At 39.0% G+C, this 144,179-nt stretch overlaps 2 protein-coding genes across 2 annotated transcripts; one reads left to right on the top strand and one right to left on the bottom strand.

Annotated features, from left to right (window-relative positions):
- The first annotated feature begins 14,962 nt into the window (after positions 1 to 14,962).
- Positions 14,963 to 33,507, top strand: CDCA7L (cell division cycle associated 7 like). Its single transcript, XM_082295991.1, has 10 exons — positions 14,963 to 15,032; positions 21,810 to 21,956; positions 25,134 to 25,265; positions 25,716 to 26,072; positions 27,752 to 27,826; positions 28,713 to 28,895; positions 30,302 to 30,436; positions 31,240 to 31,389; positions 32,047 to 32,183; positions 32,549 to 33,507. The coding sequence occupies exons 1-10, from the start codon at positions 14,970 to 14,972 to the stop codon at positions 32,577 to 32,579; spliced, it is 1,410 nt and encodes a 469-aa protein (XP_082152117.1). The 5' UTR covers positions 14,963 to 14,969; the 3' UTR covers positions 32,580 to 33,507.
- Positions 33,508 to 37,932: 4,425 nt separating this feature from the next.
- Positions 37,933 to 110,527, bottom strand: LOC309577828 (dynein axonemal heavy chain 11-like; the record flags this gene model as incomplete). Its single annotated transcript, XM_082290074.1, is given in 14 exon segments — positions 37,933 to 38,052; positions 41,902 to 42,137; positions 47,362 to 47,551; positions 49,859 to 50,021; positions 50,023 to 50,069; positions 50,071 to 50,082; positions 52,668 to 52,795; positions 67,771 to 67,894; positions 82,209 to 82,310; positions 83,080 to 83,262; positions 88,089 to 88,235; positions 105,212 to 105,264; positions 106,065 to 106,188; positions 110,510 to 110,527. Coding segments are annotated over 14 exon segments (1,647 nt in total).
- Between the last annotated feature and the right edge of the window lie 33,652 nt (positions 110,528 to 144,179).

Genomic DNA, 144,179 nt, shown 5'->3' with positions numbered 1-144,179 from the left:
GTGCCACGTGGCCTTGACTTGGAACAGCAGATTTGCATCTGGCATAGGTCACTCGAAAAGTTTATCTCCAGCCTCATGATATCTTCCAGATAACCTCCAGCTCTATCTGCCGGTGTAAACTTTCCATAGTGTCCTCAATCCCACGGTGGTGTCCGAGGCAGCAGCAGCTGCTAAACTGTCCCTGCCCGCTTGTTGCTGCCTTATTGCTGGAGGTTGTCATCCCTCAGCCACTGCCACAGAGCCTGTGTGTGATTCTGCCCGGGGCCAGGGCAGAGCCATCCCATCGGCTGTGGTGGCTCGCAGGAGCTGTCAGGAACTGTAGCTACTGCAGCGTCTCATCTGTGGGGAAACAACTTCTGGGCCAAAGCTGGGAAATGGAGAGCCAACAACAAAGCCTCTCAAAGCTCGTATCTTCATGCCAGTGCTGCACTGCACCCTGTGACTTCTGCTCATAGCACTAGCTCTGCACAAGCATATGGTCAGATTTAGGAAAACATCTGCCAGATTCCTTCAGCTTCTACCATACTGAAATTGCAGGAGACTTAGAGCTTTACCTGCTCTCACAGCTCTAGTTTACAGTGAGGGACTAAATTAACAAAAGGTGCTAGTGAGGAAAAGTCACCTAGATACACTGGGTCAATCTGTGGCATACAGAACTGGAAAACTGTGCTCTAGAAATGGGCATTTACTAACAATGAAGTCAAAACAGGTCCATGTCCTACCACAGAGCTTTTGCTGTGGCCCTAGAGAATGCACTGCACAGCCATCAACATCCATAGCCCCGTTAAAGAGGAACAGATATTGCTGTGGTAGTGATGCTATGCTTCAAGACTGTTCTTTCTGCACAACCAGTGAACCACAAACTTGGCATGCCAAAAAGAGCCCAGATCCAGGCCAGCCTGAGATGCTCACCAAAATCTCCTCCAGGTGAAGTGTCTTTTTGCGCCCCCATTCAAATGCGTGGGAGGAGAGGGCATGAGCAACTCCACCCTCAGGCAAAAGCTTATGCACAAGGAAAAATCTCCTGGAGACTTCCTCCCACTCTGCTCCCTCCTATGGTTCCTCCTGGAGGAGGGGGCAATGAGGCCCATTATTTAACACCAGATTGCTCAAAAAGAGATTTGAGCTGACTGTATAAAGAAAAGTAGGTTTCATTACCTATAGCGCTTCACATTTCAGAGGAGCTTGTATTGTTACACAGTTTGAATTGTTTGACAATATAATTATTATTATTAGTCCATAATGTACACTAACAGGTCTGGCAGTGAAAGGCTGTATATTAATGCACAGTAACTATGTTTCTCTGGAGGGGGTTAAACAAAACTGTAACTAGGGTCAAAGCTATGCCTTTGCCTCCATCTGCTAGAAACCAGGCATAGTTGCTTAAATTTTAATTACAAATTAATCAAACAAAAATATGGTACATTTTGCACTGGAGGGCTGAATGCTAATTTTGCAGCTAACCATGAAATATCTAATATTGGAAGGCTCTAATGTTAAAGGTTACTGTAGTTTGAAAATATACCTGATAAGATCCTAGAATTGGAACTGAACTGATAGTCAAAAAAGAATGGCATAGCCCAGTGAACTAATTTTTACACCTTCTCTCTTTCCAAATGTTCAGATAATTTCCTGGCACGGGTTGTTAAACCAATATTTTTTTCTTAGTCAACTGACAAGTTTCTGGAGCTCTTTTATAGCCACACTAGTTTCTGGGAAAAAGAGATAAGCTGTTTCCTATTTGCCAAACAATGATGGCAAACAAAGCAGCATTCTACAGGAAGCAAAAGGCTTTTTTAAAAATGTGGTTTATTGGCTTGGCTCAAGGTAGTTGGCTGCTAGACTGAACAAGCAAATACATTTTATTCATATTTCTCTATAACCCATGTTTCAGTACAAAGTGCAGACATCAAGGTGCAGGTACAGAACTGGTTTCAGGGCAACTGGTCTGTTTTTTTCCCAGTAAAACATTTGTGTGGTAATAGTGCTGGAGATACAGCATGCTAATAAGCACCCTGAAGGTATTCTTCCTACCTAGCCTTCAGTCAGGGAAGCAGCTTACAAAATGTTTAACTCTTGGGATACAAAACAACTGCTGGCTGTGACTGCAATGCACCATGCCTTCTTCTGAGTATCAGAAGCATATAAAACATGATGATTCCTGGAAAGAAGTTGTACCCTTCAACAAACTAGTGAAACTCAGTGAGAAATGTGCAGAAGAAGGAAGATGATGGCTAGAATATAGGAGCTCAAGAGATGGTGAGTCAGACAGACTCTTGAAGGATCTCTGCCAAAATACTAGTGAAACTTTACTTTTGTCAACGCACTTGTGTTTAGGTCAATTCAGATCTTAATTCCTCCTGGTCTGTTCAACATCCTGCTACAAATAATCTTGTTTTCCTACATTTGTCAGGTGCACACACACAGCCCAGTTCTGCTCTGGCAGAGCTGGAACTCATGCTGCTTTGGACTGTGCTGAACATCTTAGGCAGCCATGACATTCTTTGCCATTGGAGACCACCTTGTGCCCTCACTGCTGAACAAGTTTCGCTGTAAAAAATTTACCTTAGTTCTGCAAAGGCCAGAGGGAAAATGTATGCAGTAGTGATGTTGCTCCATCACCCAGTTATCTTGAAGAAATCTTCCTTTCTGACAGGCTTTCCTGTGAGCACCGACAACCGTAGCAGACAAATTTGAGTTTCCTCAAATCACAGTTTTGCTGATGCCAAGCCATTTTGAGGAGATATAGGACTTCTGCTGGGGCTGTCACCACCTTGTGTTTGCTGGGATGTGAGAACACTTCGCACAAAGTCCTACCTTCCCAGTCCAGCTGTTACATTTCTGATGATGGAAGGAGAATCGCTGCCAAGAACCCATGAGAGAAGAAGGGAAAGGGGCACTGGGCCGATAAGTTACTGCAGGAAAGGAGGTGATCAGTGAAGAGAGGAAGGTAAAAACAGCCAGCCACCACTTCCTTCACATTCTACCAAGGGAGAGATTTAGTGTCCTGCCAGCTGTGCAAAGAAAGCAAGCCAATCTGGAATCAGACCAAAATTGCTTAAGAGGGGTAAGGCAGAGAGCTACTGCTCGTGCAAACCTGTCCCTATGCTTGCATTCTCTATGTGGCTACAGGGAAATTTTCTTTGTGTTCCTACCTGTTTCCAAGGGAGGTAGTATTTGAGAATAAGTATTTAATGTCAGCCAAGAGTTTGAGTTCCACAAAGGCAGTATAAGTGTTTGTTCCTCAGCCTGGGTCCTTGCTTTCTTGGAGCAGAGTAGGTACAGAGCTGTCCTGGAGATCAGCCAAGCCAGCCATTACCACCCTTTCTGTGGCATGCTTCCCCATGGAAAAATTTCAGGCTCTTGCTGCTGTTTGCTGTGGCATGTGAACAAAGGGCTCGTCCACTGTCCTGAGGGATTTAGTGGATTTGGTGACTGATTTGCCACTTTGTAACAGGAGCTTCCCAAGAGAAATCCAATCACAGTGATCTGTCTGTCCATGTTCTGTCATTTAACCTGGATATATGGTTTTTAACAGTGTTGCCAGTTGCCTTGAGGCCTTATTTTGTGAAGCTCTGTTTAAACATGTAGGAGGTTTTGTCACCATCAGGCAAAGCTCTGTAACTAGCCTGAAATATGTAATGACAGAACATACCATCCAACAAGGGTATGCAAGTATTCTCTTTGGACTTTTGCCTGTGTTTTAACCTCTCTCAAACTGTCTGAACTTCCAGTCCATTCTCCTCTATACCAGATTCCACAAGTACCTGCTGCCTTATGAATTGCTCAGAAACACAGTCAGTGTAAAGTGTGTGCATATAGGAGAGCGGTTGCTGGGGACACCTGAGCATTATTAATGTTGCAAAAAGATAGGCAGGATCAAAAGGCTTCTCCTGTTCTGACCAACCAACTTTTGTTCCTATAGGGGCCAACTTTAGGAGCATAACAGAGGTCATGAACCTGTCATGAACCTGCAAATCTTGCAGACTGCAGCCCTTACCACATCTCTTCTGGAGAAGGGGATGTGTTCTTTTTGAAAACTCAGTGATAGCTACTTAGCAGGAGACACAAGGACAGGAGGATGCTAAAACATGCAAAGAGAGTCCTAGGACTGAGATTTTGTCCCTCAGGGGTATGCAGAAACTTCTGTGTGTTTATGGGAAATGTGGCCTTTCCCTGACCAATTCTTTTGAACTCTACTTTTGGTAAGGGCAGGTAGAGGTGTGTGCAATTCACTTAATTACTACCTTACCCTCCCTGGAAGCATCAAGCAAGCTTTATTTGTAATGAGTTCACTCCTGCAACAACAACAGCAATAGAAAAAAAAAAAAAAAGAGATCGATCTTAACAAATGACAGAAAGACCTTAAATATAGAGTACTTCCTAATTGTATGGTAGCATAAACCTAACTCTCTAATAGATGTGCCTGGAAGTCTTTGGAGTAATAATTACCTTTATTAAAGGTAGGGTCGGATCTGGAGACTCTGCACTGATACAATGGAGAGGATAATTCTAGTTATCAATACTAAAAAAATAAAAGGAAAGAAGAGCTATTCCTACACTAGGCTCTATTTTTACATTCTTGACTTCCTTGAGCCACAGTGCAACACAACTGACTATGAAAATATTTTTAAAACAGAACTAATTACAGTGAGTTCAGTTTTGTGCTTTGTAAGATCAGGTGGAGAATTCTACTGTGCTCCATTGTTTTGGTAAAAGAATGCACCCACAAATTTTTCAATAGGATTCTGCCTGCCAGTAAAGCCAGCAGCATGAACAGCAGCTGTGCCTCAGGTTAGGTACCTAGGGCTCAAGAATAAAAGAAAGTCAGATGCAACATGATAGACTCTTCAAATGATTCCCTTTGTGCCACATATCCTCTCCTTGCCCCAAAAAGGAAATCATGGTGATTTGGGAGCACAGATGCAATTAGGACATCTCTTGAAACTGTGACTCTTCCTAGGTTTCCCACTTAGTGAGTATTGCATCTACATATTCCCCTAGAATCCAGCACCAGGTACTGATTAGGTACCATGTGGGCTTTTGCAGAGGTTTGAGCTTATTGCACTCAGTGCTGTTAGTACCTTTTAAAGCTTACTCCTAAAACATTGTTAGAATCACAAAGAACTTTGATGTATTTTTAAAAGAGCTTTTTGATTTCACTTTAAAGTGATTTGAAGGGATTGCTGGAAGCATTAACAGTCCTATAGACTGGATTTAAGCTGCATTTAAACTAATTTGCATAGTAGACAATATTTCCCAAGTTTCCTGTAGTAGAATATAAATTCTCTTGACCTGTGCAATTTTTAAGTGCAAAGGATAAAATTCTCTAGCATGCTTCTGGGAGGCAGGCAGTCCTTCTCATGAAAGCTATTTTTGAGGTTTTGAAACTATTCTAGGAAGACAATGTTGAAAATCCTTTTGTGGTGGAGTTCATTCAGCATATTACAAGAAGGAGTATGACACAGTTGACTATAAAACAGGGAACAGAACACTTACTTCCCAAACACTGCATTTCTAATGAAATACACTATTTCTTGATAATTTTTCCCATCTCTTGGGAGAACAGTTACCTGCTCCTTTAGAAGATGAAGGACAGATAAAGCCCAGGAAAAAAAAGTTTATTCAAATAAGCTAACTCCACTGGGGCAATGTCCAGCTCTGTGTTTGCAATTTGTGCACCAGCAGACACCAGACACTGAGCGCTGGCACTCATTCTCTCCAGTGATAAGGCACAAGAGATGGTGGCAAATACTTTTTCAGGGCCATGGCTCCAGAGAGCTTATCCTGAGGTTCCTTGCTGAGCTGGAGAAGTTGGCAACACTCCTTGTTGATGGAAAGCCAATCACACCACAGTCACACACTCCACCCTCAACCAGACATGGGATGCCTGGCAATGACCTTAGACATTTTGCATAAGTATGTGGGACTTCTGGAGCTGTGTGAGGAGGTTGTTTTGGCACACAGAGTTCTAACAGACTCAGGTGGACAGGGACAGAAGTAAAAGGTGCCTGGACAGATTGCTACTGGTCCTTGGCTATTTAGTTTGGAAGTATTGAGTCACCCACTAAACTTGCAGTTATGGATGCTGGCGGGAGGGAATTATTGCTCCAGGTCACTTGCAGGTGACAAAAGAGGGACAGAGTTCCTGAAATAACTGCAGGCCTTCAGTGAGTTGCAGTGGGGCCACTGAGGGCACACAGGAACCCATTATCTGCTTCCCTCTGGACTAAGCCAGCAGGAAAGGACTTCACTCATATGCTGTACAGGTGCTGGCAGAGGGTTGAGAGAAGTCTTCAGATGCTCACCCATCATCAGCTTTCAAGTAATAATATTTGGTTTCACCAAATAATACCAGAGATGCACCTACTTTGCATACTGGTAGTCTCATACCATCTGACTCTTTGGGACATGATGATCAGCTTGAATTGCAGACATCTGTCTGAAGGTTTTATGATGCCCTCAGCAGGTGTGCGGTGATAGCAGAATATCATTTGACAGTTCTGCCCAATCTATGAGACAAATAGGGGAAAGTGTTAGTGATACTGCTTTCTTCTAGACCTGTGACAGCAGGCTGTGAGTGCGCCTCAAGATTTTAGACTGTCTAGAAGGGCTGGAGGAACAAGACTGTTCCCACAAGACTGGGCTACAAGGAGAAGGTGCCTCAGCATAAGTATTGTGCTCTGTGTAAATTAATTTAGGAGCTTTTTGGAAAGTTGGGTGAGGGACAGAGGTTCTTAATTCTAAGAATAGCCACCCTAGTTCCAGATGCTAGAATTGAATGTGAGCCAGAAATAAAACAATTTCTCTAAGAGACTCTCTCAAAAGCACAGGCGTTTGTTGAGGCATAGCCCAGCTGACAGAAAATAAAGCACAGGCAAATGGGCAAGAGCAAATGCATTACCTAAATCATCTGAGACCTGAGACAGTAGAGTGCCATGGCTGTCAGTAGGGTCACCCTTTTCTCCCGCTGGCAGGGGAGCTCTCATCTCACATCATCCTCTCTGGGATAGGGCAGAGCAGCTTCTACCGTGAGCTTCTACCGTGGCTGTCACAGCAAGGCAGGAGGCTGGTGACATGGTCAGGACTAGGGTTGAATCTTATTTAGCTATCCCAAGAGATGTTTTGTTTTGGCTACCAGAGAGGAAAAGAGGTAAAAGCAGAAGGGGCTTATTCTTTGCTTCTATGCTTTTGTCTCCCAGTTCTCCCCATCTTCAGATCCACGCTGCTTTGGCTTAATTTTCCAGCTTCTGTTTGCATTTTGTCCAATCCACTCTGACATGTTGTCTTGGCTCCTTCTCCTTCTGTTGCAAAGATTTAGTACTATTAGCAGCTCCTGGTAATAAGTTAATTCCAGTTTCAGTTCAGTGGCTGTGGAAAGAAGTAAGACCCATATAATTTGGCTGGGAGAACCTGGGTAGCACAAAACTCTGGGTCACGGAAAGGCAAATCCCAACACCTTTACCTCATAGTACATTATGCTTTGTCTTCACATCCTCTACCCTTGTGGCTCCAGACATGAATGATATACCTGTTCATTATGTTATTTGGTGTGCAGTGCCATTAATAATAGTACATTACCGCTTGCAAACTTTACATATTTTTCCTATGTGAACTCCCAAAAGAATGTTAGGCAAAAGAAAGAGGTAGATTACAGAATGGAGACACAGCTTCCTTCACCTGAAATTGAAACTATGTAGACAGCAAAAAAATTCTTCCTTTCTCCTATCGCTATATTTTCAGTACTAGAGTAGAGATGGGATATTCATAGTCAAACCCATATGGCAAGTGACACCATATGTGATGCTGAAACATACTGTTAGCTGCTAATAAGTGTGTCTAATACAGGTTGAAGCTGCTGGGTGCACTAGCCAGATTCGGGGCATGCTATGCAAAAGAAGTGATTAAGCCTTTTATGGATTAAACGAGCTAACACAATAGAGGCCACCTGCCAAAGTGTTTGCCATATGAAACACCAGTGCAAAAATTATCTTAGAGGAAAGAAGGGAAGGCTTTCCCAGGAATTTGAATACAAACAGAGGACTCAACAGTGGTTTCAGAGGCAGAAAGCAGTGAGGACACATAGCCTGAATGCAAGCTAAAGGAAAGTGAACTCTCTTTGGATAAACAACTAGATGGGATCTATGAAGTGGAACCATGCAGAATAAAATAGTCTGGTTTTTCTTTTTCCTGTTTCCTTGCAGAAAAGGGTCTTCAAGTGCATTGTAAGTAAGCTGAAATGAACCGAAGAAATACCTAGTCCATTATTTTCATTTTCTACTTCTAAATGAGACTAGCTGTATTTTCCTGTGCTTTCAACTCATGGCTTAAATAATGCAGATGATTTCTAAGGGAGATCCAGAAGACCAGGAGAAAAACCTATTCAGCCAGGATGTGAGTTGAAGAAATTGTTATGTAAGCTGATAGCAACACCTGCAAAACTCAAATACTGACTGATACATTGAAACTGAACTTTGCAAAGGCAATGAAAATAGCAGCCTGGAGCACCCTGAGAAATCCTGAAGAATGACCTTTCATACAAAAGAATAGCTTTGATGCAAAGACTTTATTGGTTATGAGAAGTCAGAGCAGATTGCTCTCCCAGCCTCAGATGTCACAGTGGATTGGCAGTTGGACAATTTTTTGAGGAATTTTATGCTAGGCAAACTGTGGTGAGTCTGGAGTTTCTTAATCATGGTGATCTTCAGCAGGATTTATGGAACTGACAAATAAGCATCAGAAAGAAATTAAAAGGATGACATGGGAGAAAGAATTGGGAGGTGAATGACTCGAGAACATGGATTAAATGGGGCTTTTTCATATGTTCCTAGCCTTTTTTTAAACCACAGAAAGCAAGAGGAGAAAGGTCACATAATCCTAGCTCACAGGATACAAAAAATCCCACTTCCTCTGAAGGAAAAATCCAAAGCTCATTTCTCTGAAACAATAAGACTCATTTGTCCCACATGAATGGCTGTGAAGGTGGGGGAGAGAAGGGCATTTCCCATGTCCAACTGAAGTGTTCCAGCCCTGCTGACGCTGCAGAATTTATCCAAGGAGGAATTAGCTACAACTAACACAGCCCCCTCACTGGCAGTTTGAAAGCAGCCATCCATCAGAGTGGGCTGAAATACAACTAAGAATTAATAAAAACACATGACAGACACCTCCAAATATCAACAATGGATTTTAGGATGAATTAGCAAAGGACATGTCTGTTCACCTTGACCTGAGATTTGTAGGATTAGATGAAGAAAGGTACGTCAAAGATCCTCCCATAAATTTGGAGTCTGGATTTTTTACTGCAGCAGTATAGTACTGGAAAGGAAAACTCATGTGAGGAAGGCTGAAGCTGGTGTCCATCCACCTTGTGAGTACAGCTGGCTGTCTAATAAGTGAATGGAAAGGGGGAGTGGACACTAATCCTGATTCATCTACTTTGTGAATGACTGGAAGCAAGATAATGTTTTGCAATATGAAACAACAAAATTAAATTTTCAGCAATGCAAGCTTTATTGGCAAACTGTCCCACCTTTTGCAGGTCTTTTAAGGGAATGGTGGGAGAGCATGGGGAAGGCTCTCTTAGACAGTGTTCAGGTGACTACTGCAAAAGAATAACCTGTGGCTTCATTTTCAATTGAAAATGAATCACCCAAGCCCTCAGCCTCACCCACAAAGCCAATTTGTTGCAACAACCACCATGTGTTGAGGAAAGGTCTTGAGATGAATGGGTGAAAATCAAGGTAGCAGAAACATTTGGGCTTTTGTTGTTCTGTCAGATACCACCCACAACCCACTGTTGGAGCACAAACCTTCACCACCATCACTGCCACACTCTTACATGCCAGCTTTCGAAAATATTCTGCAAATTGACCTTAGGCAGTTTGAAAAAACAGTAGTTTTTGTATATAAGTTAAAATGTGTGTTTCTGGGTTTTGTCAACAGAATACATGTTAAAAACTGGGTTCAAGTTAAGGCAATTCTGTGTCTCTTTTTGTAGACATCTTTGAGAGAAGTGTTTTGTCCTGAACACCATTCATGGTAGCAATTGTGTATGTATTCATACAGCTGCTAGAAACTAACCCAGAAAATATCAAAGCACCAGAAATAGTGATGGCAGATGCCAATGAGTTAATAGTCAGGGACACAGCTCCTGGACAAGCGTGACCACAAGTAAATCTTAGATTTGTTGTTTTATTCTATACCTTCTGAGATGGTGATTTGCCCTGCACAGCAGCACAGATCTTGGCCTTTATTTTTCACTTACTAGAGGATTTGCAGAGCAGGAAAAGAAGATTACAATTCCTCTCAGCAGAAAGTAATCCTTTTAAGTTAGGTATGTCAGCATTCATTGAGAAGTGTGGGAAAGTGCATGCTACTTAAAATGCTTGACAGGTCTCAGAGAAGCGTGGTGGCAGGAAGATGGGAGCAAAGCCCCCAGTCGTGATTACAATGGCCCCCAAATTAGAGACTGTTAGAGGGAGCAATGAAATCAGAGTTCAGGATCAAGAATTGATTTTAATGTTTGTCCAGCTTGGTAAATTCACAGCAGTAAAGCCCAAAATTATAACCTAGAGTGGTATTTGTTCATCTGAAACTCATGGCAAACAAATTTTCTCTTTACATGGCCACTTTAGAGAGGTGGTGGTGCTGTCCTGCAATTTTACTGTGGATCGGGTTGTTAATGAAGATTTGTCATATGTTCCTAACCTTTTTTTAAACCACAGAAAGCAAGAGGAGAATGAGATGATCTAAGATGGATCTGCTATACCTGATACATATTTTGAGCAGCTCATAATTCCTTCAGTACACATTTGTTCTGTTTGGAAAGTTATAGTCTGATATAATAGTCATACTGAGCCCAAGACAGAGCTCATTGTTATGAGTTTCACTGTATAGTTTTGAGTCCGAAGAGTTGGACTGAGACATTATCAGCAATGCTCTCATGAGGTGATGAGCAAGGTCAGAAACTATTCTGAATCCAGTCATTGCAAAATAATTCAGGCTTAATATATAAGGCTGAAGTTGAAGAGTACCTGGAATTCAGCTGAACCTCATCTGAGCAGATGATGACATCCTACTGACAAGGCAATAACACAAAAACTGTTGTGGGCTAGAAAAAAGAACTTTGAAATAATATGACAAGAGGTAAAGAAAATGGGCAGGAATTCAGTGATGGAAAAATCCATCACTGCGAAGTATTTGAGGTACAGCCGCAGAAAAATTGAACTAACAAAATTTAAAAAAACCCCACACTTCTAATACAGCAACATAAAGAGCAATAACTGACAAGAAGGGCTTGAAATTATAAGAAGGAGAATGATTACAGAAATATAAAATGAAGTGGAAAGTTAAGGGAAAAAAAAAGAGAAACAAAGCCAAAACAACAAATTGCATAAAATAGCTGATGGTATCAGGCAGTTCATAATGTATTTGTAACAGCATAATAGCTGCACATCTCTATTGTAAGAGAATTCAATTTTATTCACTCTAATTTAGCACAGGACAGTCAACACAGTCATTTCGAATCTGTTGTTCGAAATCCAAGATAGCATCTTGACAGCTTTTAACAAACGAAGTGCTTCATAACATAGATGGCTGGGGACAAGTGAAAGAACCAAGCCCAGGGTCAGCAGTGGAATACATAACATACAAGTCTTTCAGGAATGTATTGCACAAGAGATCTTTATTCTTTTGTATTTTAAGAAGTCTGCATTTCAATTTTGCTGATATTATACATAATTCCCACATTTTGTCTTCTACTGAATTCCCTCCTCCCCACCTCATGCCCAAAGCTTCTTATTTCTGCACCCTGAGTGACAACTGCAGGTGCTTCAATAGTGGATATTGCAATGCAAACCAGTGTTTAAATGGCCTGCTTTGGCTAAACGCTTCTTTGTTTGCATGTAACTACCTCCTTCACATTCTCTCCTAACAAATACCTTCCATATAGTTGGAATATAAAGGCTTGGAAGTACTTAAATGGGTAGTCCACCATGTGTTACACTGAGGATCAGATGCCATGGTACGTGGAGGGACTCTTCCACATTTTAGGGTGGCTGTGTAGAGAGAGGGGGAAAACTCATCTCATCTGTCCTTCACTTTCCACAAAAAAATGTTATTTTTCTCTGACTTTTATTTTAAGTAAATGTTTACAGTGGAGTATTTAAAATACCTAGTCAGACCTGGGAACTCATAATAGTAGGCAGACTGTACAGCACATTTTGAAGCTCTCCCCTAAATGAAAAAATACATGAAGCTTTTAAGTCTATGTCATCCAGAAGATACTGAAGTAGTCAAAACAGTCTGAATTTATTTTTAGCGTGGCAAATCACAATTGTGTTTGAAGGTAAGCCACAGAGTAACCCACTTGGTTCCTCTGATTTGCTTTTATCAATTCAAAAACTATAAAGGTAGTTATTATGGGCTTATTTCAGCCAGATTACATGGGCAAGTGAATTTCTTGCTGTTCTACTCCCAACTATCCAGACTAGGGGCTTGTGAAAGACTCCCCACGTCCTGCCAGACAGAAAACTGGGTGTGAAACACACCCTCAGACCTTATCCTGAGATCCCCCAGTTCAGACATAGTCATCAATTGTTCTCCTTTTTTCTCAAATCCCATATGGAGAATGGCAAAAACACACTTTTATTTTACCGTACTGCGAACACTGAGGTACTTCACCGCTAATCCCAAGAGGGCTCTTTCCCTCTAAGCCACCTACAGGAGCCATCCTTTTGAAATGGATGATGAGCAGCTGGCAATAGTCCCATTAGAGGATGTGTGAGGGTGTCCTGCTGGCAAGATAGAGAATGCTTTTCAGGGAGCCCTTCAAGGGAGAAATATTCAGATGCAAGAATGGGAAAAAGGAAGAGGACTCTATAAAATGTGCCCTAATCAAGGGAGTTAACATAATTGCAACCATATTGGAAAGTACCCTTCTATTACCAAAGTTGCATCAGGAAAACACCATCTCAACAGTTTTCTGCTGCACCTGCTTCACATTACATTGCGCAAGGGAATATTCACAATGCCAGTGCTACAGGGGGAAGCTGAGTGCGGACCTCCACCCCACCCAATCAGACATCTTTGGAAGCACCTCTCTGCTCAAAGGGTAGCTTTTCTCACTGAGTTATGGGGTAATCATAACACAAAGTACCTAATCTAGTAACAATCCTCTTGAATAAAAAGGGACACATAAAATGTTGTTAATTTTTTAATAAAAATTAAACCTCCGAATTGAGGAATACAGGTTATTCAGAGGAAAGTAGAAAAAATAGTTTGCCTTGTTTTGTGTTCATCTTTCTTTCTACTAGCTGCACAGTGGAAAATATGATGAAATAGGAACTTGCTTGGAGGAAAAGTGCTTTAAATTTTGATATATTCCCATTTTTTTTCCAATTAATTTTCTCTGATTAGATTTACTTTCCACCATTTGTGATATTTTGAAATTTGAACTGTTGACTTGCTGTTTCAAGGAACCAGCTCTGCTTCCTATCCCTTTCACCTTTAGGTTTCACTTTCACAGTGAAGTTAAAGGCTGTTGACTTGGGAAGCTGGGGAATGCATTTAAGGTCCACCTGTACTTGGCACTGGTGATGTCATACTTCAAGTCCTGTTTTCAGTTTTGGGCTCCTCACTACAAGAAAGACATTGAGGTGCTGGTGATGCCTTTTCCTGGTCTTAAAATCAAGAGTCACACACGGTTAGAAGGGGAAAAGGGATTTTACCTTGGTATTTATTTTAAGGATCCTTAGGTGCACACGTCTAGGTCATATGCACCCCAATGCACCCCACAAAAATGCACACCCCAATAGATCTGGTATAACATTATAGGTCTTACTAATTAGCATATCTATCAAAGATTCCCCAATGAGAGGCTCAAGTGAGCCCCCCTCCCCAAGGAACCTTCCCCTGGATGGTTCTATCTTAGTTTACAGAATGTGTTCTGGAGAGGAACTTGGGGTCCGGGGCACACTGATCCCTAGCAACAAAGCTTCTAAAATGTTTAGTCACTCAGCTTGACAAACAAGTCCAAGAATGTAGGCAAAAAGCACTAAGAATACAGAAGTTGCAAAAAAGGTATAGCAGGGGTATAAAAGAAAAGGCAAAAAATCTTCATGGCATCACTGGAGAGCATCCAGAGAAGGGCAACTGAGCTGGTGAAGGATCTGGTGAAGGACCTGGAACACAAATCTGATGAGGAGAATCTGAGGGAGCTGATGTTGGTTAGCCTGGAGAAAAGATGATTCAGGGGACACCTTATTTATTACTCTATACAACTGCCTGAAAGGAAGGTGCAATGAGATAGAGGTCAGTCTCTTCTCCCAAGGAACAAGTGATGGGACAAGAGGAAATGGCCTGAGATTCTGCCAGGGAGGGTTTCTTCACTTGAAGGGTGGTCAGGCATTGGAATAGGCTACCCAGGGAATTGGTGGACTCACTATCCCTCAAAATGTTCAGAAATCAGATGGACGTGGCACTTTGGGGGCATGGCTTAGTGGCGAACATGCAGTGCTGAATTAATGGCTGGACTTAACCATTTTATAATTCGAAAGTAACATCATCTGCATTCCACCCCCACTCCTCCTTTTCCTCCTTTTTTTTTTTTTTTTTTTTTCCCCCCAGAGGTTTTCAAGAGGCTTACACTTCTCGCTCGTATTGCGTAAATAAACATTTTAAGTTATTCGGAGGATGACAGCCTATTCCCCCAAGGCAAAGCCTGCCTCTTTCGGACAAACAGCTGCCGCCCTGCGAGGAGTGTGCCGGAAAGAACAGACGATGCTGGGTACCCAGGGGCTCCGCAGCAGCATCCGGACAGCAGTGGCCCATCCCCAGGCAGGCCACACGGGGTGCCCCGTCCCCCCACCAGTTTTCCCGCCGCTGCCGGGCGGCTCCACCCCGCCACCGCCCCGCGCCCCTCCTCCCTGTTCCTTCCTCCTCCTCCTTCCGCGGCAGCGCGGGCGGCCATGGCGCGGCGCGGCCGGCGGCGGCGGCGGGGGGCAGCGGCGGCGGCGGGGACTCGCGGCAAGGTGAGGCGGCCCGCGGGCTGGCGGAGCGGGGGCGCGGGGCCGGGTGGCGGGGGTAGGGAGCCGGCCCGCAGCTTTCCGCCTGCCCGGGGCAGCGGCGGCCTTTGTCCGCTGCCCGCGGCGTGAGGGGTCGGGAGAGCTGCCCGCCAGCGCCGGCGGGTGACCGCCAGCGGCGGGGCGGCTTCCCCGGCGCGTCCGCACTGCCCCCGCCCGCAGCGCGCCGTGCGGGGCAGCGGGCGGCCCGCCGTCCCGCCGGGCGCCATCCACGTGGCGCGGCGGCTCCGCGGTTGTAAAAGGCCGGGAACGGGGTGGAAGCCGCCTTCGGGGCGGCCCTGAGACGCTCAACAGCGGCGTGGGGCAACTGCAGCGGTGCTGGGACTTGTAGCGGCTCTAATAGAGGCTCATGGGAAGGAGCGTTGTTAATTAGTTGTGAGCCTAGGGGTGCCACTTTAGAAATAACTAATTCATTTATTTATTTTTAATTCTGGCCGCCTTTTGGGTTTTGGTTTTTTTTTTTTTGTTTTATTGTTGGAACGTCATGATGCCAACTCAGACACATACTTGAGTCGTCAGAGAGGCATGCTTCCATCGGCTGTGGTCTGGTCCAAGCCTGGTGGCGCATGCTTGGATGCATCAGGCTGATTGTGTGCTTCAAATCTTAGGAGGTGGTATGGCTATAGAATCATAAAATACTTTGGATTGGAAGGGACCTCGTCTAGTCAGCCTCCCTGAATGAGCAATGCCATCTTAAACTAAATCAGGTTGTTCAAGCTCCATCCAACCTGACCTTGAATGTTTGCAGGAATGGAGCATCCACCAGCTCTCTAGACAACCTGTTGTAGTGTTTTAGCATCCTCCTTATATGTCATCTAAATTGTCTCTCTTTAAGTCATGGTGAGTTTTCCAGGTGGTGGGAAGGAGTGAGGAGAAATTCAGCATCTCATTCAGCTCTTGCCAATGGAAAGTTAGAGCTTTACATGGGTTTCTGTGGAACTGCAGTGTAATAGAGACTGGAATATTTATTAGAACCTCTGTCCTCTCAGAGACTTTGTAAACCTTCCACCTCTGTATGACCTCAGGCCCTCGACTGGCAGTGTGAAGATAAGGGCACTATAAAACAGTTTGGGAGAACCCTGTTTGACAATAGACACAAATGGTACTTGCTTCTCACTTCTGGTGCTGTAACACAAGACTTACCATCTGCTAGTTCCCTTTCTGGTGCACAGCTGAAAGGCTGCACATCATGTTTCTTTTAAGGCTCAGCAAAGGGAAGAAGGACATGGTCTGTTCTTGGTGCTTTTCTGTTTCTCATGGGAGTTGGTTTTTATCTGAGCACAGCCTTCTGCTGGCTCTGCCTTGTCTGTGATACACTGGTGAGCAGTGAGTTCAGTCCTGGCCGGGCCTGAAGGATGTGGTGGCGAAGGCTTCTTTGCCTCTGAAGTCACAGATTGTCTGCTGACGGTCAGATTGTCTTGTATGTGCCCCCATTTGAAAACAATTGCCAAAGAAGTCAGCAGTACAAAATTGTTTTGAATTGAAAGACCTGCAGTTCCATTTCCTGTCCCAGGGTCTGATTTACAAGGTCCTGGCACAGCAGTTTCAGTACACAGAGCTTGTTAAAGGGGTGTGGGCTGTGACAAACTGCTTGCACCCAGAAGGCCTGAACTCTAGTCCTAGAGTCGAGCAGTCCAGGCATAAAGCAAGGATGCATCGCATGCCTTGGTATTGTATAAAAGTATTTTCCTTGGAACGCTGGGACTTGGACAGTAGTTAGGCATCACCATAGATGAAAAGGATGCTCTTGAATTATGCAGAATTAATTCAGAAATAGCTGTTACAACTGTTTGGATTGGTAAGAGATTAGATGGTACAAAGGAAGAAATAGTAGCAGTTGACAGTGTTTGGATTGTGTTCATATGCTGGCATGATACTGTGATATTCACAGTATTACCAGCATTTTTGAAGAGCAGGAAGGTGTTGCCTATGGAAGGTGACATTTTAAAAGATTTGCCATGTGATTATTATACTTGGGCATTCCTTATTTTAGGATAAAGTAGCTTTATGGGCATTAGCTTATTATCAGTCTAAATAAGGCAATATAAAAACCATGTCCTGCCGTTGTGAAAATAGCAAAATTTACCAAAATTTCATGGAGTTACTTGGGTTTAGCAGTAGGTTTACTGGTGTGAAAATTGCCAGAACTTTTTGAGAGGGCACCCTGAAAGTCCCAGGAGTTGTTGCTGTGATAGATTAAAGGCTCAGGCATAATCCATCTTCACCTTCAGTAGAATCAAATTATTCTTGCCAAGATCGTAAAACTGGTTGTTGACTGCTCATTCTATCAGTTGCTCCTTCTTTTTTCAGAACATTCACTTGCCTTTCAACCTCCTGCTACTTATGCCAGGAATACATTTCACTGTCCAGGGCATTTCACGTTCTTGTGCTTTAATGCTGTTGAGAAATTCTGTAGGTTATCTGGGATCTTCCTTGCCTTCCTAGATTTTGTTGATGCCCATGAGTCTCAGGCTCATTGTGTGGTTGACAATCTTGTTGACCATGCACTGCAAAATGGGACTTTGCATCTCTATGCCTTCCATTTTTTCACATATTTGTGTGATGCTTAAAATTCAGTTTTTAGAGTTCTGTTTTTTAGAGTTCTGTTCTGTGGAAAAACCAGGATCTTGACTTCTGAATAGTTTCAGTTTATTGGTTTGGCACCTATTGACATTCTGGCTGGGCCCCTCTATTCTAGTGCTGCCCGCAATTGTCAACCTTGGAGTGTTTCCCTGTTCAGTTGTTCTCTTGAGGTACGAGCCAAATGCAGTGCCTGTAACCCTTGGGTGGTGTGCCTTAGGCTTGCTTTTGGACTGAACCTGGGACAAGTCAAGAGGCTTTCCAGCATGTGGTGAAGGTGTGACTTTGCTCAGGTTTGGTTTGCATGAGTATCTGCTTGACGTTAAGCTTCAGTTATTGAGTTTGAATGTGACTGAAATTGTCTGTCCTCTGCTTTGAGTAGGAATGCCCATATATTGTGCTAAATTGAATTAAGGGAACACAGCCTAACTGATTTTTTTTTTTTTTTTCCCATGGTAGGAGAAAAAATAGAGAATTTTATCTAGCCCTGCTTTCTCATGCTGTAGGTTCTCCTGATACATCACTGTTGGAGAAGAATGCGCTAGTGTGACAACTGGCAGGAAAAGTGATGTGTGCAAATAACTCTTAAAAAATGAAACATGATAGTCAGTGGTGCAGAAATAACATGCTTCCCACCAAATCCATGGGTGTGCATGCAGGCACACCCTGCATGAGAGAGGAGCAAGTGTTCTCTCCTCACAGCCTACAGGGCAACTTGCATCTTTTATGGCTTTGGTGTCAGAAAAGTTGCTTTTTCAATTGAAACGTGAAAACTCTTCCTGTTGATATGGATAGCAAAACAGCTTCCCTAAGGCTTTTTCTTTTTTTCCTTGCCTAACAAGGTGGAATTCATGGGGATACTGCTTGAAAAATGTTCTTGTGACTGCTGGGGACCTTGGGTCCCTTACTTTTCCAATAGCTCATGTGAGTGAAATAGTTTTGACAACCCTACCAGCCTCTGTCACCCTCAACCCTTGGTGACAGACCTGCCAGCCTCCACAGGCACGTGTGAGCTGCCTGCCCCTGGTTCTGTGGGAATGGGATCTCCATGCAGCCCAACATATCCGAGTATGCCCCTGGGTGTATTGGTGGTATTTTGTCTAATTTAGGGAAGGAAATCCTGAGAGATGTGGATGTCTTGAGCTTTGGACTACATCTGCAGAAACATAGGGTTTGTTACTCTGGCAGTTGTTGGATTGTGTGCCGTCTGTAGCGGGGAAGGTTTGCTGATGCTTTTGAAAAGTACCTTGTAGGGGTTTAAACAACTAAGTGTGTTTTATGTACAAAAATAAATGAGTTCAATAGACATAAGATTTCTTACCAGAAATAAGACTTACTTTTTCAGCAGCTGTGAATTATTTTCAGCTTTTACTAGTCTTCTGGTATTTAGCCTTTTTAACAGGTATTTTTAAAAGACGGTGTTTCTCACATCTGCAGCATTTCAGCTGCAGAATATGTTGAAATATTTTCCCTGAGCAAGCTTGGAATGTTCATCACATCTCTGCCTTTGTGACTTTTTTAGGGGTTTAGAGGCAAAAAGATCCTCTCCTGGAGTGCCTGTGTCTTACAGGTATTTTGAGTAGATTAACATTTTGACATTTCTGTTTAGACAAATGTTTTTTTTTTCTTGGTGTATATTAATTTGTTGACAAGAGTTGAAATCCTAGGCTCTGATGCTGATTGTAGATCAGTTTCACAATGTATTTTAATTGAAAGATGAAGATGGAAATGTCTGTGGCTTCCAGGACTACACAGTAAATGACAGTGAATGAACCCATCATGATAGAGATGCTTGCTGCAAGCTTGCCTTTGATGTCAGTGGACTTTTTCTGGAAATAAACTTGGCTTACGATTTCAGGTGTAGAAATACAGGATTTCAGATGTAGAAATAGTCTTGTTAAGGAAGATTCCTCATGAGATTTCCCTTTCTGAACTTCTGGAGTATGTCCACCTTGTGTGTGTCAGGTGTTGTCTGTTATTAATGTAAGCCGTTCTGGTAAAATGAGGACTCATCAGTGACCAAATTGAGATTCTTTGTAGTCAGGCTATGGGGAGCAAGTCACAAACTAAAAATCCTTGAAGCTCTGCAGTAAGTTACGTAAATCAGTACCAGTACCTTAGAAGTTGGGAATGCAAAAAAATAAAGTTTTCTACTGGGAAAGAATTTTTTTGTTATTGTTCATAATCAGTAATTACAGCCCCTCAATGACTCCTCTGGTGCAGATGCAGAAACAACAGATGAAGAAGAAGAAATCAGGCATACAATAATCACAGCAGTGGCTAACAGCTGTACATTAGCACAAGAACTAATGCAGTGGCTCCTGGAAGCAATTTATTCATAGCAGTGATGCCCTCAGCTCCTTGTATGTTTTTCCATTAAAATACATAATGCTTCATTTTTAACACTGTTCTGTTCTGAGTGAATTCTGTCACAGCAACGGAAGTGGATTCTGGATGTTCACTGTAGGAGGTAGGGGTGAGGGAATATCCAAAGGGGTTTGGATGTGGACAGCGTGGCTTTAGCAGCCATGCATGGGGTCATGCCATTATAGACCTGAGAAGGGTCAGTTTTTCAGAGATGAATTCTACTCTTGCTCGAGCAACAGTAAGTTGGTTTTGTATCAGCCTACATCAATTTTATAAAAGCAGAACAAAAATAAAATTAGGCTCATGTTCACCCTTTACTGTAGCTTATTTCAGAGAGTGATGCTTCAGTGGAGGTACTGCTTGCTCTTTTAATGGAAGTCGAACTTTTTCAGCAACATTACTTTTGGAGAATGAGCCTCCTTTGGGTCATTTCCCTTGGCACAATTAAACTTAAAAAAATGAAAAAAATCATTATATGGGGCCATGTGTGAGCAACCTTGGTTTTCCGTGACAGTGGAAAACAGCAGTCTGCTCTTGCTTCTGAACTTCATCTCTGAGGTGTACTGTTAAATATTCAGGGCTGGATAACAGCACTTTCAGATGAGGAGTTGGTCTCTGACCAGGCAGTCATTGATCTCATGTTCCTGAGAGTTAATGAGAGGAGTGGGAAGTCTCTGTGTGGCTTTAGCAGACAGCAGAGGCTTGTTTCAAGTTAGAGTGGTGTGTATGAGATGTATATGTGGTCCAGGGGATGTAAGAGATGAATATCCGGATAGTGGTGAGGAATGCAGAAGCTTTTCTCCCTGAGCATTTGTGTGACTAGCAGAATGGTTTTGCAGGTGATACTGGGATGTGTAAGAATGTGTTCTGAAGCCTGGCAAAATGCCTTCTTCCTTGGTTTTTACGGCTTGATCTGTTCATCCATACATACACCAGATCCTAAAGCAGCCCATGTGGGAACTGTCTGAAGGCTTCCTTACTATCCTGGTACATGCAGAGGCTTATCTGAAGTATTTGGTGTGAAGTATATGGCCTAGTGGAATGTTTGGATGTGTGTTAAGAGTCTCCTAGGCTGGGACTGAATTTCTTGAACTCTGAAGCTGTGACCTTGGTCACCTCGGGAAGGCTGCTGCCAGCCCTTGGCTGTGCTTCCTCCTCTCCTGGTGGGCCACATCAAAGGCTTCTAGCAAAAGGGAAGTGTTCTTGGTTAACACATTTTCACTTTCTTACCAAGTGTCACAGGAGAAGGTCTGTGACAGTACTGGCCAAGGAGAATGAGTTGCATTGGTTTTATTTTTGGAGTTAGCTAAGTGTCTGCTAAAATCCATGAAGGTAGTGTGGGATCTAACAGTAAGGTTTCTTTGTACTTTAGCACTGTGTTGTGTTTGAAGTTGTGTTCCTTAGCTCTGAGCCATCATTGCTCTGCAGGAGGGGTGGTGGGTTTCCCCATGGGTAAAGGTGCCCATAGCTCCTGCGTGCAAGCACAAGGCACACATGTATTTTTATGTCACTGAAGTACTTTCCTTGTGGAGTTGAACACCCTGTGTGTCGCATCCCCTCCCTAATCCCAGATCCCGAGTCTGTATTCAGGGATTAAAACAGTCTATACAGAATTTTCCTGGAGTTTAGCTGAATAAGGTACAATTTACACATAACATATTTTGTGGTACAGATTTGTACTTGCTTAGGAATATAAAAATAAATTGTACTTTTGCCAATTTGAGTTTTCCTGTTAAGTTGGTGTGTGTGACTCATATTTTCTGTCTTGTTTTGAATCAGAAGCAGATACCCAAGGATGTTGCCAACATTTTCAATGCCCCCAGTGACACTGAAGATTTTCCAGGGTTCCGAGATGATGCTTCCAAACAGAGCTTCTTGTCAGAGAACCGCTATGCTAGTTTTGATTCCCCGGAGTCTGGAAAAGAGGTAGGAACAGATTGCCGTAGTCCAGTTGTGCTCTTGGGATGCAGTTGTACTCTGAGTCTGTGTCAAAACTGTGTGAATTATAACTCGCACCATAACCCACAGTTTGCAGCCCCCATATTAAAAATAAATGTAAACAATCTTGGTATCATTTTTAGGGTTTAATGGTTGCTTTTGAAAACTGCTTCATAATATAAAAAAAAAGAAGGGTTTCATTGGAAGGTGAGTTTAAGTGAAATAGGTTAGTAGCAAACAGGAAAAGAGAATTACCATCCTGGATACATAAGACAGTGCAAATACATGATATTAGACAGGGATTTCAGAGTATGCAGACTTTAAGGTATTTGTTCCAGAAGTTTCTCCATGCTGTCTCTGCACTAAAATCATGTTTTAACAGTGGTGACGCAGAGAAACCATCAGCTCCTGCTGCGATAGTGCGATTTGCTGGTTCTTTGCTCTCTTGATGGTGAAGCACAATGATTTGATATTTTTTCTTCTCTGATTTGGTAACTGGAGATACCAGCTGAATTAATAAGAAAATAATAGAGCTGGTGTGATGTCTTGGGTGACAAAAAATTTAGTTTTTAGTGTGTTAGAAACTTATAATTACATGCTTGATAGACATGAGCTAATGTGTTATAAGATACCTTCGTCCTTTGTGCTCTTGCAAAGGTCCCTCTATTTCATTAGTTAGAAAATTGATTTTTTTTTTCTTCTGTTTTCCTAGTCCATCAGGTCAGCACCTGGTTATGAGGTGCTGATGACAAGAAAGATGATTAGTGTTAGCCAAGAGACAGAATAAGGCTTGTACAATTATGTACTGCTTCTGAGCCTTTATAGGCAAGTGACCACAGGAGAGCACAGAAACCTTTTGGGGGTAGAGCCACAGTCTGTGCTATGGAGAAAGATTGTGTCTAAAATGTAATGAAATGTACTGGATTCTAAATTGGTTTGTAATCTTGTTGCTAGACAGCAGTACTGGTAACTTCAGAAAACCAGGAGGTAGCTTGCTCTTGTATTTGTGTCTTTGTGGGGATAATCACAAGGGTCAGTGGGGAGAGAGGTGGTGGTGGAGGGGAAGCCTTGTGTGGGAGCTTCTGCCTGCTTGGGGATTGCAGACACCTGACTGTACTTTTCTCTCCCTTGTTTTCCCAACTTGTGAAATAGAGTTTATGATAATGATCTCTTCTGCAAAGCATTTTAAAATCCTCTGATTAAAAATGCTGTGGAAGAGCTAGGTACTGTTGGTTTAACATGCATTGCTGAGAATCCCAGTGAGACTTGTTCCAGATTTACAGCTGCCACTGCAACCTTCCTTACCATTCCTTTGTTTCCCTTGGGATGAGTATTATTTTAAATCTCAATTGGTATTGAATTTAATTCCCTTAGCACTAAATGGTACAATAAAAATACCCTGAGTTCTACCCAACTGCAGCATAATCTGCCGTTCTTGCACACCAGGGCCCTGCATCAGGATGACCATCATCTGGCACTCATGATGCCAAACACCACTATTGCTGCAAAAACCCATTGGTCCTTGTTGTGCAGGAAACGAAAAGGTTTTGGTGTGAAGGGCAAAATGATGGGAAGATCAGAAAAATTCAGCAGTTCTTGAGAAAGGAGGCAAGGTAGCTGCCCCACTGGGGTGGCAAATGGGCTGTTAGTGCATCAGGTGTTCCCTTGGATGCTGAGGTGCAAATGAGTTAACAGGTAGTGACCTCTGTGTGCCTGCTTTTCCTCAGGGCTTTCTGCAGTCCTGCTCCCATAACTTCTGTGCTTATGCCAAGTTCCCACAATTTCTCCAGTAGGTATCCCTGATGTGTGTTTTACCTGGTGTTGATTGTTCTTCGTAGATGAACAGCATAGTTCTGGGTGTCTTATTTTTAGTTACTTTAGCTAGCAAATAGCATAGTTCCCCCCCTCAACCTTAATTGTGGAATTTCATGAAAACACAGAATACATAAAAACTTCAGTTTCCTCCAAGAAGTGCAATTTAACTTTAAAGTAACTTCCCTATTGTGTTTGTTCCTTTCTCAAGCAGCTGCACTGCAGCTATCAACAAAAGAATAAAGTAATTTTCCTCAGAGAAAACTCATTACAATTACCCATAATAATTTGTAGATATTTAAGTGTAAAGAAACAGCATATGCGGTGGCTCCCCCCTCCCATTCCCCTCTAAGTTTTTCCACTCATCTATTGTATCTTTTTTTCACCAGATATTATCTTAAAATAAAGAAGTGTGTAATTAAAGTCATGGAAGGGAAGGAATAGAAAGGAAGAATAAAGATATTTTGCAAATGCGTTGTATTAAAGGTCATTTTTGTTTCTTGTGTGGGAGGAAGAAATAACAGAGGAAAGTTGGGGAAACAAACTCACATGTTGCTGACTTTGAAGCAGCAGGTGTGATGTGAGCATGGGTTATATTCCTACCAGGAGCAGTCTTTCAAGAGATTAACAGGAGCAAGTTCACTAGATGGTTTTCTACTAGTTCTTATTGGAAGTATGGAAATATATTTCTATTTGGTAAAAGCCTTGTGTTTAATTGGGATGTAGTGTACATATCATGAAGAGTGTTTTAATGACATCTTTTCCTGGTCTATAGGCTGAAATTGAGGAGAACACATGTGAATGATAAACTGCACCAAAAAAGCAGAGTTGAGAAGTTGAAAGGTGGAGCGATGTTACTTAGGCTAGTCAAAGCTCTGTGGATTTGTGTTGATATTGGTCAGTTCAGTGATGGTGTAACAGTATGAGGAGCAGACCCCATCTCTCATTTGTATTTTCTTCTGTTCAAGGCCTGTTTTTTTACATCCAGAAGAAAATATATAAAGCAACATGTAATTTACATGCAAGAAAACTGACAGTTTATTTTTATTGGGTAGTAATGAAGAAGGGGAGGAAGATGTGAAGAAGAAAGTTTACCCCACAACAAGTAGCTCAGTTAAAGCCCTGTCCTCAAAATGAAGAAAAAGAGTCTTGCTAAGTTAAAATAACTCAGTGTTGAAACTCTGAATGTTGTCTTCTTGTTGTTTGTTTCTTTTGACAGGCTTTGCCTGCAAAATGCTTTCACAGTATGCTAGCTAGTTGGCACTGTCTTGACCCTCAAAACCTGTTTATTGTGGCTGTGTGAATACTGTCTATCTGACTGTCTCTCACAGCTATGGAGTGGTATTTTTGCAGGGGCTCCGGTTTCAGTCCAGATACCTCACTGAAGAGCTGCGGAGGATTTTCACTGAGGACACCGACTCTGAAACGGAAGTGTTTGAGGGCTTCGCTTCAAACGAGGTGCATGTGAACAAGAAAGAAGTTCTGGTAAAGGCAGTCACACCTACATGTGAATGTATATGTTGATTGCTTTTTTTTCTGTCTCTTCTGTGTAAACCTCATGTTCTAGTAGGAGTCTTTCTGATACACTGTGATGTTCTTTCTTCATGCTGAATTAAAACATGTTGTCTTAAAAGAGAAAAAATGCTTTATTTAATATAGCATCACATATTAGAAATGCTTCCACTGCTTGTAGATTGTACTGGGCAAGATTGTTCCTCTGGAGACAGCCACGTCTCTATCTCAGGCAATACTAGTATGTAGATGTTTTCTTGATCTCTGCACAGGCAGAAGTTGCATACTGTGAACTTCTGAAAATTTGTTAATTTAGGTGAATGTATGATGGGTGGAAAGACTGCTGTCTAGAACTAGTGATTTAAAAATGACCTCCCTTGTGTCAGAGCCAATAATGTAACACGGGATTTTTCCTGCCTCTAGATGGTGGAGTCAGACTTGAGTGATGAAGAACGCGATAATTTATTGGGTAATGAGAAGGAAGAGGAGGAAGAGGAGAAGAAGTTTTCCCCCAAGAGAAGAAGCTTTGGCCTTCGTGTTGCTTTACAGTTTCCCACCAGAAAGTCATCTGAGAAAAAAGTGCCTGAACAGGCTTTGTCTGACTTACCTCTAAAGGACAGTGAATCTCTCACACCTCTTTCAAAAGAAATAAGCCTCAAGCGGTCAGACAAAGTAGAGGGCTCTGCTTCAGAGTCTGAAGAAGACATTAAGGAAACACAGGAGGAAAGTTCCAGTGCACTGCTTAAGAGAGCCATAAATATAAAAGAAAATAAAGCCATGGTAAGACTTAAGAGCAGTGTTTTGTTCTCTGACATTTACATACAAGTACTTACCTTTAGCATACTTACCTTTAGCTTGTGCTGGAACTTTGGGAAAATCTTATGGTGAATTTTTCTACCTGGGAAAACCCTAGAGGACCCTCAGAACTCAGACATTTACCCCTAAAATAACCTCAAGTCAAATTTAAAACCAGAATAGAACTAAGCATTTTTAATGTGGATGTGAATGAAGTTACAAATGACCAAGTTTTGCAGCCTTATATTCAGAACATGTCAGAAAACCCGCTGGTCCTTTCAGGTGGTTTATATGGTGTCATTTGAACAATAGTGTTTCTACTTTTTGTTTGTGTATGACAAATCTGCTGCAGTTACTGATTGGAAAGCCAGCTAAAAACTGCTGAGGATGATAAATGTAATTTTTCAGTTGTGTGGGATGTGATTTTTACAGTAATGTTTTACTATATAACTGCTGAACCTGTGTGTAGGTGCTGAAAAGAGCGACTGATATTTCCTAATGTTTTTTCCTCTATTATCCAACATGCCATCAGCTCTCTTTAATTATCATGCTGCTATATAATCCGAACTGATGTTCAGTCTTTAGTAGCTCCTTCAGTTTTACTGTGTTTCAGGAAGAGTTGCAGCTGCCAAGCACTCCTGGGGCTCAAACAATACCTCTTGGTGTGGGCCTACAGCTCGCTCCTGTGTAAAAACTTGCTTCAGCATTGTACCTGCGTTTCTAATCTGTCATGTGTCCCCACTGCTGTTGTGTTGGTCTTGCTGCTCCTTGGTCCTTCTCACCTTCCACTCTTCCTTGCGGTTCAACCACTGTGAAATTCACTGGCATCCTAGGAGCAATACTGTAATGGCATTAAATAGCACTTAATAAATGCTACACTGAAGTATTTACTGAGAAATACTGTATTCAGCTTTTAATCTCTTGATGGCTGTGGCAATCTCAGAGCTAGCAGCTTGGCTCATCCCCACTTCCACTGGCTTTTCAGAAGTTAGCCTCATTCTGGAATTCCAGAACAGGTCAGTGTTTTTTTTGTACCTATCAGCCACTGCTTCTGTGGAAATGTTCCTCCAAGACAACTCATACACAGTGCAAGAAATCATCATCCTGCTGAAGTGCTTCTGATGCTGTACATGCATCAGAACATGCATGGGCGGAACTGCCAGTGGGCTTAGTTGCTCTGTGACTTTGTAATGAGCGTGTACCCAGTGTCTACACTGCTTAAGGGGACACTGAGGTCTCTGGCAAAGAGCACAGATGTATCTACTGTCAATAAAAGCTCACTGAGAACACCTTACTGTCTTCTGGCACCCTGTCTTTCTTTTCTCCCTCCTATCATATGAACTGAATTTCTCGTTATCAACCATTACTATGTTGTAATGCACTCCTTTGGTGCTGTTTTGACAAGATACTATGTAAATGTGGCTAGTTCTAATTCCCAGTAAAAATTAGTGGGAGCTATGAAGTTAGTATTGTTGGCAGAATTCTTGCTCATTCAGGAGTAAATGAACCCCTTTTATGAGCCCCACTTTATTTAGGTGCTTCCAGAAAGGTTTAGTGTACATGCTTAGCTATAATTTGAAGTGCATGTGGAGAGTGGATAGTAGGTGGTGTGGCTTTTTTTGCAAGTTGCAGTGAGTTTTCAATGTGACATCACTTGATTCCAGCTTGCCCAGCTGCTGGCAGAACTGAATTCCATACCGGACCTGTTCCCAGTGAAAACACCTGCCTCGACTCCTTCAGTAAGTTCCCGGTACTGGTTGGTGGTGGCAGTAATTTTTGTTAGACTTAGGATTAACGGGTTTCATCAGAAACTTTCAGCAGTTTGTTCTGGTTTTCTTTGGGTTTAGTCACTTCACTTTTATAGATTTGCTATTGGTTGGGAAGTACCATGAAGTTGAACCATTTAACACAAACTGGAATGATGCAGTAGTTATTTCAACTGACTTTTCTCAGCTTTAAGCAGAGGAGTGTCAACCCTTCTTTCTCTGTAGAGTAGCATTTTCCCATGTATCTTATAAACGGAAAAGATTTGAGGAAACATTGAAGGGCCGTGTCTTTGGTAGATGTCCATGCAGGACTTCCGTTGCATGAATTCAATCACACAGTAACTGGCAGGTGTGAGAGTAGGAAGAGGGTATCTTGCACCTCCCAAGAATCTCCAAATTAGGAATCTTGAACTAAATGAAGCAGCTTCTTAATGCCCTTTCAGTTTAAAAAGTTTGAAAGAAAATTAACTAGAATTCAGATTGATCCTCAAGTTGCATATTCCTCAATGTTCCTCAATTGTGTAGTCAGATTGTGGGAAAATCTGAACATTTAGCTACCAAAGAACAGTGAGAACTAGCTTCCACCTTAAGGTGGCAGCCTGTTCAATTTTGTTGTAGTTCTGTGATGTTGATTGGAATGGAATTTGGCGTGATGGTGTGGTGTTTTAAAAGTAGCAAAAAGGTACAGTTTGTAGGGAGTGTAATTGGTGGGGTTTGGCTTAACAAATAACGAGTGGGAGAATGGCAGATCAATTCATGATAGTACAAGTGTGGTACAGAGATTTTCAGATTGTTCCTAGTGTTTGACACTACAGGCATAACTGAAAAGACAGATACTGTAATTTCCTTCTTTTTCTAGAAACAGAAGAAAACCCCAAGGAGGACTTTTTCTGAAGGCCAGATAACACGTCGAATGAACCCAACCAGAAATGCTCGTCCACCAGAAAAATTTGCCTTGGAAAAATTCACTGTGTCGGCTGTCAAATTTGCAGAACACATCCGTAGCTATAGGCAACAAAACCTCTTGAAGAGACTCAGTGTGGTATTTGCCAGATTTTGATATCCCCAGTAGTCAGGAACTAGGAAACATTTAAATTGTTGGCCAGCACTTAGACCAGATGTCACATCCTACACAAAGTTATTGAAAATCTTTGGTTGGGATTAGCTACAGAGAAGTTATCTCCAGGCCTTTCTGTCTCATCTTTCACCTGTTAAGTGGGTTTTTTTTTGTGACCAGTGTTATTCAAGCATATAAAGGCATTTTACTTGTGGTCCATTATTTATTCTTCATCTGGAAATTATTAGAGCCTGTAATGTAGAAGGCCTTGGAGTGGCAAGGCAGTAGGGTGATGGAGGTGGCAAAGCAGATCTTCTCTGTTACCAGGCTCAGAAAAAAAGGCAGAAATCCTCTGGAAGTAACAGAGGGAAGATGTGAGTTACATGGCTGAACTGAGTATGAATTAAAGGAATCTGCACCAGCAAACTGGTAATGTACAGGCTAGCCATTGAAAAGTTGCAGGTTTTACTCTTCCTATTTTTAAAAATCTTTTTTTTCCCTCCTCTAGCTTATGGTGGTAATTTGTCTTGCTTATATTTTCTGTATAGCCCTTATGAGGAAAACTCTTTTAAGTTTGAATTCTTACAGGCTGGATCCCAGTACTGCTTGTAGGAACAAGTGCTGGGCGTAGTTGAAACATTATAGAGGGAACTTGGCTATTAGAAGAGGAGTAGCACTAAATGAGAACTTAGGCTGGTAAATTACTGTGTTGGATGGAACAGAACTGATCTAGAGTGAAGGACAAATGAGGTTTTCAGAGACAGGTATGGGGAAGGCTAAGAATCAGATGAGATTTATTCATGAATAGGAGTCAAAGAGAATGGTATTTAGAAGGAAAAAAAGATCACTTAATCGTGAGTGGAGTACTCTCTTCCAAATAACAGGATAATAAGAAAGGGCTGAGTATGGCAGGACTAACCTAAAACTTCAGTAGAGGTTTTTTTTGCAGCACATTAGAGATTGTTATTGGAGAAAGAAACTAGAGAACATACAAGGAGATTGAAGGAGGAAAGCATGGGAAGGCAGATGATCACAGTTCCTTATCTTGAGAGGGAAGAAATGGAGTATTAAGAGTTACAGTGGAGGAGTGCAGGGAATGCAAAGAACAGTTAGCAGTAAAACATGTCAGGGATTTGCGCAAATAGAAGTAGTAATGATGGAAAGGAATTAAATAAAATGAATAAAAAGTGTAGTAGAGAAAAGATTATGGAGGAGAGGGAGAGAAACAGGCAGTGATTTGGAAACCCTGTTCTTCCAGTGGTTGCCTGAGCCTGTAGTCTGCCAGCTCTGGACTGCATACACATTGTAAATGAAGGAATTTGTCACCAGGTGTGGTGACAGAGACTTCATGACATCAGACAAACAATACATACTGAGATGAGTTTGTTTAGCAGGGGGATTGTGGAGTACGCAAAAGACGGAGATCATCAAAGTATTCATCTCATCGTCCAGTAGAAGATATAACTGAGGAGGACTTGGACAACATTGCAATCACTGTTAGAGACAAAATCTATGATAAAGTTCTAGTAAGTGGTTGCCATATTCTTCAGTGTGTCTGTGTGCTTGAAATGAAAAGTCTCTCACTGTTTCACTGGTGTTTGCTAAAAGGTGTCCTTTCCTGAGGCTCTGGGGAGTACAGCTCATCGTTATTATGGCACACGGTACAGCTTTGAAAGCTTTGCCAGACTTCTGTGGGCTTGGCTGTGGTGGTTCATATTCCCCACTGGCTTTTTGCCTCTGAGAAGAAGTGGTTTTGTGCCACAGAGCTATTACGTTAAGCTTGCTATAGCTATTACTTGCCCCTGGTTAAGAGTTGGCATCCTTTTTATCTCTTTCACTAATAAAAATGTTGTGTTGTACCATTAAATAATAGTGATCCCTGCTGTTCTTTGTACCCCCAGAAATGACATTTTTATACATGTTGTGCAGTTGCCAGAGTTCTTAATGGAACTCCTTCCTTGCTTTCACTGGATATGGCTATTACTGATTATCATAAAGATCAGCTTACCATGTATTTCATGCTTCATGGTATTGGCAAAGATGAGTTACAAGATCATTTTCTCAATAGTTTAAGGTTTTTCCTAGAGAGAAGAAAGGACCAGAGCTGTGACATGAGGCTAATGTAATTTGAGACTTCCAATGCAACTGAAATTGGGCACTGTCTGTAAAACTCCTAGCATTGCTATATGATTTATCATAATGACAGAACTTGCTGTTCACTGTTAATTTGACTTTGGTTTGAAGTTTGTGCTTATTATTAGGGAAGTTCATCAATGAGCATTTAAGGTGTCCTTCATACATGTGTTTTTCTCTTCCTTTCCACCTTTAGGGTAGTACTTGCCACCAGTGTCGACAAAAGACAACTGACACAAAGACAATTTGTCGCAACCAGGGCTGTGGAGGAGTAAGGGGGCAGTTCTGTGGACCATGTCTTCGAAATCGATATGGTGAAGATGTGAAGTCTGCTCTGCTTGATCCAGTAAGTATCATTCTTGAGCCTGGAATGAAAGTGTAATGAATACAGTTTTGTTAGTGATCTGTGATGGTAAGAATATGCTCATGGTAAAATGGTGTTCAAACTTTTTTGCCAAGAACAGATGTGTAGTACTAACTAATGACACTGATGTGGTGGCCCAGTGTGGCAGTGGCTGCTCTGTTAGCACCTGTGCTTTTATGTGCAGTTGCTGAGCAGCTTGGAGATGCCTGACTTCATGTACCAGCTGGTTAATTCAGTCCCAGGAATTGTGCTGTACCAGCAGGCAGGTAGAGCCAAAGGAACTTGTCACAGTGGGTACCCCTCTCTTTCTAGGGAGTTGACTACAGTCAGCCTGGCATAGAGTGAATTATCCTTAGGCATTATAGAAGACTTCAGTCTATTTGAAAATCAGTACTGAGCACATCAGAGAACCTGAGGCTTCAAGAGTAAGAAGTATTCAAGCACTTAATAATTCCTCTAATCCTGCAGAATTTGGGAAGTGTTAATAAGGTTGGCTGGCTGGCTGACAGAGGCTTTTAAAACCTCTGAACAATCGCATGGTAGGGAAGCTGTACTCATATTTCTCGGAGCAACAGGAAGGCAAATATTGCATTTTTCATAACTTGCTTTTACCCCCCTCCCACACTCACGCCCCTGCAGGCCTGGATCTGTCCTCCTTGTCGCGGGGTGTGCAACTGCAGCTATTGCCGCCGGCGGGATGGGCGCTGTGCCACCGGCATGCTCATCCACCTGGCCAAGTTCTACGGCTACAACAATGTCAAGGAGTACCTGGAAAGGTGAGAGTTCTGCCCTGTGCTCATTCCTTTTTAAACTGTTACAACCCTTTAAATAACATTTGACTTCTTGTGCCCTGGGACAAATCCTGCATCTATACAAAAGAAGTTTCTTGGATTTCAGATTTTCTCCTAGGCTGAAATCAGCTTCTTTAAAGTGAGGTATATGTAAAGTGAGGTGTATTGTACACAGACAACAGTTGTTTACACTTCAAAAATGGAAAGACTTTTGCCTATTTTGAAATCCCTCTTGGTTGGTTGAAGTGTACAGAAGTGCTGTTTTGGAAGTTATCATCTTCAGCAATGGAAATTTATGGGGGAGCTGAGTTTCCTAAAAAGCACTAATACTGTTTTCTCACATCTTCTAGTTTACAAAAACAACTGGCGGAGGACAATTGACAACACTGAACTCAAGCTGTGCCTGCAACTGGTTAATATGTTAACAATTTTGACTTCAAAAGTTTATTACTATGTTTTATATAAAATAGAATTGTAGTGTATAGCATATTAATTTCTGTATTGGGAACTTTTTGATTGATATGGTCTTATGCAAAGGATCTCTCAGGAAAATGTTTTGGTAGAGAAATCTACGTGCACAGACCTATATGTTAAATGAAACTGCACTCTTGAACCTTGAGTGGTTAATTTTTAACAGAGCTACACAACCACATGATGGAGAGCTTGGTCAATTTGAGCAATATTTTTATTTATATAATTGTGCAAGTTTGCAGAACGGGTGTTTAACAACTACCTTCAAGGCATCCCCGTCTTCAAAGAAACAAAACACCTTTGTCTACCAACTCGACCATAAAGATCCATTTTTCCAGCTTTGCTTTCTGGACCTGTTCAACCACCTGTAGTTTATAGAACTTGTTCTTGCAAGGAAGGAAAGGGTACTTTCATCGAATGCCATTATATTCCAGCCAAAGCTGATGCAATCGATCAGTGGGAGAATGATTTTTAAAAATTTTATTCCAAAGTGCAATTATTCACTGAAACATGAAAGTAGAAGAGTGTTAAAAAAAAAAAAATTAAAAAATCATCCCAGTAAGAAAAGCCAACAAAGCCTCTCACCAGCAGTTTTTGTGTAGTGCACCTGCTGCCTGAAGCATCTACCCAGCAGTTGTAACTGGTCTAAATCAGAGTTCAGGATTACTTTTTTTTAGTTACAGTTCATACTTAGATATTTTTTCATTTGTACAACCAGACGTTCAAACAACTTTGTTTAAATGCAACATATTTGTATTGCATGTTAAAGTATGTTAAAATTCTTGTAAGATAAACATTTCATTTTATGTAGAGAGAATAAAGACTGATCTAAAGAGGAGTATTTTGTGATTCAAACTACACCTTGATGCTGATGTTTCCCTGTAGGGTATGCCCAGCCACTGCCCTGGAGGGACGTCTGCTGAGACCATTTACTTTCCCATAGCAGGTATAGTGGTGCTTGGAGGATCAATAATCATTATGTGGAGAAACACATGAACACAACGTTGACAGATGAGGAAATAACAACATAGAGCACACAAGTGTTACATTAAGGATTGTGTTTTTGTGAGGCAAATCTCCTGCTCCAGCTGACTGTGAAAAACATTTATCTCCTTTTGCTTCTACTGTGAGGCAGACTGAGAAAGCAGCACATTTTATTGAAAGCTTAGTATGAAACTGCCAGGAGTAAAGCTATTCCTGCTAGAACCCATTTACTTGACTTCTTGATTTTCAGAAAGTCCAAACATAAGTTTTTGTCATCCTGCTTTTGCTTTTATAAGCTGGACATTCATAATAATATTTAGTTTCCCTTTGATCCAGTGGGATAGCCTTTAAAAAAATGTCTGGCATTGCTGAAGTCAATTCCTGAACTGTGCTTCTGCTTTGGGCCCCACTGGGTCTCCCATGTGGTTCCCGCAGTAATTGTAGCACATGCTTTACATGGTGTTCTGTAGAGCAAGACCAGAATCATTTGGGTTTAAACTGTTGCTAAATAGTTAAGGCTACATTTGAACATACAGATGTAGTGTAGATTTTAGATTTGGTTGATGTAGAGTTAGTTGGACTGCTGTGCATCATCTCTTTGTATGAATACAGAGATGAGTACGTAGCAGCTGCCCAGACTGTACTTGTGGTTTCATCAACAGGCCCTTTTACTAAAAGCAGAGACTGCAGTGACAGGAAATTTTATATATGCAAACACCAACACCAGCCTGAACTGCACTCACAAGGTTCCTTGATTACTTTCCTCATCTCCAGATGAGGAGTGAACCGTATTACCCTTGGACTGACAGATGTCTGAAAAAAAACCTCTGAAAAGTTGATGCTCACATTTCAAAAAGCACCATTCAAATGACATCCTTGCCATTGCTCCACTCCCCCACCCTAACTTTCCCCTTGGGGGTTTACCTGTTGTAGTAGCAACTCCTGTCCAAAAGAGTGGCTTTCTTTTTATTCGGGTCTGGTGAAGAGGATGAGTAAGGACAGTGATTCTCTGATTGCCTTTGGGAGTCACTCACCTTTCTCTAATGAGCTGTAACTTTGTTGACAGCTTTTCTAAGTTAAAACTAAAATCTCATGGTGACAGCAGGCTAGAATTGTTGTTCCTGAACTAGATGCTTCAGTCTCAGGAAGATGCAGAATCAGAAGAACAATGTTTATCATGTGAAAGTTGTTACAAGAGGGGTTGCAGCACAAAAAGATGAGCATGGTTTCCATTCAGGGACGGACAGCCTACAATCATATTACAACTATGGCAATAACAGACTGCTTGAAAATCCAGATGAAAGAATCTCTTAATTCTTATACCTTGCCTACCAAATTGTGTCATTATACCTCATGCTAATCACAGAATCACAGAGTATTCTGAGTTGGAAGGGACCCACAATACAGGTGTTCTCAAGTACTTCCTTTATTCGTGGTATGTCTCCCCAAAAGCTTTGTCTAAGTATTATGACCCAGCAAATAAAACATTCAGAATTCTTCATATCTGTTTATTTAGAATTGGCAACTTTCGGTCAAGGTGGAAGAAAAAAACAGGATAGATGATTTTTGTGGTGTTGTTTGTGGCTTTGTGGTTTTGGCTGGTTGGTTGGTGTTTTTTGGGGGGTTAGGTTGTGGGGGTTTTTTTTAAATTGCAGTAGTAGTGTAGATTACTTGATCCAGGTTGCCAACATGTGGTAACTACTAACCCTACTCTGCACCTCTAAGAGCTGCAAAAAATATCTAGAAGTTCATTATTGCGAAATTTATAGTTTCTGGAATAGTCCTTAAGCTTCTGAACCTCAGTTATGTTAGAGCTGCTGCTTTACTACAATGCAGCCCTTATTCAAACACACAACAGTTACTTAAATGCAGGAAGTATATTTAATGATTAGGACACCAAGCTGGTATGAAATGTAAAGTCACAGTGACAAATGCCAACAATCCACCACCATTCCTAAGCTTCTTGGTGCTGTTCATTAGGTCACAATGCTTTAGTGCAACTCTTGATGCAACTTAACTACTAATAGAGTTCCTGAACTGGGATATCAACCAATTTAAGTTTATTTCTTACCTTCCATAGAAAGCACACAGATACAGGCTCTTTCCCTTGCTGGGTGGTCATACTCTTTGGTCTTTTTGGTAAGATCTGCAGTCAAGCACACCTTATCCAAAGGCCAGCTGTTCTTCTCTGCATTACAGCTTTAAAAAACAGAAGAGTGCTTTCAATAATTCAATATCCAGACAGCAATTTTAATGTCAGAACTGTCAGCCTACCCCTCTTGGGCCGTCATGCTCAAGCCTGAGACTGTGTGGGGTCTGCCCTTCTGTAGAGAATGATGGCAGCCCAGCTAGTGTCCTGTGAGGAGCTCCTGGCCACCTTTCTGCTAGGCAAGTGAAGGATTTATCTCTGTCCCCTTGGTGACCATGCAGAATTTGAGTACACTGTTACCAAGCACTCCTGTGGCTTCACTGTGGTGTTCAGAATTAATACAAGCTTACATTCATAGCTGCACAGAATATTCTGAGTGGGAAGGGACCAACAAGGATCATCAAGTCCAAGTCCTAAATGAATGATCCATATGGGGATTGAACCCACAAACCTTGGTGCTATTAGCACCATACTCTAACCAACTCAGCTAATATGCTGTGATTGTGACAAGAAATGAGATATACTGCTTATTCATTCCACTGCTAAACGTTTTCCGTCCCTACTGTGGCAATGACTACACAAAGAGGATTGGGAGACTGATTTATTTTTCTTCTTAGCCTCCTAACTGTTATGGAAGAAAACAGAATGGTATCATAACATATGCACTGAATTGGTTAAAGGTTGAAAAACTCGCACTCTTAAACCTTTTTTAAACTATGAAATTCAAGCTTTTATTTCCTTAGCTGCTTTGTCTTCACACTGCCGAGTAGCCTGAGGACAAGTTTGGGTTGTTCTCCCTGCTTTCAGGAGATGATTATTCTGATATTAAGGTGATTTTTGTCTTTTTATTTAAACTGTGATTAACTCTCCAAACAGCATCACAAACATAGCTAACACCAATGGTTAAAGAAAAATGTCTGGCATTGAAAACCATATGCTTGGTGCCCTACAAACATTGTTGCTGACCTGTCAGAAAGGACTGAGGATGGAACAATCCAGAGAGCCCCACCACTGCTGGCAGCACAAGGTTCTGTGTCCAGATGTTGAGTTCTCGGCACCACATGAGAAAATCAGTAACCCTAAAAGAGAAGCATCAATAGCCCCTGCCCTAACTTTAGACAAACTACAGATTTCAAGTGTAAAGAGTACTTCTGTCTACAGAGAAAGTACATTGCTGAAGACACCAGAAAGTATAAGATTATGTAAGTATAAGGTAATTGTTTCAGTGGAATTTGTTGTTTCCCTGATGCAAGTATATGTCTGAAACCAGTTGTAGAAGGTCATCAGCATGGGATGGGTTGCTGGCAGCAGGGAATGTGAGTATGCTCAATCCTGTAAAATGCTGTCTTGGGGAGAAACCTGAACGTCACCGTGAGCCATGTTAACAGACCTTCAGAAACTGCCAGAATTTGCTAACAGCTGATGGCTTCTTAAATGCAAGTTGTCTGATGGCATCTTCATTCGTGCATTTACCAATAAGCCAGAGCAAAGTCCAAATCAGGAGCATAAGGAAGTCTGACAGAGGCTCTGAATAATGGCATAATGGAGCGTACATTGCCATGAGGTATCAGAAGAATTTCCCAAAACAATGCCTATTTCATCCATGTCTAACCACTGGTGGTGGCAGGCTAAGGGAAAAGGAATTCCACAAGATGCTGAACACGCCTAGTACTTGGGACAAAGGGAGGTGACGGAGCCTTCGCTTTAGCAAAGTGCTTGGCATTTCTACAAAACCCACTTCAAAGGAAAACTGACTTTTCATTAGGACAAAATTTGGAAGAAAAATGAATGGAACAGAGCTGCTGGGCTTGAGTCACTGGAATAGCTCTGTGCATAGTAGCTAAACCCTGTCACTGTGGGGTACTTACCAGTGGACAAAGCTGTGTGTGAATGGATGTGCTGGTTTAGTCCATGTGTCTGGCATAACATCACAGAAGAGTGTGTATTGCAGCTCTTCCCTGTGAGCAGAAAACATCAGCTCCCCCTTTGGAGAAAAATAAAAAGCATACATAAAGAATAACTGTCCTTTCATTTCCAAAAAAGCCACAAAACCCCCTGAAAAAGTAATTTGCCTTCAGACCGAGGTCCAGCTGTTTAAAAGACCTATGGATCTCTGAAAAGTTCATCATCCTACAGTCTTCGACGCAAACAAGAGCATGGGGTCTCCAGGCAGTAGTCATCCTGCATGATTTCTGCTATGTTAAGCTTCTCAGGAAGCATCTCCAGAATATCATCCAGAACATTCTTAACCTGTCCAGGACAATACAACAGAGCCAGTAGAAATCCCAGCAATCAACTCTTTATGACTCTTCTACTTTCAAGCCTGATTTCTACAGAAGAGTACAAACATCTCATTTTCTTAGATAAAAACCAGAGATGCTCCCTCCCTCACCTTTGCTGTCTTTTTGGCAATGGTATTGAGAGGAATTGTTGCAAACCAATTAACACTTAGCAGCTTCTATTTAGCTTTACATTTTCAGGTAGCATTGACCCCTGAAGCTTACTAACACATTGGGATGGACTTGGGATGACTGCTGTTACTAGGATACACCCTGGAATTGTCTTGATTTTCAGTCAAGTGTGATCAGTAGTTTGTATTTCTCTAGTACCTAATAGCTTCCATGACCCCCTCCACCACCCACAGTCCTTGCTGTCTCAGGCATTAGGCAAAACACAGCAGAGGCACAGGCGCACACAAATCACCCCCAAGAAGAGCCTTTCTCCCTGCAGGCCTGCTCTGGAACTGAGGCAGAACATAACTGAAGAACAATTCATAACAGTACTAATGAGCAGGAATTGAAATCACAGCATTCATTAATGCAGCTCAGCCTCTGTTTCATCCCTAGCTTTGGCAGACTTAATGATGAATGCCATATATTATAGTCCAGACTCCCTAAAGTGGATGGGAACTGAGCATGAAAAGCACAAGTTTCCCCCAGGAGATGAAGCAATGTTTGGCTACTTGCATGCAGAGCTGTCACATTTCCTCCTGCAAAATCTCCATGATCTGATAGTGATAAGAGGAAAAAAAAGAGCGCTCAGAGGAAAAGGAGAGAGTAAAGAAAGGAATGGAGAAATGCAGAACCAGAGTGGCAGTCACAGGGGACTTTAATTAACTCTGGTAAGGATAAGGAGCTGAAGGCTCAGTCTCATCATATGCCAGGCTTTGGGGCATCTGGACATAGTTTCTCAGATCTACACTCAGAGAGGAAGATGCAGAAGATGGCAAGATCAGAAAACAGAATTAGCTGAGATTTGTGATTACATTTTCCTTCCCTGCTCCTTTATTCATTTAATCTCTTAAGCACAGCACCAGTGATGTTCTGTGCTTAAAACCCATTCTTTTACATTTTTCTGGAATGAATTTGGTTAAACTAATGTATCTGTGTGTCTGACATATCTTGACTATGAACAGAACTACAATGTCCCAGTTAACTCCTTATTAAGTGACAAAGCTTATTATCCTTGTACTAGGGTTGGTCCATTTAACCCAGAACCTGATAGTTTATCAGGTTGTTATTATAAAACAATGACAGTGTTATTGTTCTGCTAAACTCCAGGTTCTGTGGTGAGGTGCTAAGGCTAAGAGGTGGTGAGACAGCCTCCTTGGCCAGGTTTTACCTATTCAGACTGCCAGAAAACTAAAACTCCCTGAAAACCTTCTCTTCTGCTACTCCTTGCAGGGGACGTCCCTTGGAACAGCCACGGGCTCCTGTTTAGCTCAAGTGCCCAAGAAGGGAAGCAGTGGGAGAGCCTCTGCTTGGGCTCTTTCCTGGCATGGAAAGCCTGCACACCACTTCTAGGCTGTGCTGTGAATGCAGCAGAAAAAGGAGTGCAGTCTAGGAGGGACTTCCTATGCTTGGCACACATGGGAAGGCATAGGAAAGCTACCCTAAGAGGTTTTATCATGCAGGAGATGGGAACAAAGGACAGAGGTCAAGACCAGACCCACTAATTCAACCAACCACGCCTTTTTGTTAGTAAGTTTTTGTTGCTGTACTTATAAAAAAGCATACAAAAAAAAGGAGATAGGTCCATACCTTGTTTCCCACCCCACGTTAAATTCAACATGAAAAAGAAATTATCTACATAACAGGTTAGGTGTTCCTCTGGTCCAAATCCCTTTGGTCCAAATGTGTTCCTAGTGCAGTACACCTTAGCCAGGCTGGTGCATTATCACAGCCATTAACACTCATCTGATTTTTTCTAATTTGATGCCTTCCCCCACCTCCCCACCCCCAGAAATTATGTCTGTTGCTGAAGTAACGCAGTAAGATGTGTATTCCACCTGTCATTAACAGCACTGACAATACACTGGATGAAGAACTTCACCTCTTTCTCTGCAGACTGGCCTGATCCCTCTCCCATGTAGATATGGGTTGCATTTCCAAAGGAGTTTTGAAGAGATTATCTGATATTGTTGTCAAGAATCCCATCTCAGCATTGGGGTGCAGTCCATATAGTACAGTGCTTTCAGATGGAAGCATTTCATCTGTTCCATCTATTTATGGTATCCATCATAATCCAGATTTTCTGGGGCCAAGAAACATGGTGCCAGTTCCCCTTCAAACTGTGGTAAAAGAATCAGTAATGTTACTGATAATGCTGACACCAGTATTTGAAACATTCTTGTGTATCTATGAAGTTTCAGAAATTTGTTTCAAGGCTGTGGACACAACACCTGCATGTTCAGATACAATGGAACAAGGTTACTAAAGTATACCCAGCATAGTTACTATTTGCATAATTTCTTGACAGTTCCATTTTCTGGAAGTGCGGTCACTTCTTCCTTCATGAGGCTGCTTTGCGTTTATTTTAAGGACTGTCACTACTGAGGCAAATTCATTTTAAGTACTGAAAGTCTGCATCCCCTCAGCAGCCAAGCAAGGATTCTTATGCCATTTTGCAGATGAGTCTGAGACAGGAGAGAGTCATACCTGTGGGAGAGGAAGGACTGGACCCTCAACTCACCTCAACCCTGTCATGTATTAACACGAACCATAGCATTAGCTCTATTCAGTGTGTCATTAATTTGGGGCTTTGCACAAACACACTGCATTCAAAATAACCTTAAAGAGGTCACAGCGAGACACAGGTACAAGGGACAGGTAAATGGAGTGTGAAACTGTGATATCGCACGTCAGAATATGAGCAACTTGTCAGAAACAGTGATCCCCTTTCACTTCCCACAGGAATGGTTGCAAGTCAGGACATTTCTTTATGTGTTGATGTCCCTTCCATTCTCTTCTGCCTGGCTATTGGCAGCTAGGAGCTGGAACAAGAAAAGAAAATCAAGCTACTCCACTGCATCTCTCCAAGTGTAGGAGTCTTGCATGGGGTTTTGTGCTTTGGGTTCAGTGAGATAGACAGTGGTGATAATTTTAACAGGAGAAAAAATTAAGGTCTCAGCCCACTCAATATTGAGCCAATATTGAGTACTATTAACTGCACTGTTCCTATAGAGCAGGAAGACCCTAACTCTGTCAGGATATTTAAGATAAGTCTTGGGACTTTGGAGCAGATCAAGATTTATGTAGGTAGACAGGATTTTAGTGAGATGTACTTTCAGTGGGCTGACCTCCTAAATAAAATAAAAAGTAATAAATAAAATAAGAATAAAAATCACATTTAAAAAATAAAAACCACTGTAAATCACAATAAAAATCACTGTAGCAATCACATTTATTTTACAGACTTCTCCATCTCTTGTGCTGTAAGAACTTCACTGGATTCAAAGAATTTCTCTGAACTTATTGTCATAGAGCTGTCTGCAATTTAAACAAGGCTTGAAGTTGTTTTTGCTGAAAAATATTTCTAGCTGTAAGTGGTACTTTTCACAAAAGCTATTTCTTCCTAATGCAGGGTCCACTCCACAAAATCACAATAACATTTAACAGCTTTTGGCATTTAGAACAGTCTACAACAAGCTACTGCTCAAAATAACACCAGTAAGCACTTATTTCTGAAGTCATTTTAGTTCTGCAACCAGCCATTTACCTGTGCCTGAACTTGCACCACTAACCTTACCCACAATAAGCTATATCTTAAGACGCCACTTTGAAGTAGTGCTGAGGTTTTGAAAAAAGCCCTGCTATTTACCTCGAGTGGAAGATCAATTCTGTCAGACAATCTGTACTTACCAGTCTCTCTGCTGGCACTTAAATCAGGCTTTACTGCATCCGTGGGAGTCGTGTGCACAGAGGGAGGCTGTGGGTTACTGGGGTGTGTAGCAGGAACTTGCTGCCCTTCTGTCTTTACGACTGTTCCCGGGCGAGGTCTATCAAAGCTGGTGCACAGTGGGTCATTCTCACGGACCTTGTGGAATGAATTTATAGCTAAAAGAACTCATCACAAGGCAAGACGTTAAAAAGAGAAGGTAATCTCCCCAGTGAACACAAAGCCCCACTGCTGATGAAGGGCCATCCTGTTTACATTCATTTGGCTGCCAGACACTGAATGATTTTCTGGTTTTGCTAGTAATTCTGGGCTTTAACTTTTTCCACTTACAGCAAGAAGCTCAGAAAGATACCTCACTGTTTAAAATACCAGTGGATCCACACTCAGGGTTGGGTCCCTAAACTTTCCAAAGGCCATACAAATAGCAGTGATTCTGTTCAGGTTTCACCATCTATACTTATTTTGCAATTATTTGAATGAAAGTTCAGGCTTGTGAAGGTTAATGGACTACCTAAAGTAGTAAAGCAGTAATTCTTTACTTATCCATAGGCTAGAGGCAGAACTGGAGCCGGCAGAATGAGCTTCCCACCATGCCCCCACGACCTCAGCTGTCATGTGGAGAAATCAGCCTCTTTCGAGGTCAGGAGTACAGTGGTGTTTAGCCTTTCCATCTCCATGGCAACTTACTCTTGGGCATCTTCTTCTGAGCAGTTACTTCCAATTGCCTTCATCTGAGTGTGGCTCTTTGACATATGAAAACCCGCTTGTTCGGGACCAAGGAGACACCAGCCTGCTCCTCTCGCTCACAGCCAAAAGGCAGGCTGCAGCCCACTGCCAGGGGTGAAAGGGGCACTTTTCCCAGCTTAGCCTGGCTCCACAAATGGCCTGCTCACACATAACATGATAATTTTTCTTTTTTTTTTCCTCATAAATGAGCTTTTTACCTTTGGATAACGAAAAATAACAATTCTGGAAAGGGCACTTGAAAAATTTCTTGGCAGTTTTTAGCAAATTTTATACAATCAGTTCTCTAAAGTGACTTCCTCAGCAGCTATGGAGAAGAAAACAGGGTTTTAAAATATTTTTTTATATATATATAAAAATACATATATACAATACATATATTATATATGTATATTAGATATATGTGTGCACATATATACACACACCCCGATATAAATATCCACATTTGATAAAACTGTGTGTATATGAAAATAGATTAAAGTAGTTTCTGTGCAAAACTTCTTAGAACTAAAGTTATAGTAACAGTTTCTTTTTGTAGCCTCAAAACTTCTAGCATTTGCTGCTGATTAGAAGCAGCTTTGGCAATCTGGCACTTTGGAGCCATGGATGCTCCACATACACTTCTTTCCAGACAAAAACTTAATAGTGAAATTTGAATAATTCAGTAATATCAGCTGGTGATAACCTGACAAAGCTACAGAAACAGGTGTGTGAGAGAATAGTGGAAAATTAAAAACAGTCTTACAAGCTATTTTCCCTAATTTAGAAAGAGGGAGATGCAAGGAAATGTATAACATTTCCATTCTATTATTTTTTTGAGGAAGAAAATGTGCAAAGAGTAAGTGTAAGTTCTGAGGACAGTGCCATTCTGGTGAGGCTATCAGTCACATTGGCTAAAGCCCAGTTCTGTAAGAGATACTTTCCCATGCCAACCCAAACATTTCTAAATGGAAGCACCTTTAAATAGTTTTCCTAGGAAAATGGAAACCTAAGTGTATCCAATGTCATTGAACTCACTATACAAGTAGTGTTATGAAGTACTGAATTCAAGTTACCAATTAATGGGACTTGCAAAAGTAAACGAGCAGTACACCAACTCACAAACCCTTTCAGCCAAAGTCTGCTCACGATAAATCATTGCCAAATTTATTCCCCCACAGCCAGACAAGACCTTGCTACAGGTGGGGCCACCTGAATGAGAAAGCATGTGGTCTTCTCTTTCCCTTAGGCTGAACATACTCTGTACATGTTCAAGAGCTTTAGGCATGTATGAAAGTTCTCACCAGGAGTGGGCTGAGGAATTCCTGCAGACAGACCCAGCAGAGCCTGCGGTGCCAGGCACCTGTGATGTGGCCACCTTACATGATCTCACCGAGGAGGTAATGCAAGTCTGCCCATGGAACCCACCTGGGGAATAGAATGCATCGCTGAATAAAACAAGTCAGCTGCTTAAAGGACAAACCAAACCTCTTCAGTTAAATGCTGCTAAGAGACACAAAAGAAATCCTACTACTTCCTTTCAGAAAGCTGCATGGTCTTACATTTGCATTGCTGGGTTTGTTTTGTTCACCAAATAACATTAAAACCAGATTTCTTTTATTTCAATCCAGTGAGAGGTATATGAGCAAAAATAGCAAATTTGCGATTAAAATTCAGTAACGGTGTAAAATCTATTATCTGAGCTTTATATTTTCTATCTTAGCCCTTATAAAAAAAAAAAAACTTTAGAGAAAACCACATTTTTAGAACACCACATTATATGACAGAACATAACTTCATGAACAAGTGTGTGTATTTTCCCATACAGATCTTTAAAAACATAATTCTCATGAGTGACGGGAAGATAACCTACTGTGACTTTCTTGGAGGAGAAGTAAAAAACTTGTATCTGATTGCAGTATTTTATATCTCCTCACTAGGGAACATTTAGTTACTGAAATTCTACATTTTTGGAATTTGGGGAGTATTCAAGAACTTCGATAAAAATTGAATTAATATTAATCCCATTACTGCCACGTCATATAAGCATTAAGTTTATTGTAGAATTCTAGTCATAATGCCAGTGATAAAGCATGTGGTTAAGGGTGGTAAAACACTTTATTAAAGGAACCACTGTCTTTCTCTTTTATTTGGCTTCAGAGCATTGAAACTTCTTTTTGCTCCCCTCCGGTTTGCAAAATATGCCAGTTTGTGATGAAACCTTTGAAGACAGGAACCTTTACACCCTTGGGAGCAGTATTTGCCTCCCAACAGTTCAAGTAAAAACTTAATTATAGGCTTTAAATGTTGCATGATGTGACAGAACAGAACAAGTAAAATAGCTGAAGCTATTCCAGCCTGCTTGCTACATAAACTTGTATGCAGCAATTTGATTATGTGAAATGCTAATCCATTTTTATTTTAGACTGGTTCAAAGAAAATGAAAAAAAAAAAAATTTAAAAAGCCACTGGAATATAATATGCCATGCTGCATGCCTGTGATGAGAAGGCTGAACAGAGAATCCCTGTGAAAAATGCCAACAACTTGGATTTAGAACGAAACGTTCTCGCAGTGAGAATAAACCTGCTTTTCTCTTTGTCGGCAGCAAAACCTCATTTAATGTTTTTCTAATTTCATATATATTTATCTCAAGAAATTTCTTTGTCTTTTGTGTTTTGGATGAGTATATCAATATTCTAATGCAGTACAAGCTCATTCAGCTGCACACTTCTGGGACATTGATTATACTGGAATAATCAAAGCTGGTGATATAAAAGGGACATTTTTGTGAGTGTGAGAAAACTGTGGAGTTTGCATTAGAAATATTTTGGGCTGTCAGGTTCACATAATTGCCATTGTACTCTATAGAAAACTGGTCTGTTGTACCCAAAAAACCCACAGAGCCATTGCTGGGTGGGTGGATAATGGAGAGGACAGAATCTACATCCCCCCTTTACAACCTCCAACGACAACTCCATGAGCACGTGTGTGGGGACCAGAAGGTGGAGGGCAAGAGTGGGACAGTGAGGTAGGATCAGGCATCCCGTACTTCCCATGAAGAGACCTTAACTCTCGCAGGTTGGTGAGCTAGTTTGTCTGAACAGCAGGAAAAACTGAGATACAAGATTAAATATTCATGGAAAAACACTATAAACCAGTGGAAGTTATAGCAGAGTTATACAATTTCCACTAGCTGATGGGCTCACTCAAGTTGCCCAGTTTATGCTTTTTGCTTTCTGGTCAATGCCTAATTGTCTTCAGGAACCTGTTCCCAAAGGACAATAAATTGGAAGACTACACACATATATATACATATATGTATACGCACAAGGTCATAGACATGCATATATACATACAAAGTCACATTTAAAAAAAAACTATTGTCTTATTTCTCTCTCCAATATCTACATTAAAAAAATCCCTATGAAGCCACAGGATAATGAATCACTAAGCAGTACAATGAGAAAGGCCAATAAGCAATATTACCAAGAGGAGAGAAGTAATAATTCTTGCTCTTACAGACCTTTCTAGTATTCCCTGCCATCAGAATCCTCCCTCTCATTAATTAGCAAAATGAATTATCCAGCTTATGAATTGTAGTTTGAAAAGAACAGCTTAAAGCAGCAAGATTTATTAGCAAAGAAAACTAAGGGTTGGAATAAGCTGATTTTATAGACTTGTTTTCTAAATGGGAAAAATTATTAAATCATCATAATAAAATTAAGCAATTATTTCACTATGACACCAAGTACCACAAAAAGGAAAAACAGCTTGATGTCCTACTAACTAAATAAAGGTTAGTAGGGGTATGAAGACAAAAAGAAGATTATTTTCTAAGAGTAAATACAAGCTGGGAGATATGGAAGAAACTATATCATCAAGGGGTGACTCTTCTGTCTCTTTTTTTTCTTTATAAATATCTCTGAAATTTATTTAAACTACTAAAATGGGAGGATCTATTCAATAATATCCTATATCATTCAGTAACAAATAATTACTGCCTTTTATTTAGGCATTTCACATTTTCACATACAGAACTTACACAAATGACTTCAACTCAGTATTTAAACTATACAAGTATGAAATATGCTGTAGCTCAGAAAAAAAATCACTCATGTATCCTTAACTTTGACTCAAGGGGAACATTACTGAGAAAGTCACAACAAGGTGGCATCCTTAATACATAATAATGACACATTCAGGAAATGCACCATTATTTATACATGTGACGTGCTGTAAATTGCTTCCATCATCAGAACTAATTGTAGTGATTATTAATGCAGTGTTATGAACTGTCAGAATTGCTGTTTGTAATTACATTTGTGCAAATGCTTCATTACCTGCCTAATGAATTTGGCATATATGCACATGTAAACCCCTGTTTTTGTTAACATAATGAAGGGCATTTTTTTCCCCCTTAGCTACTGATGTGGAACTGGTTTGACCTATATTACGAAGTTCAAGCATCCACTGCCAGAAAAAAGCCCATAACCCCCACCCCTTTTGATCTGGTTTATTTTCATACTCAGCAACAGCATCATATAACGCCAGCTACTTAAATAACAGCTTCAGGGAAAGAACTGGGTCCCCCCCATTCAGTATAAACATGTGATTGCGTGGAAATGACCTCGGTGTGTGGTTACCTGACCACTTCTTACCTTCTTGCGGGTCTCCAAAGAGTTGCCGAGAACAGTGACACAGACAGAGGTCTCTGGTGCTGATCGGGTACCTTCCCTTCCAGCCCCGAGGGCCAAACTTCAGTCTCCCAGCAACGCAAGTGTGAAAATTGCACAGAGGAAAAAGGATGCTTTTAAGTTCCCCTTCTCTGGTACACAGTTCAAGGGTATCCTGTCAAAGAAAAAAGGAGTAACTTATGCACTAGCAACCAGCAGTGCTACCGAGAGGTGTGCCAGCCTCGGCTGCCAAAAGGGAGCACTCACAAGCCTGGAGACGGAAGGAGAGTGAGAAAGAGGTTTCTAAAGGATCAGAGGCTATTGGGCAGTATTTTTTGCAGTAATTCCCAGATGCTAAATTGTTGATAGTGACATTTTATTCCCAAATGTCCCTTAGGAAAGGAGAACTGTTGTGCTACTGAAACAAACAAAAACTGAGACTATACCTAGAACTCCATAAATATTACTTAGATAACCACTACAGTTTCTTAGCTAAATCATCCACAGATTTTATCTCAAGTAAAATTTACTAGTTTAGCTTTATTTAAAAGCTTTCAAACTCATTGGAATTTTTCACCATTTCCCAAAGAGTCATGGTTGAAATTGAAGTTTAATATTTTTCTTTTTGCCTTCATTATTTATAGTGTTAGTAGAGAATCTCAGCAAAATGAGATTCAGCACAGGGCTTCAGCTGGTTTTTAAGTTATTTGGCATTTGACTGTAAAACCTGCAGAAATTAATCCTTATTTCTCTGATATTTTTCTATATTTTATCCTTTAGTTTAAGAAGTAATGAACATAACAAAATTATTTTGATACCCTTGAAAATAATGATGTGTGGGAGGAACATCAGAGGGATAAAGTCTTGTTTTCAAAAGGAAATAGATCATCCTGAACTGAACAACATGCAGCAGAATCTGGGCAAAGGTGAAGGATTTCATGTCTGACCAAAAAACTTCCTTAAATCAGAATGTTGAGTTTAACCATGAAAAATACAACACAAGTTTCTACCCTGAATAAAACCACAAACCCATGAAATATATTCCATCTGGATTAGGCATAGTTTGATTTTTTTGTTGTCATTGAACAAAAAGAAATTAAATATCTCAACCAGAAATGTATTAAAGATGGTGGCTGCACAGGAATTTGTGGTAAGCCACAAATACCCACGGCTCGGAATAGTGGGTGAGAAAATAGAGCTCTCTAAGTACAAAGCTTAGAAGTTGGTTAATTCAAATTTATACAGATATATATTCTTTCACTAAACACAGACTGAAGCAGGACAACAATGTACATGAACGACCTTTATTAAAAACTTTTTCTAACTTTTACAGCTTTCCATTGAAAGTATTATTATAATAAGTTATAAAAAATAGATAAAAGAACAAAATGCTGTATTAATAGTCAGCTGCTCAGCTACAAAACCACAGCTATTCTTCCTTTCTCACAAGTATCTTTCCAAATCAACCCATGCCATCAAAATCAATCCAGTTGTAGCTTGGACACAGCTTTTTTTATTTCCTATTTTTTTCCCCTGGCATTGGTTAGTATTCCTTTTTAAAGGAACTCTTACCCTTTTCACATCCCAGCTCTGCCATCATGTGTGCTGTGCTCAAGTAACAGAGCTGATTCACTGATGTGAATCCCTTGCTGGAAGGTGAAAGTGTGCAGTTCGGCTGCCTTCACCACGGTCTGCTTTGCTCATATGAACGAGCGACTGCTCCAGCACTTCCACTGCTGCAGGGAAGCTGACTCACACCGGGCTTGAAGATCTTTCTACAGGTTCCTGAGGTAGCAGACAGGGATGATCAGGGATCTGGAGGGAAGGAAGCTATGCACAACCTGTGATGTGCCTATTCTCCACATTCTCATGTCTTCTTTCTCCTCCTTCTTCTTTCCACCCACCCAGCAGAACCTCACACAGGGAAAGAGCACAAGACAAAACAACAAACGGCACATAACCCTTACTCTTTAATTCCTTTCTTTATGCCTGACTGCAGGAATCCATATACAGGGTACTGAGCCATTGCCTGAACGCTCAGATATGTAAATCCACTCTGTGGGAGAATGGTCATGACCATGCATTTGGTCAACCCAAATTTAGAGCAGAGCAAAATATGCAAGTGCCATTAAATGAAAGAGCTCTGACTTTAGAGCATGTACATCTTTTTTTCATAAGTGCTAAAGCTGGTGTAATAAATGCTCTTTCTGTCTTTGTAAGCATACCTGTGCTTGTCTATACTGAATAGTATAAATGTTTGTGTTATTGTCACGCCTTTCCTCATGCCCAGCACTGATGGGAAACACAGAGGTAGTGCAGGGCACAGAGGGCTGGCACCCTGCAGCTCTCAGGATAGTTTGGAATTGCAATGGTCCCAAAGCCCTGGTCTCCCAGAGAATGGTCATTAATGCTACCACTTCTCTCCACAGGGGAAGGAGTAATTAAACCAAACAAAAGGGAAAAAATAATAACTTGCTTTTGCCTGGTCAAAACCATAGAGAGCAGTGTGGAAATTAGCCAGCATCCCTGTAGGAGGTTCATCAGTAATTTTAATTGAATTTTCTGGTATTCCTTGGAGAATGATGTGCTCTTCTGGGGTTGGAGCTGGCTCAGCACTGATAAAGACACAGAAATCAGAATGACATACTGTATTGCCCAAGGAGTTTGTCCAAGGTTCTGAACCACTTGGCTACTTAGATGAATATTCTGTTGAAAACCAGCCAATATGGTTATTGTACAAAACCAAATAAATTTGTTATCCTTAAGACATTGTCATTGTGACTTTTTAATGGGAAACAGTTAAGTCATTGTCATTTCTTGGTATGTACTGAGGTTTCACTGTTAGCTTCTAAAATTTAAGGCCTTGATTCTGAAGCTAATGAAAATATTATAAAATCAGGGTTAAGTGATCTGTGGTTGTGGGTGTTATCACATACAAAGACAAGCATTGCTCAGAAGACACCTGGACTCTACTTAAGTGCCCTGTAGAACTGGGAACCTAGGACAAAACATGTCCAAGACATACCAGGAGCAAGACAGAAGTGCTAGACAGAAAAATGGTCCCAGCTATCCTGCTGCTTAGGAATTATATCAGACTACTTCAGAGTGCAACTGTCTTTAAAGTTCTAGATATACGAACACAGTGGAAAGACACTGATAGATCAGAGAAGAGTGTTATAATGGAAAATGTCTGCCTCCAATGCACCTACTGGTGAAAAACAGTAATATAGAGAAAAGTTTAAAATGTAGCTGAGCTAAAGATGTTTTAACCACACCATTATCCAACACTCCACCTTTCTTTGTTACTGTCCTAACATTTCAACTCAAATTGAAACTCATCTGTGAGCTTTTATTTGGCCCTTCACTGACGTGCCAGAACCTGCTGATTGCACTGGCAATCTCCATGCAGCACAGGAGGAATTACAGCCAAAGAATACAACATGCCATGCCCTGGCTGCTGCATCACTTTATTATGAGGTCTGCTGGGGGGATATTCCCAAATTGTCCCTTGCCAGGTGGAAAAAGGAATAGGGGAATGGAAAAAGAGGGAGACTTTCATATCACGTTACGTGATTGCAGCCTGGACGCACCTGAATTTTCATATAGGCAGCATCCACCCAATGCAAAGTGGAAGTGATTCAAGCCTAAATATAATAACAGCAAAAACATTCAATATATCAGATGTCTGAATTTGAGGTATTAATTACAAGTGACAGAAGAGTTAAAACTGATATCAAAAAAATGAAGCCAGTCTTTCTTCTGCCAGTTTGCCAACCACTGTACCAACTGCTTTTGCTAGATCTGAAGCCAAAATAATTTTTAAAGTATTTCCCAGGTCAGTCAGAATGGCAGGTGTAGGTTGGTTTGTTTTTTTCTTTTTAATATCTAATTATATACTCTCTAGCCTCCAATAAAATCAATAGTAAAATACCTCATCTTTTTGCTCCAAAATTTTTTGAAACATAAGCTTACAGGGTTTTTGCGCCCAAACCCAGAAGACTAAAGTGTGAGAAGCACTGAGTGCATCCAAATCCCAATAGTTCTAGCTAGCTTAGCGCCATTTGGGATTTGGTCCAACATCTTCATGAAGTTTCCTTTCAGACTTCCCACAATTCTTCACTATCAAAAAGTTTCGCAGCAAAACTGTTGCCTCTCTCCTCTCTCAGAAGCCAGGCATAATGAGCTGGAAAATGGAGCAGGTCTGTAACACCAAAAGCTTCTCAGATGCTCCCCTTCCATCCCTGTGGCTTCAGACACACAACACTGCCTCTATCATCTCCCATTTTTTCATTCTGCCCCAGAGCAGCTGAGAACCCTGAAATTCCCCTGAAAACCAGCTTGACTCTTCCCTTCACAACATTTCTATTCAGGGTTGTTTTCAGACTGGCATGATTATCTCACTCACATGAAATATGGTTTAAGATTCTTCAAGTTTCATTGCTGACAAAGGGGGCAGTTTGTGCATGCTCCCAATGTGCTTAGCACACCGGGACCCCTCACAAATCCCATGGTGGTTTTGTTTCATCCATCAGAAAACACTGACTCTAACCCATCTCTTCATTTATTGCAGGCAACCTGGTTGGCAGACCAAGCAGGCTGCTGAGGTTAAAACCAGGAGAGGAGGGAATCACTCCATTCCCATAACTACCTTAATATCAAGGCCTGGAACATGCATTTGTTGTTTGGCTTCAGGGCTGACAGGTTGTCACATATACCCATTGGCTATTTAGCATAAAACACTGGGGAGGGAGCATCTGTTTTCAGTAGCATTTATGGTTGCAGTGCTCCTGTTTGCTCCATTACTGTGCTGGGAAACCACGGCTTGCCAGGGCATCCCACAGATCTCTTTGTCCACTGCAGAGTGGGTTCTTGGTCCGTACAAAGCTGGCCAGAGCTGTGGCTGCTATCTCAGAAAAGCAGCACTCCAGGACTAATTATACAGCTTCCCCAGGGACAGTCAGACCCATTTCATTAAAGTCTCCATTATGGCCTGCTGAATGGAATAGGAGCTCTTAATTAGGCGGGGGAAGTGTGTGCCTGAGGGCAGTCCTACCCACCCACCAGGGGCTTTCTGTTTTATCTCTCCTGTTCCTCCTGGGAGAGCGCACTGTTCAGCAAAACATGACATACACCCTATTAATATGATGTTCATGGTGTTACACCAAAAGCAAACGGAAGAAGATTATTAGTTGTTCAGAACTCTTGCTGTAATCCACTGCATATTTTGTGTTCTGGGAACATCCCTCCAGCTGAGGAGGTATTCCCCATCATAGGGACAGTTTGACACTCACTTGGAAAAGAACCCAATGGCCATGAGGGACAGCCTTCTTCAGTGCCTCCTTTGCAACCATCTCCCACCTTTGTCCTAGAGAGATGTTATGAAATCTTCCAGAGTCTATAGTGAACCCAAGCTTTTTGCCTACAATAGAAATAATTGGGGAAGGGTGAGTGACAGAGGGGGAGGAGATAGGAAAATAAGCAAAGCAGAAAGGAAAAAGAATGATAATGCCCCCATTAATTTCACTATCACTTGTGCAATGCATATTACTTCCTCTGAAGCACTTCACTAAACCCTTACAATTTCAACTAGCAAAATTGCAAGCTCTCGACAGTGGCCTTATTGCTGGTATTAGAAAAAGCCTGCAGAAATCTGTTCCCTTGGTTTTAAGATAATGAACCTTTTGACATTTTGATAGATGCTCGGCATTGTTACTGAGCTTTTGAAACTCTTATGGGGGGTACAGAGCAATTCCCTCATGAAAAAGGGAGCAACATGTGGTAGATATCACATCAGTTTTGTAACTGATTGGTTCAGTGGGTAAATGCACAAGCCTCTCACCTTGTGAGGCCTGAGCTTAAATTGAGCACAGTGAGGTCACAGCTGTATTAACCTGGTATTCTCACTATTGTCTGTGGGGAATAGTAATCCTAAGTATAAAGCCACAGAGCCCTATACAATTGAATATAGTTTGTATAATGACCATTATTTAGTCACAGGGGGCACAAGATTACATGAGCATGGAGAAAATTGCCCTCTGGCCCTCATCTAGTCAAAAGGTAGAAAACAGTACAAAGGAAACCTGCATTATGCCAAGCAGAGGAATGCTCTAAAAATTTCTTCATACTGTAGTGCTTATGGCCTTACACTTTTCATCCACCCCATTGCCACGAATATGGTGGGGGTGGAAGAAACTTCAGAACTTGAATCTTCTGCGGAAAATAAACTGTGCCCAATTTTCCCACAGTAATGCATATTCCATCCCAGTGACAGATAAATCCAGAAGTCTTTGTTCTGTTCAGTAAAAAAAATACATCTACACATATATGTGTAGAAGCACATACACACAAGCACATAACCATACATCAATTTATCTCCATTTCTAGTCCTGCATGCCCCATTTCACTTTCTAGCTCAATTTTTCTTTCTTTAATGGGAGGAAAGTTAAGTGATCCTTGAACCAGAAGCAAATAAGAGGCTTACCTATTGTCTCATGATCTTCAAGTGGGTCTAGTCATGAAGACAGGATGAAAAAACACAGGAGTGGCTGGGCTGCCCTCTTAGCATTTTGCTAAATCCATCCTTGTGCTTTTCCCATACCTTGAGCCAAGATTTTCCTCCACAAAGTTCCTGTATATGAAAAAACAGCTGCTAAACACAAAAGATGTGCCTTGATAAGTACTTCAGGACTGCACCATTCTCAGACTTGAGCATCTTCCACTGATGGTCATTTCATCAGAGAAATCATCGGGAGAGTGAACTGAAGGCAAGAAGGGAAGAAAGCAGTGAAGAAAGAGAGAAGATGATTGTCCTCATTTCCTTGTAGGATGGTGGCCATGTGACAGAAAACAGCAACTTCTCAATGAAAAGGAATAAAGCAGGCAATACTGTCACATAAAGCTGGGGCAGCTGGGCAAAATAAATACCCAGGACAAAACTTTCATTCTCAGAAGTCATGTAAAAATGGGTAAAATGGTGGTGGTGGGGTGTGGAGCAAGAGGTCTGTAAGACCATCACTTGGGATCAAAAGACATAAAGAGTACAACCGGAAAAGAACTGTGTCAGTATTCACAGCTGAATACACACAGAGTCTTTCCTGGTATCATAGAATTTTCAAAAGGGGGACCTGAAAAATTGTCATCCTGCGGGGTTAACTACCAGCTTTAATACCATAATGAGAACTAACACTGAAAAGTAAATTTTTAGCTATTAACAGGATAGCTTACTGTATGCCTATTTATCAATGACTGTTCTCCTCAGGTGCCTACATTCAGTCTAAAAGAAATCAAAATCACAGCTCTCCAAATACACTGTGACTCTTGTCTTACCACACCACCTCTTCATAAACTTTTCACCAGGACAAAAGGCTGTGAAGGACCACAGTAACTGATCCCAAGTTCTGGTTCACCCCCCAGTTTTAGAAGTTACTTGCTTGCTTCTTAAGATCTGAATTTGTCAGACACATGCAAGGCACCACCCTCACACACCCTTGCCCTGAAAAATGAACCCTCAGATTTCGTACCTTAGAGCATTCGACATTCTGTCCTGATGGACAGTATTACTAGTTTCTGAAAAGAGCTTTTTTTTTTGTCTACTCCCAGGGAAATTCTCCTTTTCTGGATAATTTGAGTCCACTCACTTCTTCCATTTCTTGATGGATCTTTAAATATCTTTATCTACCCCTCTGAACACATCCATCACTGCCATAGCCTGGAAGCAAGCCAAATACAGATGCAGTACCTTTTGCATGATGACTGAAACAGGATGACGCTGATAATTTCTGAGGTATGTAGAAAACCCTAGCGCAACCAAGGGACTCAGGACTTGCTTTAAAAGACTAAATTACATATCTATACACACAAGCACAACACATAAAAATAGTATTATTAGTAAGAGTTTACTTTGGTTGATATTGCCATTGTCTGCTTGCTGTTAAACATCTAGATATGACAAACTGGATACCCTGTATGGGACATTTATTACTACAGTAGGGAGTGGCATGGAGTTAAAATTCTATTTTTAGGGAAGTAGACAAATTATGGTAAAACAGAATTTCCTCACAAGATACAGTATGTGACGTCTAAGGAAAAAGGCACTCAAATAATAAAGAAAACCTGCTTTGAAAACATCACTAGCTCTACTAAAAAATTATGGTAGAATGCATGACTTTATCTGAAATTGTCTAGTTGAGGCATGTGTGCAGAAATAATAACAAAAAAGATTTAGAACTGAAAAGCAATTTTCCCAAACTACTCTAATGGTAGGTACTCCATGGCTGAGTAGTTAAAAAGTCAACAGGACTCTTTTGTGTTCAACTCTGAACTGAAAAAGGAAATCCAATTCAAGGAGTTCTATCTCTTTACTACTTAGAAGAACCTTGACAGCATACAAAATTGAGAACAGTCATCAGACTTGCTTCAGAGACACCTCTGCCTCCCAGTACACCTGAGCCCTGACTTTTTCCAGGGCATACAGTTACTAAAATTAAAAGGAAAAGCAACAGCCTGAATGTTGTTTGGATATGTATTATTTACTTCTTACTTTATATAACAGATCAATTTCAACCCTAATTATCCAACTGCAAGCATCTAAGTCACGCTGTTTTTCCTCAACCTACTTCATGAAGTCATTGCAGCATTTTAAATGAAAATAATTACATGATAGCATCTTTGGGACTTCTGCAATTATTATTGATACTGAATCAGCAGTCATCCTGTGTGAGAAACTGCACAACCATAGGGTTTGGGCACAGGCATCACCTTACAGAAAAGAAACAGCAAATCCAGCAAATGTCAGCATCACCAATATGAAAAGTTTGGGCCAGGAAAAGGAGATTATCATTTTCAAAAGTCCTTGGCTTGTGAAAAGCCAGGTTGAATACATGACAGCTTCTCTCATGTTAGAGATAAAACACTGAAACCCCCTTATTTTTCAGCCTGTTTGATTGCTTTGTGGAAGATGCATTGAAGGCCTGAAAGTTAGTACAATTATTTTTATTTATTTGAATGTTGCATTTTTTTTTTTTTGCTTTTCTACTCATAAGAAAATCAGTTTCTTACTGTAGGCTCCTATAATGAGCTGACCTAAGCAGTGTGACATGCAAGAGGCTGACAAGAGGCTTTTAAAGGAAACTTTCAGCAAACCAGGGGTGAGGGCTGTGAACAGCAATACTCTTCAGCTTCCTTATTTAACTCAGCATGGAGACTCTCTCACTTAAGCAAGCTGGTAATTTTGCAGTGGGTGATCTCCCTTACTCACAGCACTAGATCATTTGGTAGATTTACAACAGGGAATTGCTCATACAGAATTCCTCCAAACTCTTCCTTCCTGGCCCTGTGGGATGGCTTAACACAAGGAAGGTAAACTTTTGCAAGCAGAGTCAGAAAACACTGTTGGAATGGAGGCAGCCAACAAAGAGCCCCGTGGGGATGTACCATGTTACAGACCAGCAGGAGATCACATCATGTTCTCTTTCCTCAGACAGGCAGCCCTGCCAATGTAAACATCTGGTACAAGTAATAACTAATGTATCAGGCATCACTGCTGGAGGCCGAATTCTGTTCCTTGCACTTTGGAACCAAGTCAGCAGGAGACATTTTTACCTTCAGTGAAAACTGGTAGTTGGGGCTGACACTGCCTGGGCTGATACTTCCAGAGTAAGGAAGGGATGCTCTTCCAGCTGTCAGTCTGTAATGCTCTCTTGTTGTGTTATCCTGAACTTCATTTTCTTTGGCTTCAGCTATCTGAATGATGACAGTTGTCTTGTTTATTTTTTAATGTGCCATGATTATCCCATACAATTGCCAAAATATTCCTATCCATGCAGAAAAGAATATGGATCGTCTCTAGAAAACTGACTTTATTTCAGACAGTAGCAAATATTTAAGGAAGTAAGCTTCTTATCTTAGACAAACATTAGGGAATAACTGTGCTCTGAAGGAATATGCCTGTTTACCTGTGAAACTATGGCAATTATATATCAATATATTTGTTGAAATATTATGCTGATATTTATTAATTTTATGAGTACTAATTCAAGCACCTAAAAAAAAATCAAACATGTGACAACTACATATTGTAGATATGAAAATATGAATATGGGGAGGACAGCCCTTTCTGGACAGACAACAATTTGACTATTCCTATTCGAGCTCATAGAAATGTTATACTTAATTAATAATAGACATTTTACAGGTGACTTCAAGTTGTTAGAAACAGGTCAGTTGTTATTGCCTTGGGTTGTATTTCTGCTGCAGCTGACTTTGCTGGTTTGATTTTCTTTACAAGTTCACTGTAGTTTAGGAGACTGCCCCAGGCAGCTGATAAGCTGAGCAGCCTGTCATCCTCCAGCTGCTAGAGCTCAGCCATGAAACCCTTCTGCTGCTTGGTGAGCACTGACTAGCAGAGGCAACAAAAACACTGTGTTTAAACAACTAGAGCAAGAAATAACGTTTTATAGCATTTGTGAGCTGTATTTTCTGTTTAATTACATCAGTTAATTTAATTTTGAAAGGACAGTTTGCTTTCTGTCCCAGTATACTAGATTTAAGGTTCTGGACACCCAAAGTGAGAAGGCTTACATTGTCATAGACTACAACTTTATCTCTCTCCTAGTGTCCTTCCTCCTGAGACTACACAAAAGGACTGTGATCTTACCAGGAATGGCAAGTGGTAATCTACGTGGCAGCTGAGAAAACCAGAGAATAGCACAAGGCTGGAGAACCTCACTTTGGCAGCAAACAGAGTGGGAAAACATCATCAAAGTCTGCTCTGCTGGACTGACCTTGTGACAGTGCAAGAGCTTGACTAGTCTTATGGGGAGCTCTCAATCAGACCCTGACTCCCACCGAAAACCCTGGGTGATACAGGCCTTGTAAGCATGCAGTCCCAGGTGGAGCCCTGTGCAGATGCAGGGGTAAATGGACAGCTGCTTTCGGATTGCATTCCCAAGTATATGGCTTTCATTCTTCTTGGGGTAATTAAACTCCCTGACACAGTTTGCCCTTGCATGAAGCAGCAGTACCTCAAACAGGTGGAGCAAATATTTGAGGATGAAGTTAGTTAATTCATAAATTAGTTAATTAATTTATTTATTAATCAGTTAATTAATAACTAGAAAGACACACTAGAGAAATAGAAGGTATTCTTGTTATTCATTTCACACCCCTAAGTATTTTCTTTTCACTTTTTAATCTCACAGATTACAGTCTGCCCAAAGTCCTTCCTATACGCACTTACAAAAGCATTTCTCCTCATAGGTTGCTATACATTGGTATGACTGCAGCAGCCACAGAACTGCATCCTTGCAGGAATAAATTATGATTTATTAACCAAATGTCCTAGCTCCTAACAGTGCCATCATATCCTCATTCTGACTGGCATGGAATTTTATTTACACTTATTGGATCAAGATCGCTGAAGCACAAAGCACTGCAGAGGGCTTTAATCCTGCACGGTAAATGAAATGCAATGCACAGAGCAAACCAAGCGGTAGAGAGAAGTGTGGGAATAACATCCCAATGAATTTAATATCTAGCAGAGCTTTAGGTCAAGACAGGCCCTTTGGGAGCACAGATTTGAGCAAATCAGTAGAAGTACTTTCTACACTTTGCAGACTCTTAAAATCTTTCTAATATGGGCTACTAACAATTACTGTACAGTAGATTCAAACAGGCATATTAATTCTAGCCTTAAAATCTCAGAGCAGGCAACAGAAAAACCAAAAGATAGTCCTTACCTTACATTTTTGTGAGTCTTGCCTTTCAGCATGAACAGCCTCAGCCAACAGCTGCTCTTCCAGCCTGTCCCTGGTGACAGTGGAATTAATGAGGGTGGTCTGAGCCTGCAGTTCTGGCTTGTAAGTGAGGGTTAGCCAGTTTAGTGTGAAGGATGAGATAAAAATTCCTGTTGAATTCACATTTTTTGTCTTCAATCTTGGTACATCTGGGAAGGAATAAAATGCACAAGAATGGGGATCTCACTAAATTAAAACCTCATAAGTATCTCAGATTGCAAACAATGGTTACTGTATGATCTTAGCAGCATAGCAAATGCACATAACCCAAACTTTAGGTGCCTGCAACTTAAGAAACAAAAAGAGGATGATTGAACACACCAAAACTATATGAAGAACACACAGAGTATTTCTTAATTCAGGTAGTTTCATTTGCATATACAGCAGACACAGGGAGATTATTTATTGCTGTCCTAAAGAGTGTGGCTTAGGGATAAATGTCTATCATCATTACTTACCAGAAACCTAGCAAAGTTTTCAAACAAATACCAATGAGATAGTTGTTAGTTTTTCCTATAATTTCCTTAAACATATAGCCTAAAGAATTAAGCAGGGACGTGTATTTCTAACAAATGGATGGACTAGAGGAGAGGGAATGGCTGGCAACTGAAACAACAAAAATAATGTTTTTTTTCAGGTAATTCACTAAATGTTTCATTCCAAATCAATTATCTGTTGGATGAAAGAATGAGTTATACTAGGTTCACATTTTATTTACTGAAATCCCTTACTGAAGAACTGTCATCTCCTGATCCCTTATCTTCAGTGAGGGGTGAAGCCAGTCCTTTACAGCCACACTGCTACTGCTGAAGTAACATTTTGGAGCCCAGCAGTGAGGCAACGTGAAGTTCACCTTCCTACTTCTGTGGCACAGCACCAAAAAAATTTGAAAGATTGCTTGTAGACTACATGTAGTGTGTGCCATGTGTTTGGTCCAGTGTGATCCAGTGACACAACTTTTTGTTATTGACTTGCACAGTGAACAGCGTGTCAATTTGCAGGATTCACTTGCCACACATGAGCACAAAACCAGTATTTTCTGTACAGCAATGCTTTTGAATGTTCTCTGCCAAGAAAGGAGATTCAAATATTAGTAATAAAACTCTGTTAAAAAAAGGGTCAAAAGAACATTTATGACATGGAACACAGGTAGACACAAACTCCTTTCATAAAATTCAAATGGGCATTTGTTAACTCAATTTTCAGTGATTGCATTACCATAGATACTAAACACTTAAAATGCAATTTATGAAAGTCACATCAGAACATGAATAAAACAAGTACTTTCTGTAGAAATTTTAACATTGCTTTTTGCTAGCTATCCCAGGTCACTGCCAGACCCAGGGACATAGGTTTCAGCTCTTAAGACCCGTGCCTGCTTCTGACATGCCCTTAGCCAGAAGACATGGTCTAAATGAAATGGTGTGCTGAGACCCTTCTGCATTTCACCAGGGACAAGTTAGAAAACAGAGCTGCTTATTATATACTTTAAGTGAATTCCTTAAGGAAACCTACTATGTCTAGTGCTGGGAAACCCGTGATTCTACAAAACTCAACATCAGACATGTATATTGTATAATACTGCCATGCAAACTATTGGAGAGGGGTTTTCCAGGCTTATGCTTGTATAATACTGCAATAATTTAGCTGTATGGTCATATCCTTTAGATTACACAACCTCTCTCAGGTGGATGTGAATTCACTGTCCAGTTCTGCAACGTGGTCCCCCCACAGCCTTCAAAACTGGCTGCAGCTGGAAGGAACAAAACTGTAGAGCTTGACATGGAGAAAGCAATCTTGCTTTGCTTTCAAGACACACACACACACAGAGACAAAACAAGAGATCTGACAAAAGACAAGTTCTTCAGTTTGCTTTGTCAGAAGAAAAAGCTTTGCTAAGGGAGTCACACTATGTTTCAGAACATCTATGAGGCAATATAACAAGCTTTAGAGTTCTGGATTAAATTATTTCCTTTAGGAGTTCTCAATTCACAGAAGCAATAAATAACCAATTTCTGTGATTATCACCTATGAAAGGCAAAACCTACATAATGACTTGGTAGGTTTTATTACTGCAGCTGTTGTAGGTTTTCTGTTAATTACAGATTTGGGAAAAAGAAATGTTTTGTTATTGCTCTCGCATGGTTCAAGAGTATAAGCAACAACGATAAACAGAGAGGTGGGGAACCCAGAAGGATGACTTCATTTTTTTTCAGTAAAATATATCTGTTTAGAGGTTAATTCTGGATTATGAAGAAATGCAGCAAAATAGGCATGAATAGTGGAAGTCCATGATAGAAGGAACATAAAAAAATAGTCACCAAATAAATTTCTAAGGACAAGTTCTACTTTTAGCAATGTTTTCTTCATGATATCCTATTCCATCAGCTAAGGCAGATAGAATGGATGGAACTAATGCAGCACTCTACCCAGGAACAGACAGAGCATCTTTCATGTGAGTCCCAACTCCCTGGTATTTAAGAACTAAGTAAATTAAAGAGAGATTGTTCCCCACTAGGGTTTTTTTTGTGTTGAAATTCTCATAGATTTTGAAATAAAGTAGATTAAGGGATTCAAAAAGGATTTACAAAGCTTTAAAAACCCTGTATATGCCTTGAGTATAAATTATTTTTTGCAAAAGCAAATATAAAACCAAATAAATTCCAGATGATAACATGAGCACTCAGCTGTGAGAAGACTAGGGCCAGTGTAACATCTTGTCTGATCTGTCAAACCTGATTGATTGACACAAAGACCTGCTATTCCCTAGTGTATGTTCTGCCTAAGGTAACAATGCCTAGGTCTTTCAAGGACAGGAACTCATGAAGGTGAGAAATTTTGAAAATAGGAACATGACTTCATATAATGAAATGGCTCAAGAGTTTATCCAAAATCTTTTCTTAGCAGACAATTTCATGCAACACAAAATTAAAGCGTACCTTTCAGGGCAGACGTTCTCCAAAACACACCATAACTCTAAATGGCAGAATGGTAGGATAGCTTCCTGTAGAGAGATGTTTTGGATCAGCTCAGCAAGAATGAAAAAAGTGATAAATTTTTGGACAGGAAAGGAAAGGGAAATAATATTTTTCAGTGGGAAGAAAGAGGGATAAACACATTTTCCAGAGGAGCCTTCATTCAGTTCCTGCTGCTTAAAATTAAAAGCTTCTGGAACCAACTTGCAAACCCCAACAAGTAATGTAGAGAACGAAGTTGAATAAATCAGGTGAAAAAAAGCACAGAGTGGAGCTGTTACTAGGCAATCTCAGTAGGCAAACTGTGCAAGTTGGTCAAACTAGTTCAGTGGGAAAAGCACTGCCTTGAAGCTGCACAGCTGGTGAGACGTTCAAGGCAAGGAAAGCTTCTCCCTGTGGAGAAATGGAGCAAATTTTCTTGCTGTTCCATGAATAATAGTCATGCCTCATAAGAATGGAAACTTGTTCATACAAGCTACATTTGCACATAAATCAGATTTCAAGACATCTTAAAAAATCTTTTAATAATCTGATCTTGCAGCTGAAGAGACATGACTACCTCTTTGTAACTGTGCAAAGGAGTTCAGCAAGTGTAACAGTTCATGCAAACGCAAATAGAAGCCTTATGAACAGGGAATTTATTCCTCTGTCTTCTCTCCTGTGAGCCAAAATTACACTGATCTGTGATAGTTAATGCTCACAGCCAGTCACTTCCAAAAGAGTGGTGCTGGGGAAACAGGATAGGACACACAGAGGTAAAATTCAAATATTAAGGGCCATCCATACCAAACCTATTCGATGGCATTGTTCCTCTTATAGCAGGTGAGGGCCAAAACCCAACACCATGTAGAAATAATACCTGTTTACTATTATGGCTTGATTTATCTGCTCCAAAAAAGCTATTTGCATCTTGAATAATTTTTGCATATGTTGCTAATACGTTGCACCCAAATTTTACTTACCTTTTTTCTTATGGCTTCCATGTTTACATAAAGCTAGGTACTACAACTGAGATCTTCTTAAAATTCCTTGATTATTTTTCCTTCTCTTCTGCTTCTCAAAGCAAATATCATGAACTATTTTAACAAAAATCATAGCATTTTAAAGACATTTTGAACATAAGGCCACAGTCTAAAGTGCATTAGATAAAACTGAGCAGCTTTGCAGCTCCGAAATTATATAAAAATATATACTTATTTGAACACCTAAAATTTTTTAGGCTTCTAGATATGTACTAAGGCACTTAAGCATGAAGTCTGCTTTTCAGAGATAACAAGTACCTTTAGTTCACCCTGTGTTCACCTGGTTTTGAGGAAAATATAAATTTATCCATTTGAAGTTCTCCAAGGCTGAGGATTTCTTTCTCGGCCTTCATTCGGAAACAATACCAGGAGTTGGTGTTACAGAATATCCAGGAGTGCAACATAAGAACCATCTTGCAAAGAAGGAAGGGGAGAGGTACTTCCATGAAGTGCTTCACAGATCAGCAAGTTCTCTAATAAACAGGCTAGTAAATTTGCTTTGGAAGGAGTACAAGTTGATAAATCTCCCTTGCTATGCTTTCTGTCGATTGATATGATAAGATATATTTTACCTAAAATTAGGATTGTCTGAAGCTCAGTGGATTTAATTATTTGTAATTATCCAGTTGTTGTCAGTATGTGGCCATTTTATGACAGTGGTATCTACTGTGTGGGTCAGGTTCAACTGTACATCTTTTCAAACACAGAATTAATGTACTATTGATGAAACCATTACTAGAACCAAATTAAAGTCTGGGCTGATGTATTGGTCCATGGGGTGCTGTCAGACATGAAAGGAGTAATTAGTATTCATTACTTCATACTCTGCAACATTCCAATTATTAATGAACTTCAACTGCTGGACTGCACCATATCTATCACAAATACCTTTCTAGTCTTTCTTTATTAGGAAAAAAAATTCAAAGTACCTGACAGAACTACTAAAATAAACAAATGACAGGAATGAATCAGGAATGAGGCAAACTCTGCTTATTTGGTAATAAATGGGGCATATATTTTGTGTGTGTATATATATTGTGGTGGGTAAATATGTACATGTGTATATATATATATATATATATTTATGTATATACACACACACAAGTGCCCCTCAAAGGTGACTTGTGCATCTTCAGTCAGGCACAGAATGCCAGGTCATGTAACGCTGCCTAAAATATTCAGCAGAAGAACCTATTTTTTAATACCTTCATATATTTGCTTTTGTGTCCATGTACACATCTTCATTGTGCTACATGGAAGCCTTTGCTAAGTAAATGCCAAACTAGATTGCTGTGACCCTTGTCCTTTTCAATCCAACTTCTTTCTGTTGTTTCCCATCCCCCTGTCTCATGCCTTAAAGATCTGTTAGCCTGTGAAAATTCTGATCTCTCTTTTAGACTAGTATAATTCTAATTTTCACTAGAGTTTCTTCACTATGGATTTTGAAAAGCAAGCTGCAGGCTCTTACTCTGAAGTACTTCAAATTCAGCTATAGAAAAATGCAACAAAGGGGGATCATTTCAAGGTCTCACAGTGCAGGGCAAGAGTGCATCTTCTAGGAGCTTCAAGTATACAAGGAGATTTGGGCTGGTTTTTACTGCTTAGATTTACTTTGCAGGCACAAATGCCTGAAATATCGGGGGAAAGGGAGAGAGAAAATCTTGGGTAATCTGTCCAAAATAAGATAAATTCTTTTTTTATAATTTCTTTCATATTTTCACTTTTGACAATGTGAAGCGGTGCAAGCACTCTAATCACTCTTTGACTAACATTTGAGATCCATCCAGAAATGCCCCAGGAGGATGTCTGGCTTCATATCAGAATAAACATCACATTCTCCAACATGAAAAATCCAGCTTGTTGATGTGTTGCTTGCAAACAAGAATAGAAGAGAGGAACACTTTCACACAAAAATAAGTTAACATTTGAGCAGAATCAATGACATGGCACTTCAGTTCAGCAGATGAAGTATTTAATGAGGTCTAACAAGTTTACTCTCGAGCAACCACAAATCAACATTATTCTTTAGGCTGACATCTGCACTGAGGACTCAAGAATTTCATCCGAAGTTTTTGTGAAAAGTTATGGAAGATATTACAGATTGAAATTCTCTTGCACCATGTACAAACTCCTTTATTTTCCCAATTATCATCCTGAAAGTGTATATCTAAAGGTACTCAAATTATACCTTAGAAAATATTTTTAATTATATTTTCTAAATTTGACAATTTTTCAAAATATAAGGGAGAAAGGGAGCATGGGAATGAAAGATGAGATTCACAGACATCAACCCAAAAAGGTCAAAACATAAGGTTACCTTCCCTTGTACCATCTACCACTCCTGCTGTGTCAGAACAGAGGACACCCATTAACTCAGCCTTGTGTTACCCAGTTTGAGTCTCCTACTGGAATGCCCAGCTGCAGACCTCGGGGATGGAGCTCACCCTTTCCTTGGGAGGGAGAGCCCAGAACAGGCCCTGAATTTGAGTATTCGGGGCACTCACATGAAAAACGGGGCATGTGAGTTTTGGTGCCAGCAGAGCAGGTTTCTGGGTAGAACTGAGCAGGCATTAACACCACTGGGACATGTGCCTTGATGAATTAGTGACCAGCATCAGCTGGACTAGTTTGATACATGGGAGGTTGGCAGAAATACCAATGTAAACAGTCCCCATCTCTGGTTTACCCATTTCTGCCCTGTGTTCTACCATATCAGTTTTTTCCCCATTTGCCTTACTTTCCAGGTTGTTTGTTTGCTTGGGTTTTTTTTCTTTGGTTGGCTTTTTGTTTGTTTGTATTTATTTTTCCTTTTTAAACCTCTTCATTATTTCAAGGGGTGGCCTAAAAACCAATTACAGCATAGTGAAGGAACAGTTTACTTAAGCTGATATTGCAGCTGGAAAACCCTATATTGTTGAATCCAAATCTAGCCAGTCATTTCCAACGCCTTCCCTCTTGCTATAGATGCCTAACACAGAAAGGAAATACTTTCCTTTCTTTTGAGCCGAATTATAATATACGCTCCACCTTGTTTTATTCCTTTTTTGAAGTAAAAAAAGTAAAGAATTCCACTTGAGTTTGAGAAACACACATCTATATAGTATTTTGAGTCCAATTTGGAAACTGAGAACATAATTTTGCTATCTAATCAGATGCAGATACCAACATTTTAATATCCACTCATCACCAGGTTTTAGCCATTGTATTTTAAAAAGAAATCATCTGTTTCATGAAGAGTTGAAACACTAAGCAAAATGTGGCAATCAAAGCAATATAGATCCAGTTGTCATGGAAAAATTCTGATTACCCAAGCATGCATACCTTCCCTTTTTAACTGTATGTCCTCCAAGCAGAGAATCAAGCATGGGATCAATAGAGGCACACACGTTTTCAATTAGTACAGTCTCATCAAAAGCTAAAGCTCTTTCAATGGTCTTCATAACACTTTATATGAAAAATAAAATTCCCTCCCTCCCTCCCCCCAATATTAGATAAATGCTGGTTATAGAAGGATTTCCTTTATATAATACAAATCTCAAAGTTTTTCTAAAAGCACGTGGTTAAACCATGGAAAACTGTTCACAAAGAATTGCCCAGTGTTTAAGAGTTTGACAGGTTTGAGTTCAACATCTTTCTACCTATGCTCTTGTTATTCCTCATATTAAACAAAAAATGCATTGCTGGGGCTTTTCTTATAAGCAAATATGAGGGTACAGCCCCATATGGCAGACACTGGTATAGCTCAATATAGCTTCACAGAGCAGGGTATTACTGAGTGTGAAAGAAAAATCATGATTATTTTTGAGGGTTGAAAAAGAATGAAAAACAAACCAGGACAGATGAGGGAAAAGAGCTGATTCAAATGAACAGACAGGCCAGATGATTAAGACCTACTTTAAAAATCAGGCAGTACTATGACCATTTATTGTGTAATTGTGTGTTATATCTGGAATTTAGTAAAATAAACTCTGAAACCCCTTCGAAATAGACCATTATCTCCCTAACTCTAAGCAAAGATAAGAAAATGCATGAGGAGATCAGTTACATGCTAGTCCTATCAGCTTACATATAATTCAGTAACAACAGTAAGAATTAAAACCATGTTTGTTTACCAGGAAATGACCCAATATTGGCTTTTGCCTTTAATGCTGCACATACATGTGAGGTGCACAGGCTGTGTTCTGCTGACTAAACTGAAGAGTATAAATAAGGTCTTATCATCTGGCTTTGCACCTTAGCTTTTGAAAAAGTGATTTGACCCTCACAAGAAATGCACCTCAACCTCCACTTCATTTCCTGCTCAAGACTTGAAAAGAACATAAGAAGGATGCCTTTTCCAGCACGATTTTAAAAGGAAAATGATGCTATGGATAAATAAGCAGAACTGTTGTAATATTTCAATTCTTTAAGTAAGTACATTTCAACAAACACCAATCCCTTGCAAAAATTAGGGGAACTTGAAGGCAGTAAACATGAAAGCCAATTCTTTAGTTTGCACATCTCTTTTCTTTCCTAGACGTATGACTTTAAGGTCAGCTCCATATTTATTCTTTATCCATTTAATTCCCTGTTGCTGGGGATCTATCATCAGAAGTCAGCACTCACAGTTTGTTAGAATAGTGGCATTTTCTGTTGACATCCTATCACCCTCGTTACTCCATGCCACAGTCATAACATCATCTGTCAACGTGGCAATTGGGTCCAGGCCCTCTGTCATAGGAACAGGAGCCTTAGAATCAGAGTGGAATACAATCATCCAGCAAGGTTACCAAGTAGCAAGACATGACTCAGTGCAATGCACAAGATAACTGGGGGGATATAAATTAAAGTAAGGCCGAAAAGTAAGGAGGATCCCTGTGGAGTTTCAGATGAAAAGAAAGTACTAGGAAATGTGACAAGAAGCAGTTTTTCATATTTATTACAGATTTTTAAAAAGTGTTTTCTCTTAGGACATTTACTTCATAAAAATATTTATAGTTCAATAAAGTTAAAAATGCACCATATATTATACATTTCAGTGTATTCTGATATTGCAAATTCAATGCTTATGTATGCTATTGAGCAGCTATTTCTGGAACATAAATCAGTATTTATCCACAAAAAGAAAAAAATTATAAAAGCAGGATTCCCATGGCACCTTATTAATACAGTTCAGTTCGCTCAAAAGGCAGAGAATGGGGCCATCTCTGGGGGCAGAGGCAGCCGTGGAGCTCCCTGTGGGGCACCAGCTGCAGCAATGCTCTCGTGTGAGTGCCCCTGCACTAAGGAGGAGGCTGCCACAGAGCAGCCATCTCACAGCCACGCTTGCTGGATGCCAGCCTCTCACAGGCACTTGCAAGGAGATGAAATAAAACAGAAATGGAACACCTGAAATCAGTGCTTACCAGACAGGTATGGCTGGGAAGGGAAATGCCTCATGAAGCACAACAGAGTAAGAGAGAGTGAATAAGTGAGTTATTTGGAACAAACAAGAAGGGCTGGAGGAAGCATAATAGAAGAGCTATACCAGATGCCTGGAATTAATTTTTTCCTTCCTGAAGCAAAGGGCAGACCCCCACCAATTCTTTCATGGTGTTATTCCAGGCATCCTTATTAGTGATTTTTGGATTGAATTCAAAAGCCATAAATAAAGGAAAGCACTGCATCATCACTATTAAGCCTGAACTATCTTGTCCCCCATTCAGAAGTATCTTAAACACTCTTCCATCAAAATTTTCCTTCTCCCTGAACTCATCTAGTCCTCAGTACTGGCTTTTAGATTGGCTCTTCTTTTAGAAGAGTGCACTGAAACAACAAAAAAACCCCTCACGTATATCTGACAGTTATTTATAATGAAAAGCATTATATATATTTAATTTGAGCCAAATTTGCACAATTATTAGTAATAAGAATGACACTATACCTCTAATGCAGTTTCTGTGGCACAGTGTCATAGTTACCATAATATTACAGAACACATACCATCTTAAATTGTCTAGCCCTTGATTCTAATCTCTGAGCCCAAGATAAACCTAACTTTTGATGAATGTGCTGAAAATACAAGCACAAAGGTCCCAGCAGGCATATACTCCCCTCTGCAAGCATGCAACATTTCTATCTCCCATGTGTAACACATTCATCTAAAGATATCAAAAGACTGAAAACACGATTTGTTTTATCTCTGGGCTCTAAGACAACCAATACAATCATTTCCATGAGCTGAAATACTTCCTTGTGTAAAACAATAGCACTGGGGTATTATCAGGGTTCCTAATATTAATTTTCACACAATGCACGAAAAATATCTGCATATATGGATACATCTATTGCCACTGTATCTGCATAAAGCTGATACTTAATGGCATAGAACTACTTGCTGTTCCTTCTCTAGAGGACTATTAATAAACATCTATCTTAATATAACTTTTCAAGTGTATTTGTCTCTTCTTTTCCACTCTTCCTCACTTGCAGGAAAACAAACAAAACTGAAATGAGGTATTTTGTCTCACTTCTGTTCCGTGAAAGTATCTTAAAAAGTAGAAAATCAAAGTATGCTTTATTTTTATTCGTAAAAGTGTTCAATCCATTTTAGAGGAGTCTCAAAAGAGTTAAGGATGACATTTATTTCCAGAGTCCTACTATTGAAAATATACGGGGCAATTTTTTCTACCTATCAGAACTAGGCTGCAAGGTAGAAGGAGGTTTCTGAGAAAGGATTTTATCTGCAAACGAGTTTTTGGTCGAAAAGGACAGGTTTCAGATAAAGGAAAGCTCTACACAAATAAGTGACTGCTAAACTCTAGCACAAAGCAAATGTCTACAAAGAGATGTCCCCACAATTCTGAGCTGACCTTGGAAACTCGAAGCTGTATTTAACTGTATTTCCAGAGGTCCTCGTAACTCAGCTCACCTGCTGCGTCATAGATCTATGAAATGAAAATGAGGTAAGCGCTGCCCATTTCACATATTTCTGACAAGAAATGAATTAATCATGATATAATGCACATAAGGAATAGGAAACAAGTGGGGAGGTGAGGAGCATTTGCAATAAGGAAGAAAGGAATTGTCCAAAGCTTCACAAGTAAGGATGGAGAAAGCTTTGCAGAGACAACTGTTAAGGATTGGAACTTCTATGCATTTACTGAGTACTATCATGGTTTCCTCTGCATGCAGAAAAATGGGAATTATCACAACTACATGCTCTTCCCAGAGCTAAAATCTAAGCAGAATAGGTCTCTCTGTACAGGTCTACCATTTTTACAGCACTTGCTGTTACAAAGCTGTCACAAAGAACAGACTTTGGCATTGAGAGTTGGAAAGGGACGGGATATTCTTTTGGCACAGAACCTCTCTCTTTCATTTCCCTCTAAAGATACCTGTAATCTGAGGAAAGTATACCTGTGTGCACACACACACTATATATATATATATATATATATGTATATATATATATATATATATATGTGTATATATATATATATATATATATACACATGCATATATACATGTGTCCTGGAGAACAAATACCTTCTAAGAGGAACTTTTGTATATAGATCTGTATTTCAAATTTTTGAAAGACAGCAACTTTAACAAACCATACACTCCACTGGAGACTCCCATTTTGTACAGAATATTTTACTTTTTTTACCTTTAGAGAAGGAGTCATGAAATGTCCCTTTGGTTCCTGGTGATATCGTTTTATGAGGGGTCTAAAGTAAGACATAAATGCTGCTGTCAATATGATGTCACCACATAAAAGTCTTCTTCTGTGCTTTGAGGTTCTTGATGGACTGGCTCCAACACGTGCTTTTGGACTGCAAAGCAAAATTGGAAAATGTTATCTCCTGAGCACCATGGAAGAGACAGAATGTTTAATCTCTGTATTATTAACCAGAAGCACGCAAAAGTACAACAGGAGGAGTACTCTGTCAGCAAGAGATACACTCCAAAGACTGCAAAAGCTGGAAGCAATCCAGAATTTATGGTGGTGATTTGAAATCTTTGAAGCTGAAAACAATACCATAGAAGCCTTTGTCAAACATTCTGTTTCAGTAATTGGTGCTTCTGTCTAGATCAGATACAGCATGGTGGACACACTAATATTTACAGCATCTGGTGTCCTACTGCCAGTGGAAGCATTTCCAGCAACACTGAGAAAAGGTAAGGAAACAAGAATATTAGAAGACAAAAAAGAAGAAGAAGAAAAAGCTGTTCCAACCTCAATAAAGATGTCACTTCTGCTTTTTGTTTCACACTTTTTTTTCCAAAGGGAGGAGAAAGGCAGTAGAGTTGTTGTCCCTGCCCATGGCAGGGGGTTTAGAATTTAGATGGTCTTTAAGGTCCCTTCAAACCCAAACCATTCTATGGTTCTGTGAAGATTTGCAGGGTTTTTTGTTCTTATTTGTCTGTCTTCTTTTACCTACTAGCTACAGACATCTCACTCAGCCAAGGCTGCAATGATGGAATTTTGACAGGAGAAAAGATGAGGGTGGCCAAACACACAGGCTGCCCAGAGAGGCTGTGGAATTTCCATGGTCCTGGACAATCTGGCCCAACCAGTCCTGTTTGATCAATGGGGATGGATTAGATTATCTCAGAAGGTTCCTTCCAGCTGCAATGATTCTGTCAAAGTTTAGTTTTAGAATTGCTTTCTTCATAATTTTTTTTTTCTACAGAGAGCCCTGTTTTCCCTTGTTCTTCTGCAGAGTTCATCTTAACATACTAACCCTGGGATACTTAGGATGAATAGTCAGGAACGGTCTTAGATATTGATGATTTATTATAAGCAGCTATGTGGGAGCCTGTTATTTTATTCCAGTTATGTGTAAAGACAGCCCACCACCTATTTAAAATTTTAGCTGGTTATTAAACAGTTTCAGAAAAATGAAAGCATCTTCTTTAAAGAAAGTTAACATTTAAGATGTGGATCCTCTCTTTTTCAGTCAGGATTTGTGACGTGGCATAAGCCCCAAACTAGCAGTATTTGGCACGTTATGCTTTGATTGTTCTGTGTGTACAATTCCCAGCAAAGGAATGAACATATGCATGAAGGCATGCTCAAATAGCTTCAGCATGGAGGGCAAGGTAAAAATTGATCACCCATTAGAGTCTTCTTCAAATGGATAAAATTCTAGATTTAAAATAGGGATAAACTGCCATAACCTTTCTTATTTGTTTGTACTGTTTGAAACACTGCAGATAAAATAAAGTTTCATAGTCTGTTCACTTGCTTTAGGGAAACCTCAGGAAATCATTCTCCAGTGACTGAAGCAGAGAAAGGGCCAGGATGAAAGAAAGAAAACACCTCAGAACTACTTATAAGGACAGTCATTTACCACTGCCCATACAGACAGCTGTTTTTCAGAGAAATGATAGTAATCAAATAATATTTTTCCAGTCCTTTACATGATGTAATCATGAACAGAAAGTATGCTCTATACTTAATATAATTTGATATTAAATGCTTGTTTTTTTGCTGGTGTCAGCTGCTTAAGAGCTTAAAAGAAAACTCTTAAATGTGCTCATTCTTGAAAGCTGTACAGATTAAAAAATCAATCTCAAATAACAACTCACTCTCATTTAAAAAAAAATTTTCTCTGTGTAAAAAACCAAAGTAACAAAATAATTGTTACATTTTATATTTATGAAGTATTTTCCACTTATATTTTTCAGAAAAATCCTAAATACTTACTGAAATGGTTAAACATTCAATCTCATGAAGACAGACATGGAATTTAATGACAACAGAAGACTCAAAGGCTTTTGTTATAAAAGAGGAATACAGATGATCCATTAAGAAAATAGAAATATCTTTAATCAAAGTGTGCTGCTTAAAAGAGCTAGCATGTATATGCTTCACAGTATAAACACAGGAATTTGGTGTGTGAAGGCCTCCTAAACCCCAGTTCCATTCATCAGAGATGCCCAACATCTGACAAGTAAAGGACCATTCCTGTTGAGGGCTCTAACAGCAATCTTTGCAATGTAGGAGTTTTGCTTTGAAGTATTTTAGACATTCATTTTTGCCTACAGAAGTCATTGGATTTTTCTTTAAATCATTAACTGAGGGCAACAAGACAATAAATCCATTAATTTACAAGAGGGCTTTTTGATTTATCCATTCTCTCTTCTTGTTGTCACTGACTGGTAAGCCATAAACAATAAAGAGCACCCACCTCATTCTCCAAAAGAGCTTTGAAATTTGAAGATTTGCTAAACATAGAATGATTGTCTATTTAAATCTTCAGTAATTTTACCATACCAGCCAAGCACCATAAATCACTTGTGACATTGGCTAACAAGGGTTTAAGAGTTGGAACATGCAGTGTAATAAATTTCCAGACAGTTAAAAATCACTATAATTTTATTCTAATGCATTATAGATTGCCTGTAATGTCATCCTGGCCGGGGTGACCCATTTCTAATTTTGAACAGCTGTTCAGCTCGGGAGTTAGTTAATGATTAAATATAAATTGCCTGATTTATTAGTCTGAATGGTTGAGCTTCCAGGTCAATGCTATATAGACAAAATCATCAGTCTTGATGCTTTTCAGAAGTTAACTATCTCCTGTTCTAGTCAAAAAGAATTTATTCTCAGAGGAAAAGGCTTGACATTCTCAATTAATCCTTTCCAATATTTTCCCCCTTAACTTCCACGATAAGATCACTAATAAAACCTCAAATTCTGGAGATAAACTTCTTTTAATTATGTGTAAATCTTAAAGACCTGGAGACTAACTATGGGCTAAGGCCATTGACTCCCACAGAGCTTCCAGAGGCTTTGGAGGTCTGCAAGGCCAGGCCAGTAGGGACCATCTGAGGTGTCTTGGGACACCATTCTCATATGCAGATAGTAACATCAACTGTACTGTTTTTCTACCAAAGGAAAGATTATTTATGTGTTTTACATTTCTAGCATAGTAATTTCAGAATCAGATTAAAAAAAATAGATTCTGTTTTAATTGCGCTGGGGGTTTTTTATTAGTTTTGTGCTCTTACAATAATTTTTTTCCAAACTGGTTTAATATTGATTGCTAGCCTCTGCTGAGATATTTGCACAAACAAATGTATCCACACTCTGATCTTAGAAAGCAAGGTCACAGTGATTTTAAGAAATCCAACTTAAAATATTTATTCAGACTCCCTTGGGAGCTCATGTCATAGTGTAAATATTCCTTGTGCTTTCTATTTCCTGTCATAGACACTTATTTGTCAAAAAAATGAGTCATTAAAATTCTAGATGATGGATTGAGACAGAACAATTTCTGTAAAGACCTAGGAGAGACTGCTCAGCAATGCTGTGGGTGACTTGAATGGTTCTGTTAAATAGGCATGTGGTAGCTTTAATGATGTTTGTCTGCAAATAAAGCTAATAATCACACTGAAATATATATAATTTTAACATAAATACATTTAATTCTTATTTAAAAATTATTAGTTTCTGTAAAAGGGAAAAAAACTAAAAGCAAATAGCAAATATCTGGCGGGTGCCTTCCACTTAGTTGCAATCTAAAGTGCAACAAGGGCAGATGCAGGGCAGCTCCATCCTGACCTAGAGGATTATTCAGTCTTTCTGCTCATTAACCAGAGGCTGCCCAGGCTGTCACAATGTGTTCACAGTTGTGTATAAATGTGGTGACTTAGTTATTGAGATTTCTCTCTAGCAATCATGCCAATATTGGTTTCTCAGCAGTACTTGATTTTTAGGAAATAAAATTGTGGTGCCGCACATTTTACTTCACACAATTTTGCTGAGAGTTTATTTGTGGTTTCAGATTGTTTGGTTTGGTCGTATTTTTTTAATCTAAATGATTTCTAATAAGTGTCATCTTGTATATAAAAACTCACACTAGGATGAACATTCAGGCAAAATCTTCTTACCTCAGGTCACTCAACCAAGTAAATTTGTTTATTCTGTTGACATCATCTTGACATAGGACTGTTTCTTCAACTGCTTTCTCAAGTGAAGATGGGAGCTTATGCAGAAAAGGGATGCATAAATAGTGTGGCTAAGGTTTGTTGTTTGGAGGCTTTGCTTGTTTTTTAAAAGTATTATTATTTTTTCTTTTAAATAATATATTTTAATGACAATAATTGTAGACGGTACCTTTAACTTTGAGGGACACAAACTTCAGAGGAAATGTTTTGCTATATACTGTGGTTTTTTTCCTGCAGCACCTGGACCAACATAAGTACATTTACTAACAACACTTCTGGTCAAAAAAATGCAAGACAGAATTGTTATTTTCAGTTTGCATATGAGCCTGGAGACACAAAATGATTCAGCAATTTGCTCATGAGCAGACATTATGGCTAGTGGCAGAACACATGCAGGTCTTCTGCACGCTGATCTGCACCTTCAACCACACTTCTCTGCACTCTGCTCAGAAGGCAGCAACATCCCTGGCTGTGCTCTCAGGGGTTTCATACTGCACATGACTCAAAACAAGTTGCCTCAAAGTGATTTGTTTCTCTAGAGTAACTTACAGAGCCAACAACAGTGAGGTCCTCTTGAGGGCAAAATTTTCCTATTTCAGGTTTCATGAAAGAACAGCAGCAGGAGCAAGGTGTGCATACCTCCACAAAAATTATTTTTTGCTGGTTTTGCAGGATCAGAGATTTGGATCTCTTCTGTCAGGTTTGATGCTTGAATTGGTGGTGTACAACCAGGAAATTTAGAAATTAATTATAAATTAAAAACAAGAAATTTATTGACAAAGGGGGAAAGATGCATCTTATAGATTAATAAAGAAGGTTGACTTGATTTCTTTAGGGATAATGAGGCTTTGGAATGAAAATTCCACTTTTTATGGTGGTGAATCTTAAATTGAGAGACTAATGAGGGCTTATACTCAATAAAGGCATCTAACAGAGATGGGCTATAAGTAAAATGTCATCAGTCTAGCATTCAAGGCATCAGAAGAGCGAGCCCAGTAACAGTTCTCTACTCTTTTTTAGGAGAGACTTATTTCTAGACACCTCAAATTTCCCTGCATGATAACATAGAGCTGACTATAGTTCAAGTGCACTCATCCATCAAAGGCTCAGGTAGTAAAGATGAGAGAGACAAACAGTAAGGAATGCCTCAATGTCTGTGGGATTTGATTTTTTTGATACATAATAGTCTCCTTTATCACAGCAGTTCTTATCCTATGATTTCTAGGAAAAAAATAGGATAGTTGTCACTACAAAACACACTATTCCCTTTTGTCATCCTTTCATAGCATGTAACATAAATAAAGTCTGGCAACAGCAGAATTACATATTGCACTTTATACCCCAGCACCCTAAATTCTATGGGATAAATCATGTATTTTAAAAACACTTGTTTTTGAGGAAGCTAGTGCCAGGAAACTATGTTCCACAAATCACAGCAGAGAGCCATTACTCTCCGTAGCAAGCCTGCTGGACTGTGCCCTTGTAAAATCCTTTTTAGGCACAGACTATATTTTAAGTTCTCTCATATATTAATAACAATTACTGTAATGATAAATACAATCATTTATTGATTTTTTTGCACCACTTCTGCAAAAAGGATAAGTTTGGCCCAACTTTTTAGCCTTAGCACTACTAAACTTCTCTTTTTTTCTTCTTCTTTTCATATTATAGGCATAGTTGTTGTGATATGCACATGAATGTAAAATCATAATTTTCACAAATATTTTTAGCAGATAACTAGCCTCACAAAGGATAGAAATCTGATTTATTTCCACTCAAAATACCTATAAAACAATTTTTCTTGAGAACAATCCTTTTTCATATTTCCTAACTGCCTTTTCATTCAATTTACTGTAAATACATAGTAATTGTTGGACTTGATGGGATATTAAAAATTTAACATGCAAGAAAGGATTTGTGGGCATCACCATCCACAGAATATTTTTTAATCATCTTCAGAATGTTTTAAATGTTTAAAATTACATACTGTATTAGTATTAGTACCAGCCTGTGTATATTTACCATCCAAAAAAAGATTACTGTAACAATATTTATTACAATGTTCCCATAGACCATAGAATATTTTTGGTCAGAAATTACCTTTAAGATCATTGAGTCCAGCTGTTAACCCAGGACTGCCAAGCCCACCACTAAACCATGTCCCTAAATGCCACATCCACACGTCTTTGAAATGCCTTCAGGGATTCTGACTCTACCTGGCAACTCTTTTGGTGAAAAAATTTTTCCTAATATGCAATCTAATAATTTTCTGACACAACCTGAGGCCATATTCTCTTGTCCTATCACTTATTGGTTGGGAAGAGAGCCTGTCCACCTCCCACTGCAGAGCCTCCCTGCCCTCCAGCAGATCAATACTCCTGCCCAGCTTGGTGTTATCTGCGAACTGACAGAGGGGGCAGTCGATCCCCTCACCATTTCTCATTTAAAGATATATTCTGGAGCCCATGAAAAGTGAAAGGAGGTCAGTCTCACTGTGCTGCCTGGTGAAGGTGTGTTATTGATTACTAGCAGTGGCACTGGTTATCATCACTCAGAATTGCTGGCCACAAAAATTTCCATATGAAAAATATGGACAGCTCTCCTTCCCTCTCTCTCTTTGCCAAGAGAAAGAAGCTGAATTATGAGTCAGGGAGCACAGAATATCCATGAATGCAGAAGCAGAGGTCACTAGCTTCTGATGCTCTGCCTTCAAGTTTATTCTTCAGAAAATTGATAGAGGAAGATGGAAAAGAGACAGGCAAATAAATGACTGGAAGGGAAAAGGGCAAGAAATGAACTGAAGAATAGGGGGCAATCCTGCAGACTGGATACAGTCAGCCGAAAGCCCAGAGAGAGAGGTACAGAAAAACATTCATATATAGAGAGTGACCTTCCTTTAACATTAGAAGAATTCTTGTTTTTATGGACACAACTCTGAGTTGTTTACTCACACAACTCAGATAAGGACTAAGAGCTTTCTACAGGCTGATGGGGTGCACAGGGTTATCAGCAGCTAAGGTAAATAAAATCTAAGTACTTGTTGCTGAGAGGTGCCTGCATGGTTCATTTTTCTTTTCCCAGAAAAAAAATACAAGTTTGCCTTCCTTTTATACTAATTTCGCAGACTTCCTTACACAGTGAATCTTACCTTTAAAAAGCCTGATGTGAGCCAGCTGGAACAAGCTGCATAGGGCAGGGGTCCACATGACAAAATACTGAATGATAAATTATGCAGATCAAGCAGTACCAGGGATGGAAAAATGGAACTGTTGAAACTTTGCTAGATGTAAAACCATCTAGAAAAGTCAAAGAAAACTGGCGAATATGTCTGCAGCATTTTATTCAACTATAAAAATGGATGACACTAAAATGCCAGTGTTTCATGCTGAATTTGCATCTTTTCATCAGCTAATCCTGGTTAATGCTACTGCTGTACATAAGAGTCATCCCCATGAACAGCATGTTGCACATCATGTCCTTTAGCATATGGATTGATACAAGTTCCCATCAGAGGAAGCTGAGCTGATTTTAAATGTAACATTGAACAGTGCAGTTCAGGATCATTGAATAGGGATGAAAATCTGCAGAGAAATTTATTCACTGTTGACCAGGTTGTGCATGTTTAAATGGAGAAAAAGGATGAACCCAGAGAGCAAAGTGCAAAGACAGGAAAGGATCCTGTTTTGTACTCACCAGTCTGCAGACTTCATGCCATCTGAATATGTCTAATTCCATCTGAACTTGTCTAATGAACTCAGCCTCTCATCATCAACATTTTACAGGTAGAAAACCAGGCACTAACCATCAGAGGAAATGCATCTCTCAGCCATAGAATTTCCTGTAGGTGAAGCTTTTTGGATTAACATTTTATATCTTGTTATAGTTCTGAGAGCACAAACTTCCTTCTAAGATTCATAGATTCTTTGAAGTCCTGGTGCCTGCCAGCTTGAAATTTTGTTTTTTCCTTCTAGCTGCTAATCCTGGGGAAGCTATCAATATCTTTTTTATGTGTCTTAATGTTATGTACTAGTTATAGACATTTTGATAATTTCCAGTCTGCCACAGAGTTGCTAGATAAAATTAAACTTATAATTAAACCAGGTTACTCCAATCACTTTCAAATATTTTCTTTGAATAACATTTTAAATCCTCTCCATTAAGAAGAGATTACATGGTTTCTGTTCTATGAATATAACAGGTACAGAAATAATTGTTAGTCCAACAGTACAAAAGCAGTTTGTGGAAATCAGTAACTTCAATCACCTCCCAAATGGAAAAAAGGATGAAAAATAGATGAGACTCCTGTTCCCATCTAGAATTTGCAAGACATTTGAATGAACAATATTTTGCACTGGCCTGTGCAAAGGATTGCACTGTAACTGAAGCTTTTGAAGTGAAATGATTTGAGGCTGTATAGTAGAGCACCTAAAAATAATGACTGTGCATTCCTCCTGAGAGACGAAGGCAGCATGTGGACCACAAGAAGCAAATACAGAATTTCCCAAGAGGAATAATTGGTCTTAAAAAATAATTTTGCCAATAATACTGAGTAAGGAAATGGTAGATTAAGACAAGAATTATGTAAGTGTATACATTTTTTAAGGTTTTTCATATACTAAAACTGAATCTCTTCTTGGCATCTTCAAATTTCTGGACTAAGTCACAACTCAGTTACAAGAAACAAGTCAAAACCAAGTTTTCCTTAGTGATGTGTGCAGCAGTTTTTACTAGGTAACAATTACCACTTGCTCTCTTAAATGCTACAAATACATCTTAGCACATATAGTATACACACTGCATAGACAGTTATTTCCTTTTTATGCTTTAGATGAAGTTCATCTCGTAAAACATTACTGGATAAACTAAAATTCTGGTTTATTTTTGGAATCATAATATGGTATAGTTTAGAAGGATCTTTAGGGGTAATCCAGTCCTACTCTCAGCTCAATACAGGGCTAACTTCAAAGTTTTCTTTGAATTCTTCAAGATCAGACCCCATGTCTTCTTTCATAAGCTACTAATAAACAAATAGCAATCACGAAGTATTAATAAAAAGGTCAAATATGTATTATTTTGCATTTGTCAACAGTGAATTTGACCAACTATAGAGTTATCCATTCAACTACCCCATGAGCTCTGAGCTAATTACTGTTATAACTGCCAGAGAATTAAAAATTACAGCTACAGTTCTTTAGAAAAGTTCATCAAGTGGACCAGCTAGGGTATGAATCACTTAAAAAATAATAGTTCTAATGGGATCCTCCCACCATGTAAAGGAAATCCTGGTTGAATATGCAGTATGGATTTATAAAGTGGTTTGTAAAAATATCCATAGTAAATGGCAATATGACAACTGTTGGCCTAACACAGGAAACAGACAAATGCAAAGGAATTGCAGCTTTGCCTGAGGTACAGGATTCTTCCTGTTAGGAACTAAGCATAGCTGAGAGAAAGACTCCTGCTAACAACCCTCACAAAAATGCATGAGGAGAGGAAAGGAGAAGTAAATAAATATTAAAAAAGGGGAAGTAAACAAATGTAAAAAAATGATGATTCAAATTTGGAGGCTGATTGAATGCAAGGTCACCTAAACCAGGAAAAGATTATTTTAGATACTGTCAGGCAAGGAAGTGAGATATATTAGTGCTCCTTTTAGAGGAACACATTAAAACAATAAAAGACTCCATGAGTTTCAGGGGGGATTGCTGTGTATTAAAAATAAGCAAAAAAATAAAATCACCCCAAAACAACACTAGAAGGCTATTTTTGTCTGAAAATGTTTGTACATAATAAACATACATCAGTATAGATGTGTGAAATAAAAAAACCGTGATGCTTCCCTAAAGCTGTCTTTTAGTGCAGATACAAGCTTCATTAGGGCAGATTTTGATCTGAATGGGCAACTCCAAGGTCATAAGGCTCAGGTGGTTTCACATGGAAGCAAAATACCTGCTGTAGCAGCTGATGGGATTTTTGGCATGGGGGTCAGAAGAGAAAGTGAGATTGTAAAAGCTATCTTTGTTTACCCATTAAAACTGCATCTCCTTCAGAACAAGAAAAAAGTGGATACTATAATACCAGGAAGAAAACCAGGAAATTTCTGAAATAAAGAATTAAATTCTGAAATACCATAACCCACAGGCTTCCAAGAATTTCAATTAAAAATGAATCTTGCTCATTCTTTTAAAATATAAATTCAAGAGAAAACAGTGAGAATAATCCCCACATTACAGATATTTTAGTTTTGTTTATTGCTTGATGTCTTAAATTGTGAGATTTCAGACCTAACTATTACCAACAAAAAAGTCTTAAGCCAAGTCAAACTCTTTTAAACCTAATTAATGTCATAGCTTTTGAACCATTTGAAGCTTTCTTTGCTAAGTGAGAGATTAGCTTGCAGCAGAAACTCCTTCCACTCACCATCTCCCAAGATACCATAAGATGTCTTTGTATCAAGAGTGCTTTGTGCTGCAGTTGCTCTATTAAATGAATACTGAAACAACAAATAATCCCTCTCAAAAGTTCAATAGATACTTAATGACAAGTGTGGTCTTCAGTTATATCATTAACTCACAGGACACTCGTCAGTAAAAGACTTATCAAAGTTTGCTCTTCTATGTGCATGTGTGCACACTTGTACCTGTGTTTGGGGGTCTTTCAAAAAATCAAAGGAGATTTGATGTTGTTTTTACCATATGTTTAATGACAAACATTAACACAAATGAGCTTCTAAAGCCCTCTCTGGCCATTGTTGCTATACTCCACTAGGCCATTACTCATATAAACACTTAGCATACCCTCCTTGTAAAACTCACAGCCAGTTACTTCTATCAACCAGCATTTCAATTATTAATCTATTGGTTATAATGTGCCTAGATGGCTTTGAGGAAATTCAGTCACTTCAGATAAACAGCTTCATGTGCTGCCCCCCAAACTGCGGAGTGTTCTTCAGTACATTTTGGGGGAAAATGGTGATAATCCCTAAAGAGATCATGCCTTTAATATTTGAATTAGACAGTAATAAAATCAATAGAAATAAAACACATTAAAATAAATAAATAAATAAAATTAAATTAAGTGGGCTCAATGTGTTAGAGAACAAAGCTTATTAATCAAGCAGTACTTACAAGCAGCTTTTTCCTGATAGCTTCTACTTTTTCTGTAGCTGCTGCTAATTCAATGTTAGCCTGAGCCAGCACACAACATTTTGGTTCTCTCTCACAATACACCTTGAAAAAGACATACCACATTGGTACATTAGAGAAGAAATTGGTCTCACTTTATTACAAAAAATTACAAATGACTCCTGATGAAAGAATTTCAGATAATCCTAGTAGTCTTTCACTACATATCTTTGCTTTAGACCCATCTTTCTTCAGATGAGTCAGGCAAAGATTTCTTTCATTATTGACTACAGCAGATTTTATGATAGTTATAGAATGATATCTTTAGCAGAACTGAATGCAACCTTAGTGGATCTACTCTCCAACTAAAATTAATTTACATGTATCACTTTCATGATTTTAGAATACAGGTGGAAATCAGACAGTCATTACACTTCAGTAGATTTCATCTAAAATTGATAAGTTTTTTACTGTTTTGTAATTGAACAAGAGCATGCTGTAATACTAGGATGAATGGAGAAATCCTGCTGCCAGGTGCTCGAGGGAATCACAAGTGATAAGCCCTGTCTTACACTCCAGACAGCCAGACTCAGGATGAATGTTTCAAGTGAAACATGTACATCTGGAGAATATTTGCCAACTGTTGCACTGTAATGACAATTGAAAAGTCCTGGACAGATACATCTTTTTTACCACTTCCTAATAAAAATAAATACATGCATACATACTGCTAAGAACTGAACACTTCCCACTTTATCTCTGGTTGATGTTACATGCTCCCCAGAACACTTAGCTGAGCCTCCTGAAATAATAAAAAAATTCATTAACAGAAATTCCCACATCAGAGTTAGTTCAAGAGCTGATATTTACATACCTCACTGAATTTTACTATGTTGATGACCCAGGCACAGAGACCAGCTGCTGCAAAGGATTTTTTACGAACATAATTTGGGTTGAAGTCTGGATCCTTCAAGTAATGCTCCTTGGCAACCTTCAGACAATTCTGAGAAATATGCTCCTTATCATAGTCGATTAAATCTTGCAAAGAGTCATCAACCTGTGAGAAGCTCCAGTGTATATAATGTCCAATTTTTTGAGAAGCAGAAGCTAAATCCTACTTTCATCTCAAATGTAAAACAGGAATCCTGCACTAGCTATTTGGTTTAAACACGTGATTCAGTACAAAGCAAAAATATTTGCCCCAAAAGCCAGAAGTATTCACTGTCACAAACACAATTTGTGATTTATGTCTTGCTTGAGGAATTAGAGATAGATGAGATAAATACAATGAAATGCTCTCCCTTTCATTTTCTCCTATTTTTGCATTCAATAAACCCCAGTGGTGCTCAGACTGGCTTGAGTTTGTCAATAAAGGTACACAGAAAAGAACAATGCAGGGTCATACCTTCTCCCCCTAAATTCAAGATACAAGACAATGAAGTTGTGACTTAGTTTCTCTTTTTCTGACTCTCTTTTTTACCTATTATTTTCTTCTCTCATGTCAGATATTATCTGATGTCCCTTTGATAATTACCTTTCCTATAAAGGTTTTCCAGCTTTGGTCCTTGGAGCCTTTCCCTTTATGTGACAGTGTGCTGGTTTTGGCTGGGGTAGAGTTAATTCTCTTCACAGTGGCTGGTGTAGGGCTGTGTTTTGGATTTGTGCTGAACACAGGGTTGAGGACACAGAGATGTTTTTGTTATTGTTGAGCAGGGCTTACACAGAGCCAAGGCCTTTTCTGCTTTTCATACTGTAACGCTGGTGAGGGGACTGGGGGTGCATGAGAGGCTGGGAGGAGACACAGAAAGAGCAGTTTCATACCTTAGTCAGTGACACAGACAGTGGGATCAAGTTCACCTTCAGCAAATTTGCAGATGATGCCAAAGTGAGTGGTGTGACTGACATGCCTGAGAGATGGGGTGTTATCTAGTAATGCAGGATATGAGACCAGATAAGGTATCTGTACAAAAAAGCTGGGTGATATTAGGGCAGTCTGTTACTCCTGAGGAGTTACTGAACACTGGGAGGAGCTCCGTAGCCTAAGCCATTGCAGTAGATAAGCTGCAAGCATTTCATGATCTAGGTTCAAAATTCAAAAGCTGGAGCTAATAAGAGACTGAAGACTTTTTGCGAAAAATTTGAGAACCATGAACTTTTTCCCCTCACTGTCCCTTCTTCATCTTCAAAGGGTTTCCTTTTAGATACGAAGAGGAAATACCAAGAAGCCAATGATTAGTTCAGTTTTGCACTGAAGATTTCCTTAAATAGTCAAGTATTCACTCCAGTTTTGAGGTATAGGAAAGCATTTAAAATTTGTCAAACTAGCCTCCATCTTTTGCCAAATTTGCCTTCTTTTTATTCCTCAGTTCCAAGTCTGAAACCACAGGTCACAACAAGGGACTGAATGAGAGAAATGGAAGTATTCTATATGAGAACACTGTACTTACTTAATTTTGGGTTTGGAAATTAAACAATCATCAGTTCAAGCAGCTTTGTCAAGACACTTGCTTTGGCTTAACAGTGGCTTAGATCAGTGACTTTATATCAGCTAGCATCAGTTTTACATGAAATCTGAGCGCCTCCACAACTTTCTGCAACTATTTAATTATCTGTTTAAAAGTGGATTATGATTTCATTGGGGCAAATTTATCTGGAAGAGTAACCCTGGGGGGCGTTCTGTATCATCAGCAATTGTGTGTTTGCAAGATTACCACACACACTTTTAAAGATACATTGCCTGAGGCCAAAGTCAGTTATACTTGGTTCGTCCTTATCCTTGTACCTCATGCTCATCTCACAGGCTCATTTTCTGTCAGGTCTTGCTTAAACCTACTTTAATTACAGAGAAAGACGATATTACAGTGATCAAGATGTTAATACTTGGATCAAGCACTCTGCATTGGCAGCCTCTGTAAGAATTTAATATCCTTACAAAACGTGTTTCTACAATTGTTGGGGGCATTTTCCATGTACACATTTATTAGATAGGACACCCACAGATACTGTCTGTGGAAATGACAAATTTTAAAAATCAATATGCATTACATTATAAAGGACAAGTTACTAATCAAGTTAAATATGTCCCCCATCTCTTGTGATGTATCTTTTATGATTGCAGTTCCCAATGTTTATTGGTTTGCATCTTAGCAATGTATATTTAAAAAATTAAATAATGCATTTACACATGCAGTTTTGATGTGGTTTATATTTTCTCTAACACAATTTGAGACTCCTGCTACTGAAATTAACTGCAAGTGAAAAGTTTAGAACAGCCACATGCTCCTTCTGTTCAAGTTTTTAAGGACATAACCTCATGAACAAGTATTACATTTACAGTATATTGTTCTTCTAATATGGCATGGTATTTTCCATTAAAATAAACACCTACTATAAGTCACATGAGTTAATTATATTTCTCTCTTTTTTTTCCTAATGCTTAGTTATCCTTTGCTTGCTGATGCCGGCTCCAAAAATATGCGACAGTATAACTGTTTTTTAAGAGAGAAAAAAATTGAACAGGTTGCAGATAAGCCTTAGGACAGTATTTCTCAAATCTACTACCCCTTACAAAGGGAAGGAGTTTTTCATGCTGGTCTCTAGAAGTTCAGTCCTCTTCACATCAATAACTTTTTCAGTATAGAGCTCTTGTTGGCTGTTAGGAAAGATGGAAACAGTGTGCCTTTAGCAATCAGACCATGAGTGGGGTGGCTCAATTATACCAAGCAAATAAAAAACGCACTTCAGCTGAGGGTGGTAAATAAAAAAAGCTGGCCAGTCTGGATCCATCTTTGTTCCTAATCCTCAGGTAGTGTCACTATCACACATATACCTACACCATACTCTGCACATTTTCTCTCTTTAAAGGGGTAGGTCCTATTTTAAAAGGCAATGGCATATGCACCTTCATGTATAAACTGCTCTGGCTGACAACATTCAGAGCACAAAAATGGCCAGAAAAATGACAGCAGTGTTACTGCCCACTATTTTAAAACCTTACCAGCATCATGTTCGTGGTAAAACTCTTGTTTATTACTACACATGTGTGTAGCCCTGCCACATTTATGTGGAATCCAGTCTCACCTCACTTTTCCTAATAGGTCTGATCTAAAGTGATTTCCATTCTCCACCTAATCTTCCTTAAGTAATACTTCACTCCAAGTCAATACCTCCAAGATATTTACTCGCTTAAGGTTGTAAAACTCAAAAAGCTCTTGTAAGCTCCAGTTTGAAATCTATAGAAGAGGAAAGCAAAAATAATTTTTTAAAGGGTGACATATTTTAATCAATTAGGAAGAGTCTTCACAAATTACTTAGCTGAAGATGTATTCTCATTTTCTGGGCTTTTTTTGGTAACACAAAAATGATAGAAGATTAGTGTTTAGAAACTATCATTGGCCTTATGAAACAGTTTTAGATTAATGTAGCACAAAATGACACTTTCATTTCCCATGAAAACATTTCAGAAGTGCAATAAAGCAATGGACAGTGGAGTACAGTAATCATTAGTGTCAGGCGCTGAACTTCATCCCTGAAACAAAGTGGCCCAAAGATGTGATTATCTCACAATAATCACTCTATGTGTTTCACCTAGCTGCTTAATGAAGTAATTAAAATTGTGTTAAGGGTGTATTTTGAACATTCAAATTTATCAGAAGCATATGGAACCAATACAGGAAAAGCATCACTGAAAAGTGTTTGGTAGGATGTTGAACTGTTGGATCCCATTTGTGCACCTTTAATTAATTGCACTATTTGGACTTGAAACTTCATGACCATTTTTAAGGCCTGTATAAGATATGGATCAGCTAAAGGCTGAAGTCTGTAGTTATCATAATAAAGAGAAATATAAAGGTCCTGATCATGTCTTCATTTATCTCAGTACCAAAAATCACTTTTCTCTTAATAAAATTAGGATCAGACACAAGGTAATTAGAAAGGTATTAAATATCATCTAATGGTAAGTGTTTAAGAAAAAAAACCAGAAGAAAATGAGAGACCATTTTGATTGTTTAGACAGGACAAGTCTTCCCTGTTGGTCAATATCTGGAAACTACAGAATTCTTGGCAATTTGAAGTTTCCATAGCTCAAAATCAGGAATTATCAACTATTACAAGTCAGTTAAGAACTTCTCTCTGCACTATTGGTAAATGACACAAGGTAAACGAGATTTTCTAGCAAAATGCCAGACTTGAATGAGCCTTCCAGACTTTAAAGGCAGAGGACCTTCAATTTACAGCATTCCATACTGCTGGTGCTTTATTTCAAAAGCCATGCTTGCAACTGTAGATGGAAATTTTTGACTCCTGATGAAATTATGCATTTCTATTCCTTCTGTGGTGAGCACTAAAGCATGTAAGCCTTTGTGTTTCCAACACAGATGTTGATAACTGATGCTGATAGGCTGAAGCAAAAAGAAGGAGACTTAACACTGAAGACATATATTATCAGGAATACTATTATAATCTTAAGATTCAAGGTTTGCACCTTGTAAGATGGTGGAATGAACTTCTGTATCAATTGAGTTGCTCAATTTACCTAGAGCCTCAAAGCCTTTAGAAATCTGAAGTGCCCAGAGATGACTCTTTGACCTTTACTGTATTACAAATAGGTCTGATTCTCAAGATCCACATGCATTAAATGCTTGAATGAGCTCAGTATTTATTGTTCTTTCATCTCATTAAAACAGCTAAAAGGTTAGGAAAAGGCATAATGTAAAGAAAGGTCAAGTGGTAATCATGTGAAATGCTGTTACATGTGCAAGTATAATAATTCTTTAGACTTTATGCTTCCTGGAGAGGAAGTTGTTCAAAACTGCTCACCTAAAAAGGTTTATTTTGTGCTAAATATAGCTCAACATCAGTAAATAGGAGAATTAGACTGACCTTTAGCTCCTCTGCATTTGCAATGGCCTTTTCTTGGCTCAGTTTCTCAGTCTGAAACCCTATCTTAGCAATCAAATCTTCAGTATCTTGATTTTTCAGTTGCAGTTCTGCTTCTTGAATAGCAAACTCGGATTTTAGATCTTCTACCTACATGGCAAAAGGTAATGCATTATTAAGGTGATTAGGCATGGTTCTGAGACCCAAAAGCTGAACTGAAAACCAAATTCATGTTTTGTGGGTCTCTAACTAGAAGCATTGTCTTTTCATTTTTTTTATCTTTTTTCTACTTGTACATGGCACAATTTTGTTGACATAAATAATTTAATAGTGACAGCCTGAGTGCTCCCACCACAGACTCCACAGCTTGCCTGGGATGTTCAGATGTCTGTCCTGCTGCTGAGGTTGTGGCTGCAGCCAGGTGTCTCAGCAGTGCAAAAGAGGCACAGCTGTGGCAGCCAGCAAAGACGCCAATGTAAAGGCAGAAGGATGTGATAGAAAATGCTCGGTATTCACTCTGAGCAGATGATTCCAGCAGAGCCTTGCTGAAAGGTTAAGGCACACTCAGAGACTGCTGAACAAAAACTCCCTGTAAGTGTGCTGAAATAGCAATTCATTGCCTGCCAGGTGAGAAACTCATATCAAAATACCCAGCAACAATATCTTTTCACATATAAAGAAATTGTTTCAAATAACTTTGGGTTTGGCATGGTTTGGGCTTTTTTTTTTTGTTTTTCTGCTAACCTACCAACCATTTTGTCTGACAGCTATTCAAGATATATTTTAACCAGAGGGGTCTTGTTAATCTGATCTGGATAGGGGTGATAAGACAAAGTGGAAGACAAATATTAGAGGGCTTAAATTTCAATCACATGGAAGGTCTTGAGGGCTCTCCTGATTTGCTGGGCTCCTGAAATCTTACAAAACCTACAAATTTTACCTTTTCAAAATGTGACTTTTTGATTTGACAAAGCCATAATATAATTTTAACAGATGACTGTAGAGATCAGAAATCTCTCCACTCACTTTATTTTTCAATTTGTTTGAGCCAACTTTATGTCTTTTTCTTTAAGAAAAATACTAAACAATGCTTCATTTGATATTCTTCTATAAAGCTCCAGAGTGCAGGGTAAAAATGGCTCAGTGTTCAAGTGCCTGGCTAGATAGTGCCTGGAGCTGTGGGTCTGTCAGCCAGCACAGCATGCAGCACATGAAATTGTCCAATTACCATTTGGCCATCAACAAATCAGAAATCAGAGAAAAAGAGCATTTTAATAATTTACTAGCAGGGGCTACTTTATTGAAAACAGACTTTAAAATCCCTTTTCTGTTGACCATTTTTTTAAGGTCTTCAGTTGACAAAGTGGGAATAAGCCAGCCAGCTCCCATTATTAGCCTCATACAGCAGCATCAAGATGCAATGTTATGCAAAGACTGCAGCTGAGAATTTCATTTGCATAAAAGCACACAGAATTTTAGTTTTTAATAAAGAAATCGCTGGATTATGGGTTGTCTTCAGAATCTGCAAAAGGGATTATGGAACACATACGTGGGTCGGATGGGGTAAAGGCTTCCAAGCAGTTTCCCCTTCTTTCTGTCTTTGTGGGCTGATCACCCACCAATGAACTGTAAGCAGAAGCACTGACTGGGGGCTAAGTGGCACTAGCCTCACAAGGAGGTGACAACACCTGATGGAAAGGCTTCACATGTGTTCCTCCTGCTTTCATTACCCCTCAGCTGGTCACTGGCCACCCACAAAATCCCTACGTACGGAGCTGCCCCTTCTCTCTCCCTCGGTTTAGCTTTTACTGTGGCGCTTCCCCTCCCACCCTTTTACTGCAGCCCCACTACACTCCCCCTCCCTCCAGACTTGGTCCTTGCTTAAATGGACAGTCCCCTCTTTCCAAAGGCAGCTAAAGAGCTCAAAGAGCTTCTATGCAAAGAAAAAACCATAAACCCCAGTTTCAAAAATCAGGTAGTTTCAAAGAAACACAAAAATGCCACCCACAAATAATGAAAAGGTGATGCAACAACCATGTTTTGTTTGCAATAAAATCAAGATTATTTATAAAGAATGAAAGAAAAGGTTGTGATTTTCACAGTTTACCTGGAAAGTTACTGCCTTCCTTCTTTCTTAAGAAAGCTTCTGCATGCTATCAGCCAAGTGCTCCATGTGTTGTGACATCCTCTTGCTTTTTGCATCTAGGATATTATAAAGAATTATTTGCTCCAGAAGACTATTTGGAGTGGTGTAATTGTACTGCCTCTTGTTGTGACTGTACTTGGCACTCAGCACATTCACACTGGTGTGGGCAGAAGCCATGAAATCACCATAAACCATGGAGTCCTGGATGAGTGGCTGTACATAACCAAGGAAAAAGAATAAATGGAAACACAGAAACAAATGCTTCCAAACTTAAATATATCTATATGAGTTAAATATATCCATACATGTTTCTAAGGATGTCTCGTTCACAAAACTCTTCAATCTACCCTAAATATAATGTTGTCAGCATGTAAAAAACATTAAAGCAAAATGAGTGTTCCCCTACTGTTTTGCATATAAATTAATTAATTTTGCACTGGCATTTATCAAGTCTTCATCTCCACAGAAGCTCAGCACTTCAACATACTTTATTATTTTTGATAAACGCTCCTAAAAACTAGAAATAGAGATTAAACTAGTTCACTATACTGCTATATGCAGAGTTAATACTCTATGGATGTTCTACTTCACCTCTGGAGCTCCTGCCTAAGAGAAATCCTCTATCAGTTACAGAGATACAGGAGAGTGGTTGCTCTAATCACACTGGTCCCCCCACATTTGATATATCATCAAATTCGTATTTGGAGTGACATGTATTTTTGCCATTAACTCCAGTTTGTACAGAACAGGACACTACAATTTAGATTTCTGAAGTTGTACCATCCCTGCTTATCTGTGCTTCTGAAAGATAGACTAATAAATTGTAATGAAGGTAGGCTTTAGACCACTGTGGAGTCCTTCCACAAGCTGAGCCTCTAGATACCAAAAAAGGCAAAAAACCAGGAACATTTCTGTGCTAAAATGACCTTCTATGAGCTTCAAGGGGTATTTGACCAGAAAAGTATCTATGACTTCATGGAATTCAGATTCACTCCAAACTCTGACAGTGGACCCCCTTCTCTATGTGCCACCCAGGCATGAAACCACCAGCTATAACTCCAGCTCCAAGCAAATCTCAGCACACTGCAGAAGGGACCCCAGAACATTACTGTGGTCCTGTGTTGGGTCCCACACCCCCACGTGGGGTTTCTCTCTCATCACAGGGACCAAAATGCAGCCAGAGACTGGAAATTTCTTTTCACATACTATGTAAAAATCAAAACAGGCCAGGCACATGTAAAACATCTCCAGATGGTCATTAAGTCATGTGCTTCTGATCAAAATGCAGAGGTTAAATGCCTGTCTTTATTCACCTCTGACAGCAAGAAGAGGGGTTCAGGATCAAAACTCAAAGGTGCTTTTTCTAAATTTGCTGAAAACTGAACTAGCAAATACAAGATACCACTCCAGTCCTTTGAATTAGAGTATACTTTCCCAGGATAAAGAAGAAATAAGAAATCCCCAGAATTAATTTTTGTTTGTTTTAAAGGACACTATCCACATATATTATGAGAATAAATTCACATACGTGTCTAAGCAAGAGTACTCTATGCAAAATTAAAAGGGAAATACTAAGAAAACCCATTTAACTCCATCACTGTAACTAACTTTCATTTTGTCCTCTATGACTTCTAGCACACTTAAACTTTATAATTTGTGGAGTCACATCTCCCTCATTTTAATGATTATTTATTGCATTCTGTACAAGACGAACCCAGTTCAATTAATCAAGGGAAGCCTAAAAATCAATTAATATGAATTAAATGAGCTACACCAACTCTTAGGAAAGTCACACATAATTTACCAAAGCATTGTCAATAATGCTTAGGGAACTTTGGGAAAATTGCTCGTGAGTGGCTGTTGATGCAGTCAAATGTTTTAAGCCTACATCATTAATATTACAATCAGGTTGATGCAGAAAGACTTGCCATTTTTCTCAGTAAGAAAACTCATTATTTTCTTGTGCTTTTTCGGAGCTAGTTTAGAAGAATACTTATTTCACCTATGATCAGAAAAACAGAAATTAAAGCAAAAACTAAATAAAGAATAATTTGCATTTAAGGAAAGCAGAGGTAAATTGCTTTACAAATAGGAAAAACCAGAACATCATTAGTGGAAGCAAAGTAGCATAAATTCATCTTTTAAAAAATTGTTTGTAAAAGCAAGGCTAGTCAGCAGGAATAGACATTTTATGCAGATTTGAGCAGCATTTAACTTCCAGCTGAAATGTGTTTCAGCCCTTTTCTCCTTTTTTCATTGTTTGTGACACATACGGACCCTGCAGTACCTCTCTTCACAGTGAAAGACAACCTCCTTACACATGATCCTTATGAGAGGTCTCTACTCAGCAGCCCTGAAAAGCCCTCTAACAACAGTTTCATTTGTAAATCAGTGAGGGACGGAGTGGGTTCCGGTGGAGCTGGAAGTGGCCCGAGACAACTTGTCTCAATGGGGCAAAATAACTATTGTTATCGAGCTTAACAAAATGGCACAGCATGGGAGCCACGCCGAGCCAGAGAGCAGCTGGTTGTAATTCACACTGGTTTTCAGAAAACACTAATCGTTCCCGAACAGACCTCTTTGAGGATTGGTCTTCCCTGCATTTTCAATTTGTCACTTTCTCTTATGATAAGGTCAGCGGTGACAGCACTTCCTGACATTAACAGCTGTGGCTTTTAAAAGGGTCATTGTGGAACTACTAATTGCAGTAATTTCATTAGCATAAATTATTTATTCTGCCATTCATTTATCTCCAGGATTTTTTTTTTTAATACTACATTGTACTTTTCAATATATGCCCATTCAGGGTTGTAGGCAAAGGAAATTATTATTGCTAATTTAGCCTTCTTTATGGGTGAAAAAAAAAGCAAACAAAAAAGAGTTGATACAGTAACAAAATCTGATTTAACAGCAGTTCACCAGAAAACATAAAGTAGCTTGAAGCCAATAATGAAGATTAGGCTGGTACAAATCAAAGCCATTCATTAGTGCTAAAGACAACTGAGCATTAAACCTATATACATTCTGAAATAAAATATGAGGGTGAAGTAGGTTCATTCTTATCCAATCTCTCTACTCTAGGCCTTGGCTGATTGACTTTAAACATGAAAAAACCCCAAGGCAAGTTACGAGCAGTTTATACAGGAATTTTGCCTGCATCCTCCCTCTATCTTTTCTCAGGATGCAAAATAGTCATTACTATCAAATATATAAATCTCAACTCTTTGCAGTTAGGTTGAGCTAGCTGAAACATGCCAAGCAAAGAAAAAATAGACCAGTGTCACTGAAAATTAACACATGTTGCAGGCAATTATCAAAATTGAGAAAAAAAGCCAAGTCAGTGTTTGCTTGAAGGAAAAGGTACCTGGGAGATGTGAGTGGGTGGACAGGAAGGAGTTTAAGAGGCAAGGAGAGAAAGCAAAATATTACTCCAGGTGGCTTCTTTGCCACACTGCATGTTGTAAAATACCTTGGAGTAGGATGAGCTAAGAGCATAATGAATTTATCCTTGGTACGCTTAACAATGTGCGCTGCTTGGTGCTAAGCAGCAGAGAAGCAGCATAAAAACCAGCAACAATAAAATACTCAAAGATGATAGAGATGTATATGGTTGTTATTTTCAAAGAGGTGAATTAAACAATCCTGATCCTTTTATTCTGCACTGAGTCATATGTGACACCAGATGAAAGTAAGAAAGGGGAGGGGGGGATGCCTGTCATGCTGAACTTGGACACAGATTATTTTAAAATACTGTAGATCGTGCCTTATATCAAATGAGGTATAAAAGCACCTTTGTAAGTTCATGAAGCTCAGTACATGGATTTCAGAGCTGCTACACCCTGTTCTTTTCTTGTGCTCCTTCAAAATGAGGTTTAGCAATTTCAGTACTGAAACAGAAGAGGGCTCTTTTCCTCTCCTCTCTCCCAAGAAATCAAAGACATCAGAATTGATTAAATTTCTGATACTTTCCATTTCCCTTCAAATACCTCTGAACTCACTGTTTCTTGCCCTTAATGTCCTTCCAGGTGAAAAGGGTCTCACAATGCCTACTTCCAACAGGCACCACGATCAGGGAGGATCGCTTGTTCTTTCTGTTCAGATACTTTCACACCGGGCAAAAGGGACGTTCACAGCAGCACCCTCCATGGAACAAACTGACCGTGCAGCTCACCATCTCCCTGCTGAGCTCAACCTGACCCACTTCTTTCCCTGGATAGCCTGTGTCTTCCAGAAGGGTTATTGTTTTGAAAACAAAGAGGGAGAGAAAAAAAAACCCCAAACAAACCCCCCCAGAAACTTCCTTCTTGGTTCCCACAATCACTGTGAGTTTTTTATGGTTTTCCTTCACTATTTAAACCCAGAAATTTTCTGTTTTTTGTTAAAGCAACATAAATATGATGCTGTATTTGTATTGAACCCTTAAGAGAAAAAATTATCATTAGCTTAACTTCAAGCTACTCTAATTAAAAGTAATCTGTAATATTGTTATACAGCATTAAAAATCCTTTATCAACTACTATTCCTCAACTTTTTGAAAGTGTAGAAAAGACAATTAGGAGCTAAGTGTCAACTATGACAAAATAATCACTCAGCAGTAGACCTCACACTGCTGATCAACAATAAGGGACAGGATGACTGCAGTATGTTTCAGAAGCCCAGGGATAAGTGAGCACTAGCTAACAAGATTTCTGTGCTAAGAACAAAGGACTTCCCTGAAGTATCTAAAATGGAGCAAGCAAAATGACACATTAGCACACCAGCACTCTAGAGAAGGAGAGGAGACCACTTCCCAAAAATCTTTGATGGAGAGGGGATGGCAGACTCTAGCATTCCCCCTTCTTCAGGGTGGTCCTTTTCCCCCCAGCCCCTCAGATTCTTTAGATATCCTAATACATCTCTGCAGCTGTCTTGTGGCCCCTCCCTTTACTAACTTGGTCATTTTGCCTTGACTTTCCTTTTACTCCTTCTCAGGCCCTTTGCTTTACACCTCTCCTACCATTCTGGTTCAGTTTGGCATTTCCTTCCTGTCTCCTCTTCTCTCCCCACCCATAGCACTGACATGGCTTCTCTGTTATTTCAACGCCTCTGTTCTGAGTACACTTTCCTCATCACTTTAAAATCTTTCCCCTGCCTCATCCTATTATTTTTTGCATCCTGCTCTTTGTTTGTTGGTCTTTCCATCGGCTGCATATGACTCATGCACCCAGTACTGGTTCATGTACATTGATGACACAAACCCCTTAATTCCCTGTCAGTAAAGCATCATGTTATTTCATTAGTTGACATTTATGTCACTTCCTGGGAATCAAACAGTAAAGATACTTACCAGGAACAGTTAACACCAATTTGAAAAAAGGAACTCATTAACAGTTGCTAAGATCAGTGAAATCTTAAATATCTAAAAAGAAAAGAATGATAGAGAAACATAATGCTTATTTTTTTTAAAATAATCCCCCCCAACATTTTATCAATATACTATATATTAGATGTATAGATGTATAATTATTATATATTTATATACAGCAATATTAAATGACTAAATTCTGGTGACCAGAGGTATTTTCATAGGAGAAAAATATAATTAGATAAGGACATGAGAAAAGAATATATTTAAGTCAAAGTAAATTCTATTTTCTTTTCTCCATTAAATCCTCTCTGTTTCTTTCAAATAAGAAGTTAGTATCGCATAAAAAATTAATGCAATTGGATATCCCGCCTCCCTCCCCCCCCCCCCCCCCCCGGCCCCCTCCAGCTCACCAGACAACAAATAACTATGCTGATGACACTATACATCTCTGTTAAAATAAAGCAGGAGCAGCTGATGGAACATACAAATGCCAGGTTTATTTGCAAACATCTCTCCCTCCCCCGCAGTCCTACAGGAGGCATCCGTGTGCCGCCGGAGTGCGGAGCCAGGACAGCGCAGGAGCAGCAGCCAGGGAGCCTGGATTGAGTCCCGCAGCCCCGCTCCCCTCACGGCCCCGGGGACAGGGAATGCCCGCGGGTTCCCTGGAAGCAGCACTAGACATCCCTTCTCCTCTCCTTCACCTTCATTTCACCACTACTGCTGTGTTTTGTATGGGTCTGAATGGAGGATAAACACTGCAAATGCAGAGAGAGCTGCCTGGCGCTACATTCGACTAAAACCAGACGGCTCTTCCCTGGGAATTCCTGAAATCCTCAGTCTTACATGATCAAAACCCCCCTATCCAAATAAATGGTCCCAAATATAATATAAATATAATCTCCAGAAGGAAGCTTCTGCAATGGCAATTGGTGAAGGAAAGTAAGCATTTTCCAGATCTCTGTGAGTAACTCCAGCAGTCTCACTGCCAGCATAGAAGTTGCTGCATGTTGTCCCATGCTAGGAAGGACATCAGAGGCAGCTGGCTAAAACTCTTAGAAGAATATGAGAATATTCCTTTCCCCTGAAGAGAAACTCACTAATGCATGTGGTTTGTTTGGGGCTTTTTCTGAAAACAAACGTTACGCTCTGCATCAACCAGCAACAAAAAGAGAATAATTGCCCAGATATTAAAATGCTAAATGTATTTGCCATGTAGTGCCATGGATTGCCTTTACAGGGGAAATTTCCACCTTTCTATTTGCTGAATAGACGGAGAACTCTTTGGTTCACCTGGACTGTGCACAGCAATATTTCAGCCTCACTTGCTACAGCTCTAGTGAATTTATTTAACTGAATTGGAAAAGGCTAAATAAACTCTGTATCTATAAGATCCTAAAAAGACTAGAATGGAAGGATTCTGCAAAGACAGTGTTATGAATTACATAGTTCTCTTTCCCTCACTTCTCTGCCTGTGCTAGACAGCCCCCTAAACTCTCCTGAAGGCAGTGGCATACCATTAAAATTCAGCTTTTAGCAGGGGTGAACTTGAACAACACCAAAGGCAATAAGTATGCAGGAAGGAGTCAAAAGAGCAATTTTTTTCCCCAGTGTATTCAGTTATCGATCTTTCAGTGATCTCCGTTGCTTTTTTAGGAAACTGATGGGCTTGAAACTGTACCTCGACCCCTTCAGCTTCCTCAACGAACCTCCTGCTGCTGGAGGGAAGGGCCTCCCATGGCCACTCATGAAGCCAGTCAATAGCAGGGCACTTAACTATGGCTGGGAAGTTCTCAGCTGACTCTCACAGCATGGCACTGACGGGACAGAAACACACGACAACGTGCCAGAGAGGAGGGAGGGAACAGGGAGAGAAAAGAATCACACGGCAAGTTGAGGCCATCAAAGAGAGGCATGCAATGAACCATGGTCCAGCACCAGCCAGTACAGAGCTGAGGCTCCAAGCCAAATTTGGCAGACAATAAACTTTGTCAGCAACCCTGGGCAAATAGGTTTTGCACCCTTTCCCTTGTACAAACATGGCACTTTTGCAGCTTCCTTCTGCTCTCTCCATGTTGGCATCAGTTAGTTTGATAGCTATAGATGATAAGGCAGGCACAGGGACTGGCTGGCATGCAGACAGCCAGAAGGTGCACATTCAGCTGGCCATGGTGACAGAAACCCAGTTCTTGACTTTATAAATCTATTCAAGTCTCTTCCTGACACTTTAATATGCAGTGTGACCCCTCTAAAAGAGCAGGAAGAAAAGGAGATTTGGATCTTAGCTTTCATGGGAATTTTAAGGGATGATTCTTAATAGAAGTGCAAAGAGATGACCAAAAAAGGGTAGGCCAAAGTATTCAAAGGAAAATAAAACTGTGACTGAGTCTTGATATCACCAGGTCTACACAAAGCAACTGGCATTTGAGAAGGAAGGGTTATTCTAGTCCTCAGCAGTATCTTGACCCTACTTACTGCAGGTAGCACATGCTTTGGCCATTGCATATGCTCTTGGTTAATTGGTAAAATGCCAGACATCAGGCTGTTAAGACAAGGTTGGAGTCTCTCCTATATGCTTCTTACAAAAAGGAGCTATTTCTACTGTACAGGGCCTCTCAAACCATATGGCACTGATGTTGTTAATTCCAATAGAAAATAACCAAATAGTTTCAGAAGAGTTTATAACTTGTCCAACAGCCACAAGTGCCAGGACAGAGCCCAGTCAGGCATGCCAGGGAAGTGACAAGTTTATTTTTCCTTTGGACTAATTGAGAACTGACATTCCTATTAAGAGAAAACTGGATAAAAAAGGAAGAAGAGCAGAAAGCTGAAAGAAAATAAGTAAAAAAAGAAGCGACGAAAGCAAGAGGTTGAACTGGCTCAATACTTCACTGAGTTTTAAAGCAATCAGATAGGAGAGATAAAGGAATGAGGAGAAAGCAACAACAGAAAAAAGGTTCAACAGTATCTGGAAAGAAGATTGAAAGGAAAATGGAAAAGAATTGCTACTATCTCATAGTTTCTAAAAATACATCTCTGCACTAGAAAACACAAGACAGGAATTTACACAAATAACCTAGATACTAGAACCAAGTCAAACCAAGAATACCCAGGTTGTCTAAGAACGTCACAAAGATAGACCAATCAGCAAGTTGGCTTAAGGTACAGAAGAAATGATCTACTTTAAATGTTTGAAGAGGCAAATGGCAGAAATGTCCATGTAGAATTCTAGACAAGTGGTGAAAATTACACTAAAACTGTACTAAGACACAGAAAGATCTTGGAATTTACTGCTGATGAGAAAGATGGGCACACACAGAAGAAACAACCAAAAAGATAGAAGAATAAATGGTGTCTGCCACAAAACTGAATCAGAGAAGAAAAAATGTAGGGGAAGAATCTGCTAGGTCTGTTTCACAATCTTGAACACTGCTGAGTTTTCTGAATTTGTTTCCTGGTTACACTATGTGTCCTTCAGTTAGACATTGTTTCTCCCTCACATCACCTCATTTTCTGGGAAAATTCTACAGTCATTTGTAATACCAAGACTTATGGTGTCTCAGCTCCATGTTGAAGCCCAGGGAACTTAATTTTCTCTTTTTTTATTCCTCTAGTAGCCACCTTCTCAGATCTGCACACCATCCCTGCCGTGGTAGCAGCAGCAATGGAGAGCCTGGAGAGATCTGTCCCTGCTTTGATGTGTTTCTCACAAGTGCCCTTGCTATAGCAGTGGTGCCAAACTGAATCTATCACTCCTCCAAAGCTGCAAGCCATACACAGACTTGCTTGAAGTTTCATCTTCTACACCCTCCTACACTCCTCACATTGCTCATATATGAACTTAACTCCTTAAGTACTGGACTGCAAGAAGAGTTCAAATCAGAGTCTTGGGACGTTTGCCAGAAGCAAATCAGAATTTAGTGTTTTCTTTAGTCTTGTATCCTAAGTAATATTTTATTCTCCCTAAATATTGAAAAATTGTTTGTATGGGATGATTACTGTTTATATCAATCTTTAGGGGAGAGGTTGCTTTCCCTATCCAGTGTAATTTGTTAGGAGCAATTTAGAAGAATTGTATGTATAAGGAGCTGCATTAGTTTATATGAACTGCAGATACCTGAGAAGGTAAGATGGGGATTTTAGGACTGTTTACTTGAAACCTTATTCCAATATCTAAATTGTAGATTTCCTAAGTGACACCCAGAACTCTTCTGTTCTCCCCTTGTCCTTGGCAGATGTATTCAAATGCATAAGCACAATTTTACAAGTACAGGTTTACAAAGCAGTAGACAACAATTGAATGAAACTGTTACGAAGGCTAAGAAGAGAGAAAGTAGATGAATTCTGCAAAACTGAATTCTAGAAACCTTACAGAGAATGAAGAGAAATTATCAAATCCAATAAAAAGGTAGTGATAGGTAAAATGAGTCACACAAAAACTTTGTAGATTATTGTGACAGGATGAAGAAAAATGGCTCAATCATTTAATAAATTACTTCTTGGAATAGCTAGTCCTAGAGCTCAGACCATAACATACTAGTCATAATTTCCATTATTTTTCCTTAAAACACGTAGCTGAGAGATTTTTACTACATTGTATTGTTAGGCAGAAAATTCCAGCACAGCCCTGGATATAATATGATACCCTGATAACTATCTATTTGTTAATTACTTTTTGTGAACAAATACATAGGATACAGCTTATACTTGAAAAGGTAGTCATAAAAAGAATGCAACCAGATCCTGACCACAGCATAACCCCTCTTTCTCCTTTAGTTGTGGCAAAGTTTGGTAAATTCTCACCATAGATTTGATGCGGCATGTTTTCGGGGTTCATTTGCATTCCTCCCAGTGAATTCCCTATACTACAAAGGACCTTGTGCACTGCTTGCTTTGCACACAGAATAATGAAGATGCCATGTGATCTGATAGCAAGAGAGCTGTGAGGAAAATTGAGTAATTATTACTGACTACATTTTGAACAATCTTTGCATAAGCAAGAAGGTCTTATTTTGAAAACATTTATCTTTTGTCCAAGCCATACATTACAGCTTAATTTGACAGAAGGAAAAAACCCAAGAATAGGAAAGAATAGGAAATTCTCCATGTAAAAAATGAAGAATATCTTGCAAGACAATCAGGATATAAATATTACAGTGAAGAAATCATATAGAAATAGAAATATGTAGTAAGTTCTCCAAGATAAACACATCCCTTTCTTTGAGGATTTTTGAGATTTAAACACACACAACTGAGTAATGAAGACAATCATTGTGGAAAAAAGAACTGTTATCTTGTGAAATGCGTATCAACTTCCATGAAGCATTCGCCACTCCGAAGAACACAACCCCCCTGTTTTCTCAAGTGTCCATTTGAGCCTCACACTCACATGTCACTCTCACTACTGATGTGCATCTTACACTATATTTTTTGGTCCAACCTTCTCCTGCTCTTCTCAAAAATGCAAGCCCTCTAGGTTCACTAAGTGCTATGAACAGAGCAAGACAAAAGACTAAAGAGCATCTTGGCACATACTTGACCACTGGTCTGATGGAGCCCATCCTATTTCAGCGTTAGTGCACTCTCATGGTTTTCCCATATGAAGCTAAGCAGTGCTGCTGCAGGAGTGAGGAGCTGCACAGACCAAGAATCAGTCCTGACCAGCTCTACGCCACCACCATCATTTTGTGAACAGAGCACAGGAAAAGCTGTGCAGGAGCAGGAAAATCCATATGGATGCCAGCCATTTCATGCTACTAGTCCTCAGGACCACAAAATGCCCTTCGTAGTTTTACTAATACAGATGTATCCTTAAAAGTCAGCTCTCTCAGTGCTCAAGAAGAGATGGCTGACATCCAAATCAGAAAAGCCTGGAGCTTTTCATACAGAAACAGGAACTCTGTAAGAGCCTGCCAACTGCAGAAACAGATGTTTTCTGTGCTACAGAACTTGGAAATCCTCGATAGCTACTCCCCACTGAACCAAACAAAACAAACAACAAAAAATAAACCTGAACCAAAAATCAAAACAAATCTGGGGTCAGTATTAGTTTAACACAGAATCATAAACCCTAAAAACATACTTCTTTTTGGCTGGGACTTAAGCACTCAAGCAGATAGATATGTATTTATGCCCTCAAAGGAAAAACCATGAGAGCTGGCCAAAAGCTGAGCTCTGATGGGGCTTCACAAGTTCCTTGCAGATTCACAGATAAAAATAGATGTTCTGTCAGTGGCAAAACAAACCAAAAGGAAAAGGTTAATGTGTCCTAATGAAAGAGGATTTGGAAATGAAAGATGATAATTTAAAAGAAAATTAATCATAAAAATATGGACAAGATTGCCTGTGGCAATGCAGGACACCCACTCTGCCTATGTTTGACTTTAATTCTGGTTGAAGCATGAAAATACTGTACTGCTAAGTTCCACAGCAAATAGGGAGCCACCTAAATCCTGACAGGACTATAGAAAGAGGAGATCATTGTAAGGATGTGATGACTAAAGTAGTCATGCCAAGTTGGAAGGAAATTGGAGAAATGGCATTCCCCTAAAGCAAATTTCATTCTTAATGCTGGGACTTCACAACAGCCACTGAGGGACTGTAAATTTTACATGAGGAAAATACACTATGAAGAAACTTGCTCAAGGAAGGAAGAGCAAGTATTTGTAGTACCCATCAGCAGCTCACGAAGAAAATTGGCTACACATGGACTGAACACAGATTCAGTTCAAAAGAAAAAAATCACTTAGCATGTCTGACTTTAGAATATATAGTAATGTTTAAGAGCACTGAGGAGACTGAAGTGAGAACCTGGAAAACATGCAAAGATGAAAGGCTGCAAAGAGTATACTTACGAGAAAGAGTACATTTGAGGGTATGATTGTGTAGGGCATGAGGGCTGTCAGGCCTTTGGTCACAGTGTTCACATCTTTGGGGAAAAGCTGATGGGTTACCATGACAAGTAAAGTACAATATAACAAAATCAGATGGAGCTCCAGAAACAGCAAGACTGACTGAACTCATCATATTCATGCTTTTGAGAAATAATTGCTTCTTCTGGCCTTTACTTTTCCAAGAAATTTTGGTAATGTGCCGAGTATTTAAGAGTGATTACTGCACAGAGATTTGGGATATTGAAAAAATTCTGGAACCCAAGTATATTGCTGAGCCTTAGAAATGTCTCATCTTGTGTGTGCCTTAGACCCATCAGTGCATTAACATTTACAATGTTCAGCCATCAACTTTGTTTGCTCGAGCATCATTCTTCCTTTATAATTTATTTCATCATTCATTATGAAAGTTCTTAAAATTCTCATGTGCATATCTGTCCTCACATACCCTTCAGCTGTGGACCCGTATTTTATAATGGTGCAACCCATTGTCTTCACCTGATGTACTTTCAACTTAAATTTGCACCTACACACATGGCATGTTCTCAGTACATTGACAGCACAATTGACTGCAATGTCCAGATTGCAAACAATCAAAACAAAAGCAACACAAACCCAAAGAGAGTCAAAGAACAGCCCTGTGTAGTTTTGGTTCCTGAGCTACAGATTCCTCAGCATAAACAGAACTGCAGGATGTAAGATTATAAGTGAGCTCGAGGGAAAACGTGGCTTAATGTAGGATGTTGATTTTTCCAAAACGAAAGGGAAAAATGAGACTATATCACTTCACTGAGCTTTAACATTATGAAACTGCCTAAATTCGCCCTTTTGTTCTCTTTCACATTATATTAGTCTTTTACTCTTCAAATCTAGGGAAATGAAGAGGTGATAGGTCACGCTGCAACTAAAAGTTCATATAGGTATCTACCAGTGTGTTAACTCATGAAATTTATGTCTCCTTCAGTACTATAATGTCTCTACTTTTCTTCCCTGCAACATGAATAGATACCTCCTGTTCTTGCCTCCAGAAGTGCTAATTTGCACAGTAGGGGACTGGTGAAATTGTTGCAAGGTAAAAGGAGTTTGAAAGCTGGCTTTCAAAAAGCCCTTGAAAGGAAAGGAAAGGAAAGGAAAGGAAAGGAAAGGAAAGGAAAGGAAAGGAAAGGAAAGGAAAGGAAAGGAAAGGAAAGGAAAGGAAAGGAAAGGAAAGGAAAGGAAAGGAAAGGAAAGGAAAGGAAAGGAAAGGAAAGGAAAGGAAAGGAAAGGAAAGGAAAGGAAAGGAAAGGAAAGGAAAGGAAAGGTTACTGTGGGAATAAGGAAAACATAAAGGCTAAAAATGTGAAAGGAGAAAATGAAGAGAGATATTAGAAATAATTTTTTCCCCATCCTACCTTAAAAAAATATACGAACACAATAGTCATGAAACAGAGACAAATAGCACAGTCAGAAAGGGATATGCAGAAGGTAAGCACCACTATTGACCATGTCACTGAAGTCTGTAAAAGTGAAGATGATACAGAATATGTCACACAAATCTCCACTGGCCTCTATGTTGCAGAATAAATTTGTGGAATGAAGAAGTAATGGCAACAAAATTACAGATAGGAGGGAACTTCAGCAAAATTTAAGCAGGATTGAAAAAGAGAAGAGGAGAGGGGTGAAAAAGAGAAAGTGGTATGTTATAAAGGGTGAGAACTTGGCAAAAACTCATAGTCAAATCAGAATGCTCTTTAGAACAGTGGTGGCTGAATACCTCAGAAAACTGAGAAACATAGAAGATCACTGTGAAATAATCTGCTATATGAAGGCTCTTCTCATCCCCAATGAAGCTGAGCATTTTCATACAAAAAGTATGGAGCATATATCCCTTTCAAAACATTCTCTTTCTTAAGGGTTAATGGTTTTCAGACTTCTCATTTTCTTATCAGCTACACAGATGTTTCAGATGACGTGTGAAATTGAAGCCTACATAACCTGAAAGTTCCTAAAGATGCCACTGCAAAACCAGTTTCCCCAGATACTGCTTTCCAGCTCTCAGGAGAGAACTACAACCTCCCTCCAAAACAGTGCCTCTAAAACAGGGTTTAAGAGAGACAGTTGTTGCAATTGTGGTATCATATTAATGTGTATTCCTAAAAAGTTTTAAATCTGAAAACAGCTACATGGATATTTTTACTTTTCCAGTTTTAAATGGCACAGTAAAAGTAGAAAGAATTAACATTTTCTGTGAAATTTCAATTATTTGTGCAAATACTTAAGACTTGACTACACATACAGAATTACAACATTTGTAATTAGGGAGCATATTTACAATTGAATTAACAGCACCACAAACTCCTCATGAGCACCTCACTTCTCTCTGGAGTGCATTATTATGTCCAAGACATAAGACCATGAAACTAAGACACAGAGCAGCTATGTGACTTTCCTATGAACAGGCAGGAAGTCAACAGATCTGGGAGCACACTTGGTGTACACCAAGCCTCCACACAGGCAGGTTATTACAGGGGTAACACAAGAGAGGCAGTTTCGGTGCCACATGTCAGCAAGTGAGCTTTCAAAAGAAGTATGCCAGCATATGCTGGGTTATGAGATAACTGAAATATGTTGCTATTTTGATCAGCTCATCACTGTTTCTTACCCCTGAAATATGCCTTACTTTCTACTGCAGCCACACTCTCAAGAACCACCTCCAACAGTGTTCTCTGATGTCCATCAGGCCCAGGGCTCAGACTTCTTTTCTAACTCCTGCAACTATGACCTTCATGTCTTCATCACTGAACAGATCTGGAACCTCTCCTGTGAAAAGACAAAGGGGTAGGTAGGAGACACCTTACACAACACATGACAAATAATCTTCTACATGGTATTCACCCCAATGGGGTTTAAGCACGTAACAAGAGCTATGGTACGATACTACATATATCTAGTAACAAAACAGTCTCCTCCTGTTCCCTATGTCTTTTTGCCTAAAAGGAACTATTATTTTCTTTTTTTTTTCTTTTAAGGGATAGGAAACAACATTGTTTTGAAATGACAAAATATTTGCCCTGATAGGAAGTTCACTTGCAAATTATGGGCCCCTCAGAATAGTGGTTCCTTATTTCACAGGCTGTTAGTAAATTGCTTACTAGTTGGGTTGCAAAAGTAAATATAACTTTTTAAAAAATCCTTCGAGATACACTCCAGCTGTCCAGATGTGCATTTTTTCTTCCATCCTATCCCCACACCCCCACGTTCAGAGTCCAGATTCTCTAATCTTCAAAACATGGGTGAGGCATCATTGCTGCATGCTACAGTTGTGCAGTCACAGGGACATTGCTTGAAATTAGTGAAATCACACCAAAACAAACATAACAATAAGTCAAAGAGATATTCTCCTTTCCCCCCAAATCAATGCACTTATGAATGGTAAGCCTTAGCAATTTGTCTCCTCAACGGGCTGTGCCGTCTTAAGCAAGTTGGATGGCTTGACTTGGCCACTCTAAAATCTCTCCCTACAAATACCTGAAAAAGAAATAATCTCTTTAAAGTTCAATGAAAACACAGATCATTTGTCACTGGAAAAGATCTTTCAAGAAATTTGTTGCTTTAATCACCTGATGCCAACAAGTCATTAATCAGCACAAGAAAGCGTTCATCTGGAACTTGGGCATCTGTCAGCAAAAACACTGTGGGCATGTTCTTGGCACCAGTCTTGATGTACGCACTGGCAAGATCTACCTGTAAGGAAAGGAGGCAATCACTCATATTCTGTTAAAATGTTGATAGAGAAAAAGTGTGAAATACACGTTAGTGGTGGCAACACATCGGTGACTTCTTACTTTTTCTCAGTTTATTTACATTTCACTAATTTGCTGTACAATATCCAAGGGGGAATGCAGTTTGTCTTATTTTCCACATCAGACACTGAAGTTTTGACATGACCTAGTAGTAAAGATTGAAGAAGTCTCTCCATGAATGTACTAAAAAGGGATATTGCAGCCATGAAAGTTCCATCAAGAACAGCAACTACCATACCAAAAATGTGTGGGAATTGCATTGAAGAGTCAGATCCATTTTAAATTCTGTTGTTTCTGAAAGACTTTTTTTTGTTAGTGAATTTATTTAGGAAAGCTTTCTCAGCTGCAAAAAACCCCAACAAAACTGAGGTGCACACTGTTGCATTTTTTTTTTTGGCTGCGGCCCAGAGGGAGACATGGTATGGGACCATGTGGTATAAACATGGAATGCTTTTTGGCTTTGGTTTCCAGAAAGAACACAACCCACATCAGTTACATTTGAGTGTGACCACATTTGAAACACAGAATAAGGTCAATGCTGGCTGTTATGAACAAGCTGTCACAAGAACCTAGCAAAGCAAATCTTCAGGCTTGTTAACAGGGGCTTAGAAATTTTCCTGCTTGGAAACAGCAGGGAGGAAATGACCACTTAAGTCCACATCTTACACTGCACATCATTTGACCAGGGAAGGAGGGCACAAGAAGTTAGACATCGTGAATACACTGAAGAACATGCTGCATTTCCCAAAGCAGAACAGCATCTACTTCCCTCAGAAAACCAGAGACTGAGAAAGCCTTGGGCTACACACACTGTGGTGGTTTGGTCATGGACCAAGGCTAACAGAAGGGCTTTTTGGGGACTGGCATCCACCAAATCTGGCCACAATCAGATCCTTATTCACCCACATCTGAAATTCAGAAATATTGCTTGCTGTCCACATAGAGTGAAGACCAAAATGTTCTCTCCTGTGCTGATTGCTCACATAGGGCTCAGCCTTGCAAGGTCTGTAAACCTGATAAGAGCATCTCACTCAATTATATGCCTAATCTTTGCACATGGGCAGTTTAGGTGACTAAAGGACTCAATGCAACAAGGACAAAACTTTTTCTTATGTTCACCCACTTCAAGTTTACACCCCTAAACCAATACATGCTCAATGTCATGCAAAAATTTGTACTAAACCACTAACTATAAATATCAGAACTCCAACCACATCTTTGTAACATGTGAAGCAGCTGCCTTGGAAAAGTGGAGAAACTACTAAAATTCTGTGAAGCATATAAGCAGGCACTTAAATACATTTTGACTACACAGGTTTCACAAATAAAGAAAACAAGAGGTACAGCTGGAAACCACAAGAACCATAGGACTTGTTACTGTAAACTCCACTGTTTTGCCTGTGATTTTATCAAGCCTGTGCAACAAAACACATTCTTGAAGTAGTGAACTCAACAGACTCAAATAATATCTATTATTTTACCCTGAGGCCCTGGTCTCTTCTGTGTAGTTTGGAAAAGCTCCAGGGAGCAGATGTATCCTGCCAGTCCAGACAAGCTGTGTTTACCACCTACTCCAATCAGAAGTTCATAACCCCTAGAAGCTTATAGGATAGGACTGATTCAGCACCTGATGACAAAACACCAATAAAGTAACAGTAACATAAAGTAGTTTCAACAACCTTCTAAGCAAAGTTTCTCAATTTCTTTTTATTGCATCAAGTCTGTTTTTTTCCTCCCCTCCTTTCTTTTTTTGGTCTGTTTTTGAAATAATGTTCTCCTGACACCTAAATGCACATTATCTTCACATCAGTGTTTGCTATTGCTTGCACTATTTGAGCAAGTGAAGAGTTCTTTTCCTTTATCAAATATTGAAGGTCTGCCAATGACCAGAGCTGTCTGGTTACACATTCTTTACATTGAGTTGCTCCAAAGAATCCCACCAGGATTCTGATGGGCCCTTACTGAACTCAGAACAGAGTCCTAGTGAGCTTGAAGGGAGGTGGACTGGGCTGTAGGAGCATATGAGAATTTCACATCTGGCAGTCTGCACCACAAAGGCTGAAGGACGATGAATCACTTAATGACAAATTTGCTTCAAACTTTAATTTACTCTTGGAATATCTCTCCCAGAATAATTAAAGCATGCTGTTATTTGCTGATCATAGAATACTATAGGAGGATTGAGGCCAGATGAGGACTTGCCCCCAAATTAGACAAGATCTAATTGCTAAAATTTTGAAATGCGTGTTTGAGGTAATTCCTCTCACAGAAAATTATGTTTGAGACATTGACAGAAATCTCTTGCAGTTTATATTCTAATAATTTTTATAAGCATCTAAAATTATTTTCAAAATTTCATTTTTAACATCAGATGCAGATTCTAGAAGATGAAAGACCAGATCTTAGAGACAGCATGTTGGACCTTTTGCACAATTTTTCTTACATGTATCAATGAAATATCCCCTTCATTCTCTTTATGTCTCATGCCACTGAAAAAAGTTATTGAAAAAACTCTTGAAAAAAACATTGATGAGAACCTTCTTAAATAAAGGGATAATGTGTCTAATCTGGTTGCATCTAATAAAGAGCTAAAAACCTGTCCAACAAAAACATTACTGGAAGCCAATTCTCTTTGACTTCACTGTAGAACTTTGTCAGTCTTATTCATTATTTAACAATGGATCCACAAAAAAAACCCCATAAAAGGTGCAGAAAAAACTTATGGGATTTAATTTCACAATTACTTTTCCAGGACTGCCAAGTTGTAAGCCTAGGACACCCTGCCACTTTGTTTGCCAAACTGAGATACTACTCTCAGTCACTAGGCTTCAGAGAGAAGATAATGGCTTACCAATATTTTCAAGCAAAACTAGCGATACCTGAGAAGGCTTCTGTCTGCAGGTGTGATGATTATCACATCAACCTCTAAATCAGCCTAAAAAAACCTACAGTCCCTATGAAAGGTCCATATGGTTATCTTTGAAATTTAAGCATTTCTTTAATCCTCTTGGAGTGAAACTTCTACAATAGACTGCTTTGTCAAGAGTGCTTCTCTTACACAGCTCCTGTCTGATTACGCGCAAAGTGAAAAACGATGACACTGAAATCCTAGTCCAACTCACTGAGAAGAAAAGTTTGTGTGTTAAACCATTTGACATTGCCAATAATACAAACTGCTTCAAAAAAACTTATCTCTGCCAGCAGGGGCCTCTGTCTCTTTCTGGAAATCACTGATATTACACGACCAGAGTGACGGTATCTATTGAAGAAAGATTACAAATAATGACAAGAGCAACAATGAAGTCTGTGCCTCACTTACTCAGCAAAATCTTCATCTTCTGAAAACTGGCTGGTTTTCTTCTGTGCAGAAAAACAAAGCAAATGTAGTAAATCAGATTTTAGAAACATAACAGAAGCTGAGATTTGGAGCCATGATGGGTACTAAGATATTGCCTGACATGACAGAAACAAGTTACATTAAACTGAAGTAAGGTAAGCATACATACGAAAAAAAAAGGTATGAATAAATAAAATAAATCTATGATGACACTTAGAAGTCTTGGCTGGTTTAGGTTTAAAAAAGTACAAGGCTGGGCAGCAAAGCAGCTCCAGGTCTGCCATGCATTATTTAGTATATGCTTAAGGTATTGTCCTGGTTTTGAACTAACCTAATTTTAAAAGCATTTTCCTTTTCTTGGAAACAAAAGACAGATATTGCTTTTCTTATAAAGGCCTGACACATCATTAAGTAATTAAAAGATAAGGCAAACTGTCTACAGCATTACAGATTATCTTTTCAGCCTCAGAAAATAAGTGGTGTTAATTTCTGTGGAGTGCAATAAAAGGGTGAATCTCTGTTTAAACAAACAGTGGAGGTTATTTTTAACACTGAGCCACAATCTGCTCTTCCATAAGGGCACCAGCAAAGTCTATTTATCAGCTCTATTGCTGCATGCCCTGCATAAACCTTCCACTAAGAGTGCTATGAGTCTGCACTGCAACAACCCCTCAACAGCAGAAAGCAACGACTTCATGCAAGCATAGTTAGCATCATGATGGATTACATTTTAGATATTCCAGTTACACCCACTGCATGGCACCCTCAGACAAAATTGGGTTCATAGAAGCATGTCATTGTAGCTCTCTAGGAACTCCTCAAGTTGCTCCCCACTGCAATGTACAGTTCCAGTAAATAAGACCTATCACCACTCAGTTTTTAACTTGCTGGCATGAGGCAAAATACTTTCCAGCTACAAACATACCTCAAAATACTTGTCCATAGTGTCCATCATAATTTTGTAATAGAAATTACAGTCTTTGCTTTCCACTAGTTTATTCCCATAGACATGTGCCAACTCATGATCCAGAGATACTGAATATCATTTGGTTGCTGTAAACACTTGGGTGTAGGAAACAAAATGCCCTAAAAGATAACAAAATATTTTCTTTTTTAATGTTGTCATGTGGCATCAAAATTGGATGTCTAAAGGAAGACTAACTGATATATTCTGCAAAGACATTAGTTATACTTAGTAGATATCCAGTAGATACTGTGCTTGAAACCATACATTCTTTAACATGAACCAGAATGTCTCCAAATTAGCAAGTTCTCCAGCCAGTTGAACATGCAAAATATAGTTAAAACAAATGTCTGCTCTCCACTGACTGGGATGCTTAGGTGGGCACAGGACACACAGCAGCAATGGCACCACCAGGACCTTCCATGGTCACTAGCCCTGTTTTCCAACAGTGCTCAAGAAAACAGGACAGAGGTCATCATGACAAAATTAGCACTTTCTCAACTGTCACCTCAAACTTCCTTCTTTCACAACTTCCACACCAGGATGGGTGCAAACACGCATGATGGGCCAGTGCAATCCCACCAAAACAAGGTGTGTGGTGTACAAGAAGACCTGACAAGTCCTTCCCTCCTTGCCTTCACAGTGATCCATGGGGTGGGAAGACAAAAATCATATTCTGTGAAAGAACAGAGCTGCACTCCAAGGAACAGAAAAGCAGATAAAAACAAACCAGGATCAGACTCATGTGATTTTACAAGAGAGGCCAGGATTTACTGACCCTATTATATCCTTCCCTCATTTCTGTCTTTAATCTCTGGTATGGTGTTTGGCTACCCTTTGAAGACCCTGCTTCATGGAAAGGGTTGTCAAGCACTGGAACAGGATACCCAAGGATATGGCTGAGTCAGCATCCGTGGAGGTATTTAAAAGATACATAGATGTGGCACTTAGGTACGTGATTAATGGTGGACATGGCAATGCTAGACTAATGGCTGGTGCCGTTGATCCTAGAAGTCTTTTGCTACCTAAATAATTTTGTGATTTTATTATCATTGTTTCAGAGTTTCTTCAATCTCTGTTTTATTCTACCCAGTCTTCCAAGAGTTGTTTTTCCCTTTGAAATGTTGACCTTCTCCTCTCAAAAACCAACCAAAGAAAACAGTAAGCATAGAAAAGTTTGCAAACCATTGCTCTATTTCCACTAAATACATTTTATGTCTCATCTTTCTACCCATCTCCTCTACCTGACTATGGTCCCCTTAGGGCAGGGACCATCTTCTACTTTGTACAAAAAGCATCTGTTCTTCATCAGTCCACAATTCAATGTCCACCATTAGATTATAAATATCAGCAATAATAGAGTGTTGCCAGGCACATTAGCCCATGATGTAGACCTGAAAGCCATTGGAGAGGTCTCTCATATTAAGGATGTAGTGGAACTTCATATCAGTTGGTGGGAAGTTTTGAATCCCTGCCTGGTGAAGACACATATCTGCTGTAACGTGGCTCGAGTACTCTTGATTACTGGTGGAGTACAGGCTTGTTGCTGGAAGTGGAAGCGAACTATCTTTCTATAGACAGCAATCAGGGAGTCTGAAGAAAGGAAGTTGAAGGCAAATACTGCAAAATGTCTCTGAAAATAAAAAGGGAAAAGGAGATGAAGATTCTCCAGCATTGGACAGCAGAGAAGAGTCAATGAAGTGTTAAATGACAATACAGCCTGGTGAGCATACAGCTACTTGTGTGTCACAGAAAATACTTCATTTCTAGCTTCATCCTTAATGCAGTCCCACAGCAGTTGCATGTCTGGTTACGAGCCCCAGGGGCACATCTGACAGGTGAATGACCACATGAGACTGCAATTCAGGGGACTCTCCATGTCATAATAAATCTAGTGTGGCTCTTTGTGTTTAGCTACAAGAACAGAAAGATTTTCAACCTGTACTAAATCTCAAACACTATGTTTTCTCCTATTCCCTTTCATCTCCTACCTATTGTAGTGGAAAGCGAAATAGTAATTATTTCATGTATTAAATACAGGATTGCTATACTATGACACTTCAAACTCTGCCTGGAGCTTAGGCTTGATAATGAAGCTGCCAGCAGCTGGATTCATATAAGCAACATACTGAAAATTATGAATTTCTTTAATAGTTAGCTTCTGCCTAACGTAATTGAGAAAGAAAATGTAGCTTGATTAATATTAGTGACAAAACACTGAAGAACTGTACATTTCCAGGCTTAACCTCAGTTGAAGAATCAACAGTTCTGTCCTACAGGAAATCTGGGATACAAATATCCATGGAAGTATCAAATTGGGATTGACATTTTTAAACTAAGAATAATCTCACATTTTCTATCACATAATATTTTTTCAAAATTTCTGTTGCAATTAAGATACTACATTTTCACAAAAGCTTCTGATGATAAAGCTTTTTTGTAATGAAACTGGCTCCAAACCTACTTGGATGAGTAAAGCATGGTGAAAAGAAGTACAAATCAGAATGCACACAATCATCACTCATCACAGATAAGAGCAAAATTACCTGATCTCAATAAGAAAAAAGCCAGTGAAGATCATCATAGAGTGTGAGGGGGCATGCTCCTCTATTTGCTTCATTATCCAACACTCTTTCTGGCTCTCCAGATGACACAGCTCCTGGTGAACTAAAAGGAGGCTGCCTAAAAAGTGAAATTAAAAAACAACAACAAAAAAAGGCTCTGAGTTGCTGGCAATTTGTATTCTTTTTGTCCAAATATAAACAGAATCTTGTTTCTTTAGATGTCAGTGTACATCTGAACTAGGACAAGCAGGTCTTTCGAAGAAATACTGTGAAATGAAAACTCATGAATAATGCAGCTGTTCCCTGCTCAAATCAACAAATCTTTCCTTCCCAGAACTTCACAGAATAATGCCTTCTCTTTCTTTCCCTGTGTTTGCAATGGATTTTACTCTATTTTACAATTCTTAAGTAGTTATATTAAATTCCTGAATTGCATGGTCAGCATTTTTCTTGATTTGATCTGTTTTGTAAAAATGGAAAGTTTTAACTTTTGGGTAGGCTTTATTTTAAAAGAATTCAAAACCATTCAAAAGAAAGAAGCATCAACCCTTTTAAGCACTAAGGACTCTGAGATCTGAACTCTGAAATCTTTGTGAAAGAACAAAAGGTTTCTTATCTCAAAAAGAATATAGTTTTGGGAAGAAAACAGGAGAGCATTGAGACAGGAGCTTTACATGTCACTGAATTAGACCTGACTGATTTCTCCAAGCCAGAGATGTTTCAGATTTGAGTCGTCGCTTCATTTTCTTTTCTCTTTACATCTTGTTCCTTAACAAGATATCTAGCTGACGTGTGGTGTCATTCCTTCATGGGATGAAGTATGATCTAGTGAAAAAATTTATACACTTCATCTGAATTAAAAGATGCAAGAACAGTACAGATCATTCACCATGTTTTCTTTGTAAGTCACGTATTTTCTTCATGTCACATAAGATGACATGCTTGTATATGGACAAGAACCTAATGCACATTTATGATAACAAATTATTTACACAGGATATTGGTCTTCCTGTAACAGAATGAACTAAGACACTAATCCATTGATTTTGGACTGGAAACTTTATATTTACACAGGTTCTGGTGAAAGGAGGCCAATATATTTTAACTGCCAAAAAATTAAATTGTCCTTTGGAAAGTAAGAAGGGAATTCCTGTTGTCACCTAATCTAGGAGGCACTGCCTTGGCAGGGGGTTGGACTAGATGATCTCCAGAGGTCCCTTCCAAACCTAACAGTTCTGAGATTCTGTGACTACCTTCTGTAACTACCTTCTTCACCCAAATCAACTGAATTATCCTTCAGTGGCCATTTTCTATGCTTTTATTCTCATGGCAGAGACAGACTGTTCATTTGAACCAGTATCATAAAGCTTCTACGGATTTTGTCTGTTGTCTTTACAGGTGAAGAAAATGCAGAGAGTGTGAGAGGCTAATCACCTGGGAAGCTGCATTTTAGGGAATCTGTATCTCAGCCATCCCTGCTCTCAACAGCCAATCAATGGGGCCAACATCCAGCAGCTCCATCAAAAGCAGCTGAAGGATACCTTCCTTCCAAGGCTCTCCATAGCCCCTTTGCTTTCTGCTTCTCTTTTCTAAAATGGTTTATAACCTCCCAGAAGCATATGCTTTTCTCTTTAATCAATTAATTTTGAAGCTTTCTGTTTTTTCTGTGGTTTAGGGTTGCCATGATGGACCACACCACAGAAAGTGTATCATAGCATCAATAAATGCTCACCAGGGTCAATGATCAACATGCTGCCGAATCAATGCATGAGGCTGATCCATTCCATATCTATCCACTTCAGGCATATTCAAATCACCAGTAAAATAGATAAATTTCTCATTCTTTTACTGGACCATAGGTATGACCAGGTTCTTTCTCCAGCTTTTTTCCAAATATCCCTGAAATGTAACGCAAAGGCATAAAAATTATTACCGTATGAAGCAACATTGAAACTAAACAAAATCAGGAATTCAAAATCATGCTGGCTCAAATTCATGAAACATTTCACTAACTACAAGGTTGGTTTGTTTTTTTTTTAACTGTTGAAGTCCTTAGTAATCAAAGAAACTCACAGTCTCTGAGAACACATCACCCTGGGATTCTGAATTCCAGAAAAGTCTTGTTGATTTACTTGATTGACTACTTCACAGCTTTTGAAAATCTCACAGCATATCCATCTGCATCCTTTGAAACTTAAATGCTTTGAATGTGAACTCCCCAGGTATCCTGACACTCAGAAAATTAATCAGTGAGCAGATTATTTTCTCCTTCTCCATGGAGAGATTAAATAAGAACTTAACCAAAATACGTAAAGTGCAAAAATATGAATGATAGCTATCATTAAATCAGGACATTTAATCAGGAATCTAATGCAATATCATCTCCCAGACTAAGGAATATTAAGGTGATTGTATTAAATTTCAGCCTATTCCCCCAAATAAGGTGCTTACACGATGGTCAGTGCAGACCATTGGGTACAAATTTACTACAACAGTGAACAAATTAACTCAAAGGTCCTTATGTATTCATCAGAACTGTAAAATATTGAGACACAAACTTTCAGTTTATACAATTTTTATCCAACTGCACAGCTTCCCTTAGATATATAAGTGAAAAAATAACTACAGAAAGCTGCTAAGTCATGTTGAAAACACAGAAGAAAAAAACTTTTATTAAGCATTATTATAATTCTGAACTCTGGTACGATGTGATCCTCAACTTTTGCCACTTAGTGAAGTATTCCACAGATACATAAGAAAGTATTCATCCTCCACAGAAGCTTGATTGCTAATTGCACACTTTCTATTCTGCACATGGAAACAAGAACCTGCAGAAATCACTAGAAATTTATTAAAGCAGGACTGGAAAACTAACAATCTTCCTTCCTAGGTCATATATTTTTGTTGTTCAAATTATCACAGAAATTATTTTGCACAAAATAAACCCACAGTAATAGGCGAACGCCAAGGAAAACTTCAGTAAGTCACAGTGACTGGGACTCTCATCTTCAACAAGCAGGCTAAATTCTCTCTGTCTCAGAGCTGGGATTTGAACCAAAGCGTGTTATGAAACATTTAGGGAATATAGTGGTTAAAATTCTTACAGTACAGCAGAGAATTTAATGCAGACTCAATATTGTTCGTCAAGAAGAAAAATTTTTCAAAAAGTTATGTACATCTAATTGAGATTTTTTTTTTGTCCAGTCAATAATGTAAGGAATTTGGGATACACCTGCTATTGATTTTGAGATGATGAAAGCCACAATGTAATAAGACTTTAATATTTTTCAATAAGAAATGCCTGTACGAAAGACAAAAGACATATTATCTGTTCCATGTATAATAAGTAGAATACGCAAAAATTGAGACTACTGACTTTTTTTTCTTTTGTGTTGCACTGTGTGTTAAAATACTTTGGGCTAGGCAAAAGAAAGACTGAAATGTAAGTATACGGTTGTGAAATAGTCTTGCTTCTTTGAAAACTGGGCAACCTGTTCATGAGAGCTTGTATGAAATAAAAACTGCACTTACACGGGGACAGCTGAATGCTGGACGTTGCAGCAGACTTGTTAGTTCCTTGGGCAAAGCAGAATAAGCAAATACATCACTGCAAGCAGTTTCCAGCAGGACTACAGAAGTACTGTCATCTTAGATTTTTCAGTGAAATGAATCATCTGCAAACCTCAACAGTGATTTTGACAGGCCAACTCAACAAAGGTAAGAAATGCTTCCAAGGCCATTTCTGTGTAGTCACAGTCAGCTGAAAGGATGGTACTGACTGAAAAAGTAAAATAAGCAAATAAAGAGTGAAGGTGTGCTGGAGGACAGGACAGAAATGGAGAACCTCAATGTATTTGCAACTGGATGATCTTAAATTTAGGGGAAAAAAGCTGTGACTGCACTTACCCTGCTTTACTACCACAGAAGGGAAAAAACTTTTTGCAGAAACCATGTGCATATGAAAGGCTTAAAGTGTCTTAATTACATAAAAGACAATTTTGTTCTTTTATCTCAGTGTGTAGCCATAATTTTAAACCCCGAATTAGGAATCCTCCCTCTTGATCCTTAACCTTATCTAAATTTTAAATAATGTCCACAACTGTAATCTATATAGACTTACACATTTTTATTCTCTGTGGCAGTGTTCCTGACTTAAGTATTATTGAGGACCCCATACTTAATATACTGATATTAGTTTGCATCAGAACATGCCTCCATCAAGCAACATTTTGAAATTTTCTGCTGTTCTAGAGGCAGAGCGGGTGAGTCATACGCCTTGGGGGAATGCTAAATAAAACCCTACACTATATGCTAATCTCACCCACTCTAGCAGATACCTCAAAAAAAGTTATGTGGCTACAGATATGATGAGAACTGACAGAAAATACTGCAGATTAAAAGTTGCATGATCTGTAAGAAAAACCTTTTAACCTGTGAACTATGGAAAGAGCATAGCAATGAATAGTAGTGATTCACTATACTTTAACAAGTTCACCTCTTATGCTCTTTTTAATGAACTAAGTTTTAATTTAAATTGCTCATTTGTGCAATTCGCTGTGAATGATTCTTTCCATTATGAAAACAATCCACAATTTGACTGTTCCAAATAATTGCTTGGAGTGATAGTTTAGGACACATGAAGGCATTTCAGTGTATCACTTGAATGCATTTTCCAGGAAGAAATACTGGTACACACAAACACAAAAATCACATAAGAGGCCATAATTTTGATCTATACATGACAGTACAAAATCATTCTGTCACAGCTTACCAAGACAATGTTGTAAACACAATGGAAAGGGAACACCATGTACTTGTTTCTGGATCGTCGTGCAGTTCTTCACCCACTGTGATTAGCAGAGGGACGTGGTAGCAGAGCATTTAACAGGAGGAACTTGGCTAAAGAGCAGTGGACAGAAGGAAGAGATGCAGACAATGAGATGATCCATTTCTTTGCTCGTGTCTTAATTTTTCTTAGAAGGTGCAGTTAGAAGGTTCGTAAACTCTCAGACTTTATGCCACAAGACTGTTGGTGGGTGTGACACACTTGGAGAACAAGAGCCTGTGATGTTGACTTCACTTCTTTGGTTTATTTAAGAAGTTTCCTGCAAGAAGAATACACAATCTCTGCTGTCCAGGAGCTCCTTTCATCAGCTTCTCCTTGCAATGGAAAGTGTTATGTTTTTGTACTCTAGAGCCATGGCCATAGTTGCTACTGGAGTGGCAGTCATTAGCTGAAAAATCTCTCCCTGATCAGAGGAATTTCTGAAAGCCTTTTAAGGCTGATTCCCCATTAAAGGAACTATGACAGTTTACAACAGCTCATGATCTCACTCTGATGCACAGCAGATTTCTTTTCTCCTAATCTTTCCATTCATTTTGAGGGGCAAAAAGGTGATTAAGTTCTGCTAATTCAGGATTCCATGTTAATGTGAATTTGGAAACACTTCAAAGGAAAAACTAAGGTATAAAGAAGACAAAATGGTCTTTGCTTATCTGATGTGAATACAGAAAAAATTAACACAAGACATGAAAGAAAAACAGGGTAAAAACTTATTCAATTAAGATTTGTGGATTGATACCTATTTTTTTAAACCTGGTGAAAATGTAATCCATTAGCAGCAATGTAGATTGGCTTGAAAATTAGACAACTGATTGCAAAAGCAGTTAAATTACACATCAATGTGTAATTTATAATAATAATGTAATAAATGTTTCTAAAGATTTTATCTGAAGACCTCTAAAATTGTAGAAAGTTTTAAAACTGAAAAATTGGGTTTTTGGTATCTTCTTCCAGACATTTGAGAGGATAAGCCAGTGTTTTAACTTACTTCTCTAGCGCTTTTCATGTCATGAAAAGCTGTAGAACAAAGAGGGCACATCATTTTTTCAGGATAGTTGTTTCCTGTTCAAGTTATGGGAAGGATAAAAAGAGAGATGGCAAAGACGGCATATCCACTGACCACTGGGCTCTCTCTTGATTGTGTTCTTCATGAAGAGCAAGACAGCTTTTATGAGCCTATTTTGCTCTGACTCTCTGACTCCTCTTGTTCCAAAATCTACCACCAGTATAGCATTTTTGGCCAACTTACACCCTCTCCATTTGTGCATTATATTTCCTTTGATCTGCATCCATCTCACCTACGGAGACTCCAAACTCCACCAGACAGGGACTGACCCCCCTTGGGCATTGTATGGTACCTAGCAAAAGTAAACTCAACTTCTGACCATCCTTTTCAGTACACCTACAGGCACCATGCAGACACCCAGGCCACCCAAAGATGGCTCAAGGCTTCTTGTGAACAGAGGTAAAGATAAGTTTTCTCATCTGCAATCAGAGAGCAACTTGTGGGAGCACAGTGTCAGTTCCAGTTTGCACCAAGCAGTTTCATCCTTCTCCCTTCCCCTTGCCTGCCACAACTTTCAAAGTTTTCCAGTTTGCAAAGCCATGAACTTTGCAAAGGCCCAGAGAAGAGCAGTATCCAATGGTTGTGATAAAACTGTAATACCTGTGGAATATTTTTTATCATTGCTGTTGTGGGAAGATAAGTTCCTCACATCCGTATGGAACTCTGGAGCACTGCTGATGTTGTGTGGTAGCTGAATGAATTGTTGCTCAGGAGGTAGCCTTGTCTAGTCAGAGACAGCACCAAGCCTATTGCCTATAAACACTGGTTTTCCTACTCCAGCATTTCCAACAAATAAGACTGCTTTGCCTTTTATTACGAGTAAATCAATAAAGCACCAGAGATGTACAATCTAAAATGCGTGAACGAAGACTGACTAAAATTGAAAAGGAAAAAAACCCATCAAACACTTGCACATCACAGTTTACTTTTAAAAGCAAACTGTCATTTCTCTCTCTCTGGCTAGGACTAAACTCTAAAAAGTGATGAAACAGGATACACCATTCTTTCATTCTCAAACAATTACTACAAGAAATTGTTTTTCTTTTTTACTGGATTACTTTTTACACAGTATTTCTACTTGAAAATTTTCATTTAACTTCTTCTAATAGGAAGCTTTTGAAATGTAGTTGCAGCTGAAATGCATTTGTTCCACCTCAGCCTTTACAGAACACCAGTAGCCCTATAACTGTTAGAGAAGCAAAGACTGGTGCAAGATGTAGTTGGTTTAATTTCTCATTTATTTCAATTTAATTTTTGGCCTAGCTTTCACCATACCTAAAACCATTTGGACAAACAGTTGGCAATAAATAGCTTTAACTACTGTGAGCACCTAAAAGTTTCCTTGCCTGATAAATCTTTCTTTTCCAAGCTCTGTATTTTCCTATCAAATGTTAACCCTCAAAGACAACAAGAGATTTGAAAATGGATCATATCTTTTGATCATCACCTCCATGTCTCTATGTCCATAGAGATCTAATCTCCCCAGGAAAATTCCTTCTCATCTAAGCATTAAAAAGTTGTGCAATACAAGTTAATGCAATCAAAATAACATTAAGTACTTGAGCATATCCTATGCAGAGCACACTGAAAAAAAGTGCAAAAATAACCAAACCTTCAAACAGAGGCAATTACAGCTCCCAGCTCATGCTTTCTATTCCTCCACTGACAGGTATATATCATACTATCATAACTTCTACAATTTGTCTTCCACAAATATAACTCTAACTTTATAAGTTGTTCAACAGCATAGTGGAAAGGTGATGAAGTGATTTGCTGCCTCTAGAACTCACATACTTTGTGTGAAGATAATTTAGCTGGCAAAAAAATGATCTGTGCATAAATGTGGCCATAGGAAAATGTTAAGGCTTCAATTTGTGGTGTACAGTTGCTGTGGACATTATTTTCAATTATTTACATGGACTTGGAGCCTGAGTTTCTCTTATTATGGAAAAAAGGTACCTCACACAAAAGTAGGTAGATGCCCAAAGAAGGCTGAAATCCTGTGTGAAGACTGTGTTTGGGCAGGCTCCTGGGAGGACCTGTGAACCTGTGTAGAGAGGAGCCCATGCTGGAGCAGGTCTGCTGGCAAGACTTGTAACCCCATGGGGGACACACACTGGAGCAGTTTATGAAGAACTGCAGCCCGAGGGAAGGACTCAAGTTGGAGAAGTTCATGGAGGCCTGTCTGCCATGGGAGGGACTGTGATGGAGCAGGGAGGGGAAGAGTGTGAGGAGTACTTCCCCTGAGAGGGAAGAAGGAGCAGAGACTAGGATGAGCTGACTGCAACCCCATTTCCCATCCTCCTGAGCTAATGGGGGGAAGAGGTAGAGAAAACTGGGAGTGAAGTAACACTGGGGGATTTTTTTTCCCCACTACCCTATTCTGATTTGACTGGTAATAAAAATAATTTCCCCAAGTTGAGTCTGTTGTGCCCATGAGAGTGTGCTGAGTAGTTGATTTCCTTGTCCTTATCTTGACCCAAGAGTCTTTCATCATATTTTTCTCTCCACTGTCCAGCTGAGAAGGAGGAGTAATAATGGCTTGGTTGGCACCTGGCATTCAGTCAGGGTCAACCCTCCACACTACTGCTCTGATTAAGCAGTATATGTAAGAGAGGAAAAACCCACTTAACTGGCAAAATTCTCAAAAATGCCTATTTGAGAATATATGTAAGCACCAAATAAATAATACATTAACAGAATAAAAATTATAAGGAAGACTTAATATATATATATAATGGAGTTTGTTGCAATTAATCTGCAAGAAGGATGTTAAAAATGCCAACCAATATCATCAGATACTCATGGGTTCCATCCTGGGTGGAATGGGTGTTCAGGTGAAGAATACCAGCTCTGGATATTGTAGCTGGGGCAGCAGCTTTTAAATGTGTACCTCAAACAGCAGCCACATTGACAGAGTCATAGGCACACATTAATTGTTTGTAAGGGTCAGAACCTAGAAATCATCAGTAAACTTTTCAGCAAAGGAAAGCCAAGATAACAGGTTTAACAGGAACACGATGAGGGCAATTGTGTTTATTACAGCCCCACAGAGTGCAACACAATGCACACACTATTTCTTGAACAATGATAAACAAACTCTGTTTGAACATGCCTAGAGTTTTTTACCAGAAATACAGAGGATGACAAATTCAAAAGGTTTTACTTGACCTTGTATGGGTTTTTTAGAGTTTAACTAATTTAAAAGGTATCTAGCCTGCTTCACCAATGTGAGTTCTCCTGAAAGCAGGTAAAAGCAGAGGAGGAAAAATCTCTCTCAAGGTCAATGGAAATAATCAGAAAATTATTCAGAGCAGGACCTAAACTTAAGTGCTCCAAAATGCTTCTTGAGAAAGCCACTTTCTGTTCCTCAGAAAAAGTTAAGATTATGTGGCTCACCCCGGCAGTCACCTTGCTGAGTAACCAGAGGGTTACTAGGGTTTAAGCTTCTAAGACAGGAAAGCTCAAAACTCCAATCACTTTCCAAAGGTTACATTCAGATTTTAGATTTGGATTTCATTTTATTACAGCATTTCAGAGAGTCCACAAAATTGGTTTAGCTGCATAATTAAGAAGGAAAGAAGGGGTCTGTATCCTACTGTGCTTAAGCTGACTGATTTAGATTTCCTACACTTGCTTTCCATAGTATAGTTATGCAAGGACTTCAATAATGGAATCTTAAAACTATTTTATCAAGACTTTCCAAATACCAGCTTCAATAATCTTATGATTAATATCTCAAATTATATCAGCTCACCTCTAGGAGGCGCAGTCACCATTACAGTATTTGTAGGCTAATTTAAGGCTTTTTGTTGTGCCAAATAGGCAAGGCATGAAGTGTTAATTAGGTACTAAAATATTATTTAGCAATAGTGAAAACCAGAGGAAAGATAAGAATAAAAGAAAAAGGGAATGCATACTGCAAAACTGCCTCCAGAAAAATAGAAGAAGAAGAAAATGGGAAAACAGGGAGAGGGGAAGCCACTGTAATCGTAATGGCTCACCTTGTTAACATCCATAACAGTGTTAAGGGACTACATTCTACATAGGATCTATAGGATTTAGAGGATCTATATACCTGTTTAAACCAAACCTTTTTGGCCCCTCCTGGGTAATATTGGGTCATCCTCTCAGAGAAGATGACAGGAGACCTGCAAATTATATTTCAATAGAATCTTATTACTTAAGTGCTTAAACAACAACACTGCATTGCAATTAAAACTTCAGAAGATGACACATCAGTGAAAAAAGAAGCTTTTGTAACATCAAACCCATGTTTTCTTCCTTTGCTTTTTTATTAGGTGGCAAAAATAACAAAAAAAAATTCAGTGAACACTCAATACAGCAAAATGACTGCATTTTATGTAATAATGACCTATTCCTGTTTTGATTACAGGATTGTGTCATAAGTCTTAATGATATGGGAGAGATAAGGGAGGCACCATCTGGGAATAAAATAACTGGCCCTTTAAGGCAGCTGGATCAGCATTGTTCAGGCTAATACTTTCTGTCTACCAGCATCCTGCCCTGCCCTCCAGCCTTTGCAGAACCACCAGTGCTCTGCACACATATTTCATTGCATCAAAACTCAGAAAAACACAAGAATTCTATCTCTTACACGTTCTCTGAATTCTGGTACTGTCCATTTTGGATGGAAAATGACGTCCTAGCAAGAACACCTCTCTTGCCATCTTTCCACTCTCTGGTTTCCTGGTGTATAAAACCACACAGCTCATCAGCTGTCAGAACTTCTGCATTAAGTTCATTCCAAATTGGCATTTTTTTTGTGTGCACGTACCTGTGATGAAGAACTTTCAGAACCTGAAGAGAAGGAACAGGGTGCATGTCAGTGACACTATTTTCAAATAGTAGAAATTCTTGACTTTTTCCTGAACTGGACCTCTAACTGTAAATCCTCACACTCAGCCAACGGTTTACATTGATTTACCCTTGCCTCTGTGCTAGTTTAGTCCCAAATTTCCATTAAGCCTAAGGATAGGAAAGGATACTCCCAGTCTGAAACAGCCATATTCTGCACTCAATTCTAATAGAAAGTGTTAAATGGAGAAGAAAATCTATGCAGCTGCCAACATTTAGTAGCAGAAATAGGCAAGCATTATGTATTAGAATTATTTGTCTGTGTTTTGGCGATAAATTCCATGATGTCTGTCTAGAAGCCTAATTAAAACATCCTGCTTCTCCTTCCAGAACAAAGTATTACTTAGTCTATCTGTCAGATTGAATGATCATTACTTCATGCCATGATTAGCTGTCCTTTGGGACATGCAAACAACACATAAAATGTAGAATTTTCTTGTAACATTTGAGCTTTCCATTGCACATCATGTGGCTGACCGAGTGGCCTCAGCAGCGTGTTATTACCCTGCAGCTTCAGGCAAAGGCAACATGAAGAATGTTTTATGCAAGGACCATGGCAGTTTCTTTATAATGTGAGATGGAAAACATGTTCCACAGGCAGGCAGGTACCCTACCCTTTCCATTCCCTGCAATTCCAGCAACAAACACAGAGTGACACACTGGTTGCTCCTCCTGGTGAGCATCCTACCACGCTGAAGGGACACACAGTGAGCACCTTTCCTCTCCTGTTGCAGTTCTTATCACAGAGACACAATTATTCACAAAAAAGTTCTCCTCCCTTTACCTTTTTATTCCCTTTAATAGGAAAAAATAAGCTTGCACCTTCTTGGCAGAATTGCCTCAAAGAAGCTGGTGTTGCATCAAGCAACATTGTCTCTCAGAAAATGATAAGAGAATTGGCGCAAAGGAATGAAAGCAGTTACCTCAGCAAGTGAGAACAAATCCTATTCTGCCAGACAGCCACACAGTCCAGCAGGACTGTGAAAACCCAGGGATACAGAACAGTTATCACAATTTTGCCATTGCTTTAGCAGAGTGAATTCTACAATCGGTTGTACAGCTATAATTCAGAAAAATACAAACTCAGTCTCCTAAAGTAGTACATTGCTTCCAAAGAAATAGTTGTGAGTCACAGAATGGAGATAGCTTGGCTGCTTGTGGATTTCTGTTTTAGTGAAGAGTATTCACTCTGGTTTTCCAAAGTTTAACAGGAACAAGCTCATGATCCTCAGTGCTTTTCTTCTGATTTACCCAGCTAGCAGGAAACAAAATACTCTACAGAAGGCTGATTGTAAAGTTCATAATACCCAAGGCATACCTTATTGTCTTTCACCCTTCTGTCAGGATAACAGAGCAAGATAGACGAGCACAAATCCTTTGTAAATCTTCTGATCAGTCACATTCAGCCAGCTTATTTCCAACATACCCTAAAGAGGTAAGGAGTGTGCTGTCACATACACCAGATGAGGATTTCCTTGAAGAAAGGTGAGAATATGTGCACTTTTTATTTGGTCTGTATAATAACTGGTGTTTCTGTGTTTCACTTTATCACCCTGTCTGTAATTAAACTAAATTAGTGCTTAAATTTAGCTTATGGGCAACTAATTCTTTTGAGTGTACATGCATGCATATCTGTCCATGCATGTTTTTAATGTATATAGCACAACGTGCATTATATTATTCATAATAGCCAGAGCACACAAAAGTCACATACAGCCACACACATTCCAAACCCACACCTTCTTATATATATGTTTTTTTCCTTTACTCTTCTTACCTCACTATAAATATCTGACCAACAATGGATTTGCTACTAAGTACAAATTCTTGTTACTGTATACAAACAAACACATTCATCACTCTAGACTGTCACTGCACACAGCTTTCCTGAACAGGATACACGTATCCTTATAGGTATATTTATCATACTGAGGAGCATCACTGCCATGATGAAATGCCTTTGAAATACTGAGTCATTGAGAGACACTTTATCAATACTGTAACATACTCAAAAATAATCTTCATGTCTCATACAACCAACCCACTAGAAATTATTTTGATCAAAAATCTTAAGGGGAGTAATTAAAGACAATGAATTCTTTTACTTTGAGAATAAAGTTCTCTTTTGACTGCAAGTACAGCTCCACAGCTCCAGGGTAGATTGTTTAACCATCTGCTCAAAACTGTAGGTTCCTCATCCTCGGAACATCCAGAGCTGGAAACAGGTCACTGATCAGGCCTGTGAAAATTGGGATATCATCTGTCACTATTTTATGCAAATTGAAGTCTCTTAAGACTCACAAAAGCACATGGAAAAGGAGGGTAAACAATATATCACAAGAGCATCAAATCCTTTTTTTTAAGGATTCTGTTTTTACTCAAAGGCAAAACACCAGAAACAGATTTTACCCAGTCCTCAGGTCTGTTCTTGTCTTCTTTTTTCAGGGACCCAGCAATTATGAAAACACTTGGTAGCATGAAGTGCCCAGTCATAAAAGCCCTACAAAAGCATTTTAAATAGTCATGTGAGCACATGAAATAAAACTAAGTGGTAATGCTTATGAAGAAAACAATCATTCTACAAACAGAGTAAAACAAGACATTTTTATTCACCTGTAGTCTTTCAGTGGCTTTCAGTCAGTGGTAGAGGTTGACTAAAAAAAATAAAAGGGTGAAAGATATATATCTGTATATCTATTTAATCTTCTATATTCCACCATCTGGTTCCCTATTAACTGGCTACCAGATGGGTAAAGTTTGAAAGCATATTCTGCAGCCACACCTAGGAATTCAATATAAATACAGCCTATTAGTATTATCAATTCCACCCCTCACCCCCCCCAAAAAAACTAACCAACAACCCAAAACCAACAAAAAAACTGGAAGCAAATTCACAACTTACAAATACACCATTTTAAGTTGACAGATGCCATGCCTCTATCCTCTTCCATGACAGCAGTAACTCTGTAAGTGTGAATCAAATGCATTAAATACATCACAAAGAATAATACTTAAAAAAAGTAATGTTCAAATTCAGGGCAGTTCATGATAAGTAAGAAAAAAAATTCTGAGGTAATAAAGATGCCAATTATCTGCACTGAAAAAGAGTCTCCACATTTTAGAAATGGTACATCTAGGCAAAGAAGTTAAACAGAGTTGATAATGAAACCAGGAAATTCAGGTATATATTGTGCTTAATAAGATTTTGGTTAGATTTAGGGAAGTGGTTTTTTTTTCAGAAAAATTTCTGTGTTGTTTTTCTGTCTGAAAAGGTGTTAAAGAGCAGGATATGCATCTTAAAAGCAGCCTGATTTGTGGATTGCCCAGTGTAAAAGGACTTTATTTGCCATGGCATGACAGGACCAGAAGTCCCTTCCTTCACAACATATGGACTTGAAAGCCCTGACAACCCTGTTCTGCAGCAGGTTCCACAGGCTAGGATCCTAGTGCCCCAAAGGTATATTTAAATTTCTAAAAGTCCCAACACAGGAGAAATACTCTCAGAACTCTCTGAGCTGCTGTATATTTTATGCAGAAGCCCAGAATTTTTTCCCAGAGGTATTTGATTTCTCCCATTGCCATTAAAAGTAAACCAAATGAGAGTTAAAAAGTAAACAAACAAGAACACTCTAGATTTTGCTTCAAACACTAATGTTAATATTACTATTGTTACTATGATTAATACTGAAGTGGCAAACAATGGTATAAATTACTTTTCTCAGTTCAGAATGTGCCTCTGGGAAAAAGTAATCATTAGACTCAAAGAATCCTTGTTTTAGTGAAGCAAACAATATTAATGATCTTTAGATATGCGTGGTTTAATTTCATTATCTCTAGAAAATTGCAAGAATGTGTCAGGAGATCTTCAGGATGTTTAGGGATAATTTCAAAATTATGCAGGCATGAAAATAAAGGGTTTTTTTATTTCATAATGGCCCTGCCTGCTATTTGAGTTTACAGCTTAAGGTTCGAGGGTTCTCCAAGTTCTTATTCCACTGATAAAAATGAATATTAAAAATGTCTTGTGAAAAATTATACAGTTGGAAATTATTCAAACAGCATATATACAGGGAAGAAGTCATGCAACTTCTAGGTTTTACATTTTAAAGATAATATTTCTAAATACAGATTCTTTCTAATGTAATAATTACATTATTTAGAAATGCTTTTTCTCACCCTTTTTTTTTCCAAACAGTTTTCCACTGTACTTACTGGGGAAAGTTTAAAGAAATGTTCGCTCAGTTACAATATGCTATCTATTTTTCAAAATAATTTCTACCTTGTTATTCTCTTCTCCAAAAGATAGTTATTTACATGGGAGTTACACAGCAGCACAATGTAGTCAGTCATCCCAGGTATGAAGTGGTGATATACAATTATTTAATGCAAAACTAACACATTACAAACATCCCAAGGTAAGAAGAAAGGACACTTTTTTCCAAATTCATGTCTGACAGTTTACTAAGGACAGACATGTGATTTAAAGTGTCTTTAAAATACAAGATAAGACAATATACATAAGTGCCTCCTATTATACAGTATCCAGCTGCACTGGTATGGAGTGTGTGTTGATGGATATGTATTAAATCCAAAAGCCCAAAGAACCCTCACCTGTTCAGGGAGCAGCTCCCTGCAGAGAGGTTACAAGGTGATGAACTTCCTGGTTAACAGACATGCATCAATAAACCCTTCAGCAGCCAACATAATTTCAGAGACCAGTTCAGTATCAGGGACGACAACAGCACAGGTTCTAGGGAAGAAAACAAACCCCATAATCCAAATACACAGATTAGTATTTAAGCATGGTAAGAATAAGTCAGTTAAATCAAATGTCTGATGTGTGCAAACATTTTTAAAAACAGAACTCAAGAGAGTCACAATTAAGAGTGTCAATCAAAGCCGACAAGGACCCTAGTTCAAAGCAAAATGAGCTAATTAGGCACTGGTGATTGTTAGTATTCCATAACACTACTGCACAAAAGAGGCATCTGAGGAACACAGACAGGTACTGCCCGAACTCAGAGAAGGCACAGGCTGCAGTGGTGTCACTTGCCCCGAGCCCTGGAGGCACAGCCAGCAGCTGTACAGGGTCTGGAAGTCAAGTGCAACACAACCATGGCTAAAACTGCCATCCTTTTTTAAAGCAGTTAGATTATCTTTGGAGAGCTTTAGTGCTTTTAGATGAAGGCTTGGTTGCCTTTAGGGGTTTTACTGTTTCTTTGCTAAATGTAACTGCTCGAATTTTTAGAACAAAATTATAATGACACAAAGTAGAAAAATCTCATTCAATCTCATTTTTAAAGTAACATGAAGTAATAATGCTATTGCTAAACAATGCCCTCATTTAAAATCATTACTTAAGTTACATACTAGCAAAGAAGAGATCTTGAATTCTGTGTTCAGGCCAGCTACAAAGCAGCAAGCTTGTTCCTCAGAGCTCTTTCTTACTACTGAAAACCACAAATATTTCTTTTGTTCCCCTTTCAGAAATACACTGCTGAAATAAATGACCAGTTTTAATTTTGTCATATTTAAGTATGAATGGGGAACCTGAGGTTCTCATGTAGTTCTGTCTGACCTGCACATCCAGGGTTCATAGTAATAAATATTCCAACTCTCGACTTCGGTGTAATGTTTTCACCAAGAAATACAAACCTGTTAAAAGAAAAATAACACAAATAAGTTTTAAAAGAAAGATGACAAAAAAGGAAAACTTGCTTGACCTTAACAAACAGAGGTATTTCACTGGTAGGCATCAGCTTTTAGTAATCTGTCTGGCACTGAATTCAGAAGAAAAAGACTGGACTGTTAGAGCCACAAAGAGTGCATGTGGCTGGAGCATATTTATGTCTACAGCAGGAATCATCTTTTGAAACATAGAATAAAGGAGACTAGTAGGGATGCAGAGGGTTTAAAAGGGCCAGGAGACAATACTGAGTAAAAAAAAAAAACCCAAAAACAGAGAAAGAACATAGGACAGTGGAAAAACAAGGCATGTCTAAAAGGCATTGGAAAGTCCTGGAACCACTGAGACTTCTTGCAAAGTTGAATCCCTCCACACTTCTCACCCATAGGATGCCATGATCTCACATGGTGGGACTTGAACTGGTTTCGATAGCAAAATAGTAATCTGGTAGGACCAGGATTTTACTCACATTTATTGCTACATTTTGAAGAGAAGGTTATTTTTGGGTAGTACATGACACAGGTGATTTTGTGTTACCATCTACTGCCTCATTTAGAAATAGTTTCAGAGGAACTTTGGAGGAAGATATTACTGGTTCAGTATTTATAGCCTGTAAAGGACAAATAAGCACTCAAGTGCTTATTTATAATATAATAATTTATAATAAGCTACTCTCTTCTTCTTGTTCCTAATTTTATTGTGGATAGTCTTTAATTGTACTAACGCCACTGACTAGACTCCTACCAAGAGATGATTGAATTCATCAAAGCACCCCCAAAGCTCCTGTCTGGACCAAAAATTTATAGATATTCCCTACAGGCTAAAATTAAAAGTGAAAGATTTAACATAGTTTTCTTGAAAGCAACAGTTTCCAATGCAATTCACATGAAAAAGAAGCTAAACAACAATCTCCATACTGCTGAACAGACTATCTCACCTCATCATCCGTGTGTTCTGAAGAGCTGAAAATTTACACCAGCATGCCAAGGGCACAGCCTAAATCTTCCATGATCTCTGTCTTATCTATGCCAGCTGGTCCTGCAGGAGCACCACTCACTGCTAGGTGGAGAGCCCGGGTTAGAGTAATATAACACCTTAACATAAGAAAAGGGATTGTTTGCATTGCAATGAACTTCTACATCAGGGCCTTTTTTATAACTCTTATGCTTCATGGATGATTTATTCCAAGTCCACTTTCTCATTATATTTTAATGTCCTAAACCACAAATGTATCTCTTCCATGTTCATGTAAAATCGTGGTGTGGTACTACTTGGAAAGTGCTGATTTTAGAAAAGAAAACGAACCACATCAACATTTTTTTAGCAAGGAGGAATATCGTATCAGTGATCACACAGGACAGGAAACATGAGGCTGTAGTTGCTGCTTTGCCTATTTCAAAGACTTGAGCCCCAGAATTTGCCCCCCAAAACTGAGGGTTGTAAGCATTAAGCCAGCCAGGATGCCTGGCTGTCTCTTTTAGGAGTCCTTATTTTAACCAGAAATTCTACTTTGAAGCCCAAACCTTTCCAGAAAAGAAAAGTTCCACTGTATGTGGTGTGAAAAAAATACTTTAACGAATGAACAAAAATCTGTGCTGAAAACTCCTGATTAACCTTGGAGATCTGCTCATATCCCCCCTTCAGACTAGGCAATGAATATATAGATTAATTTATGCAAAAAATATTTCAGTTATTATAAATGTAATGCCCATTAAAATCATACAATTTCTTGAGTATGCATATCTACATGCATATACATGTTCAAATATATTGATAACCTTATAATATACACATGAGGTAGGAAAGAACTCCAAACTTCTAAGAAACATTTAACTTTTCATTCACTGAAATAGATGAAGCAGGCACTCTTATTTGTAGCAGTCATTACCTGTCAGTCGAAGGTTAACCTGCCAAGGGGTATTTTCCAAGTACTCATAAAAGCACTGAAAGTGAGCATCACAAATGTTGGCAAAACAGTGTTTCTGGACATTATCCCAGCTGTGGCATAGCTGTGACAGCCAAGCAAAAGCTCTGCAACTGGAGATCTAAGAACCATCAAAGAGTCATGGTGCCAGGTAGGAGCTATTCAGAAGGTAGAAATGCCACCCATTACAAAGCTGCAGCTGTCATCAGCAGGTCTCACCCCTCATTCCTAGTCACTTATGACTAATAAATACTACAACCTATTATAAAGGATTAGATGCACCTCAAGGCATTAGTGCTTTTATACAGAAGCAAGTGTAATAGAAGACAATTTTAATAGAGCTATTACAGCAGAACACATCTATCAAGCCAAGACCTCTCCATACAAACAATGCAGTCTTTGCACAGGAACTGACATTACTTCTACCACAATGAGTTTCATTTTACTCCTCAAGCTTTTTTCCTTCTTATCTTAACACCACCTTAAAAGCCCATTTTATTTCTGAGGCTCAGGAGGTCAGAGGGAAAATAAGAATTCTTTCCTATTTCAATCCCAATCCGGTGAAACAGTTTGTTCTTTCAAACCAACAGCATGTGCCACCACCTTAGTTTTACCTGAACAAAAGTTACACACAGAGTGAGCACTTTGGTTTAAATAAACATTCAAAATTTCTGTTGTATGCACTTATAAAAAGTCACCACGGGAAGAGGAGTGACTTGCTTTGGAGAGGCACATGCCTCTGAAAGGACAACAAAACACACTGTGAATTACTGAAGGCAGAACAAACTGTGAATGCAAAATATAGCTGATTCAAACATGCACCTTCTGGGCTTGAAAGCTTTCTGACACTTCTCTGGCATGAACATCTTTGGCACAAATGGTCATGATTTTTTTCTTGCTCACCTGAGGAAAGTTCTCCAAGCAGCTCGGTAATAAAGAGCATTTAGCACAGTGACCTGAAAAGATTTAGGTAACCCACTAAAACCAGATGGTTTCCAGTACCATCTACTAGAAATCAGTTCTGCCTACATCATGAACTAAATCACCATAAAAACTGGCTTGTACATACAAATTTTCTGGTATTAGACATGAGATGCCAGAAGAAATCCCGGTTTAAACAGAAATTTGAACCGTCTCCAAAACAACAATCCAGCTGAGGACAAATGCTGCAGATGGTCAGCTAGGCAGGGTATGAGGAATGGATGGATAAGAAGATGCACATGAAATGGAATTGAAAATTATGTGGTGGTCATCTCCATAGAGATATGTACCAGACTTTGCAAAAATTGTACTAATTGTACGAGAACATTTATGGGCAAACTAAAAATAGCCCTTAGGAAAGATCAGAGACATTTTAAAAATAGACAAAGCAATAAGGGGATGATTACAAAATATGATATAGATGACCACGCAAAGTTATGTAATACGAAGTGACTATGGAAATATTCAGGTTTCATATTAATGGGGGGAAAACCCCAACCTCAGCTACGGCATGTAATTCCAAGGAGGAAAATATAAAAATATATGGAAACATCAATAAAAAGATATAATGCCTTTTCTATTACAGGGAAAGTTTAGACACTTCTGTCAGATATTCATTACCCCTTTAAAGTCTCTTTCCTATTTTGTATTTCCCTTCAGCAGATATTCTATGTTGGAAAAGAAAATCAAAACTACTGAAAATTTTCACAAAGAGAAGGAGTGCTCACAGCAGGACAAAAACATTCAGGAGAAGTTTGAGGTAAAAAAGGGCAAAGCAAAAATCAAGGTATCCTTCTGAAATGGGACTAAAACTAAATATAGATATAAACTGCTTGGTTTGACATAAACAAGCCCAATAGCTTTGGCTTCCTGACACAAATATATGGGTGTAGTGTTTGTATACATACTGAATGTGTACTCTGTTCTTAGCACACCATTGTGGCAGTATCTTTGCTTTTAGCTTTTGTCTCAGTTCAGAATAATCCCACAAAACCCCAGTAATCAAAATGTGATAAAAATGCCTGTGAGGTAGCAGAAATGGAAGAAAAAGCCATGTTTCTTTTTTCAGTGGGTGCTAATAGCAGTTTATTTAGTACAGCATTAAAATGATTTAATATGTTAATCACAACTTTTTATGGGACCATTTTCACACTATTTTCTCTGAATTAAACAAAAAGGAGGTATCCACACCTACTTCTTGTGGCAATCCTTCAGGGCTGATGTCAAGCCCTCATTCAGCCTCCCAGATGCCATTTCTACATCTAAAACCCACCAGGTTTGTGAAGTGGTAAGTTCAGCCTGGACTACATAGTCAAAACCTCACTGTTCTCCCTTCCTCTCTTCATAGGCCAGTATGGCCTCCATGGAGCACAGATGTCCTGGATTACATACAGTTTCCTCAAGGTACACCAACCAAGACTTCACCTTTTGATGCAAAAAACCCCAAGCATGCACGAATTTATGCACATAAAATAAAAGGTACATTTTATACTAAAATACAAAGGAAGTTCATCTCATTAATCTTCAGAAAGGTTTTTCTTTACATCAGCATTTTTCCAAACTTGAAATGAGAGTGGATTTTTCCCTCCATTTTCTCTCTCACTGTACCTTCAGTAGGATTCAGATGAGATACCAGATACTGTGTTGTTTTACATATCCACTTGACTTGAACAAGACAATCTCTTAGAGCTCCAAATATGAAAGTCTGGAATTTTTGTGTTTGCAGCCCCAGAGTAAGCACAGACAATACAGGCTTTTCTGTCTATGCACTCAAACGTAGCTGTATCTTGGAGAATCCATCTCCAAGAGGCAAGCTGCATATATTTGTCCATTCAGTCTAGGGCCTCCCTGCTGCGACAATCAATCATTAGAACCACAAGCAACATTGATTTTACGCAATGTGAATGCTTATGCATTCAGCACTGTTCTGAGAACAGTAAGTTATTGTCTCAGAAGTTGCTGATCTGTTCTCTCTGACCTACCACTACCCAGTTAGCACACATACTGGCTGGCCAGTTGGAAAATATGAGGCTCAGAACCAGCTGAAACCCTGTTCAGCTGACAGGGGATGCGTCCGCTGGAGGTTTGGAGAGGTGTGTGCTAAAGGATAAGACAAGACTATTATATTACTAATATGATATAATACTTATAATATAAGACTATAATAGAAGATGAAGTAAAAGGAGCAGAAGAAGAGAGGAAGTATGAGAAATGTAACATTCAACCACAGTCTTGGTCAGCTGTGTGACTTTTAGTACTTTTTTTCATTTTCATTATTTCCAAAAAGTAAAATCTCTACACTTCTTTTAGAAAACACTTTATGTTCAAGAGGAAGATAGACAATTCACTGAATTATTAGTAAATTACACAGTATTGGGTAACAAAATGTTCTGGGTTTATTATTTTTTATTATTTTTTCCAAATTTATATAATTAAAAGTAGCATTTCATGCAATTGAAAGTGTCTATTTAATCTACGTCCCAAAGAGGGCAAAATCATGAAGTACGTTTCACACAACTCGACATATCTGACCATTAGATCTAGATTTGTCATGGAACAGAATATACTCCTTTTCTCTGCTGTACATCCCAAGGGCAACATTTCCTCTGTATTCTCTTGAAATTTAAGATCAGCAACATTGTCAAAGTTTGGTAAGATGATGGGCTATTTGCATCCAAAACCATCAGATGTATAAGGAAACCATTTACATTAGATTTGTGTCAATCACACTAATGCATGCCTCTCTTAAAGTGGATGACTCTCTGACTGTTGCATAATTACTACACATGAGGCTTTTATGGGAAAAGCTGGGCCAAAATGATAAATCAGTGAATGGAGTTAGTTACACTCCTGTCAGTTGTCAGAAGAGGCCGAAGGACAAAAAAACTGGGAAGTCCTGAAATTGTTATTATCTATGGCTAATGCCATAATTAATGTTATTATTTATGGTTAATTTTTATGTTATTATTTATGGCTAATGCTTATTTTAAAAATTGCCTATTAAGATCTAAATGCCTTTTGTAGCTACACATCTCTCCAAAGACCACGGAATTTGAAGATCACTGTCTGCACACCAGCATGCTCTATGCCTGACACCTAGAACAGAAGACTTGTTTGCTTGCCTTGTATGTGGATGAAAAAAATCACTGAGATTTAGTTATGAGAAGAATCTGTGAGAACCTACCATCATGTTTGAAAAGGCTCCGTCCTCAAGCCTTCATCATCTCAGAAAGCATCCGTTCTTCTGTTACAACTCATCCCTTCAAAAAAAAAAGGTTTTGCCTGAGGCACACTAAAAACTGTAGCACTCAAAGAATTGATGGCTGTGGCTGGATAGTAACTGAGGCCAGGAGTATCATCTGGCATGTAGATAACATAGTATGAAGCTTCTGTAATACATCAAAGTGCCTGTGCTTTTATACAGATTGGTGTCACAAAACCTAGCAGATTATTGTTCAAGGCAGGAACACAGAAGGACAGCTACAAAAACATTCCTCGTGCAAGGATCAGCAGCGCAGACAGCAACAGCCTACCAGACACCATAGATCTTCCAGTCTTACTTATCATCACTATGCATTGCTTGCCTGAAATTTGATCTATCTGTGCTAGAAGAAGAATAGATTCGATGATCTCACTGACCTTCTCCATTTCTAATTCCTGCAAACCTACAACCCAAAAATCCAAATAAATGCAACTTCCATGTGGCTAAGTTTCCAGCAAAGACAGACTGGGATTTGTAACATGCCTCTCATCTCTTCTTGCTGAACACCTTGTACTTAGCTGAGGGAAAAAAATGTTTACTATCTTCCTTAGAAAAAATGCTCCTATTTTCAAAGTAAATTAATGCTCAGACGCAAAGGTGCTGTTCAATGATGTTATCAGCTCACAAGGTTAGCTGGAAAACTTTCCTTTCTGTAGAGAAGATGAAGTACATTAATACACAAAGAGGCTCAGCTGTTTTGGCTGTATTCCTCTTTAAAGGATGTCTAGCAAATCTGCTGAAAAACCAAAATAGAAGAGAGGAAGAAGTATGTTCTTGCTTTCTAAGTATACAGCCAAAGCTTTTTCACAAAGAGAGTGTCTGAAAAAGAGGCAGCGATTTTAATGACACATGCCTTTAATCACCTTAAAGCCAAAAATTCCCTCCCAGATAAGGTAAAAATCAAACCAAACATAAAACCAAAACAATAAAATCCACTTTTGATTTAAAATAATAATGATGAACACAGTTGTAAGGAACAGACAGGGTGGCAAATCATGTTTCCTTTCCAGAAAATGAAAGAGAACATAATCTTTTGTTCATTCAGACCAAGGAAACCAGAGGAACGGAATTGTGCCAGAAAAGTCCCCCAAAAATTAAGGCTGGCCAGGGGGAAACTCCTCTTCAACTTTTCAAAGAGTCCAGCCTTAGCAAGTAAGGGAGAAGAAAAAAAATTTCTAACTCAACAGGGCAGTTATCTGCAGATAAATTTAAAAAGAAAACGACCAAAACAAGAAACAAAGAAGTATATAAGAATCAGTTGAGTGGGGGAGAAAAGTAATCACTTTTTAAAAAGATGCACATATTATTTTTGATATATGAAGAGTTAAAAACATGAAAACACATGTTAGTGTTGACACAAAAAGTATTAAGGATCAAAATGCTCAACTATATGCCTATCTGGAAAGAAAAAGAAGCCTCATTTATTTATGTTTGACTGAGGCACTCCAGCTATTATCTTGGTACCTCTCAGAACAAAAATGACATCTCAAGAAACAGGGTTGTGGTTGGGGTTTTTTAACTTCCTATTGCAACATTTTCCTGCAAGGAGGAACAGACTGTGACTCTAAACATTGCTGCCTCTACAGCCAGAAAGAGTGAATGCCAGTGGGAAATTCAAGGCATTCCCTCAACTGTGTGGAAGGAGGACTTTAGCTGCACGGAATCCACTACCTCCTGTTGCAAGTGTGAAAGAAGGACTCCCAGCTCCCAGAGTGTGGGTAGGGAGAAAGTGAATTTGATCCAAACAGAACATATTTTTAAGACATTTGACAATTTTGACATCATGCCATCCCTAAATAATGAACCAATGCCTCAAGTTTAATTGGTCATATAAAAAGCAGCACAAATCCGGTATGTCAAACAGAAATGACAAAAATATCATCAGATCATCTTACACATGTACAAAGAGGAAACAATCTGACAGCTCTCATTTCCTGATTGTTGCAGAACTACACTTTAGAACAGTTTGTAATCATACTGGAAATTTCACCTGTTCTGCAGAGCTTCAAAGCTTCCATACACCTTTGGATTTCTTGTAGCTTCCATCACATTTTCTTTATTTGTTATGTCAGTCACCAACTCCTATATGGGAAGAAAGGGAGCTATTTCAACTCTCAAATTTATTTCTGTTTTTTATACTTCATATGGTTTACTAAACTGGGACAGGAAAACCATGGGAAAAAGAGCTGGAAGAATATGCCTAATCAGCTTGCTTTAAGTTCTATTTTTTAGATGGAAAACGAAAAATAATTAAAGGCACAAACACCTATTCTGACAGTGTTTAGACTGAATGTGAAAGAAAAGTAAAATGAACAGAGAGAACTGCAAATATCACTGATGATACTATTAAAACTCTTCTAAAAGAGTTCTTCTAAATGACAGATTTTAACAGAATTATTAATTTAGATTATTTCTGCTCATGTGAGCTCAATGCCTTTTTCAATATGCACCATGAAGAAACTTATCCACAGATTATTCATTGCTCTTAACAGGGTTCTCAGCTTGTACAAAAAATATACTTTTTTTGGCATATAGTGAGACATGCTGCTGTCAATGTTTCTAAATTACAGATTTAAACAATTGGAAATATATTTTAAATTTCAAGCACAGCAGCTCCCTATAGAACATTATCCTATATTAACTTTTCAGAATTGTACATGATGAGAACTTTCCCTGGTATCTGCAGACTGAATTACAGGTATATTGGCAACACAAAATTATCATCTTTACTATGCAACGGTTCAGTGATTTTTTTGGGTCAGAGTGAACAATTAAGGCACAATGTTTTGTGTCAGTTCAAGTGTTTATGTTGATTGCTGTAGTTACCTTTGGCCATTAATAAATAACAGACCATGAACTTGTATTTCAACCATCGCTTTCCTAAATGGTATGGAGTTGGCAGAAAAGATTTCTGCATCTCAGCAGTATTGTGTCTCTATGTGGCCCCAGGAGGTCAAAAAGATAACAAAGAGTAAATAAAAGAAGATCTCAAAGACAGGTGAAGGAATGACCTGCAGATCTTTGTCTCAAATTGTGACACCACCAACTGCCAGTCTATGTGAAAGGAAAACAAGGCACATAATTACTTTGATGAAGATACCACGTGTTGAAATTCCATCCAAATGGGAATGACAGAATCTGCCACGTTTAATTTACTTTGCCAGCCTTTCATTTGTTCAATGAAATATACCACACATTTACTCTTCAGAATCATTTGCATTTGAAACCAGAAAAACAAATTTTAAAAAAGCCAAAAAAAACTGCACTAATCAAAATAATTTATCAAACAGAGGAACTAAAGCTAACAACAGCTTAACAAATTCTCCTGTAATTGTTACTATTGTATATCATAAGAGAAGACATCTTTACACACTGAAAACGGACAGCATATTATTAAAGGATTTTTTAAAAATTGAAGGAAATACAAGCTGAGAAAGCCAAGGTTTTTTTTAACTCCTACATGGAGACAGGAATTTTTTAGGATACATATAGTTACATACCATACATGTAAATTCCCAGTACTAATACCTCGCAAAAATATAAATCTGCAATAAAGATTCAGGAAAAAAGTTTTAACTAACCAAGTGTATCAAGGGAGTGAATAGTATTGATACAATAATAATATTGCTATTAATTAAATTCTTATTTGATTGTTACATAAAGTTTCAAGCAGCTGTTCATTGGACTGAATTAAAGGAATTTCTATTCTCTTATGCTCTTGGTGAGAAAATTCCATGGCAGTCCATGTTTGGCTGATTCCTGCCAAAATCTGGGAATAATAAGGGCAATAATAACATCTGTCTATATGTATCACATTTCATACTTTGAATTGAGAACTTTAATTAAATTATATGTAATTTAAAGTGATGGTAAGCTACACCACAAACAAGAAGTTCATTTTGCTAAGCTGTGAATTTTGATACCTACGTAAGTCACATGAAAATATTCAGTTCTATCGTTAATCTCTTGCAACAAAACCTTAACAAACAAATAGTTTGTTACATACTATTCTGCAAAAAACCAGAAGAAAAAAAATGTACATCTCTCACCTTTTCAGTACTCAACTCTTGTGCAGTGTTGACAACTACACTTTGGACTTCATCTTCTACCTTTATGAAGCTGGAGTCCCAGAAGGTCTGACAAGGTAGTATCTTCTGCTCCTAAAAGACTGGCCTGTAAAGAAAAGAGACAGCAGGCAGCAAAATAAGCCAATGAACAAGAAAAGTCAGACATAAGCATATAACAAAATGTTCAAAAGGAATCTAACTAAAAAATACAATTAAATATAGTTATATGCACTCTAGATACCAGATGTACTTTCAGATTTACACCAAAAGTGTGGACTTAATCAGCTTAGCAGAAATATTTCTTGACGCTGTCACATGTTTTTTCGGTTTTGTCTTGCACTGTGGTGTTTTGTACTTCATAACACTAAATGTAAGTTTATTTGCACAGCTGCCATTGAAGCTGATGTGAGATACAGACTCAGTATTTGCAGACTAGAAACCTTGGGGAGTGATGGGGGTATTTGCAATATTTTGTTACTGCTTGGTAGGATATCAATTTTAAAAAACTTTGGAATTTTTATCTGTGATTTGAAAAGATGACAGTCAATTCTTTTTTCATTTTCTTTTTGTTAAAAAAAGAAATCACAATTTTGTGCTAATCCTGCTTAGGAGCTTTCTGCATTAAAAATAAGTTGAAATGTGCTTTTATTAAAACTGTATGCGATAATTTATTGGTATATTGAAAAAAAAAAACCCCGTTCTCTTGCACTCTCTTCTATGCTTCCAGCTTTACAGATTTTTTAATTCTAAAAATGACAAAAAAAATTTGGAAATTAGTCTTAATTTTTTTTTTTTCAAAATGGATTAAAAGAATTTTATTCAAATTTTGAAAACCAACAACTGATCCACATTATAACCTATGAACCAAAACCACTGGGATTTATTTTGAGGCAGAAAAAAAAAGAATCAGAATTGGCTAGGTGGAGTCCACACTTTTGAAGCAATTTAGGAGAAGACATCTATGATGAAGTCTGATTTTTCTCTTAAAGAACTAATAATTGGGCATGCAATGAGGCTTATTGGTTTCTGAATGAAACAAATGTGTAAACAAGAAGAAACTTTATACCTGTTAGGTTCAAGACTTTATATTCAACCACTGTACTGTCTGTGAGCCACATCTCTAGTGTCCTGCAAATAGTCTGGGGAGTCTGTTGTTATTTTTACCTCATACTTCTCTCGTCCCATTGGAATTTTCTCCTGCAAGGCTACTGCCAACACAACATTGAAGACACTTCAAGCAAAAGAAGTGCCCTCCCTTTAAAAATGAGTACCTTCCCTGCAGCTCCCAACACTCTGGAGCTATGTCCATGAGCAGAGCAGATGAACCTTCGCAAATTCCACCTGTAAAAATCATTTTTTTCTGGAGGGGTCTGTAACAAACCCCCACCCTCTTTTTTATTTCATGTACTGCCTCAACTCAGAAAAGTGACAGCATGGTTTTACCTATAGCTCCACAGGGGCTGGAAACTCATACAGAAAAATGAAGTTTTAAAGGAAAGCCCCCAAAACAAAGCATGTTCCAGAACATTCAGTTTGGACATGAGTAATAAACCCACCGAAACATCCAAGTGGGTGGGAAGAGTGAGGAAGGGGTGGCACTGAGACAGATAAATTACAGAAATAGACGGCTGTGGAACCTGTCTTGGCAAACCTTCTGAGCTGCACATCCATCTGTTCCACATTAATCTCTCTCCACTGGGTTTTAGCCCAATCATCAATGCTGCTCTGAAACAGAAAGTACAGATAAAAGCATCAACAACATTTGGTAAAGAACAAGCTTCTGCTACAAAACAGATAAATGGATGCTGGGGAAAGCCCATCCTACAGCAATAGCTCGGGCGCCTTAATTTTTTCCTACACCACCATTACTTAGCAAGTACACATAATAATCCATCTTCTCTAAATTAAACTCAAAAGCCAAGCATTTTAACAGTTTCATGCTTCAGTATCTGACAAAAACATACAAGTTCAACTTTCTTGTGCCATTAAACACACACCTATATCCACAGGCAACATACAGGTGCTCCTTGGAGATGTGGGGAAGCTGCCCTGCAGCTCCTCCTGGGGGTGCTACAAACAAAATTACAGAAAGAAGATCTTTTACAGGTATTTTTAACCTTGCCTAGGAAGGCCAGCATCTTGAGGGAAAGAGAACTTTGCAAGACTGATTTCCCATAGGGGTCTGTACACTGACTTTTCTGGACTCTTGCTTTGAGATTTGTAGAGCTTTCTAATGTACAATCCTGAGTTCTGAAGTGGAATTTTATGGATTTCTGAATTTTTACTCAGTTATTTTAATTAATCAAGCAAGTTATTGGTATTAAAAAACTCTAAAGGAAACTACAAAGTTTGTTTTGCTTTGGGATTATCTTGAAATTGTTCACTTGGGAACAGAGATATTTTTACTCTGGGTATCCTAAAACATAGCAACTATAATTTCAAAAACAAAAGGAATAGTAAAATCTTTGGTATTTGATTTTTTTAAAATCAAAACAATAGCACTTCTAGGATCAAATTAAAAATATGACTTTCAAATATATTCTAAATTTACAAGTAATTTTAAGAAAAATCTTACATTAATATAAACACAAATATCCCACACTTTCTTGAGCAACTGCACTTCTTTCCAACATTGTTTTATGTGCTTGCAGCCTGGAATAGATACTTCAAATAGTTCTGTAGATAGATTCCTGCATTAGAAACATTTCTTTTTCCAGCATCTCATGCTCTTGATTTGCCTGGAAGAGGGAAGGAACACTCAAAGTTGTTGTAGGGTATATTGAGCTTACTTAACCTGTCAGTGAAATTTATAGATCCTCCATATATGATTCAATATAAAAAAAGATGAGAGAATTATGGCAAAGAGGTTACAAAGCTGTGTTTGCATTGCCTCTGAAAGCATCCAAAAGTACACAAAGGACTCTATATTCAAACCACAAAAGAAAAGCTGCATAGAAAGAAGTTAATTTATATTCTTGTATTCTTTAACTTATTAAACCACTTCTTCTTAAAGTTGTATAAATGTTAACAAAGTCCCCTCATGATGCTTTAAAAAAGGTCCACTGAATAGTCTACCCTATTCAAGAGGACATTATGCTGTGTAAAAGAACATGAGCAAGCATTCTGAATTTTTAACATTTTTTTGTGGTGAACATATGCAACACTGGAAGAGAAACAAGACACCTGAATTTTGTGGCACTAGAATTATACCAGCATCTTGAAAAAAAAAATACCCAAACCAACAAACAACAAAAATCCCCAAAACATCAGTAAAACAAAAGCCCTCCAAAACAATCCCTCAAAACAAACCAAATAAAAAAACCCCAAAACTTAACAAAACCCCAAAAGACCCAACTCACAAATATTTTAGTGTGTACATTGAAATATCATTAACCTTTTTACTGAAAGGTTATAAGCAAATATGTTTTTCTGAGATTCCTCATCACCTCACTGAGATGAACACACAGATTTTCCACGTCAAACTTAAAGGGACCTTCCATTTGAAATCTTTCTCTGGATTCCATCTACTTACCCATGAAGAACAGGTAGCAACACTTGTCACTGATTATGTTCTTATTAAGAAAAACAGAGACAAAAAGGACTGATCCCAGAATTCAACATACGTCAAGTAAAGTGCATTTTCTTCTGATTAACTGCGATGTCAGATGCCTGAAGAGGCATCTGTGCTATCCCGACACAGTTCTATTCTTAATGGCATGCCATTCTTTGGGAAACTCCTATTTAACAGAGTAATATTTTCTTTAAACAAAAAGTATCACACATGGCAGAAATATACCAGTAAAATCTGTATACTCCCAGTGAGAATACTCCAGCATCTACTTATGAATAAGAAATTATAGTTGATGAATTATTCAACCAAAACTATACTCTGTGTCATAGCTTTTACTAGAATTTTTGCCAACTGTAAAAGAATTTATTTTATGGATCATTGGTAATTATAAACTATTTGAACTTAATAAAATCAGTATATGTATAATCACATAAAACTTCATTTTAATTATGTTGGGAATCTTCCACACAGTAAAACAGAGAGTTCTATTCCTGCTGCTTTAACACGCTTTCAAATATGTAAAGATGGCCTGGGAATAGCTTTATCATTCCACAAATCTCCCCAAGATCTAACCAAGAAAAAAACATTCAGTGAAAAGAAATTCCATCAGGATGAAAAAGATATATTGACAGGTGGTTTTTGTCTGAATCAAAAGTACAAGAAAGGGAAGCTTGAATCTGAGTCACTTCAGAGTAACTAGAAAACCAGCTAAAGGTACACATCAAAAATCCTACCAAAAGCACTAGACCAGATGGGCACAGAAATAGAAATTTCACCATGGGCTGGAAA

The sequence above is a fragment of the Coloeus monedula genome (assembly GCF_965178545.1).
Source record: "Coloeus monedula genome assembly, chromosome: 1".
Classification (NCBI taxonomy): Eukaryota; Metazoa; Chordata; class Aves; order Passeriformes; family Corvidae; genus Coloeus; species Coloeus monedula.
This window is presented reverse-complemented; position numbering and strand designations above follow the sequence as displayed.

What these genes read in the sequence shown, in the direction of transcription:
- CDCA7L (XM_082295991.1), top strand. Translation starts at nt 14,970, where the DNA reads ATGGCGCGGCGCGGCCGGCGGCGGCGGCGGGGGGCAGCGGCGGCGGCG. An exon ending in TCTTGAAGAGACTCAGTGTG is followed by an intron (nt 28,896 to 30,301) that starts GTATTTGCCAGA and finishes GAGTTTGTTTAG; the next exon opens with CAGGGGGATTGTGGAGTACG. An exon ending in AGTCTGCTCTGCTTGATCCA is followed by an intron (nt 31,390 to 32,046) that starts GTAAGTATCATT and finishes ACGCCCCTGCAG; the next exon opens with GCCTGGATCTGTCCTCCTTG.